The 131,538-nt window shown below is 43.0% G+C and overlaps 2 protein-coding genes across 10 annotated transcripts; one reads left to right on the forward strand and one right to left on the reverse strand.

The window, feature by feature from the left end:
* The first annotated feature begins 7,014 nt into the window (after window positions 1-7,014).
* On the forward strand, window positions 7,015-73,758 carry JAK1 (Janus kinase 1). 2 transcript variants are annotated; one of them, XM_072866511.1, is made up of 25 exons: window positions 7,015-7,207; window positions 41,432-41,510; window positions 42,404-42,602; window positions 44,877-45,000; window positions 51,004-51,157; window positions 53,117-53,280; window positions 53,861-54,203; window positions 55,736-55,909; window positions 56,694-56,851; window positions 57,575-57,698; window positions 59,237-59,423; window positions 61,461-61,567; window positions 62,817-62,963; window positions 63,776-63,863; window positions 64,422-64,549; window positions 64,941-65,076; window positions 65,520-65,671; window positions 66,827-66,977; window positions 67,735-67,829; window positions 68,005-68,197; window positions 68,819-68,943; window positions 69,704-69,876; window positions 70,342-70,459; window positions 70,828-70,938; window positions 71,978-73,758. In XM_072866511.1, exons 2-25 carry the CDS (start codon window positions 41,505-41,507, stop codon window positions 72,077-72,079), a joined length of 3,459 nt encoding a protein of 1,152 aa, XP_072722612.1. In that variant the 5' UTR covers window positions 7,015-7,207; window positions 41,432-41,504; the 3' UTR covers window positions 72,080-73,758. The 2 variants fall into 2 exon arrangements, with proteins under 2 accessions (XP_072722612.1, XP_072722613.1); XM_072866512.1 differs by having other exon boundaries at window positions 41,435-41,510.
* Window positions 73,759-73,820: 62 nt separating this feature from the next.
* Window positions 73,821-119,355, reverse strand: RAVER2 (ribonucleoprotein, PTB binding 2). 8 transcript variants are annotated; one of them, XM_072866516.1, is made up of 15 exons: window positions 119,051-119,355; window positions 108,496-108,562; window positions 96,835-97,304; window positions 92,685-92,876; window positions 91,665-91,791; window positions 90,633-90,715; window positions 87,069-87,173; window positions 86,767-86,878; window positions 85,381-85,610; window positions 83,223-83,334; window positions 82,686-82,831; window positions 80,779-80,868; window positions 79,996-80,124; window positions 75,939-76,040; window positions 73,821-75,209 (listed from the first exon to the last, which is right to left on the reverse strand). In XM_072866516.1, exons 1-15 carry the CDS (start codon window positions 119,222-119,224, stop codon window positions 75,147-75,149), a joined length of 2,202 nt encoding a protein of 733 aa, XP_072722617.1. In that variant the 5' UTR covers window positions 119,225-119,355; the 3' UTR covers window positions 73,821-75,146. The 8 variants fall into 8 exon arrangements, with proteins under 8 accessions (XP_072722617.1, XP_072722614.1, XP_072722618.1 ...); XM_072866513.1 differs by having other exon boundaries at window positions 85,381-85,640; XM_072866515.1 differs by having other exon boundaries at window positions 73,822-75,209; window positions 85,381-85,613.
* Between the last annotated feature and the right edge of the window lie 12,183 nt (window positions 119,356-131,538).

Below are 131,538 nucleotides of genomic sequence, written 5' to 3' on the forward strand. Positions count from 1 at the left end.
GGAAAGTTCAAGGAAATGAGTCGAGGGCTGCACACACAAGGGCAGCACCAGCACAGGCAGTTTTGGTGGAGAAAAGGCTGGAGAAAGGGCTGGTAGAGGAGCAGGTGAGGTCAGTAACAGGTCCAAACATCAGCGGTTTTAATTGTTACCCTGAAGTTACAGGGGTAGCTTTTTTCCGTAACTGGGAGTCTCACCTCCTGCATTTTTTTAATAAAGAGAACATTACTTTAACAAAAACACACGAGCAAAAATGTGAATGCACAGATGCCCTTTAGGGTCAGTGTTCTGGAGCACCAGAGCAGAAGTGATTCTTCCAGAGGGAAGTGGATAAGGAGGAGTCAGTACCTTTCCTGTGGAAGCGCACTGATAAAGGCTTCGCCGGTTTAGATGGGCACAGATCAGCAGAGACACCGTGAGAGGCTCCGTGCCAATGTTTCTGATGTGTGCCCAGGATTACCTGCTGATTCGGTGTATTTCTTATGCAAGCAATTTCCTTAAATGTGTTGGCTTCACGTTCCCAGAGTGATAAAAAAAGTCATGTTTGTTTGAGAAAAATTTCCACCCAGTACAGAACAACAACGTCTCAAGACAGCATGTGATGCTGCCCCTCCAGCATCCAAAGCCTTGCTGCGTTCTGGTTTGAAATGCAGTGCTCCAGGGGACTCTGGAAATTAAAATTTCCAGAGGCTTATTGCTAATGAAGCCTAATTAATTTTGGATGGAATTGTGACATGCTGCTGCAGTTGCATTTGCATCCCCGTTAAAGGAAAACTCATTTTAATCACAATCCACAGTGAGTGTTTTATCTGAAAATTATTAGAGGAACACAGTATCTATTTAGATCCTTCCTAGTCTAAGGATTTTTCACTTTTTCACCCCTTTAACTCAGGTAAGTTAAAGCAGACATGCCACAGCCTTTTAAAACAATTGCATGAAATACAGTGTTTTCACTTAAGAGGAAATGAGAAAAAATGGAGTTACATAAAATGGGAGAAAAATCCTACACTGCTTTTCACCTCCATAGGTTTCATGGAATGAAATGGTAACATCAGCTATTTTCACCAGATTTTGTATTGCAACCTGAATGCTCTCGGTACATTTGAAACCCATAGCTAACAATATCCAAATGCACTGTAACAATTAGCCTCTTACTGTAGACCGTGCCATTTAAACGCAACCTAGGGTGACAGAGACCAGCCTTAACCTCACCTTTCTCTGTCTCTAGGATCACTGACATCTTTCATTTTTCTCTTCCCATATGCTTTCACAACAGCCACACGGTCCTGCTGCATCCACGATGCACGTGGTTAAATAGCATGGCAGGATGAAGGCAAAGACTGGGGCACTAAGCTCCTGATGGTGATATTGCTCATCTTTAACGGGCTTGGGGAAAAGTCCACATTTCTCCAGATTTGGAGTTTGTTTGCCATCTCGCTTGTATTTCTGAACCCTCTGTGCCATTATGAGCAGCACCCTTCCCGGAAACATGACCTTAATTCTCTATCTCTATATGACAGAGGGAGGGGGAATATAGCAAACGCCACATAAAAATGCTGCTTTATAACATAGACCAGGGAAATGTAGTTTTCAAAAGTACATGAGAGAAACAGCAGCAACAGAATGTGCTTTGGAAGTTGTCCAGGCAAGGCTGTATATCCTGGCTGCTACTAATTCATTAAATATTTTAGAAATGGTGCGTGCTCCAGGTTAGGTGTGTTCTCCTGAAAGAGACCGGGGCACCTGATCTCAGATGCTGGACACTGACCTGAGAAATGCCTCCAGCCATGTAAACAAGCTCTGTGATCTGTGGACCATGAGGGACGTGAATCAATGTTGTGTAGCATTACGGAAAGGTGAACGCTTTGGTGACAAACGTGGCATTTTCAATCGTAAAACATTTAATTATTGTTCTGGTTGAGGTCACTGCTCTGCTTCATCCCTCCCCACCAGCAGACCTGCCTCCAGTTCCAGTTAGTGCTAGACTTGCCCTTATAAAAGCCAACTGTTGCACATATAGCTTTTTCTGGGTTATATATATATATATATATATGGAGCTAGTACATAAGCAAGTGCGTCTAGCTCTAGTGGTGCGGCTGGCAGGCAGCCAGGCAGCAAGTGGGTACCTGCGAACTGTGCCAGCACCAAACTCATCCTTCTGGAGACAGCCGCGCTGGAAAGCAGATGAGCCAAAGAAAATGTATTTGAGGTTCTGGGCAATATTGATTTGTGTTTGTGTATTTTATTAGTCTTCTTGAAGCACAATAAAAAGGTGCTCACCGAATGAGTCTGAGTTCGGGGGGGGGGGATCAGAAGTGGGATTTGGAGCTGGCTACCATCACCACCACCACTATCACCACGATGACCACCACCACCATCACCACTGTCACCACGATGACCACCATCACCGTCACCACTGCCACCACAATGACCACCACCACCACCACACTGCTCCATTACATCTCAGAGCAGCGATGGCTGAGACAAGAAGCAAGATTTAGGCTGCACTGGTTGCAGTGTGCCAGCTGCCCGGCCACGGGCACTGGTATAACTCCATCCTTTGCAGCTGCTCTACAGCTCTTTACACAAACCTAGTTTCTGCTTCACAACACATGGACATTAGGTATGTTTTTCAGCAGAGAAATCTGGAAAAAAAAAAAAAAGCAAATAATGCTGTTGGTTCGGTTTGTTAAGAGGACAATGAAGAACCAGAAAGCTGGCAACGGGAAAAAACAGACCATGAAGGCAAGCAGCAACATGAACATGCCTGATGCAGGACTGAGAGACGGCGGCAGCATCTCCACACTCCTGAGCTTGGAGCAAAGTGAGCAAACTCCAGCCCCCTGGCCAGGGAAGTCGGGAAATGGAGCTACGTGTTACACCTCCTACACACCGCGTTGCCAGCTCGCTTCAGCCCCGTGCAGGAAATCCCCCCGCAGCTTGGCTTTCAGCAGCAGCTGCCACAGCACCCTCAGAACAAGCACTGCTTTGGATGGACAAAATTTAATCATTTTTTTTCAAAGTAGATTTGGACTACGGACATGAAGTACCTCTCCTTCCCCAAACTGAGATTATTAGAAAACCCACTTAACTTAAAAAAAAAGGGTTGAGTCCATATTTAGAAGCAGTTAATTATGAAGAAGCAATTCACACATTCCTGATGTCTCAAAATAAATTCTCTCACTTGCTTTTCCAAGCAGAGACAAGCACTCTGAAAACGGTGTCACAAACACAGTTTCACGCATGTTATGTGAGCACAGGAAGTTTAAGATAAATTCAGCAACAGATCAGATGAAAGAACTTGTGCACTTGCATATCTATTTATACAGCTCCCGTGGCAAGTCCCACCCCATCTCTGCAGTATCCGGGGGCCTTGCAGCCTCTAAGATATTGCATGGTGATGCTCTACAGTGCCATCCGCTTCACCAATGGGGAGACGTGACAGGGAGGAGGGTGCAGGATGAATTCACCCGCAACACCCAGCTGATGGGCACCCAACGGACAGTTTGGAGCACCGAAGGTTGTTGCTGTGTGACCCCCTTCGCCTGATGCGACTCTGCACTGCCCGATAGCCTGCTCCTCCTGCTCCTCCTGGCCCTGCATCCTGGCTGCTCCCCATGCTCCGGCCGCAGGATGAACCAAACCCAGCGCGGGTCCAGCTGAGAACGGCTTCTGCTCTCTGTGTTAGAAAAAAAACCTCTTAAGTGAAAAGATCCATTTTGTTGATTTTGAGGAAAAAATGCTCAACTTGCTCTCCTTTGTAACTCCCACTTTTTTTCCTGGAGATAAAAATGGAAGAATGTTTTTCTTTGGGGCAAAAAAAAATAATTTAAAAAACAAATTCTAATTTGAGCAGCACTGAACGTAGCCTGACGCTCTGCAGAAGCATACAAGAGCACAGAGAATTATTCTCAGAGTACTTTCTAATACTATTACAGTTTAAGGAATCGCTGACATTGAAAGTCAGTGGCCCATTTTACACATTGCACAGCGCCTCTGACTTCATTACCTCCTCCTGATTTTTGCTAGTACGTATGAGAAGAACCAGGCTCCAGATGTACTGCCAAGAGCAAATCAATGACAAACTGAAACCACTTAGATAGTGTTAAACCACATTTATATAAAGGTCCAATCAATCCCAAGCTGATGGCAGTGGTGATTTAAAGCACTTTACTGTATGCAGGGCCCCTCGCTGTACCTTGAAATGCCATGAAAAAAAACCTTTCTAAACATTTACACTGTTTAAAGTAGTGTGAAAACATCACCATTTCAGAGGCAAAGGTGAAGTCTGGCTTCTGGAAGCTTGAAAACCAAACTGCAGAGCAGGCAAGTAAGGGATAATTTGTGCATTCATCCCTACCTCTTCTTTAAAGAAGGCTATGAGAGAGAATTTGGTTGAATTTAGTTTGATTTTTATTTCACAAGTACCAAGAAAGTCAAGTCTCATCATCTGTATTTTGCCATTTCTTTTGTGGAGGGTATCAGTGCATCCTGGAAGTTGCAAAATAAAGAAGTACATGAGACAAAACAATTCTTCTGACCTGTCACTGCACCCCAGTACAGTACTTACAGGGGAAAGAAAAATGTATTTTGCATCAAAGGCCTTTTCAGCAGCTCTTTGCAAGCCTATTCTCTTTATAAGCAAGAAAACATATTCAGCTACAAATACATGCGATTAATTCCTTAGAGAAAACGACTTTAAAGGTTTTAATACAAAATTACATCCTTCCCATAGGATGGTATGTTGTGGTAGAAGCAGACCATTTTGGGTATAGGTTGGAAATCCTCCCCTGTTATTAACATAGTTCTTGAAGTAATTTTTAGAAGCACATTGATTTCATCCCAGTTATGTGTCACAGAACAACTAGTAGAAATCAGCAGACACCAGTGTCCTGAAATTAAGGAGAAAAAGCAAAAAGCTCACATTGCAGGCAGGACTAGGAGACTGAACACACAATTTTTGTGAGACTGTAAGTGCTATAGGACCTCAGCCCCATTTTTTGAAGTGAGGTGCATGAGCACGTGAGAATTTAATTCTTGCTGAAGGACATGGCCTTTGGGAGCCTGGGTCATTCCTGGACATGGTCTTGGGCTCTGGGCACTGATTTAGATGGATGCAGAGGTAAAGCTGCTCTCCTCTGAGCTCCTGCAGCCATGAGCAACCCCAGGCTAAGCCCCTTATGCAATCCTTCCGTCACAGCCGCTTCCTCGGCTTTGCTTTGATTTGCAGCTCTGAGCTTCAGGATTTAAGCAGCATCAGTTGCTGTGCTGGGAAACAAGCCCTGCCTGTAAAGCATAAATAATAAAGATCTGGTATGTTATTTGGCATGAAAACCCACTGAGAAAACCTGATATTATCATCATAAAGGCAAAGCCATGGAAAGGGCTAGCAAGAATGAAAGCTAATCACTGGAAGCACAGCCCCTGCAGGCAGATCACAGGGGACAGGGAACAAGAGAGCAAGAAAAGGTCGGGCCTGAGAGCCATGGCATGGCCACACCCATCTGCGGGGTTTGACCTCTCTCCTTCCAACCTCAGGCTCTTTTCTAACCTGAGTTAAGATCACCAGAGTGATGGAAACGGGATGAGACTCCAGTGCTTTCCTGTGCACCCACAGCGCATGGTTAATCCAGACGCAACGATGCCACGTGGCTGAGGAAAAAAGTTAACATGGTGTAAAAGCATCCAAATTATGCTCTGCTGGTTCCCTGACAGCTGTGGAAACAGGTGGGGAAGGGCTGGCTTGTTTCCTCTTGGGAGAGGGGAAAAAAAAGAATCAATGATTATCTATCTTTAGTTTGTAAACTACAACCACCTGGACATGCACACACATGCAGTCACACACAATCAGGCCCTGTCTCCCAGCTCCCGTGCAGGAGATTAAAAGCTTTGCGCTGGTTTCCTGGAGAAAAGGTTCAAAACTCAGGACTGGTGAGGCACAAGGCAGATGAGCTGGGACCGGTTAACCGTATTGGTATTTAAACAGTTCGTAACAGCAAAGGGACTTGCACACCCATGTGCTGCCATGCACGAGAAGACCTCGACAAAAAGATGGTATCAGTGTGCTCTGATTAGTCTGAATTACGTGAAACTACCATTACCTCCAAAAGGGGCACATTTATCAGGGTGAGGGCTTTTTCATGACTGATTCGGCTATTAGGACAATTCCCCTAAAAGGCAGCAGCAGATTGGCTCTTCTTTCAGAAGAAAATGCCAAATACATGTGCATGTGGGGGAAGGGGGGGAATAAATTTATTGAACTGAATCATTTTCTTACTGATACTACTTCCACTTGTGCCATTTCCTGTGACTCTGAGAAGAGTTTGAAACCGCAACGAAGAAACCCATTTCTTTTCTGTGCAGATGAGAGAATTGTGTGTCTCCTCATTTCAGTGTAAACACCAAGTTGTTTACGCCAGCTCACTCGCGTCTGCATGAGGCTAGGGATAGGGTTCTAAGTTTCTTAAAGATGATCCAAATACACCAGTAGCTCAGCCCGCACCACGGCAGACATCGGTCATCTGCAGAGACGACAGCTATGGCCTCAGCACTGAGGTGGCAAAGACAACCCCGCAACTTCTGCACCGTCCGAGCGCTGCTACAATATATGTTAGCCGACAGGCATGTTTAGGCACCTACTGTTAAACCCCCGGGTGCTGACCCGGGCACTGGGCTGGCCTCCCACCACACCCGCTAAAGCCTTTACCTCACTTTACACCATCCAGGCGACAGATCCATTTTAACACCCCCCCCCCCCTTTCTCCCTGACCGCGCTGCGGCCTAGGCAGGGCCGTCCCCGCTGGGGCTCGGCGGCCTCTGAGGGCCCGAACCGCCTCCTACCGCCCACCCGGGCGCGGCCTGGAAAATCTCCTCAGCGGCGGAGCAGCTCCCCGGCAGCCCCACGCCGCCATCTCCCCCTACTCCCCTCAGCCCGCGAGGCGGCCGCGGCGAGGCGCCACCCCCGGGCGGGCCGGGCCCGGCCCGGCGCATGCTCCGCAGGCGGTCGCCACCGCCGCCGCCGCCGCCGTGACGGGACCGCCGCCCTGTCGCTGCCGAGCGCTCGCGGGCTTCGCTCTCTCGCCCACCGGGTCGGGCCGAGCCGGGCCGGGCCGCGCCGCCCCCCAGCCCCGCGGGGCCGCGGCTGAGCGGCACGGGCGCCCCGCGCTTGCCTCACGCCCGCCTCGCCGCCCGGCGAGGCGCGACGGAAGAGGTGAGTGGGGCCGGAGGGGGCTCCCGCGCCCGCCGGCCGGGCCCTGGGCCGAGGGGAGCCGGGGAGAGTGGTGCGGGCGGCGGGCGCGTCCCTTGAGGGAAGCTCCCGAGATGGCCGACGGCGCCGGGCGCAGGGGCGGCGCGGGGCTTCCCCCGGCGACCGCGCCGGCCCCTTCCCGGGCTGAGCGCGGCGGCCGTGCCCGGGGCCGGCGCCTGGGCTCGGGTGTGCGGTGCCGCTGGGTTCCCCTCAGCGGCGAGGGGCCGGCGCGGGTACGGGGGACGAGCCCGTGCGGGCAGTGCCGGGCTGGGAAGGGGTTTTCGGAGCCACGTTACGGCGAGCGGCGACTCCTGCGCGGCCGCGGCGGGGGAGGCCGGGTTTTGGTGATAGGAGGAACCGGAATGAAATAACTTGGGTTCTGCCCGCTGGTGGAAATGGATGAAATTAAAAAGTACCCAGGTGCTCATGAGCGAGCTCGGACCCCTCCGTGAGTTTACAGGAGTCCTCGGTTTTCTTTGCAAGTGGATCTGCTTAGATATATTGCTGCCTTGGACTTCTGTGCAAATTAAAGGCTTGGAAAAGTTGCTTGGGTCCAGCTGTCAGTCTGGTGTCTGTTCCTTTCTTAGGGATAGAGACACTTTTTGGACATCTTTCAGCCCCCCTCTGTAGGTGCTTCTTCCCCTAAAGGTGGTGACTGCCATGGTGCAGACAGGTCACCTGTTGGTTGGATATCTGTCACCTGAAAGGACAAGCAGGGATGTGGAGCCGGTAACTTGGCAGTTGGCAAGTTGTGCCTACTTTCCACCTTCTCCAGACACCTAAAAGTGTAATTCTGCTTTACGTGTGTGTGTGTGAAAACAATTGCTTTGTTTGGATAATCCTATTGATTTGGGATTTTCAAAACATGTATAGAAAGCTCATACATGAGGAGCACCAGGAAACAAAAGTCTGAAGCATGTCAATCCTGCTGTTAACCATGTAGGTTGATGGCAGAAAGACAACATGGCAGTCGCTCGGTGTGGCAGGAGAGGCTGGACCCGGCTCTGTTTGAACAGACATTGAGTCTGTGCTCAGGAGGAGGATGGAGTGGTGCTGGGGAAACATGTGGCTAATGGGGTGGCTGCTCCGATGGATTAGGGATGGGGGAGTGTATTTTGAGGCATAGAGACCTGGAGGGCAGATAAATTCAGTGCAAGAAGGTGGGGTTTGGTTTTTTTTTTGGTGGTGGTTGGTTTTTTTGGGGGGAGATGGAAATAATTTGAAGTTGCGTCAGTGTTTACATTTAGCTCTAATTAGCCCCATTTAACTCTTGCTTATAGAAGATCCTCTGCAGTTTTATTCTTGAGCAGAATGCATGTAAGTTGGTACCATTTTATCCATGGCTGCTGAAGCTCAGTATTAAGTTCAGTTTTGACCATATATGGGGAGTGGTAGGCATTTCCTCCTGGCACTTGTTTTTAAAACACACAGGAAGTTGCACCTTGATCTGGGTTTGTGCTAGGTGACACTGAGACAGGTGCTTTGAAGTACAGAGCCAGCTAAGGACATGCTGCTCACATCTGAGCAAACAACAGATCGCATCAGGCTCTTGCTGTCATTAGTGGTGTTAAAAGTTAGTGATCACAGGCAGATTTTACAAGCGTTTTTGTCAGTACGTTTTTAGTGATTCAGTTCTTAGATATCTTACTTGTCTAAGTATCTGCAAGCCGTGTGCCCCAAAGCTCAGTGGAACAGAGAATATACTATGCTCGTACAGAGCAAAACTGCAAACATTTGACCTTTGGGAAAGGTTAGGTGAAAAACTTCTAAAAAGCCAGGGTGAGTGGGTTTACATTTGCACAAGAATATAAACACAGAACTAGAACAACTTTAAGTTTGTGAACCCCTGGAAGTCTCTGCACTGCAAAAATCTTTCAGAATTAATTTCAAAGTGGCCTTTTTTGAGAAGCAGGTTCTGTAAATCTCAAACTGTTCAGGAATATACTGTTTCTGTATGTCCAAATTGACTTGTCTGCTCAATGAGTTTATTTAAAAAACAAATGGGAAGCAAGATCTGGAGAGAATATCTAATACAAAAGCTTTGGAAAGCAAACCTCTATCAATTGCAAAGCAAAAAGCTGAGGTTTACCTGAACAGTCACTGGACAGACTCAGTGGGTAAAATCAACATACCTTTTAAACTAATTTTTTCCTAGTCAAACAGAGTCTGCAATTTAAACTTACTTTAATTCTTTTACCTTGCCTCTTGAGGGGCTGGAAGTAAGCCAGGGTTCTCGGTTGGACGAATAAGTGATACTAATTCCATAAGTTTAGACGGACACTTCTGTAGTAGTTCACAGTCTTGCAAATGAAAGACTGAATTCACAGAAACCAGCTTCCCTTTTTTGTGTAGAGGGGAAAAATCTTTCTGTTTTCGTAGGCAGCATCCTGACTGTGATGGCCTGCTGTTGCGGGCAGGAAGATTTCACCTCTTTCCTGCCAAGTACGTCCCCATGCTCCTTCAGTTTGGAGGTGAAACACCTTTTTCACCTGCAGAACTGGCCTCAGGTTTCTTGGCACCTTACTGCTGCCCGACTTGGTATGAGGAAGGGAGATTCAAAATGCAGCACAAACCCGAATGGAGAACCCTTGAATCTATACACTATGTTGGGCATGAATTGCACAAGAGAGAGCTGCTCTGTGTTTATGTAAAGGAGAAGGTGTTTGAATAGTTTTGAGAGGTTAAAGCTTTTACACAAAAAACCAGACCCTTACGACTGGTTTGTATTTAGATGTGAAAAGGATTGTTATGAGAACCGATGAACCAGAAAGCCTGCTGAGAAGCCAGGTTATGGAGAGAAGACTGAGTTGGGTCTTAGTTCCTGACTCATCTCAAGTCCGACAGCGATTAAAAATGACAAAATGTTTTCTTCTGGATGATAAACTGGCAATATTCAAGTTGTTCTTTTGTAGCCTGTCCAACAGTTTCTAATTTCTTAAAGATGGGGCATTATTCCTGTAAATGCACTCAGAGTTGCTCTAGAGCTCTAAAGCACTTAAAATGCAATTAGATTTCAGGTATTGGTAATGGCAGACACTTGCCGAATTGATAGAAAATGGCTTTTACAGTTCAAGCACATGATTCAGTCAGGTAATACTCAGAGCCTGCCTTTTGCAAAGGAAGCTTTTTCATGGACTGATACTGCTCAGTTTTGCTAGGAGGGTGAGACAAATATGCTTGAACCTCATCAAGAAGGAAAGTGGAGTCTCAAAAGAACAGCATTTTGGATGTTTGGCAGCTAACTTATTACTCTGTCTATTGCTACAGTGAGTCTATTGCTCACTCACTCGATGTCTTTAGCATCTAAGGTCTTATGACATCTTGATGTCTTTAGCATCTAGCACTTAAGGTACCCCATCCAGTATTTGTTTTCCCCATTCACTTGATCCTTCCAAAAAACTGAAACAATGCTAAAAAGTACTAGGTTACTGGAAAAAGAAGTTGATGATGGTTCTCTTGGGCAAATTGGTTGCAATTTCTCTTGATTGAAATTGGAAGGGGGAAGTGAAGAAGTGTGATTTAGTGGTTTTAATGTCCTGGCCTGTTGAAAACAGGTGGATTTTTAAGGAACAGGTCCTGACATTTTTCTTCATGCTGAAGGGCTTATAAAACTACAAATGGTTTTGCTGACTAGAGTAATTCTTGTTTTTTCCCTGAATTGGTTATATAAATGTAACGTAAGCTGCATAACTCACAGAAAAACTGAGCTACAGGAAGCTGGAAGAGCAGCTTCTACTTGGAAGAGTATATTCTGTACCACTTATATTGCATATCATTATCTTTTACTGTCCTCTGATACTGTATGAGTTGTTTGATAAGTGACATGAATATGGTTCTCTGCATGTTATGTGATTATGATTACACTCCAAAACAGCTGGCCCATAAAATTGTTCCGTTAGACTTTTTTTTTTTTTTCCCCTGCAGGATGTGAAAGGTAAGATAGGAAATAAAGGAAAAGAACTGGAAGTCGATGGAAAAGTGGAGGATGTATACATCATCCTGAACTATGGAGCAAGGTAGTGGTGAAAGCCTAGGAGAAATCAAATTGGAGTGTTTGTTTGAGGAGGAACCTACCTGCGGAGTTAAGATTCTGAACAAGTGCAGTTATAGCTACCAAGGAATACGAAAATTGTTTGTGTTAGAGTAAGTGGCTTGGTGTTGCTACTGATTCTGCTTTGTCAGCGGTTCTGATAGTAAACAAACTGTCTTCCAGAAATACCAAGTCACTGTTCTGCTGTAGCTATGGAGCTCCCAAAGTAGCAGCAAGGGCTTGCTAGTAAAGAACAAGCTTTTACAAGGCAACTGGCTTCAAGAAACTCATCCATCATAAATGCATGTATCTGGTAGCTTAGCTCTATGAAGTATTTTGGACTTCTACTCCTTTGAAGCTGGTCTGCCACATAAAGGAAGGTCTGCTAATAAATTGAATAAATTCAGTATTTAATGCTATATTCTCTGACTTTTGAAGCATGTAGGATTTACCGTGAGTCAAGGCTTTGGCTGCCTGTGTGTGTACTGGAGGAGGGATGGGAAGGTTCACAAAGATAAGGAATCAGTCTGCAGGTGGGTAAGCATATAATGCAGCATTTGATGGGTTTAGGAGCCTTGGGGTGTTTCAGTCTCAGCTGTGTCACTGGCCAGTGCCTGACTTTGTGTAAACAACCTGTTTATTCCTTCAACACATTTCTTCCCCACTCTCCCCTGGAAATGCTGCATTCCCTCCTCAGTCCCCAAAGGCTTAATTCCCTTTGAGTGCAATCTAAGTGACAACTGCTATTCATACTTCCAGGAGAAAACTCCTAAAGGAAACTTTGCACATTCCTCAGACTGTGGTACGCAATCTCCCTTGTTTGCAGAGTGGATCTGAGAGGGGCCCTGGCTGTCGATGCACCTAGACGTGAATACAGTGCAAGTTTTTAGCAGTTTTGGACACCAGGTGCTGTTTAAACTGTTCTTTGAGGGTTTTTGTACCCTGTTATTTCCAGCTATTTGAAGACTGAGCAGAGTCTGGATTGCCCATCAGGTGGCCCAGTTGGAATTTAGCCAGGGTATTGAAATAACTTATTAGCGGTACTCTTAATAATTACCCTTCAATCTTGGGCATATTCTGTCAAAGTAACTTTGTTGGTCTTCCACTTCAGATCTTTTAAACTGCTTAATTTTACTGGCTGGAAGTTGAGATTGGGGTAATACTGACTCGTGCTATTTTGAACAGGAATCCTGTTCAAACCTAGGAGGTTGTACCTAGACCTACTGTGAGAGCTACCGTGCCTAAGGTTGTGCTGGAGACAGCAGTTCTTCCACTTTTGATGTCAGGAGGAAGGACAGATCTAAGCCTTCTGCATTTTCAGATAAGGAAAATGAAGCAGACCATGCTAGATCTGTGACTTGGACAGGGGAGTGAGTGGGAAGAGGGAACACTTGCAAGAAATTTGTTTGTATGTGGACTCAGTTTTTCAGGAAATTAATTTGGCAGAACTAACTTTTGTACTCACTTTGAGATGCTAGCAGCACAAAGAGATACATTAAACAAAAAAAAAACCCAAAACCCAAACCTTAAAAGCCTTGGCAGTTGTACAGTCTAAAAAACTTCCTGTTGCTTGCCATCCATAAATACCTGTGTTTGCACTCCTCTGGATTTTACCAGAGTCTAACAACAAATTCAAAGCAGGTTTTTTGTTTGTTAATTAAGAGGGGGGAAAAAAGAAGTATAAAGGGTACCATCTAGCTTAAGTGTTGCATTAGGCTCAGTCTTTTATATTTAAATCTGCTATTTGCATAGGTTGGATTTTTTTGTCCCTAGGATTCCAAGCTCTCGCATCTTAACTCAAACTGGTGGCCTCCTGCATGAAAAGAAAATGTGGCCACCCTCAGTTGTGAGGTTTTTGGTTGAGAACAACTATAAGCTGGCATTTGCAGTTCACTTTATATGGTTTTCTTGTACGCTCAGTGTCTTTCGTGTTTACTGAAGATGCACAAGAAATAACCTTTCACTTCCTGAACGCTTCTGTGTTTCACTTTTCCTCAAAGTATGGCAAAACAGATGCTAATAATTTTGAAATTGCCGGAGCCCATCTATTCAGAGAGTTTAAAAGTTCAAAAGGAACCAGAAAGTTAAATCAGCGAGCCTGACCTGTATGTATCAGCTTCTGTTGTTACCCTTTACAGCTCTGTAACCTGTGCTGGAGCACTCTGTTTTACAGGAGTTATCCTCTCCTCCGAAAACAAAAGATTACAAATTCACTGTTTGCCATTTTGCTTTTTCCTGCTATTGATTTGTGTTGTATTTGTATTAAACTGTATTTTTTTTCCTTCTTTGAATCTTCTACCCTTCTTTCCTGTTCTTAAGACTTAAGCTGAAGGAAGAGAAAGGTGCATTTGACTTCATTATTGAAGTAACAGCTGCAATTCCAAAACTTAGCGCTTGCTGCCTTCCACTGTTTCTGATGGTAAAGTCTATTTGCGTGGTCTGCAGGCTGTAATGGACACCACGTTCTTCTGAAATGGTGTTAGAACCTCCTGACTTTTCTAACTGTTTTTCTATTAGAAACATCAGTGCCTGGCTTAGGCAGAGAATGACTTAGATGTATTTTATTTGACTGTTATGTATTGATTTTTAGAAAGTCTCTTAATAACTCTGTCCCTTAAAGGCAGGGAATAGTCAAGAGCTCATCCAGATTCTGGAAAGTGCTGGTATGCTCAGAGAAAAGGAGCCTGTCCAATCCCCATTTTTTTGAAGGTTCGTAACTGTTCATTGCCAAGAAAACTTCTACTTGTGTTCATGCTGCTGTATCATTGCCCTCATGAAGGGAACATAGAGGTTGTGTTTATTAATGATACAGAACAAGCCCCTGTAGCCCGATGAACGTGTTGTATGTAGATGGAAGTTGCTAGCACAAGCGTTGCCAACTGGGATTCTCACCCGGAAGCCTTTGTCTTACCACCAGCATCACCTGGAAAAACTCAGCTTGTGTTGTTTTATACCAGTGTTTATTTTAGTAGTAATTCGTGGCATGAGCACCTTTCTTAAAAGTGTGGAATTGATCAAAACGGGAGAGCATGGGTTTGATTTCACTGTCAAAGCCACAGGTGGTAAGTGAAAGGACATATAGGGATAGCTGACTTAAAGAGCTTCATTTTACTAAAGAACAACAGCTATCTTCTGCCAAGTTAAAAAAAAAAAAAGTCCTGTGGGTTTTACAGTCCTTTCAGCTTCCTGTACATGTGACTTACAACACGGCCAAGTTACATGTATATAAGCAAGATACATCAGCAAACAGAGGACTCACTTTGCTTAATAAAAGGCAGCTTTTAAATTCTGAGTACTCAGTATTATGCCAGCACAGCCTTAAACAACTAAAACCTATGATGCCAGTCATGTTAGCTTGGCTGTGTACAGGTTAACTGTTCGTCCTTTGTTGGTATTGACTGAAAGTTTACCTTGCAACGTGTGGTACCTCCAGGCTTAATCACGCTGTGTTCTTACAAGTTTGCTGTCGAATTAAGTGAATACCGAGCTCACATTTTTCTTAGCTTACGGTGTGCGTGTGTGGAGGGAGGAGGTAAGCAGTGCTGCCAGGGTATCGGCGAGGCCATGGTTTCACATTGCGGATCACAGCAGCTCTATCTGAAGGCACTCCTGTTGTGGCACGTCACCCCTTCGGTTGAGCAACTAGCGTGCTCTGATGGATACCTGTTCCAGCTCAGAAGACTTCTCATCAGCTCCCTCCCCTGCCTTCTGCAGGGATGTGCAAACTTGGACACCGTGTTGTGAAAATCCTGCCTGAGAAACAGCAGTGTGCTTTTAGGTGGAAGCAGTTTAACTTCTTCATATAGCCCAGCGTGCACAAAATTATTTTTCTCTAGACGTGGCTTGCACCACAGCGTATGCCTATTGACGTGCTTTGTGTGTCATTTAGCATGCGGAGCAGCATTTATATAGAGCCACCCTCTTGCTCTGTATACTTGGAGAATTAATTTTATGTGACAAGGGCAGGACCTGCCAACCTATAAATCTGTGGTAGGACTCTGCCTCTTTAGGGAGAGAAATCTGGATCACGCGTTACCTTCGCCTCTGCTATGCTGTCACAACCCCATTGCGTGCCTTGAGATTGTTTCATGCTTTCTCTGATGAACAAATTCCTTAAGACTTTTTAAATCCATTATGTCTTTGTTACTTAACTGCTTGATAAAGTTTAATTAGCAGTTAATGTAACCTGCTACGCTTGTTTGCGTACATATATGCTGCTAACTCTTGTTTGTCTTTAGAGTTCCATGCAGGTTCATTTTTGCACAGACAAATCAGTCCATATCAGTGAAGTCAAGTAATTACATACAGAACTTGACTTGTCCCAAGCTTTGTGGTGAGTTCAGCCTTTAAAATACAGCTGAAATGCAAACTGCTGTCTCTTCCTGATAATTTTGCTGAAGCTGGCGAAGGCTGTTGTTAGAACTGCAACTTTTTTGCATCGCTCCAGCTGGAAATAATTTACCACACATTTCAGCTCACATTTTTAAAACAATTTAATCAGTGCTAGCTCTGCATTCAAGGCCAAGGCAGCTTGCACACATACACACCAGCGCTTGAGAGGTACCATCCCCCAGGTGCTTACTGCTCCTTTTCTGTTGGAAGGTACTGTCCGCCTCCCCACAGCTGAACCATGTACGCTTCCTTTTTTTGCCAGCAAAGACTGGTAACCACCAGTAAAACAGTAACATCTTCATCAGTCTCTGCTGCCTGTACAAAGGGTGTACATCCGCTCACAGCCAAAGTAATTTTAGAAATGTTGTAGGGTATGTGCTAATAACTGAATTATGCTTTAAAAGAAAATCTTCTTTCTTAGACACTCTTTAGAAGTTTTTAAAAGCACTGGAGATCAGCTTTCCCAGACCATTTCAGTGTGTTTGTTTTTCAAAACCTATTGTTACTCAGTTTAAGGAACAGGGAAAGTTGAGAGTAGTTTAATTAGCAGGCAAGACTGATGTAATGATCCTAATCTTGTAAACAAATACACGCTTATGGTCCTACAAAGCTATTCTACTGGTTTTAGTGGGGCATCTCATGGTGTGTACTCATAGAGAGGGCACAGTGTACAAACAATTAACATATAATTTGCTGAGCCCCAACCAAAGGCTTAAGAAGAAGCTTAATCTGTTCTATCTCTATGTTAATAGAGATTAATTTTTCAGGACTTCCTTAAGAACAGTTTGATTCTAAAGTGTAGGTAATATAGCATAGTTCTGCAGAGCAACAAGCAGTCTATTCCATGAACCATCCCATTATAAAATGTGCTAAAATGGGGTAGTTCCCTTTCCCCCATCTGTCTCGGTCTAATCCATAATTAGGGATGAGCTATAAAATGTCTTTTAAAGGGGTAGGAGGAGAAGGTACCTTATTGGGAATTTGACCTGAGAAGCCAAATAGTGTGGAGAAGCCTAGCGTGATGGGTGTTCTTCAGTAGTAAGCATTCTGCAATAAGCTGATGACTTAGAAATGCTGTTGTAGAGTTCTGTCTTGATTTTACAGACTGAGTCCCGCATCAAGTTTTCTTAGTTTACAGCTGAGGTATATCTTCCTGGTTTGATTTGCATTTCATCTTGTTCATTTCCAGAAGCTGTGACCTTAAAAAATTACCTAGTATAGTTTTATGTGTGAGCACTGGTAATGGGGGGGGAGGGAGGAGGGGCTCAGTCCAATTAATTAATTTTGCAATAATTCTGTGCTTTTTCTTTTTCATATTATGATTTTATAGATGTGATCTTGCTCTAAGTCAAAGGCACTGGATTTAGGCAAAGAAAAATCATAATTTGATCCTGATTTGTTTTTTATAAGGCAAAATGTCATCTCATGCTTAAGAAAATATGCTTAAGAAAACAAATGTTACTTTTAATTTGTACACCAAACAGTTCTTTCATGATTAAGCGGCTGGAGCATCTTTCATGTAAGACTTTAGTACTGTGAGGGTGGTCTAACAATGGACCAGGCTGCCCAGAGGTGTTGCGGAGTCTCTATCTGCGAAGAGATTAACAACCCAACTGGGGGCATCCCAGGAAGCCTGCTCCAGCTGCCCTTGCCTGAGCAGGGCTTGGAGCAGGTGATCTCAAGAGGTTCCTTCCCACCTCAGCCATTCTGTGACATGGAAGTTGTGGTTTAATAAAATTAACACCTTGATATGTCCATTTTTAATTTAATTCTGTAGTTGGATTTATTGCCAGACTAAGTTTGTGTGTTTCAGTCCTCTAAAAAAAACAAGTAAATGATAACTAGTAAGGAATGGCTTGTTATTGGAATATCTGGTATGCTTATTCTGTTTCCCTTGCCACATCTGTTTGCTCTCTTGTTACAGTAAACAGAAAAGCATCTACAAGATTTAAAAATGGTGGTTTTGGCTTCTGTAATTCTCAATTAAGCTTTCATCATTCCTAGCCAAAATGACAGGGTGGCTCTTTCAGAGTTTTTGTCAAAAGTATTTTTCAGGAGTCTAGGTTAAGTATGTGAGGATAACTAGTGAAAACAAAGTTTAAAGCAGCCTAAATGAAGTTCTTTGCCCTGATTTCAATGACTTCTGGTCACAATCCATTAGTTCTCAAAATTTCTTGAGGAGGAAAAAAAAAAAGTGGTCTAGTATTTGTGATGTTTAAAACAAGTCAAGTCTATTATCATCAAGGAAAAAAATATAGAGCAGTCTTTCTGAATCTTTCTTGAATCTCTAGGTGTACTTTGGCTCCCTCGTTATGAATGGTAAGGAAATAGTGGCATTCAGATTTCTCTCTCTTTGCAGATGTTTGGAATTGAATGCTGCTCACAGTGATTATTCCATACCATTTGTCATGCTCAGGTACCACACTATCCAATACAACCTCATTAAGCCGCTCCCCCCCCCCCCCCAATATAATACGCAGATATAATTCCTTTAGTCATGGACCACCCCTATGAAATGTCTGTAAAATGTCCACAGAACATCCACTGAGTTAATTTAGTCCATGACTTTGGGCTCCCTCTGTTATGGTGGTCACTCAGGCCAGGAGAGGTGGTGTGTTGTGTGGAGTTATTGGGCACCAAAGCCAGCTCAGGTCTGGTCACTGCTGCACTTGCACTGCTTCTTGTAAGGCATTCTTGCAAGGCACCTCCATTGGTTCAGGTGGTTCCTGCTATAGTAATTCCTGTAACATGCAACTCAGGTCATGGGTTACAACAATTTAAAGGTACATCCATCACAGTCTCCACCCCTGGTCCCTTTGGGCCAGGTTATAGGGTGTAACATTGCAATGAACTCCTCCCCTTGCTCCTAGCCTGGCTAGCAGCAAGGGGTTCTTGCTATAGTAATTCCCATAACATGCAACTCAAATTCTGGGTTACAACAGTTTAAAAGTATTTCCATTACAATCTCCACCCCTGGTCCCTTTGGACCAGACCATCGGGTTTAACATTGCAATGAACTCCTCCCCTTGCCCCTGCTCCAGCTTGGACTTATCCACAGACTGCAGTCCCTTAGGGGTGTACCTGCTCCAAGTGGAGCCTTATCTATGAGCCACAGTCTCTCCAGGGGTATACCTGCTGCGGCATAGACTTATCTGCAGCCACAGTCACTTTGAGGTGCACCTGTTCCAGCATGGCCTTCTCCATGGGCCGCCATGCCTTCAGAGATAGACCTGCTCCAGCATGGCCTTGCCCACAGCCACAGTCCCTTCAGAAGTAAACCTGTTCCAACATGGCCTTACCCATGGCTGCAGTCCCTCCAGGGGTGTACCTGCTCTGTTGAGGGCTTATCCATGGCCACACGCTTTGAGGTGCTCCAGCATGACCTCATGCACAGCCACTGATGCTTCAGGGTGTACCTGCTGCAACATGGACTTGCCCATGGCCACAGATGCTTGGAGGTATACCTTCTCCAGCGTGGACTTATCCTTGGGCCACAGTCCCTTCAGAGGTATACCTGCTGGGGCACAGACATAACCACAGCCACAGATGCTTCGAGATGTACCTGCTCTGGTGTGGACTTATGCATGGCTGCAGACACTCGGGGGTGTCCTGCTCCCACGTGGACTCATCCACAGGTCACAGTTCCTTCGACCCAAGTTCATACTGGACTTCCAGCCTGTCCAGTACAGCAGCACAGAAACAGCAGTGATGCCCTGGCCATCTGCCAGCCCAGGCGCATCACCATTGCTGTTATCAAAATGTTCCCAGGCACAGCAGAGTCAGATGATCAGCAGTACAGCAAGCAGCAAAAGCAAAAAGCAGCCACTAACGAGCGCTAGACTCTAATATACAGTAAGGCAAGCAAGCCCCATGGCACGCACAGAAGCCTGCTGATTAATAGCTGAACACAACAGCAGCTATAAATTTCATCTAGCACATTCCAGTCAAACCTGTTGTTATCTTAAACCCTTTGAGCCCTGTGTTGGGCACCAAAAAGGACTGTCGTGGTTTAACCCTAGCCACAACCAAGCCCCACCCAGCCGCTCGCTCACTCCCCCCTGGTGGGATGGGGGAGAGAATCAGAAGAGTAAAAGTGAGAAAACTCGTGGGTTGAGATAAAGACAGTTTAATAGGTAAAGCAAAAGCTGCACGTGCAAGCAAAGCAAAACAAGGAATTCATTCACTCCTCCCATGGGCAGGCCAGTGTTCAGCTATCTCCAGGAAAGCAGGGCTCCATCACACGTAACGGTGACTTGGGAAGACGAAGACCATCACTCAGAACATGTCCCCCTTCCTTCTTCTTCCCCCAGCTTTATATGCTGAGCATGACGCCGTATGGTATGGAATAGCCCTTTGGGCAGTTGGGGTCAGCTGTCCTGGCCCTATCCCCTCGCAACTTCTTGTGCACCCCCAGTCTCCTTGCTGGTGGGGGGGGTGAGGAGCAGAAAAGGCCTTGACTGTGTGTAAGCACTGCTCAGCAGAACGGAAACGTCCCTTTTTGATCAGCACTGTTCCCAGCACAAATCCAAAACACAGCCCCATACTAGCTACTGTGAAGAAAATTAACTCTATCCCAGCCACAACCAGCACAGAAGCCAATGGATGCTGAGAGCCAGCTTTCCAGTGGCTTCGTAAGAAAACAGAATGAGAAGTTTGAGGTTCTCATGACTGTATGTGTTGTGCATTTAAAAAAACCCAACAAATTCTGCATGAGCCCTTTTGACAAGCATTATCGAGAACCTCTTTTTCTGCTCAAGAGCCTGTTGTTTGAGAGGAGCGGAGCGGCACTGGTTGGAACGGGAGCGGTGTGAACATCCTCGTTCCATGTGGGTAAAGATCCTGCCAGAGCAGAAACTATTAAATATATCTCCAAAGATGATCTCCCATCCTGAGTGCTGGCATAAGACACATTTTGGAGTGTTTTCACAAGTGTTTTTCAAAACGTATCACACTTGGAGAAATTGTGGGGAGCGCTGAAATCCCCTCTTCCCTCCCCACTTTATGCTCAGAAGCCTGCGAGGATGGAGTACTGCTGTCAGATTGTTGGCTGGCTTTGAGTATGATCTGTGTAATCCTCGGGACGCTTGAGAAATCGTGCCAGGACAGCGTTCAGGGAGGTACAAAGGTGATGTTCACTGGGTGGGTTGTTGTGTATTGTGTTGTTAGTCATCGTGATCCACAGACATGGAAGTGGCAAGTTCTGCACTGCTGACTTGTTGAATGTCTGTAGACCGACAGCACACTGGGTTTTTTTATTTCCCCTTAAAAATGAGGGAAATACTTTTTTTTTTTCTATTTGTGTAGAAAGACCGTGTCTAGAATGGTATGGAGAAATGCAGTAGACTGTTTTTAACTGCATGTAACCTCGCACATTAAAGATAGCCACTGCATATGCACAGAAGTCACATAAAAAGAAGTCACATTTACAATTTCTGCTAAAGTACAATTGTGCATGGACAACGTGCATTTAGTCATTTGAGAAAATGAACTGATTTTACTTCGCAGTATTGAAGTAAACACCAAGGCAGAAATTCAGCTGGGTTACAGCCAGATTTCTGGGTTGTAGGATACAGGGAAAGATTTTGGTTAGTTGTTTAAAACCAGGGTATTTCCTCTCTGTGAAGTTCATATGATAATTCTCAGATTGCTTAAGAAAACTGCTGGAGGGGTGATACATCCAAGTTCCTACAGGAATTACAAATAATAATAATAAAAAAAGTTTGTAGAGATCACTTGTAACTAATTTCAGTGAGTTTTCTCTGAAGTCTCTAGTTAATCTTTCAAGACAGAGATCTGCTTAATGTAACTAGTATTTGTTTAGTGTTTACTAAAATACTCTTTCCCTTTAAAATAAAACTTTCCAGATTTTAGAACAGTGTGTTAGGTTACAAATCAATAGGTTTTTTGACTGGTCTGAAACTAGTCCAGCGTTATGATTCTTTTAATGTGTTGATGCATTTTGAGTCAGTTTTTCACGGGATAACAGCTGTCTGGCAATTACAGTGACTTAGGGCAGTGGTTTGGAGTGAAGCTTCTCGTCTCCCTGAAATCCATGGGGCTTCTGTAAATGATGAGGAATGCCTGATGTGGTATCGCTAGTTTTTGTAGAGGCTGAACAGTTAAGGCTGGGGATATTTGTATGTTAGGATAAACCAGCAATGTAATGAAAGTTGAAGGAGGTTTTGTTAAGATTCCTGCACTTTAACTTGCAACTAAATTTCTAAGTTGCTTTTAAGGACAGAAAAAAGGAAGTACTTTTATGGTTAAGAGTATTTAGAGCTAAGGCTTAAGTAGCCATCTTAGACTGCTGAGCTAACAGGCTGTGTACTTGGGAGTTAGTGTATGCACAGTGCACTTTCTGGTTTTATTTTTCATTATTTTCTACAGAAGTGCATGTGCTTTAACAGACAGATTTGTGCCCCAAAGCTTCTTTTCTCTAAGTATTGTTTGTAGGAAGTATTGCCCACTACAGTTAAATATTTATTGCCTGGAATAGCTGCACTGTGGTGTTTGCAAATTGTCTGGCTGCAGACCTGGAGCAAAGCATGAAATGCCCAGCTGGTTTTTAAAAGTTCCTTTTCTCCATAGTTTTTCGTTTTGAAATCCAGGCTTTGGAATTGTAATTGTAAAACATCCAATTTCATCACAGTGTATAAACAGGGGAGAGGTGTGATTTAAAGTTCCTCAGACTTGCCTCTCTCCTTCTCTTCTGTTTTCTCTCAGTTTTTTCCTAATTTCCTGGCGGTGAGGTTTCACGGGAGGACCTCGCTGGTAGCCCTTCCTTTTCAGCTGTATTCACTCTTCTGTGTTTTCTCATTCGTAGAAGTATGAAAAGGAGTACCTGGCGTGTGAAGCTACTTTCTCTGTTTAGTTGAAGTTAGAACCGAGTCTTTGCGGCAAAATAATTGATTTTAAGTTTACCCTCCCCCCCAAAATTCAGAAGATTTTGTGTCTCATGGTCTCTTAGACGCAAAATATATTGTTAGTTCTGGTATCAAGTTCAAAAGGGGAAATATGAAACCCCAATTCTAGAGCACAGTTCCTGTTTTTCTGACTTGACAGTTTGAGCTCGGACTTTATTACTGCTAGTTTTTGTTAGTTTTGGAAGCAGGCAAACGCTGTTTAATAGTTAAGCAAATGGGTCAGTCTGGGCATAATGTTTATCTATCTTCTCTTTCTTCTAAGTTATGCTGAAAACATCCCCCAAACTAGTCATGTTATGCTTTTCCTGGCAAAGAGGAGCAGAAAGTGATAATTTTTAGGGCTGGCACAACATAATATAGGGAAGAAGTTACTATGAATAATTCATGCAAAAGATACCTAATAAAGTAGTGCAAATATAGCACTCAATAACTTGGGACTTCCCTAAAATATAAAATACTTTTCTTAGAAGTTTCAGGTTAGTGATTCTCCTCCTGGATTTTCTTTTCCCTTGATGTCCAAAAAAGCCACTTAACCCCCTAAGAAACATACCGTTGATATTTTGTCAGTGAGAAGTGACGATGTAATAAAAACTTGACATAACTTGTGATGGATATATATGGTGATTAACTATATCATGTTGCTTTGCTACCACTGGCCTCTCTCTCTTCTTCCCTTTGTCATTTTCTTTATGATCTCTTTTAAGGCATGAGTGTCAAAATTAAGTTATTTGGGTCAGGGGATATTACTGCAAATCTGGGAAAGACTTTGGTATATATGATTTTTAAGCACATAAATAGTTCTGGAGGACTACTTATGTATATAAAATATACAGGATCACATATTGCCACCTATAGTATATATGTAGTGTTAAACAATTGTAATTGATATTTGATTAGCTTGATTAGTCTTGATTAAATTGTACATCTATTATGAAGGTTTTGTAATGGCTTTTCCATTCTCCTCTGATGTTTTTATCGTAAATGTACAGTCGAAGTATAAAAGTTACGAACTTAATTATGTGGAAATTCCCTATATGTGACCATTAGTTCCTGTAAACTCCAGTAAATAAGACTACAACTTGCTTTAGAAGGGTTTTTCTCTGATTTTTTTGGGTGGTTTGAACAAAGAACAGTAGAGATAGTGCATTCAGAAAGCCAGTCTACACAAGTTGAGGATTTCTAGGAGGGTGATCTTGTTAGAGGGTGACTCAGTAACTCAGTGTGGCTGCAGCTGGGAGGGAGAGGGGGTAAGAAAGTATTTTTTGAAGCGAAATGCTTGGTAATTGCCCATCGAACTTTTTGAGAGTGATTTAAGCACGACAGCTCCTTAATTTCTAGTCCTTTTTAATGTTGTCTTTCAGTCCCTTTGTAGTGTAATCCTGTGAATCATTTACTTCGAAATGATCATTAAAAGTTGAAAGAAAGTGTAGAAAATTCTGATGACACCTTACTTGTGAGTATTGACATACACGGCCCCTCTATCCTGGAGGTCCTGAGGTCGGCAGTGGTGGTGTTCGGTATGTGAAGTAAGAGATGTTACAGCCAGCACTGGGAAAGTAGATACGGCAGGAGGTACTTGGGGTGAGTCATACACATTTGAGTCAGTGCTAAAAGCGATTGAACAAGAGTGTCCCTGCTTAGCTATTTTTAATATTTGCTTACTCACATTTACTGTACTAAGCTCTTTACAGGAAAGGTAGTTAAAAGCTCTAGTAAGGTCTTAAAGCCACTTTTCATGGCAACAGCTTATTTTATTGATTTGGAGTGATGTCTTCCGCCCTGCCTTTTCCGGGATTTTTAGATCTTAGCATAATTCTTGTTCTGCTTGATGCTTCCAGAAGTACTGCAGTCCGGTATTCACAGCATTGCATCTAGACCTGCACGGATAAATTGGCACCGAGGCCAGAGCTTACAGGCAGATCAGCAGTGGCACAGCTGAAGTGGCGAGGAGGGGTGGTGATGGGTCGCTTGGTAGTACCTAAAGATGCTTTTCTACCTCACGAGGTGGAAGTCTGTTTCATAAGGGACGTGATTTGATATATTAAAAAAATATTCCCAGGTTTTAGCCACAATGAATATACAAGTCACAGCTTTTCTGTTGTAAAACCCTGCTTGCAATTTACATTATCCTTAGAGTGCTGCCCTTCCCAGGACAGCAGCATCTTCAGCTCGTGGAGCTCTGATGACCAGTAGGGTGCAGCCCTGGCTCCCTTCTTTACAGATAGGGATATTCTCTTCTTTACAGATGTTGACAGCTGTATTTGCAGGAGGAAGGAGTTTAGGAGGTTGCTTAGGGTGCGCATATGTGTCATGAAGTTCAGCGGTGGCTTCCTGTTTACTGCTGCTGAGTGAAGATTTGGGCTCAGGCCAGAGAAGGTGCAAGAGTGCGGCTTGTGGATTCGCTGTTACACAGGTCTGCCCCTGCCTCTCCCCCACCCTCCCCATCACTTGGCAAGGTGTTGCAGCAATGACTGTAGCCGTGGGTTGGGGTGTTTGCTGCGGAGCTGTGGTGGAACCAATACGCTGGATGGAAGTCGCTTTCTTTTCTTGCCGCTGAAAATACTTCCCAGCGCACAGCAAAGTTTCTTGAGCTTCGTGTTGGCGCTGGAGCTGGGGAGGGAGGTTGGGTCACAGTTCTTCAGATCAGAGACTCTTTGGTTGAGTGTGGATAAACTGGGCCTGCTCAGGCCATTGAAGCCGAGATAACTTTTGTTATCAGCCTCTTGGGAAGAAAGGCTGACCTGTGGCATGTACAGCTAGTATCTTGGGACTCATCAGTGGGGAGGAGCAAAGCAAGGCACGATAGTTTGTCAGTGTTGAGTCACAGCAGCGGTGTAATGATCCTGCATCCAAAGCTGCTGTTGGAAGAGAGGCATCAGAAGAGAGGGAGGGAGAACTGCAGCTAAGCAATGTTTGCTGCTATGTGCTTCTAGAGAACCGAAATCAAGTTATACCTGGACTGAAACGTGAACTGGCCATAAACTTTTATGAAACTGCTCTTGGCCAAAACTGGAAATTGAGAAACAGTGAGCTACTATAGATTTTTAGAATATAAAAACACTAGTGGGAATGCAGCTAGCCTCCTGAAAAACATAAAAGTTTCTATTCCTCCTGTAATTTTTTACTTTGGACAGACCTTATAGTTGTGCTCTGAAGAATACCACTCGGTACTCTGAAATACAGAGTATATTTTACTCAGACTTTTTTTTTCAGCTTTCATACATTCTATAAGACTCATAGGAGGGTGATTTTGTTGTTAAAGGGAAGACCACCAAGTTACCAGGCAGCAACTGCAGAAATAGGACAAGCAAATGTTCTCTAAAAAGAGGAATCGGTGAACTGTAAATAAACATGAGATGATTCAACCCTACCAGAATTTTGTAGCAGAGTTAAATTGGATAGGTAAACTGGAAGAGGTGTAAGACTTTCTAGGCAGAAAAGTACTTAGACTGACAGTTTGAAATTGTTGTACAGGGTGAGATCCTGTGCATTGCCACACCGCTATGTCAGATGCTAAGCGTAGTAGAGTCTGTCCCGGTATGGATGAGTGTAAAGGGCAGCTTTAGTCATTCTGGGACCATACAGTCAGCGATAGGATAATTGTGCAATCTGCAGTACAAACTCTCAAATCCGTAACCCAAACAGGACTCCCTAAGAAAAGAAAAACAAAGTCCCACTGCTCACCATTGTACACTAAAGCCACTGATGTGTCTTACCACCTTTGAACCACTGTTGGCACAACTCTTAAGGGTAAACATGTAAAATCTACTCCTATTTAGCTGGTTAGTTAAAAATAGTGTATGTATTTGTCCAAGAGATTGAATGAATTGAGTGTAAATATTTAGTTTGCTTGACAGGGCGATACTGGGATATAGTTCATAGTTGACAAAAGACTCACACAAGCAGTCCTCTTAACTGTAGCAAGTACACCATGTCAAGCCATAGCATTCACAATTAAATTGGGTAGTGGAAATTCAGTAGATACAGCAGAGAACTTGCTGAAAATGATTGTTAGAACTTCAGTTGGTTGAAAAAAATCCGTAATTACTGATATGGTGTCTTGAAACACTGTACTGCATTGCTCAGATTGTCAGTTGAGGTATGTGCAAGCTGGGGAAATGCTAATGTCTGCGTTAATAGGTGATGGTGGAGGAGTGGACTGGATTTACAGGTTCCTTCTCAGCCCCATATTCCTGCAGAACAAGCTGCTTGTGGCAAAGTCTGCCTGTGCTTAAACACTAAATTGTCAGTTACTTTAGTTGTCTCAGGAGATAAAACTGATACTAGAAGAATATCAGGGTGTTCCTCTATTTCAGGCAGAAAACAACTGTTAGGTAAGACGTTAACTGCAGGAGTTGGCAGCCTGGCCTTCATAACATCACAGCTATCCCATATTCTGAAGTCCTGTAGGAGAATCAGTGTGAAACCATGAAGGAGTGTGCTGGCTTAGTATCCAGAGGACAGCTGAGATGTGACTGACACCATGTTTGCATTGAAAGGAGCATTTGATGACTCTACATGTGTGTGTACACACTTAAGTGAAAAAGCAGCAAGCACCGTCTGTAGGGTTGGACACAGGAGGCCAAAACAGTTAGCTGAGGAGGAGCATCCGACCCTATAATTGGACAGCCACCACGGTTCAGATTCTGCTTTTTGGTCACCAAAGGGAGGCACAAGGATCCTCATTATTTGTCAGAGCTCGAGTTGTCTACTCAGACAACTTTCTAAATAGCTTCATTTGGCTTTCACTGATTGGCTTCCTTTGTTTCAAGTGGCTTCTGCCAATTTACTTGTGTTTGATGATTTTGAGGAAGAAAAGAGCCTGCAGCTGTGAAAAATGATGATGTTTTTTCCAGTTTCAGCTCTTTGTCACAGTTGGGATCAGAAAAAAAAGGATTTAGGGTGAGATCTGTAGCATGTCATTTCTTTAGGACCCTTAACAGGTGATATTTAGGGCTTACCTCCTCTTTTTAAAGTAAGCTGGGCAATATAAGGATTCATTAAATCCTGAAAATATAAAAATAATTGCAAGCAAACTGCAGTATATCCTAGGGGAGAGTCCGCTCATCCAGCTTTTGAATCTGCGGTCTAAAGAGGCAGGCTTAGATGCAGATGTCTGAGATCCCTTCTCAGTCAAAGCAAAGACTTGGAAACCTTATCTGACCTACTTCAGATTTCTGTTTCAGGGCAAGATAAAACGCATCTTGGACTTAACTGTCTAGACTGACAATGAGAGGAGCATACAGTGTCTAGCTGAAAGGCAGATGTCTGCATTTAGCCAGATGTATGGGAAACAGGGCAACGTGCAAGTATTGCCAGGGTCCCCTCTCATCTCTGGCTGGGAAACCTGTTTTGAACACATCTTCTTTCTTAACAAACTATCTGAGACCGAGGTGAGTTAAGGTCAGCACAAACTCATTTTTCAGCTGTTACCCATACTGCTCATTTGTGGAAGAAGAAGTGTAACTGTGCTTGGCTTTTTGAAGAGAAAAGATGAGCGCCTACCTCATTGCTTTTCAGGCAGAGGCTAAAAATAAACCAGTTACAAGTTTTATCACTGTGATCCTTTTTTGCTAAAGGTCGTTCTCCGTACTCTTCTGTTTTTCACACACTTGCAGCCACCCCTGGCTGGCCTTTGGGATGCGTGAAATGAAGCACGAGCAGTCCTTGGTGGTAAGGCTGCAGCGTCTAGCACAGCAGCCCTCGCGGGGACCTTGCGGATGGGCTGACCTGCTGCCTGCCCTGAGAGGCTCTGGCCTTGGTGAAGTGGTGAGGAGAGCAGAAAATAAGGAGAAAATCAGTCCATAAAATGAACTGAATGGGCTTAGAAGAGGGACTTCAGTGTTGTGTCTCATTGTGCTTCAGACAAGCCAATTAACTAGTCACAGTTCCTTCCTCTGACTAATAGGGATAAATGTGTTTACAGCTAACCATTAATACAGGGGTACTCTTTATTAGTTGATAATAAAAAGTAATTACTATGTGTGTTTATCCCAACAGATGGGCAATAAAGAACTGTATTTCCCACTTCTATTGAAAATTATGTCTCGACAGCAGTAAATCTTTCTCATCTGAAGTCATACACATACTTTGAAAAGTACACACAGGTATGAGCATGCCAGTGGATACATACTGCACTGTTGAGAAGCAGTTGCTTAAGTTAAAAGTTAAAAAATACAATTAGCTTCAAACAGCAGTGTCAGAACTTGACTTTGGTTTTCCTTTCTGAGGGCTGGTCTTCCTTGTAATCTGTGTCATGTTGGTGGGAGCTAGTAGGAAATGCCAGTTACATGCATTTAATGGAGCAGTGCAGTGTGAAAAAGCAGTCGTCAGGCTGCCGGCGCAGTGCTGCCTTGGCCCCCGCTGCCATCTCCTGAACGCCCATCCCTGGTGCAACCCCATGAATGTAGTTCAGTGAGATTTCACTCGAGCCAAAGAAAACCCCACCAAAGGGTGGGTAACAGCCAAATGGGTCTTGTGAGTTTGTTTCAGCATGCACAGATAACAAAATACAATGTCTGGAAAATGACATTAGGACTCGTTAGCTAAAATGACAGTGAACTATCTGCAAAGACCATTCCTGTTCTGAAGCCCACCCACTCATATGCGTGCTGACCTCTACATCCAGCCTTTGCCTTTCAGAAGAGCTCTAAAAGCAAATGCAACGTTTGAGCCACTTTGTGGTCCTCGCAGTTTGGTGAGCGGATCCTCTGTGAGCATGCAGCTCTCTTGTCCCACGTACGGGTCCTGTCCCCAGGTGTCACTCGTGGAGGCGGAGGTGGGACTGTCAGAGGCCTCTTCCTTGGGTTAGCTGGTTTTTAATGTGAAGTGCTAAGCTAGTTACTCTTCTCCAGCTTTCCTAAACTTAGAACACTTTTTTTCAATACACAGTGAACCAATGTAGTCCAATAAGGAAATCTTATATTAGCATATATATATGCTATATAGCACATATATATTTTATATATATAACCCTTCACTGAAAGGGTTGTCAAGCACTGGAACAGGCTGCCCAGGGAAGGGGTTGAGTCCCCATCCCTGGAGGTATTGAAAAGTCGTTTGGATGAGGTGCTTATGGACATGGTGTAGTGGTGGGCTTGGCAGTGTTAGGTTTACGGTTGGACTCGATAATCTTAAAGGTCTTTAGACCTTTAAGAATCCTTTTAGAATCTATAAGATTCTGTGATTCTGTAATAGTTTTCCATGGGAACTTTTTGGGTCGGAAAACTCCATATTGTTCACTTTCCATTGAACATGTCTCTTGTGCACCTATGTGGCTAAATCTAGATTTTTTTTTTTTTTAGGCCTACTGTTTATTGGAACATTAATTAACCTGAATGCTTTCAGTTTTTCAGTAATAGCTCCTCCTTGCTACACCTACCACCGTTAGAACATTTACCCTCAATTTGTTGACTGCTTCAGCACTAGTGAGCACAGTAATACACCTCTTATTTGCAGACATGGTGACTGCTGTTCCCTGTAGTGAGAAGAGTGAAGCACAGTGACTGAGAAAGCAAAAGCTTCTTCAAAATATAGTAGTTAATAGGTATAGTAAGACAAGGTTGAAATGTTACCTTGACTAACTCTCCTTCATTAGTTTCCCAGCAAATAGGTTTTAGTTGGAGGTCAGTGTATTTGATTTTCAAAGCTCTGGGTGGCATTGGCGTAACTACTGTAGAGCTCATCTGTTTCTGTAAATTGGTCTCAGTTGGCTGTGGCTTTCCATGGCAACGCTTGCTAATTCTTTTGCAAGAGAGCATCTGCGTATAAGTTATCTCACAAGCAATAAAAAATGGTCTGTTGATATAAAGGAGCAGTTTCCCCACAGACTGAGGTACTGGTAGCTCACTGTCCAGGATGCTCTGGTGGCCTGCATGGTGCGTGACAGCATGTGGTGGCCCAGGGTGGCCAGTGGGATGGGCAGCGAAAGCTGGAGTTGCTCTGCTTACAGTTATGGATAGGAATGCTACACGTGGGACAATCTGTTTTCAAATGCAGGTGGTGGTTTCCACAATGTAGCAGAAATCATAATGCAGCTTCTATATGGCAGAGGAAGAGGTAACACTGCTTTTCAGACGAGGACTTCTAGCTTTCTAGACCTGGAAGCACAGTCAGGAGTTGAGCTTTTTTTTTTTTTGACAGTAGTAGGGCTTCACACTGTGGAGAAAGACCAGCTGGAGTCCCTTGAGCCCTTCTTGGTGAAGGAACACCATGTGACTGCTAGCAGTTAGTTGGTATTGCCATATTCTTCCCTTATGCAGATACTGGGAGAAAGGAGGGGGAAAGAAAAACTGATGCTAAGCTCCCCTTCTTCCTATTGCTGAGTTTTGCTCTGCTGGGTGGCAGGTTTTCCAGGAATTAGGTTCTGCCTGAAGGACAGAGGTGCCCCCTAGAAGTTCTTCATTGTTGATGATGCATGTTTTTCTTTCTTGATTTCAGTAGTTTTGTTGGTTGCAGCATAGCCACACGCTCACCTGTGCAGTTAGGTTGAGCTAACTGAAAGGAAGGTGTGCTGCTGCTAGAGGAGCTTGGTGAGGACAGGAGGAGGAAGAGGCTGGTGCCTTCTGTTTGGTAGCTGTATGTGAGGCTGTACCTCAGAGTTTTTTGCAGAATTGGATTAACGTGGAGCCCTGTCGGTAGGACCAGAAGTGATCTGTGCTCGGATCTGGAATCCCATTGAAATTTTTCTCATTGCTCCATTCCTGTTCTGTTTTACCATGTGTAATGGCCTTTACAGATCTTTTTGCACTGTGACTTACAGGACCACACAGCTACAATTAGCACCTCCTCTGCTACTGGAGCACCTGCTGCTTTGCAGAGGTTGCTGCACTTCAAATCTCAGCTTTTTACTTTGTTGCGTTGGAACTATATATATAGTGCCTAACAGAAAGGGCTTTAGTGGAGCCACTATCTTTAACCCTGAGACTGTTTTTGTACCATCTGGCCATACCATCTCCAACCAGAATTGCATGCAGTGTTCCAGTATTGGGGCTACCAGCTTTACAACAGGGAACCTAAATGATTCTATGATTTTAACTTAATAAAAGATGAGCAGAGAACACAGAGAGGGGTAGGAGACTTTGAAGATCAAATTACTCTTGCTGTTGATAGCAAATCCCAAGTTTGCTATGAAATTGTATGGTTTTACAACTATATTATAGAAAGAATGTTTGTTGGTTGGGGGATATCTTTGTTGGTCATTTGCTGTGAACAGAAACACAACAATAACTGGTAAAGTTTTGTTTGCTATTGTTTACGACTTGTTTTAAATGGTGAGCCCTTAAGAATGAACTTTAACAATATCTTCTCACCACATTAAAAAAAAATAAAAAAGCAAACCATCAAAAAACACTTACCAAGGTGCAAAGCCACCACAGGAAGCACACGACTACCAGAAATCTTCGTGAATAAAGCAATCTAGGGGATTCAAGTGTCTTGCCATATGCAGAGTAGATGTTGACCACATTGATAAAACTCTTTAAGGCCTTTATAAGTTATTTTAGTGCTTATGGCAACAAGTTAGTGACATTTACTTTTAAACCAGGTACAATGCAAAGAGATGCCAGTATTTCAGTTTGTTCTTCTGAGGGCTGCTGTGGTCAACTTGAGGTTGTTCTTCACCATCAGTAATTCCTGCTCCTTGGGAAGTGCTGGGGTGCCAGCACTGCTTCTGGGCAGCTCAGCCCCGTTGCAGGATGATGCTGGGCAAGTTCCTCCTCTGGGGTAAAGGAATTTTTCTGTAGCAAAACCTCCTCTCGCACCCGTTCCTTCCGTGAGACCGGGCGACCTCTGTGCATGTGGTGGCTAATGGTGGGGGAACACAGAGGTGTGCTAGTGCGTAGGGGATTTGGAAGGAGCGTGGGGCTTGCTTGCAGTCCCTCTTTGCTGCCACCATCGTAATGTGCAGCCTGTGCACTTAGTGTTGCCCAGCTCCAGGGAGGAGGAAGCAGGGGGTGGAGAGAGCTGGGACAAGAGTCTCCATTTTGTGATATGATTTGAAAATTAAAAAGGTTAAGAACATCTGTAGCTGCTCTCAAGGAAGTGGCTATAGGGCTGAACACGAGGGAAATGACCGTGTGTGGTTACTGTGCTTTGCTAGAGCGGTTTGTGAACAGCCGGTGAGTCTCAGAGGAGGGGAGCTTTGCAGTAGCTCTGTGGTCAGAGCCCAGCACATTTGCACGTTTTACATACTCTTGAACTAGAAAGCTGTAGTGTGTGTGAAGTCCACCTACTCAGGCCGTTGGTATTTGGAGGAACTATTGCTTCTAATTCTACCTCTCATGTTAGAGGCTGCAGAGTGGGACGTGGGAGACCCAGGCTAGTTACTGATGCTGGTGCTGATTTCCTGGGTAAGTAGGCAAGTCATTTAATTTCTCCTTCTCCTCTACTCATTTGCAGAAGAGACGTGCTGACAGTGTTTCTTGTGCTGTCTCACCAGTCTTGACTTTGCTAGATATCAGCTGGCTGTTTGTTTGTTTGTTTTGATTTGTTTCTTACTAAAGATCTAAGACGTGATCAGAAATCCAGGTGCTGTCATAATAAATCCAAGAATTTTTTTCCTTAAAAGCAAGTAAAATGTAGGATTCCCATGTTGAGGAGCACCAGTGGATCTTGCAGATGGTTGTTGTACCCAAAGGGATGTATCATCTCGGTATTATGCCAAAGGTGATGTAGTGGTTTTGCAACAGGGGGTACAAATAGCCCCCTCCCAGGTACACTCTCAGTCTAAATAATTACCCAGCAGAACAGTGTTGAGTGTGGAACAGTGTGGTGCCAGGATGGCACGTCTAAGACCTGGGGTTCCTCTCTTCTCCACACGTACAGACTGCTAAGCAGATGAAATCAGTTAGGTGAATAAGGTGGAGATGGGATGGATTGTGGCTTATAAAACTCACGGCTTGCAAAGAGAACTTGGAGGAGAACCTGTAGATGCATAGTGAGCCCCCAGACATCAGGTTTCTTCATCAAACACACCAGTGTGGTGGCATCTCTGAGATTCTAAGGCTTGGGAGAGCAGGATGAAGCAACCTCTCTTGCTCCAGTCCAGTTAAAGAGGGGAGTTGTTCTGCACTTATAGACCTTCATCGGAAGACGTGGACAATGAAAATGCTTTATTTCCCTCCTGCTTAGGAAAACTGCTCGTAGCTCCTAAATATTCAGGGAGCAAAGGGAGCTTGAATTACTAGGATGTTTTGTGGAGGAGGAAGGTAGGTGTTGAAGCTTTGTAGAAGTCCTGACACATTGTTGGACACTGTATCTCCCTTGTGCTCCTAAATCACAGCACCATCCTGGCCAGATGGCTGCTCTTGCTGCGTACATCCATGGCACAGTGAGTTGTGTGATGACGTTAGCCCTCTGTAGTCTTCCAGTTGGCAAAGTCACATGTGTTGTAGTGGTTTTTCTTCCATTCTTTCTATGTTTGTTTCCACCCCTGCCTTTCTGATGGACCTGTGCAACGACTACAGTGTGTTTTCCTCTTTTGGAAAAGGTAGAGCCATTCCCTGGGCTTCAGCACCTCCTCATAGACCTAAGTGCTGTGCTGACTTCTGGCTTGGGTGTACGACCAAAGACTCTTGAGTTGAAAGAGTTAGCGTGCGTTAGCAGAGCTGATGTATGTGACCCTGTGTTCACTCTCTGTCTGCCCCAGTTGTGAGGCACATTATATTAGCTTTCACTGAAGTTTTAGCTTTTACCTGGGGCATGAAGAGCACATGCATAGTCTTGCCACATCCAGTTCTAGTGACCTGACGAGGATCGCTCGCCAGGTAAACCCAGGAGGAGCAAGCTTTGCACACCCTTAATGCTTTCTCTTCCAAGAAGCTGTGGATTTGGAGGTCTTTGCTGCACCGACTGAAAGTTTTTCCTGAAAGTTTTTCCACACATCTGAAGTGAACGTCAGGAAACTCCTTAAATCAGTGTAGTGCCACCAGGAAGAGGCCATGTTTCCTGAAGATCTGCTTCATTGCTGGGAAGATGACGTGGCACTCTGCCAGAGAACTTCCATCACATCTGAAAGGTGCAAACTGCATGCTAGCGCAGGCACAGAGAAGGGACATAGGTGAGCGGTGTGGAGGAGAACATAAAGGAAGGAAAAGGATCATTAATGCTGTGTCCCAGGCAGGAATACAAACAGATTGTCCATGTAAATCTCATTTAAGGCTGGAATCCCCCTTCAGTCCCGTTAGCATCAGTCTTAGTAATAAAGCTCTTTTTTAGATGGTTGGCTTGTGGGGAAAAAAAAAAAATGAACTTCCCCTCGTTTGCACGTAGTAGGTTTTGGAGTATTGGCTATACGGTAATTACATAAAAATCATGTCATTGTTTGGTAGGTTTCCATGATGGCTTGAAGCTTGATACGTGAATATATTTGCCTTCAAGGAAATTGATACCGCTTTAGCTGAAAAGTGGTTAGTATTGACTATACAAGGATATACTAACAGATTGTAAGCTTCTCAAGAATTGAATAATTTGAAGTTGTTGTTATACCAGGAATAGTGGATGAGAAAGAATTAAGTACACAGTTAGAGTTTAGAAGCAAGCTGTAAAAATTGTTGGTCACTTCCTTTCATAGAAGCCCAGTCCGTATCCAAAGGAACATCAGGCTGGAAAGAGCAGGTAATACAGAGGAAAATGTGACACTGTGTTTGTGTATGTGCTCATGCATCTGCAACAGCCGTTACAGACGGGACAACAAAGGTGGTAAATTAACACGTAGCTTTCAGAGCGAGCTGAAAAACTTCTTTCCACATGGGTGACACGTCACGAAATTCAGAGAAGCAGCTGAAATTGCGTTGGAAAAGCACAGGAAACGAGCACGCTTAGTTCTCATAGTGCGACAGTGAATTGAGTGGGTTCACAAAGCGTTGGGTCTGGTCCGAAGCAGTCAGTAGGTGAATGCAACAGGAGTCTGCCTCCTCTGCTTTTCGGAGTTAGATTGCTAAAAATGGAAATCTATAACATCTGTTAATATAGGCGTGTGAATAATGAAGGCTGGCTGACATACCCAATCATATGCACCCTGTTTTTCAGTTCTTAAGAACTTTGCTGTGCGTTAACTATTTTTGCTGAAAATTTCCGTTGTATGCGTTCTCAGCCCAATTTTTAAAACAAAGTTTTACAACACAGATCAGTCATATCGCAGAATGAATACTATAGAAAAACCCAAGGGGAATTAGTAATTCTGTTTTTAGGGCAGAAGTAAACAGTGTGTGGTGACATCACTCTGAATAATAGAATAAAATAAAATAAAATAAACACTGAATTGTGCATTCAGTGAAAGAGTCCCGTGGAAAAAACAAATAGCATGTGATCACATACATAAAGATGATGAAATATTGCATATGCACAGAAGGGACCCAAATACAATTAAAAAGACAGCCTCATTCTGCCCTGTAGCATTTTGGGTTCTTGAATTTCCAAAAGTAACATTTTGAAAGCCTTTTTTCTTCAGTGTGACTGGAAAGAAACATCCCTAGAAAAGAGCAGCGATAGTAGTTATTCTAGTTAATCTTAAATTATTAGTGAACAGGAGCTTTGAGAGTTAGCATAGTGAGCAGATCCATAGGTTGGAAGAAGACATGGGTGGGCACTGTAGGCAGCAGGGAGGGAGGTGCTGAACCTTTTGCTGTCCTCAGATGTACTAGGACAAGAGTTTTAGACCTGAAGGAGCTCTGTGTATGGTGATGTTCTACTCCAATTAAAAGTTTTTACCTTTTTCTTTCCAGTGAGCTTTAGTTAATTGAGGCTGATCTGACTTTCGTCTGCTGTGGTGGTGGTTGTGCCTTCCCCCAGCTGCTCTAGGAGGGTGGGTGGTCAGCAGTGCAATAGCCCCTTCAGTGATTTGGGATTTTAATGTGCCGCTTCATCGCTCTTTGCTATCATATTGGTACTGTCATTTTCTCTTGTTAAAATTTATGAAGTTAAGTAGAGCGCCTGGTTTTATTTTAAATGAGTCTCTGGTCGATTATGCTAGATCAGATGCATGTCCCATGCTGTATGGGCGGTAACATGTTTCTTTACTAGCGTGTTAAAAAAATAATAGTAATGGAGAACTTTTGGGCTGACATAAACTATGAATACTACAAAAATGACATGCCCTGCACGCTTAAGGAAAGCCTATCTGTTAGTATCTTAGTATAAGCAATCATAAACATCCCCTGGCTCTGTCCCTGTCATGAAACCAGAAACTAAAGTGGTTGAGAGGGAAAAAAAGAGGAAGAGCTTGCAAGTGGTGCTTCAAACCAAGTTCTGGTTTGGTCAGATTTTATCGGGGATTTTCCTGTCCTCACTTTTTAGGGACTTTTGCTCCCGAAACAGACATTCCATCTTTGCATTTAGCTTCCATGTTCTTTGTTTACGGTGGGAAGCGTAGGGCCGGTGGTGTAGCAGGGCCAGCGAAGGGGTTCAGGTTTTCCTGTCAGAACTCCCCAAAATGAGCCAGAAGCAAAACTTGCATTTTAAATCCAAGCAGGTCTCAGTGCGCAGGTTTGCCTCAGGTTAAGTGTGGATGTGCCCTGGGGGGTTTCTTCTCCAAACCTATGTGAGTTTCGTGTTTTCCCTTTGCCCATTAAAATGTTTTTATGAATGGAAAACAAAGGGTGCTGGGTCCATGGGGTCCATCCAGGCAGGACCTTTCAGGCAGCTGAGGGCATTTCTCCTGGCAGGCACGGCAGCTCTGCTTGCAGCTCCTCTGCATCGCAGTGCCTTTCTTTTGGGAATCGCGGCAGTTCTGCTGGGAGAAATATAAGTGTGTCCCACAGAGAGCGAGAAAACTGAGTTGGGGTAAAAACGCAACAGATCCTTTTGTCTGCTCAGATGGGGAGCCTTGTTTGAACTCAGGTGAGTTTTATTAAAAATGCCTGTTGGGGCTTGTAGCCAGTTTCTTTTGGTATCTGACATCTTGAAGTATCTCCCAGCTGACAACTTTATGCCCTGTTTCCTTATTCAAGCGAAGCTCTTTTTGTGTTTCGTGGTATTTTTGTCGAGGGGGACTCTTGGCAGGGCCAGGTGCAGATGTCGCAGCTTCACAGGAGGCTTCGGAGCCAGGCGGGCTTTCCTGAGCTCCTCCTTCCACAACAGCGGATTAAATTCTTCTCTCTGGTTCAAGGAAGATTTGCAAATAGTTTCTGAAGTATTTGATTTATGCCTCCGCCTTTTCTTTCCTTGATTTTTGAGACACAAAAGTTTAAAGGGGTCGTTTAGCAAATAGTGTTGTACATTTGGGTTTTTCCCTTAGAAATGGCGGGACTGTTGGGCTTGAACCACTCTGCTTTTACTGAGGAGATCTTGGCCGTGGCAAGTATAGGCAGGAGTTTTTACCAAATATTATTTTCTTCCAAATATTTCATTAAGTCTTAATAGTTTAATAGCCAAACCAGAAACAAACTCATTTTGGACAACTTGCCTTTAGAATTCCCTTTCCCGATTTTTTAACTTTTCATCTTTCTGATACCAACATTTTGTGAGGGCTTTATCTGTGTATGAGAAAAAAATGCTTTCTGTGGGCTCCAGATCTGTTCATTGACCTTGTCCAAAGAAATTAGATGCGAGTTTTGGCGATCGTGGGTGCATGCTTTTGTTTTTGTGCCTGTGTGCACACAAAATCACGAATTTTGTGGTTGTAGCCCTTGTGCGAAGGATGAACTGTTGTCCCCCTCTGCTGGTGGTGCACCGGGCTGGGGATTTGCTCACCCTGCCAGCTAGCTGAGTTACTCTGCGACTGAAACACAGACTTTTAAGAAGGTGGCAGGTATGTGTGTATCCACTGGTCAGGATTTTAAATGACCAGAGAAACCCTTTGCTTTGGGAAGCACTCAAAAGGCTATAATGCATGTGGAGTGAACAAGTACTATCTTGAGAAGAGCCGTCCTACCTTCCGCTAAATATTTTGCAGCATGCCTCACAAAAGACTGTTTCCACCATGAGAAACAGAAATCGGGTGAAGAGAAAATGTGCTCTGAAAAAAGCAAATGCTGTCCTTTCAGTCAGACTACTCCCAGCAGAGACTGAGTGCATCCCTGTGGTCCCACGTCTGTCCCCTGGAGTAGTGCTGCTCGAGGAGGATGGGTTAAGCATTGAGAGATGCTGCGAGGATGAGCAAGGGAAAGTGGAGCTTGTTGTGCAGAAGAGATGAGTGGGGCATGGCACAAGCCAAGGAAAACGCAGTCTCAGAAAGGGTGCAGCTGGTATCTGTAAGTTCATCAGGGAACACTGAAGAGAGAGAGAGGGAGGTAATCTGCAGAAGATACACAGAAAACAATGGTCTGCTGAGGCTCTGAAACCTTTTAAGTGGCAAAGGATGAAAATCCCCTTAAGATTTATGAGATGAGGCATGAGAGTTTGTGATGGGGCTGTGTAATGTGATACCTAAGATTGCAAGAGACCAACGTAATGGCTGCGGGGAGCTCTGAGTCACCGACACGGGTCTGGGGTGAGGCTTGAACGGGGGACAGTCGCACAGCTGCCTGTACGTGCCTGCAGGCAGCAGGGTCTGGAGGAGCAAAGGGCTGCCGTAACGCTGTCCTGGCTGTCACCGGGTGCCGTGACCTGTATGTACAATAATATTACTGTCTAGGACTGGTGAGAGATGCTACTGCTAAGGCAGAGCAGGAATTTGTCTTGTTCAACGGAGACTTTTTGGAAGACCGTTAAGATGCATTTTTAAAAAGGTGAATTCCTGACATAGAACATGGGAATATCTGGAAAACTCATTAGTAAACAGTAGGTTAGAGATTGGATGTTGGTTTGTTTGGTTCATCCCCCAAAGCGTATTGTAAATGAAGCAGCACTTAAGGGGTTTTTTTGTATTCTGGCAATTGCTGCCGTGATTAGAAACAAGAGTACAAGCTATTAAGCAAAACCAAAGAACACTGTGTTGAAAAGCAACAATTTTGATTTATGAATCTGCAAGAAGGCAATGGTTTTATATTTTCCTTCACATTTTAAAACGTCTGGACAATCTTTTTAATATTATGCCCACACAGACATTAAAATATATCGAGTTTCAGTTATATGTCATTTAAAAGGGAGTGTTTTCAATTAGATTAAAGCTAATATCCTTAACCTTTTGCATTTAATTTTTCTGGTGCTGTGCAGAAATAATTACTGGCTTGTTTGCATGTTCCAGTAATCATGCTCTCAATTACTTCTTCCCCATATTATTGCCAAGGGAGTGTGTCTGGAAACTCAAATTTAGCATTAAAGTGGCACGGGTGGAAGGAACATGCAATTTAATTGTAAATGTGTGCTGTGCTGTTAAATGTTATTTTTTTTCTATGATAGTATCACATTTGCTGGGCGCTTTACAAGCACAAGGGAAGCTTGTGCAGCAGTGTCAGACTTTCCCCAGACTAAGCCTAAGGCTTATAAAGCAATATTAATTGAAGTCTGCTATATCACATTAAGGCCTAATGCTGTTGCAGCAAAACCAACACACGTTTAGTTCAAGTACATTTTGGTAGAGATAGGGGAGAAGAGGAAAAGGAGGGATGGAGAATAGAATTGGAGGAGTCTTTCAGCCTCAGATGAGTGATGGGCAACATTTACCCAACCCGCAGTACTGTCACGTTTAGTTTAGACCCATTTTGTCACATTTAGTTTACTGTCGCACTTAATTAGTGGCTACCCCAGGAGAAGCAAGTGGGATGGTTTCCCTTTGAGAGCATGGAGCCGTGGCTGATGGACAGTGATGTGGGGCCAGTGCCAGAGCACGGGAGCCTCTCTGGAGATGCAGAACAGAGTCCCACATCCTTCTTCTCTTCAAGAAGTCCGGACTCCTTCCCCACCTGGCTTATTCCCATGCCAGTGGGAGAGGAGCAGCCTGTCCACCTTTGGAAAGGAATACACCCATGCCTTCCAAGCATGCCAGCTCTTTTGCTGATGCTCTACCATCAGCAAATGGTCTACCATCAGGATTGGGACTAAGGAGACTTCTTATCAACACCCACTCTTCCCCCCTCTGCTTCTTAAGTATTCCTGTACTGTGTTGTTGATTTTACAGCCCTGATATCAGACAATACTTTAAATAGAGGGACTGTCACGCCTACCATTAAAAAAAGATGGTATTGATATTTTCCTGGTTTGCTTCAGATGATAAGGATAAGCTGTAACATTGGATGGGAGTAGTTTTGCAAACCAGCCCCAGAATACTGAGGTGGTTTGTGGTGTTAGATAAGGCTTAAAAAAAAAAGTAGGCTCTTGGAAGGTGCCCCTGCTGCTTGAAGGCACTGAAGTCACGGGCTGCACTCCTTGTGAAGAAGGTTCCTCTATGACCCTTGCGATGATACTCCCTTGAGTAGCTTCCTTATTCTCTGCCGCCCACCCAAGGCTCTGCACCTTTCATAGAGCAAAGGAGAATAAAACAAAGGAAAAAACCTGATAATCTGGAAGGGGAAGAAACAATAGAGACTAGGGAAGAATTGGAATTAGCAATATTTAGTTAGAAATACGAAGACTGAAGTGACTTCAAAAGCTGTGAAGGAGGTAAAGCAAAGAGAAGAATACTCCTTTGGTGTTACAGCTAAAGGTTGCAATGAGTATGACACCAAACTCACGGTTGATGCTCTGAAAATATGAAAAAAACCAATGAATAACGAAGGCTTTCCTCCTGGTTTTTATTTGCACCTTAACCAGTGCACCCAAAGAGTCAAAAGAAATTAGTAGATTTACGTAGACTCCTAGATGCTTGCTATGACTGTCTTTGGTTGAGACTAGATCTGGATCTCATTTATATTAATGAAAAGATTCCCTCAGATTGCAAGTGGCATTTTATCAGCCTGACCGTATATTTTGTGCCTCAAACTGTACAAAGCCATTCCTGACAATTTTATTTTTTTTTTTCCTCAGCAGAGTCAAGTTGCTCTTGGAGAGTGTGAAGATAATCCATTTCAGTTGCGTAGAGGATCAGACAGTCACATAAATGCAGGTGTGTTGGCTTTTGAGGTTTGGTTTTGTTTGTTTGTTTTTCGGTGGGAGGATTAAGTTCGTAAACTATAGAACTGGTGGTTTGGGCTTTTGTTCTTAATTGAGCTAAAGCTTAGTAAAACATGGAACGCAGACCCCATAATACCCGGAGTGTGTGTTCATCTAACTCCTTTCTGGTCTTTCTATTTAAGCACGGGGTATAAAATACAACATGCATTTTCTTTCGAGTCAGAGCTGTCTTGTATGCATTCTTGGCAGTCCAAAAGATACTGCATTAAACCTACTTAGTGCTACTCTTTCCTTCTGGAGATAGAGAGAAGTAATAATAATAAAAAAACCCTCTCCAATAAAGCTTATTTCACCATGACACATTAAGTATAAGGAGTTTAAAAAACAAAGGTTGAGAGGTGAGAAAACTATGAGGAATATTTAGCTGTTAAAGGAAATTCTAAAAATAGAAGCTAACATGTTTGGTGGGTTTTTTTTTTTAAAGGAAATATAAATTGTACTGTTTATATTACCCAGCCTCAAGTATTGTTTTTCAGCCAGTTAGGTGCTTAAGGGTGTGAAAGTTATTCCTGCTTTATAGTAAGAAGAGAAGCCTTCTAGAATAGTTGTGTAACCACAAGACCTTCAGCAGAGGGGAATTACTTGGAACAGAGTTACCAGAAACAGAATAATCATTGACATTTCTTTTTTCACTTTTCCCCTCATTCGTGAAAAGTACTGATTTTGAATAATCAGATCACCAATGCGAAGACTTTGAGAAATGCTGTGCCTATGATGCTAGCCCATCATAGTATGCAGTAGTCTCATTAAGCAATGGATTTGTGTTCTGACAAATATTCAAACTCTTCTTCATGTTTTCCTTAACTATTTTTCCTCTGCTTTCAGTATCTAAACGTAAAAGAAGATTGCAAAGCTATGGCTTTCTGTGCAAAAATGAGGAGCACAAAGAAGAGCGAAGTAAACCTGGAAGCTCAGCATCAGGGTTTAGAAATACTTTTCTACCTGCAAGATAAAAATCCCATTTGTTACACCAGTGGAGAGTTTACCTCAGAGGAGCTGTGCATTGAAGCTGCCCAGAGGTGTTGTGAGTATATGGGTTTTATATAAGTTCTCAGTGGCAAGGCCTGATAATATCGAAAGTGATGCATCCTTCTCTGCATGTAAGTCAATATTTGTAGAAGAAATATGCATGTTATGTAGTCTAGGATGGAGACTTTTGCCAAGGGTCTGTTTGGGCAGTTCTTAAACTGCTTGGAGTGGAAGAAATGGTGGGAGGACTGTCTTGAGATTCGTATAAAGTGATGACCTCCCACCCTGGTTTCTGGCAGGTACAGGTACTGATTTTTTAATTTGAGTGGGATGATTAGGTTTCTTTTAAGAGAAGAGGAGACACCATATACAAATAAGTTAACACAAAGCCGGCTTTACCTCGTATGCTAGTTGGTAAGCCTGTCAGGATCTGTCCCGTGTTATAAAACATTTTGGAGAGAGCTAATTAAAAAAAACCCAAACAAAACCTATTCACTCCTTTTCCGGTTTTAGTTTTCTGTTACTTGACACTTCTTTGCAGAGAGTTATGATGTCTGTAGTACTAATAAAATTCACCAGTTAAGATAACCTGAACTGTGCACAAATGCAGTAATACATAAATGTATAATGAAGACTTCTTGCTTTGTCACTGTGATCCTTGACTCAGCAAAATATTTGAACATCTGTGTAATTATACTGGAATTAGTGGATTTAATCTATATTTGAGCCTCATGAAGCAGTGTACTTTTATATTTACAATTCTAAAGTTCTTTCCCGCCCTGATCCCAATTTTGTGCTCCCCAAGCTTCATGGAACACTAAGTATTATTCAGCTGATATGGGAGTGGTGAATCTGGCTGTATAAAGAGGCAAACTGGGCATAAGTTTTCCTGCAGCTTTAAAATATTTTCTTTTCCCATGTCATCTTGGTTCTTGTAACATTGAGTACCCTTCAGTTCATTTGCCTAATTGCTTCTCTTCCACTGGAAAGGCAGGGATGATGGGAATCTGAAGGACCAACCTCATCAAATAAGTACTCATGTTGTTTTTGCATAAGTTTTAATGAAAATGAGGAGTACTTAAAACCCACCCATTTATGTCAGCATGTAAGAGCTGTGAACTGCTGGTGTTTGTATGGGTGTGAACCCACATACGGTGCAACTGCTCCCAGTAATTTCTGCTGGAAGTTTAAAACCTTTGAAGAAATGAGTTAAAATGAGCTTTCCTTAAGGGAGCTTCTTTCTGCCTTCTCTCGCTTTTTGCGAACTCCACAGCACATGGTAGTGAAGTACAAAAGTCTTACCTGTTTCAGCAAGCCTGGGATGCTGGTCTCTGCTGTAAGTCGCAACTTGAATAGTTAAACCATTCATGGCATCTGCTTACTGCTTGCTGACCTGCAGAAGGCAGTGGCTGCCCAACCCCGCCTTCTGTGAACTTTGCAATTAGGCCGTTCAGTTTTTATTTCCTTGGCTTCTCTTCTTCCCTTCTGCTCTCTCTCCGCAATTCACAATAGAAACGGTTTAACTGAATTCTGCAGGACCCAAACAAAGTGCTCTGCAGTTGGCCCAATTTCAGAAAGACACTTAAGCACATGCTACAGTGCTCTCTGCAACAGAGCTGCTTGCCTGACCAGGGCTTTTGCAAAAAGGTACTGCCTTCTATTGAGCAGGAAACGAAAGTAAGGAATTCAAACAACGGCAGCCCTGTAAACATACCGTAGCTTGTTTTTGTCTGGGATGATGTAAATGCAAAGGTTAAAGCAGGGCAGCCTAGACATACAAGTCAAAGTCTATTCTTTGTCAGAAATCCCTTTGTTGAATTAGCAAAGAATGGAAGAATGACATGTTATGCTTTCTGCTTGTTTGCTAATGAGAGGGGGATTTTCATCGTTTCACTGAAACCTTCTATTTCAACTATGGGAGTAAAATTTATTGATAAAATAAAACTGAGAACAAAGTTGTGGTATTGCTGAGTGGTTTTGTTAAAACACCCATTTCTGTGATCTGGAAGAATTGAAGATTTTTAGGTCATTTCCTCTGAAGTTCAGACCTTTGGCAAAATCAGGATTTCAGAGTAAGTTTAATGTTAAAGTAGCTGAAATGATACGCTGTTTAATACACGATAAAACTGATGGAGTGAACCAACATGCAGTTTGCAGTTCCACTTTAACCATAACTTTCTAATGTTTGTTTTAAACTAATCCTAGTATCAGTTTCTTTTTATGGTATATTTTGCAAGATTAGATATTTGCTTTATGCATTTGTAATTTTGGGGTGTGCATCTGTACTGTAGCCTTGTGATTCATACGTTCATTTACTTTTCTCTGACAGCTATATCTCCTCTGTGCCATAATCTCTTTGCACTGTATGATGAAAACAAAAGACTCTGGTATGCGCCAAACCAGGTCTTTAAGATAGATGAAAAAACATCACACCGGCTCCATTATCGAATGAGGTAAGTGCAAAACGTCTGAAAAATGATTCTTAACCATATGTGGATGCTCTAACTCTTACTACTGAACTCACTGAAGAAGCAGGAAAGCAAAACCAAAAGAAGCAGCTTGCTTTTCACAGCATAGATAAGAGATTAACAGCAAAAGCTTAAAATTATTTTTCTTTCATCTTTGCTATATAACCTTGAAAAAAGCCCCAGAAGTTGAAAAACCACAAGAACCTGTATCCACAAAGCTGTAGGTGACTGAACTAGCTAAAAGCTAAATTGAAGGAAATGCCTGAAAAATGTTGTTTTATTGCGTCAGTATTTTGCATGTTTCAGTTTTCATTTGAAGTGTTCAAAGTGAACTGTACTCCTACTGAAGTCAATGGGAATTTTACTATTAACTTGAAAGGAAAAAGCAGCATGCTATTGCTTTTGAAATTCTCCTCTAGGACTGTAGGGGAATTTGTGTGACCTTGCTGTGGCTGGCATGCACTAGACTGGAGAAAGCATCAGAAAATAGAAACCATTGTTCCCAGGATCTTTATCTGTCATGTACCATCAGACTGAACTTCAGGTGGCATTCTTAAAATACAGTACATAGCCTGTTGAGGTTTTTGGGGCTGAATGGGTACACCAGCCCTCATCCACTGGAAAGTGAAAGCAGTAATGCTGACAACTGTTGAGCGCTCTCACATACTCTACCTAAAGGAAGGATGTCCTCCTTTTAGGATTTCATAGAAATCTAATTCTGCACATTATACTGCCTTCTTTTTTAATTTTTATTCTGACTTTTCTTCTAGCATTAATATGAGCTTTCAGTGTATGATATAGGAGAAAAATACATGGAATAAGCTTTGCTTCCAGGAATAATTAGTCTAGAAATTTTACCCATCTTCCTAAAGCAAGTCCACAGATCACTTCTGTCGATTCTTCAAGGTACAACTGTAAGAAAATAAGCTTCTATGTAATATTCCCTCTCTGCCTTAAAAGGTAATACTCACGTACATGGTCAGTTTGGGCTATAGAGAAAAAACTTCAAGTGGTAATATAGCTGTATGCATTTTCACATCTTTTTCCTGATAATCTCTAGTTAGACAACATGACTCTCACTTGTACGTGCTAAGGGGAGAACTGGCATGTATAAACCTCAGATTGTGCATCCAAAGCGTTTTCTAGGCTTGTTAGGGAATAACAACCACTTTGCTTATGCAGATACAAAGAGGGAGCTTTGAAAATGTGATCTTTGAACTGTAAGCTGTTTCAATGCTGATTACATTTGTGCCAGACTGGAATTGTTATTGTTGTTGGATGAACTGTTACGAGAAAAAAAATATTGACAGTCAACAAGATGATGTTTGCTTTTCAAGTAATTATAATACCGATAGGTATTTTTAGAAGAAGAAGAGGATATTATAGTCTTTTCTTTTTTCTTTAACACAGTCTATTAGTGGTATTAATGACTTAACCTTGGCTAATCTCAGCTTTAAACAGCTATGATTTAAGTTTGGCAGATAAACACCATACAATAAGAGAATTGAGTGACTCTCTAAAAGAAGCTCTGAGGACTCTGATGGCCTCTTACAGAGCATTAAGTGCCCCTTCTTGCTTTAAGAGATCAGTCAGATTAACCATATACTGGGTAATAAACTTTCTTGGTATAATGTGAATCTGGGGCGTTTTCCCCTGATACTGAAATTCTTTGATGTGGTGCGCTTTCCTCAGTAAAAGAAGGTGGTATTTTAAAAATGTAGTAGTGGAAATTTAATCTTCTGATTAGAAGTATGATGCTGTTTTTAACTCAATTCTTAAAAAATAGTTTCTGCTGTGTTTGGTGTTTATATGTTTCTGTTTTGGGGGAATGATGAGAGCTCTCTCCAGGTACTTTTTCATTCCTACGGCATCTTACCTGCACGGCGGGTAACAACCACCTTTTAAAACTGCTTGAACAGCTCCCTTTTATAAATCTTCTTTGGCTGTTCACAACTCTATCAAATTTTTGGTATGTGGGCAGAATTACTCCATGTTGAACTTTATTTTCTGAAAACTTTTCTGTTCTGTGATTTTATGGAATGAAGCTATGGAAAATGTCCTGCTTTCTGTATTTAAAAGTTCTGGTGGTTTATTTTTTTAAGCTTTGGAGTTGGGATTTGAAGTTTGGCAGAGGCGTCTCTTTTGTCAGATGTATTTCATGCATGAAAATGGGCAAACCTTGGGCCAAGAATTTCATATGCATTTAAGAAGAGATTATATGAGTTTAGGTGCTAAAATCTAAATATTCCTGTCTCCCTAGGAATACTGTAATGTATTGGTGAAGTGATACTTTCTTTTCTTTCATTTCTCATTTATTGTGTGTCTTGGCTTGGGCATCTGAACTGAGAGCAGGGCTGAGCAGTGAAAAATTGTGAGCAGTACAGGATTGTGAAACTGTTCTCTAAATGAATATTGTTTATTCTGAGCTCTGCAAGAGGCAGAATTCCTCTTGAAAAAGGCAAATGGTCTGGAATTACTTAATAGTGCAGTGTGTTAGACTGTATATAATCATTTAGAGACTAAACCATTTTTATGTGGACAACCTTATTTCTGAAATGTCATTACATTGATAGGCTTGATTTAGTCATATCCTAGTAAAATTATATATATAAAATGAAGGTATGTGACTGAGTAGTTTCAAATGCTTTTAGACATTTGATTTTTCTCCCACTGCTGAAAGCTTTAGGTTTGGTTTCTGACTGTGTGGACTTCCCGCCTCCTCTCCCTATCAGATCTGTGCCAGCTGCTATACTTTTGGTAATATTTTAAAAGGACTTGCTCTTCACTAGAAACTTTGTAACTAGCCCTATATTTCTTTCACTTGCCTCAAGTTTAAAAAAAACAACAGCCTGCAACGTAACAAACCACAGTATTTTGTAATATCCTGGACTAATTAGCACACCAGCTGATGGAGTGTTACTGTTCCATAGCTGGATTGTGTTTAAGCCAGAGGTAGCAGTGTTTCTTGGCATAGAGAAGGGGCCCAATACACGTGTTTCTGGAAACTCTGAAAAGGACTGTCGGAGTCGCTGTAGGTGAAGAGAACAGCAGGTCCCCCTCCAGCATTTCCACCGCTCCTTGGGCAGATTGAATGGGTGAAGTGCAAAACTGCTCCTTCCCGGGAATGACCTGTTCGGGCTGGCTCCCAAAATCCCCCCACTGGCTCTCACCCATGCCGCAGGTGCCTGTCCTGGGCTAAAGTGCTCTAAAGGAGGGGTAGGTCATGCTCCTGAAACTCAGGAGCCCACAGTCTCCTTTCCAGCTCGTTTGCAGGACTTCTGAATTGGAAAGCTTGTGCTCCTGTTTCTGGTTGTGAAAGAGGAATAGTAATAATCTGCCTCCCTCTTACCAGAAGTCCATCAGTATCTTCAAGGCACAGACTCTCCTTCTTTATTTATATGGTTCCTCAAACAATGGCGCTTTAATTTTTATTGTAACTAACAAGTGTTGTCTTAATCAGTGCAGTTTAACTGAGGAAAGGAGCAAATTCTCATCTCAGTTACAAACAATACACAATACCTTGCCCATAATTATTTTCAGGAAATACCAAAAGAATTGGAGTTATTAATTATCACTCATCTTAGAAAGGAGCATACTGAAACAAAGTCATTTCCTGGAGGCAGAAGGATTTGCTTCCCTTTGCTTTTTGTTCTTCAACCCAAGGGAGTTCTGCAGTATCTTACAGTACTTGTCAGGGGTTAGGGAGTTAGCATAGTTGCGTGTTGGTGTTCCTACTCATGCTATAGATACATGCTTTTTGGGGACTTGAAAAGACTTACCAAAAATAAAGAATGGACAGAGACACAGTACAGAAAGTCTCACCTCTCTTTAAGAGCAATTTGATACATAATTCTTTATTTGAATGGTCAACTTACTGTGCAGATAACACGTGTGATTAAAACCCACGGTGCTGAACTAAAAGTACTAATTTTGTTTTGCTCTTTGAGATCCTGACTCTGCACTGAGGCTGATACACACCAACCTCAACCACTGCAGAATTGGGGCTTAATCCATGAACTCTCCTTCTGGTCAGAGACAAATCACAAAGATATAGTCACGTATTTTAAAACACACGTTTGCATGTGGGTTGTCCTGCTCCATAATGTTCGTAAGCATTTGCCAGTTGACTTACTGCCTGCCTGCTGTCTTCCCGGACATGTCTCTTGCAATTTTTATTGCATTAGATTTGAAATGAAACTGCTTGGGTGACATAGTGATATGTTATTTAAACAGATTTGTTATTTGTAATCTCAAAATGTGTTTGTAGATTATAATGTAGTTTATCTATTCAGCTTTTTCTTTCAGTACAGAAAACGTGTGTTTCCAGTTCAGGAGTTGGATATACCCATCACATGCCTCAGCGTTTTCTACTTACAACCTTAGGTTTTTTCCGCTCATCTTTTCTTTACTACTTCTTTTACATGCAGTGTCTATTACCATTCACGTTCATCTGTCTTTTTCTTGTGTAAAGCTGTTTGATCTCATTTTGGTCACAAAAAATGGTTATGATTTTGCTGATCACATATTTAGGTAGCCATTAAAAGCTTAGCTGTCAAGATGTCATGGTAATGTGAAACAAATTCTGTGACACGGTGCTCACTGTCCATCAGAAATATCTGATTTCACACCTCCCTTTGTATTAACGCAGTAATATATATACATACACACACAATGCTGTCATACTGCATTGTTTGCTCTTGCTAGTGCTGAATGCTCCTCTGGAGTTAGATTGACATATTCTTACAGAAATCCTTCCTACTTAGCAGTTGGGTAAATCTGCTCTGTTGTAACCTTTTAATTGTAAGTAGTTCATGATCCTTTGCAAGGCATGAAACTTTGCAAAAGGCACATTGATTCAAACCAGATTTAACTAAACTTTACTTGATTTAAAATGTTACTAGAACCCAGATAAACACAAATTTCTGGAATAATTTAGACAAAGATTTCTCAAAAGGTGCTAACAGAGGCTTGAACTCCAAAATTTCATTTATTTTGGAGTTAAAGTAGGACGAGAGGAAATGGCCTCAAGTTGCACCAGGGGAGGTTTAGAATGGATATTAGGAAATTTTACTTCACTGAAAGGGTTGTCAAGCACTGGAACAGGCTGCCCAGGGAATGGGTTGAGTCCCCATCCCTGGAGGTATTTAAAAGACATTTGGATGAGGTGCTGAGGGACATGGTGCAGTGGTGGGCTTGGTAGTGTTAGGTTTACGGTTGGACTCGATGATCTTAAAGGTCTTTTCCAACCTATATGATTCTGTGATTTTCAGCAGATGCCAACTCCTTTAGCAGGTTTTCAATTAAATAGCCTTGTGTACAGGTATGAGTAAAAAACTTGTTTGCAATATACACAGAAGATTGACTGTGTCCCTTTAAAACTGGATGATTTGAATTAGTGTCTTTTTCACCAGCTCCATCTGAAACCAGAGGGAAGCAGAAATTCCAGGGAGCAAAGCATAGCACTGCTTCCTGCTCCGGCCATGGGGGAGGTACGCACGGCAGTTCTGTCCTGTGCGTTGCTTCGGTGCCTATAGAGGAGGAGGTCTGAAGTCTTGTTAGCCCTTTAGATGAGCCATTTTATCTTGGAATGCAAATGCCAACCATTGCACAGTAGAAGCATTACACTCTCTTACACTGCTCAAGCAGCGTCAGAGGTGATGGAAAATACTTGTCATCTGAGTGGCGGCTTCTTGTTCAGTGGACTGCGCAGGGATGTGACAGGCAGTCAGGCATGGTATTGTGAGTTAAGAGTGAGATACTGTTGAGTGGAAACGCTGAAGACCTTTGACTAATACACCATTTTTCCCCAGTTGCTCAGGCCAGGCATGCGGTTTCAGCAGTAGGCCACTTTAAGTTGCAGCCTCAGGGCGGAAGATTGATGGATTTTGACTTGTAACTGGTTTTCTTTTAAAAGTTTAAATTATATATCTAATGTAAATGGAGGATTTCCCAAAAAGTTTTTAAAGTTTATTCCTCTTTTCTTGCAAGATACTACTTTACAAATTGGCATGGGACTAGTGAAAACGAACCCTCGGTGTGGAGGCATTCACCAAGGAAGGCAAAGAACTCTTACGAGAAGAAGCTGGCACCAGAAGGAACCCCTATACTTGATGCAAACTCATTAGAATACATCTTTGCACAGGTAAGAGGTTGCTTGCAAGTATCTCTGCCATTGTAGTCACACAAAAACTATTTGATCCAGTAGAAGCTGCTTTAAAGACCTATTTAAATAGGTCAATAGGTCAAATAGGTCATTCAAACTTCTAAAGTACATGTAACCTTACCTGGTAGCATTGATAAGTGTTTTCTTCATAATTCTGTGTGGTGGAGGGAATTTGCTACATGAGGAACAATCTACCCATATGCAGACCGTGTAAAGAAACTGTCTATCTCACAGTCCAAAAAGGGCTATATTTTTATAGCATACTTTTTTTAATATTGAATATTTTTGGATATAAACGCTATCACCTTTTCTTTTGCAAAACATTTGCACATAATGACTTTGAGATCTATATTCCTATAGATGAACAGTAGCAGTATTAAAATTGACAATATGGTGTCCTTTTAATGAGTTGTCTTTTACTGTGTGGTGTTAAAACATGGGCTGCTGACGCCACTGTCACACAACCTGCTTACATGCAGTTTTTCTTTCCTTCTGTTGTGCCTCCCACTTGTTGGGGGTACGTGCTGGACGTGGCAAGTAGGCAGAGTCCCTATTTCAGAAAGCTTGTGCTCTTATACAAAAAAGTTTATATACACACCAATGGTTTTGCAAATGAGAAGCTGTCTGGTTTCGCCAAAGAAATGAGAAGTTTGAAGTTGATGAAGGCTTGTGAAACGAGCAGATTAAATGCACTGGAGGAAAACATGTTTACTGTTAATTCTGAGTATAGTTACTGCAGATTTTGAAATATGGTTGTGTCCTTCAGAAAAGAGACAGCATGAAGCTGCTCCAGTGAATACTTGTTGTTTTGTTGTGAAACCACAATAAAAGAAAATACCAAGTTAGCCACAGCTATGTGTGCATTTTAATGGCACCACTTGCATTCTAAAGTAGTAAAAGAAGCAAATACTTTTTTCTGCGTAATCAAACTAACTTACCCTTTGTTTTGTATGAACGTTCCTGTGTACCTGTATGCAACTTTGCAAAATCACTATTTGAAAACATGCTGCAAAACTGGTTTTAGTCCTTTTTTTTTTTTCCTTCTTTTTTGAGTGCCAGCAGAAAAAATGAAAACACCTTTTAAGTTGCAGAATGAGTAGGGACCCTAATGAATATTGTAAGATAATATCGCGTTAAGCGGAATTTCACTTTTGGGTAATAACATTTAAAAAAAAAAAGCCAAACAGAAAAACACTAATGCTAGTATAAGGCAACAGAATGTCCTCTTTGGTAACCAAATATTTTTCGGAGTGTCCCGGGGCAAGGCAGTGGCCACAGAGTTTGCAATCTTGGCTTTGAGATGTGGCTTAGAGACTGAGCACATGGGGTTCATAGAGACACTGGGTGATGAAAGGCAGAGATAAAGCAGAGACACAAAGTATTTATTGTGTTCCAGAAAAAAAAAATCATGATGGTACTAGAAGGGGACAGGGGTGGTGCTTGCTTTAGTTAATTACAAAAAAAGTAAATTTTTGGTGGGCTAATGTATAAAAGAAGGGCACAGGGGTTTTGGAAGTGTCTGAGCAGTGCAGGTGTTCTACGGGTGTCTACACACATTCTTGGTGAAAGCCACAGTGCTGTGGACTGTGGGTGAGATGGACGTGCTCTGGCAATCCACGTGGTGATTCCACCTGTTCCACAAACTGCCATTTTAAAAGACTTCTGTCAGGCACAAATAACGGTATTTCTTCTCAAATAGGCAGGGTTTGTGGGGTGGCTAGTGCTTGCCTGTGTTTCTGTTTCACTGGTCTAAGAGAAGACTGCATCTATTGCACAGCTCTTCCCTTCTTCTCCTACCTCTTCCTGTCCTGGCTTTCAGTTTTGGGTGACTCTCATTGCTCGAGGAGAGCCTGTGATCTTGTGATGTATTGGTTGCTCATAGATAAACTATGACAAATCCCAACTCTGGTAGCTTTTGGTTTTTTGTTTCCTATTAAGGGTCAGTATGACTTAGTGAAAGGCCTGGCACCAATCCGTGACCCTAAAAATGATCAAGAGGTTCATGAAATTGAAAACGAATGTCTGGGGATGGCTGTCCTTGCAATCTCTCACTATGCCATCAAGAAAAATGTGAAGCTTCCGGAGCTTCCCAAAGATATCAGGTAAGTTGGGATAACTTCTTTGTCACTATTGGGTCTGCTGCACTTCTCTTCAGAAGGGATTTTAAGCATTTTACCTGCCAGGATCTGACTGTACAGGAGTTACAAGCTCCAACACTACTATTGCCAAGTGGATATCTTGTCCTAATCTTGTCAATAGGGCTACATATTAGAAAACCTGATTTTTTTTCTTGCCTGGAGGGTATTTGAAATCTATGCAGCTATTCTGATGCATACTGATGTGTCGGGTACTGATTGACTTGCTGTAAATTCAGGGTTCTGGGTTAGTGGGTTCAGAACCAGCAGTGTTGTTAAGTGGCAACCTAATGAGAAAACTGTCAGAATAAATGATGTTATTGATTTGAATGGGGTGTATCCATCTGACTAAAAAGCTTTCAGATAAGGTTATTATTTGAATTCCTGTTGGCTATTAATGCTGTAAACCACTGCTACAGTACCAAATGCACAGTGGTTTACTGCGTCTTGTTCCCTGTAACTTTCAAAGTAAGGCAGTTGCACATTTTAGAGAATTAAAAGTTTAGGAGACAACGGTATTAACTCATAGCATTGCTTTTCCTTCTAGTTATAAGCATTATATTCCCGAAACTTTGAACAAGACCATCAGACAGCGGAATTTCTTAACCAGGATTCGGATAAATAATGTTTTCAAGCATTTCCTTAAAGAATTTAACAACAAAACCATTTGCGACAGCAGTGTGTCTACACGTGATCTGAAAGTTAAATACTTATCAACGATGGAGACCTTGACTAAACATTATGGAGCAGAAATTTTTGAGACTTCGTTTTTGCTGATTTCATCTGAGAATGAAATAAATAGATTTAATTGTGGAGACAATGAGATCCTCCCACTCTATGAAGTCATCGTAACAGGAAACAATGGCATTCAGTGGAGGCTCAAGCCAAATGTAAGTATCGCTTGATAAATGGGAATTAGAGGATTGCTTTTGAGGGCATAACAACGGTTAAAAAGTGGGCATGATCTTCAGGCACTGCAGATCAGCTTTTTATTGAAAGGACTTATTTCATAGGATTTTAGGATTATGCAGGTTGGAAGGGACCTCAGGAGGTCTGTAGTTCAACGCCCTGTTCAGGGTTAGCTTTGAGATCAGACCAGGTTGCTCAGGGCTTTATCCATTCTGGTCTTGAAAACTTCCAAGGAGGGACTCCGCACAACCTCTGTGGGCAACCTGTTCACCAGGAAAATTCACCGGGAAAAGTAAAGACTGTACTATATCTGCCAGACCAGACACGTGTCTTGAAAGATTAATGTCTGTGGAGGCCCTTACGGTTTGGTGCTCTGTCTTGATATCAAAGTCTGTTGATGCTTTTTCTGTATATGGCACCCCAGGTGCCGTGTTTGCTCATACTCATAGACTCTTCATGAATAATTTAAAATATAGTGACATTAAAGCTAAGCTTTCTCACATCAGTGATATTTTATATGTTGTTCCTTGTTTCAGTGCTGCTAATTGAGGTCACTTTGCTTAACCTCTTCTGTACTTTGTGTGCATAAATATTAAATATGCTCTAGGTTTGAAGAGGTTATGACAGTTTTTCCTCCACATATAATACTTGAACAAACAGACCTGTTTTTGCTTGCCTCAGTTCCCCCCGGTGATGAGAACCCTAGTGATAGCTATCTTTTGTAGCATAGAAAGTATTGTGCTTCACTCCATTTCGATGTAACCTAACTATCTCTATCTTTGATGGAGAATTTCTGTTTTAAATGATGATATTAATGGAGGGGGAGGGAAGGAAGTACTGATATTTGAGTAGAAAAGCTTGCAAGAAGTGCAGCCTGTTTCTTGTAAGGCTCCTGTTTCTGCTGATTTATAGATTATATTTATTTAAATGCCTAAACCAAAGACTTTCATCTCAGTGAGAACCTTTCTGTGACTAGCAGGAAGCTTTGCTCAGCCTGAACATTTATCTTTTTAAAATAAGTAGTTACTAATAATTTGCAATAATTTTTGACCTGTAAGATGCTCAGCTTCATTGTGGTCTGCATGCAGAATTTCATCTGCTGTCGGCAGTTCAGGCATGCGGTGCGAGAAGAATGTGGCCCTTGCTTTTGGGCTGAGCTCTGAGAGAGTATTTCAAGTACATAATTTAGAAATTTCAGTAGAACCCTTTCAGCCCTATCCTGCTACTAAAATTATTCCTAGCATACCAAGAGAGAGGTAAGTCGCCTAGCCGATGACTCCTTGCTTTCATCCTCATGAAAACTGTCTCATGGACAATTCTTGATAGAAGTATATCCTTGCTATACAGATAGACTGCATGTGTAAATGAATTCATAATTCAGTGCAAAAAGCATTCAAGAATTAAGTAGCTGCGGAAGATTAATTTGTCATGAATTTTTGTTTTAGAGTAAAAACACTGTGCTAAAATAAAATATGTTTTTATTAGTATACTTTTATCCAAAATATATTTGCAGTCTGTACAGACAGAGAAAGAGAAGAAGAAAAAATCTGATGGCAAAAACAAAAAGGATGAAGAAAAACACAAAATTCGAGATTCATGGAACAATTTTTCCTATTTTCCTGAAATCACCCACATTGTCATCAAGGAGTCTACAGTCAGCATTAACAAGCAGGATAACAAAAGAATGGTAAGAACCAAACCCTGGATAGGTTTCCCTCCCGGGGGGGAAGCTATAGTGACACAGTGGTGTTGAGCAACAGGTGACAACCTCCTTGAGGAACGTTTTCTAATTGGGACTCTTAAATAACAGTTAAATATGCTGTCCTCAAGACTGTACAAATGCAAAAGTGCTAGTTAGAAGAGCAGCAAGTTGGTGAGCACAGTTGTTTCTCTGCACTTGTTATGGCATACCACCAGTGCCTGGTGGCCTCCTTGATACGCTTCTCAGCCTGTGGCCTTCCTCGGTACAGCCTGGAGAGCCAAAAGCAGCGTGAAGAGAGAGGAGCTCAGCAAGGATGGCAGAGGGAGAGGAGACAAATGCAGAGAGGACCTGGGACGGAGGGAGAGGAGAGTTGGTGTATAGCTACCCAGTTCTTCGTGCTGTGGGCTGCCAGCTGTTAGAATTTGGAAAGGAGCTGCCAGAGTGCCTTTGGCTTCAAATCCAGCATGACTGTCCCAGTCCTGAATTTCTGGCGTTTCACAAAGGTTGGCACAAGAGTTTGCCTTACAGATCTGATGGAGGATTACAGCAGAATATAAGTCATGCTGGGGAGTGGAAGTTTCTAGCCAGTAATGAGAGGGGAGGATAGAGAATGGTCAGTGTTGGCTCCCTAAATATGTATGGTTTTCTGTCATAGGTTTCTGGACAGTTTTTTAGCCACTCTGTGCAAAAATTGCTGGATATTAAAACACTCCTGAAATGTTTTAACAGAACTGTAAGAATTCTTGACTAAAATATATTTCTGTGGTAGGAATTAAAACTGTCCTCACATGATGAGGCCCTGTCATTTGCATCGTTGATAGACGGGTACTTCAGACTTACGGCAGATGCCCACCATTACCTCTGCACAGATGTGGCTCCTCCACTGATTGAGCACAACATAAAAAATGGATGCCATGGACCCATTTGGTTAGTAAAACGTTTGATTTTAATTTTTCCACTTGAATAATTAGTTGTCTAGTACTGCTGGATATTGAGTACCTTGAGGAAATCTGACATTTGGAAGGTTGTTAGTTAACAAAAGGTTGTACAACAACTTATTTTTTCTAATGATTATATGGAAAAAATATCACTGTTTCTCTCCACGTCAACTTACTCATCTATAAAACCAGTGTTTCCTCTCTATAGGAGTATTTTGAGGCTTACTTCACTAATAGCTATAAAGATCATTGTCAGCTGACCAGATGGGAATATTTTAGGTAAACAAAGTTGAACTGTACCCACACTGATCCTGGGAGTCCTTGGAAGGAGGCACAAAGCCTTTGGGTTTTTTAAATAGCTAAAGCAATTATTTTCCCTTCTGCCCACCTTTTTTGGCTTTTCCTTTTATGTTTGAAGATCAATATATAGAAAACTGAGAGCTTATGGGCACACTGTGTTGGATGTGGAATTTCCCCATTAAGCACGCTAAGAGCTTAGTAAGACTTTCTTCCCTTGCTCTTTTGCAGCTAAATGTGAGTGTGTCTAATGCACACAATTAAATAATGTTTTAATAATATAAATATTTCTAAGTTGCTGTTATATATTTTTGTTCCAAATATAGAATCACTCTCCTGTGTTTTTACTAAAAATAGATTTTGGATGCAACTGCTCATTTGTTGGTTTTCCTCATTTGTACATTGACTCTTTCAGCACGGAATATGCCATCAACAAACTGCGACAGGAAGGGAACGAAGCAGGAATGTATGTGTTGAGATGGAGCTGCACAAACTTTAACCACATTCTCATGACAGTGACTTGTTTTGAAGGCTCAGAGGTACGTCAGGTGTGGCATTCCCAGCAGTAATCTGATAATGAGCTAAAGACTAGCAGCTCCCTGTAATCCATGGTGATATATTTATGTTCTTTAGGTGATATATTTATGGTGATATATTTATGTTCTAATATCTTTTTTTGATAGCTGATGCAGCAGATCACTACAAATATGCTGTATCTACAAATATGATTCATTACATCCAGAACATTTCCATTCAGAGCAATAAAACTGTGCATGAGCATGATTGAAATTAAGCTTTTTAAACTCATACACTGTGAGAATGACATACAGAATTTGTCACTGCAACTTACCTAATGTTTCTTGAACATGGATTTAATTATATGAATGTATTTCTACAGACACACTGTAGAAGAATAGTGCACGAGGACAGTTGCCTTTCTGTGTAGAGCACCACAGAAGGGGACATATACACAGTTAGCTGGTGGAACATATTTTGTGAAAGATGAGTGATAAGTAAAAGCTCACGAGGTGGGATAAGTGAGAGAACCAGTTAGAAGTAGAAAAGAAGATTGCAACAACTGCACAGAAGTTTGAATTTTACTGACCTCAGTCAGAAGTCTGCAGCTGACTTGCTAGTTTTGGGAAGGTGTTTACAGTGTTTGCACAAGAATAGTAATAGCGTAAAAGTATATAAACTGTTTTCCTTCTCTTAGAAAAAAATGTTGGTAGAATCACTGATGAGGTCAGGAAGGGACATTTGAAACAAGAAACAACAAAATGATGAAAAAAACCTCTGGGAAATAATAGTCATCTCTTAGCATTGATATTTGGTTCATCTTCTGTAAACATTTGCAAAAAAACTATATGATCAACACTGTCTTCTAATAGACCGGGCAACTGAGGCATTGAAACAAGAAATAAATTTTGTCTTGGAAACCATTCAACCTCATTGCGAGGCTTAGAGAGGAAAGAGAGAGGTGACGCAAAGCTGCAGCATGGGGGAGGTGAGGAAGCAGGAGTAGAGGGTAGAACTTGAAAGGGCACGGGCTTGAGATAGAGTAGTACAAAAGTTCAGTCATTCTTCCCCCAAACCTCTGAATGAAACTGGGAGGTTTGAACAACATCCTGAAATCTTATTTCACTTGTTGAACAATCTGGGTTGTGAAAGGGAGTTTTGCTATTTTTAAGTTGAGATTTTGAAACCATGGTCCAGATTCTGCAATTCTTGACCAAGTGAAGAGAAAATTCCTCCTGAAGAGTCAGGGCTTCTGCATGCTCTCAGGCTCTGCAAAACACAGAAGCTGTAATTGGACCGGTTAGATGATTGCATCTCTATGTTGCTCTTCTTCCACTCTATTGTTACGAGCCTTCCTGGGACTGAAGGTTATAGGAATTTTAGGGCCTTTTTCTACTTCGTTGGAGTTTGATTAGAGGACCCTAGCTTAGAAGCAAGTGAGTAATTGGTCCTACATTAATTTCAAAGGCTTTTGGGGAGCTTTTATGGCTTTACAAACATTCTTTCACTTTAATGATTGGTATTTTGCTTTCTTTTTTTCCCCTCTCCCCCCTAATGGCAGACAATAAATAATTCAGTCCAGTACAAGAACTTCCAGATTGAGGTGAAGAAAGGCGGGTACTTCCTACATGGTTCAAACAAGTCTTTCTCATCCTTAAAAGAGCTGATGGATCACCTGAAAGGACAAATACTTCGAACAGACAACATAAGCTTTACACTGAAGAGGTGCTGCCAGCCAAAACCAAGAGGTAATCTGTCCTTTAAGAGAAGCAACGAACTTTGTTGTTGAAAGAAAACAAACTCCAGAAATAGGAAGCATTCTTAGGGTCTTTGGTTTGTTCCGTATTCTTGTATGAAGCTCTTTTGTCACTTAAAAAATTATATATAAACTTTCTTCCTTCTCCGTGGAGGAGGAGTCGTGTCAACAAGTAAAAGGAAGCACTGTGAACAAGGTTTACGGTTTCCTTTTAATATTACAAGCTCAGCACGGGGATGCTCAGGGGCTGGTGCTTCTCATGAGCCTTGTTTGTGTGAACTTTTCAAATGACAGCGAGAAAAGTTCTGGTTTCCCTTTTTGCACCTAAACAGCTGGCCCTGCAGTATCGACGGCAGAGGTGGAACTCTAGATTTGTTTAAAAAGAAAATGTCACAGCTGACTCAGAGTCATGGGCTGCAATGCTGCGGCGAAGCAGGGACCATATAAGGTTCTTCCCTTGCTCCACCGAGTCACGTATGCCAGGCAGTGCTCCCATGCATCACATTGCGTTCCTCTAGCAGAGGTGCGACCTGCAGTGGTTGTGTGGCAGCCTCTCGTTGGAAGCTTGTTCGCTCTCATCATGAGCTGTTGTTTACTCTATTAATCTTCGTGAAGCAGCAGGGAAGGCTTGGCCCGCAACTGTTAGTGAGCAGAACAGCCTTGCAGTCAGTAGATCCATCTGTGAGGTCAGATTTTAGAGGGCTGGGACAATCATGCATTTGTTAAACTGTTAATGCCGACACTTACTAAAACTGTTTGCTATAAACTCCAAGTGTCTTGCAGCTGAATTTTGTATGAAAGAGGAAACACAGTGGCATGACTGTGTTGATCAGATAATGGTTTCCTGTTAGAATAAGGGGAATAACTCGGCTACATTAATTACCTGCTTGTTCTGACGGTTTTAGAGGAGAGTACTCTGTAGATAGACACTGAGCTTATCAGTGCTTTGAAGAACATTGGTAATTGTCTGGAGCACGGAGAGGTTAATCATTTTGACATTTTGATTACATTTTCACAGCTGTATTTGGAATAAAATAAAACGGGTCAAGGAATTGACTGCCCACTTCAGCTTCTCATGGGCATTAGTTACGCTGGGATCCAGTGCATTATCTGTGCTGTTCCCTGTTCTGTCTCTTCCCTGTTTTTTTTTTTTCTTCTTTTTTTCTTCTTTTTGAATCTGTCTATTTAATTGGTTATTCTCAAAGAAGTTCGCAGATGCAGAAAGCAGATGCAGAATCTCAAAGCAGATGCAGAAATAAAGCAGTTTTTCCAGTGTATGGTTCATTACTGATTGTTTTCAGAGTGCTAGATCATGGTTTAGCCCCTTGTTCTGCTCCCAGTAATGGGAAGGCCACATGCATGCAGACATCTAAAACCATCATATCGTAATAAATAACGCCTGCTGTCAAACACAGGAAGACAAAATTCATGTGCAAGACTTTTGGATCTAACCATGCCTCTCCTTGACCAGAAGTGGGGGGGAAGCACCGGGCTTTTGAGTCTTTTCCTTCTGTTCATTTCCCATTCCCCAATTTAATTCTAGTGCTCTGTAAACAGCCTGTTAGCATTTCCCAGAGAGCAAGACATTTTCAAGGAGGTAAGAGAGGAAATGAGATTCCAGCTACCCCTTACCCATCTGCACACTGGAAAGGAGATGTACCTGTTGGCAGGAGGGAGTGTGTGTTATTTTACTTAATGTACAGCAGAGGAATTGCCTCTTTCAGTCCCGGGTATTTCTCTGTGCAGTAAACACTATCAGTTTCTTAATATCAGCCCCAATATAGCTAATAGTAAGATTGTATATATAATATAAAATATGTAGCTCTCCTGTAGTGAATTCTCTGTTGAATGACAGAGTAGAAATGACTTGAGCAGAAGTTAAGTCAAAGTTTCTTCTTTTCTCCCTCCTCCTTATTCATTTGGGGATTTACCTTGCAGTGAGCATATACAATGATGTTATTGACTGAGAAGGGTGAATGCAGTTAGCTTTGAAAAGTCTTAAAGACTATTTTCTCTCCTTGCCTTCCAGAAATCTCCAACTTGCTAGTTGCGACCAAGAAGGCGCAGGAATGGCAGCCCGTTTATCACCTAGGGCAGCTGAGTTTCCATCGAATCCTCAAGGAAGAAATCGTGCAGGTAGATAGGTGCTGAGCTGTGTTTCTCTCTTCCAATCAAAGAAGTGTGACAGCCCACCGTACCCGGTTAAGTAATATAAAATCACCCCATTCTGGCTGGTTCTTCCACTCCCATTTCTCCTCAGCAAAAACTTCATTTGAATCTTTATTTGTATTAAAGCCTCTTATTACAGAATCTAAATGTTTATAGGTTCTTGTGTGGAAAAAGAAGAGCAAGCTTGGAAGTAATGCCTTTCACTAGAAATCAAACTGATATTTGAGCAATTTTCTAGTGTTGGTGGGAAGAGGTGCTTCTAAAGTCATTCTTAAAAAATCATGAAAGTCTTAAGAGCTGCTCTTCCCAGCTGGTTTATTGCTAAATGTGGCTGTAGCTTTTAAAGCCTGACATACCAGAGAAACAGGCAACTTGAGGTTTAAGATAATATCCTACAATTAAAAAAAGGGTGAAATATTCAAAAGCTCTGAAGAGTCTTAGCATTCAAAATTTTGTGATTTAGCACCTATGTTTCCAACTTTTCTGACAGTTGTTTGCAGTTAGTGATGCAGGTGACCTGAATGAACTTCAAAAAACACACCGTGGCTTGAATGCACAAATCACATTTAATGTTTCTAAAAGACCTGAGCTCTTAAATCATGCAGTTAGCTTCTTCAGTTAAATAAAAGGTTTTGTGTATTTTTTTTTTTTAAATTGCATCACTGACCAGGGAGGACAGATATAAATTGTGTTAATTGTTTTTTGATTGGTATATTTACAGTCAGCATGCAGACTTCCTGCAAAAATATCCCAAGGCGGAATCCTCTGTTATTTAGGAGGAAATTGCTTTCCCAAACAAAGTGTTCCATTGAAATATTACTTCCTCTAACTTTTGGAAACACATTAAAGGTTGCCTCAATAGCAGCTTATTGTAAATAAGAGGCCAGTTATTATTTATTCATTTGGTGTTTAGTCTAATACCGTTACATCACACTGAACCTGTTTGATGTTAATGGAGATGTAATAACCCTTTAATTTCAAATGAGTTTACAGTGGTGAGTATGCTCAGAGAGACTACTAAAGCAAAGAATAACACGCTGTCATGGGTTTTCCACTGTAATAATTTTAAGTCTATATGTAGCTAGAGCAAGTGGAGGGCTAAGTCCGCTCTCTACTTGGAGAGGCAGAATAGAGTGCAGATTTAAGTATTTATGTAAATCTACACTCGTTTGCTTCGTGTCCTGGTTTGAAAAATATATGGTGTGTCACGTCTTAGGGCGAACATCTTGGAAGAGGGACGAGAACACAGATTTACTCAGGGATTCTCAACTACAGAGATGACGAGAATGAAGGATATCAAAATGAAAAAGAGATTAAAGTCCTCCTCAAAGTCTTGGACCCCAGCCACAGAGACATTTCTTTGGTAAGTGTTTTCCTTTTTGTCTGTTGTAGTACAAACACTGGGTCTTACAGTATTGGACATGGTTAACTATGAAAAGCCTTTAAAAAAGGGGTTGTGTATATAGTAGGGGAATGGGAAAATGCTGAAGGTATAACGCGCCATTTTAGGCAGTCAAATCCATCATTGACCAGCGCTTTTGAGATACTCGATAAGCTGATCTCATTAGACAGGCAGCAGCATCGGCTCTGGCTGGAGCATGCCAGTGCTCACTTCCAGCCTGCACGCACGCAGACCATAAGCGCAAGGAAAACAGACCCAGACCTTTCTGTGGTATGAAATGCACCATCGTACCCATACCCACGGTCTTGCAACTGTGTCAGTTGAGAGCTGTGGAGTTCAGTGAGGGTACTGCTGCCTACCAGAAATTACCTCTGCCTTGTGCGTTGGGCTGTGAGTCCGTCACCAGTTCTGTCATTGACATGGCCACAGGCAAGTTGCTTGATCTGCATTTTGTTTAATCATCTAGTAGGAGAGGCCAGTGCGTCACACGGGGATGCTAAGACCTAGCGTACGCATGTCTGTGAGAGTGCAGGGGAGAGCACTGGTTGCTTACGTGACCTAGTGACCACCACCGCATCTCTGACAGCACTCCACTGCCCCATTACTACAGCGGGATGGCACATCCCTACCATTGTTGACCCTTTATGGTACTGGAAAACACAGTAATCTTTTCCAAATGTTTTTGTTCCTTGATGCTCTGTATTTGTTAAACACTTGGATGACTGCCACGATGACCAGCAGTTTAACGGCTAACCTCTTCCACTTCCTAACAGGCGTTCTTTGAAACAGCAAGCATGATGAGGCAGGTGTCTCACAAGCACATTGTCCTCCTCCATGGAGTCTGCGTCCGTGATGTAGAAAGTGAGTTTGGGGAACATCTTTCTAGGCAGCACGCTTAAGCAGCAGGCTTGGTGTAGGGACAGGGCAGCCATTCAGTTCAGTGCTAGCAGAGGGGGAGATGGGGTTAGCAGCTGCTGGCTCTTGATTTTTCAGTGCAGACAGAAGTGGAATTGCAACAACAAGGCAGCCGCAAAGTGCTTTCTACTAACAAGCTTCCCCTTCCAATGCTGTCTTTGAATAAGTGCCTAACAGGACGATTCCTTGAGGTTGGAATGCCAGAGTGATAGTGGTAGTGGCAATCCAAACCAGCCTTCTGGCAGAAGTTATTTCCCTGGGAAGGCTCTGCCCTGTGGTCTTTGAAATGCTTTTTTCCAGGTTTACTGTTCATTTACTACACAAAGCCACTCTTCTCAGCCTTTTAATTTGGACTCTTGAGGACCAAAATAAACTTTGAGGAAGGTGATACAAAGACATATTGAAACCAGCTTGCCTGGGGGGGCAGAAAGACGGTAACAGGCTTATTAGATTACTCCAGACACTGGTTATTGCAATACTGACTTTATGCACCTGACTTTGTAGATATCATGGTTGAAGAGTTTGTTGAATTTGGGCCTCTGGATCTGTTCATGCATCGGAAGAGTGAAGTTCTGACAACTCCTTGGAAATTCAAAGTTGCCAAGCAACTTGCAAGTGCACTAAGCTACTTGGTAAGAAGGCATCTCGGCAAAAGCATCGTCTATAGCTGCTAAAATCTAACGCTGCGGAGGTTTCATGTGCATTAGTAACTAATGAATTTCCTGTCTCAGGTAGTGGGACCGTGCAATGAGCAATTAATGCTCTTTGTGAAAAAGGAATATAATGTCGGTCTTTTTTCCAAAATGCATCAGCTCTACAGATACAAATGCTTAAGTGTGAACAGTATGTTTCCCTGCTCCTGCCTTCCCTGTTTTTCTCTAGGATAATTTCTTCCAAGCTGTGTTTTTGGATTCCAGCGTGGAGTATTTTACAGTGATCCCCTATGCTATAGGTATGTTAGAGCACTTGCAGAGCATTGCTAGCTGACTGGACTCACTATATCCTTTTCCTCCCTTACTGTAGGAGGATAAGGATTTGGTACATGGAAATGTGTGTACTAAAAACATCCTGCTGGCAAGAGAGGGAATTGACACTGAATATGGTCCTTTCATAAAGCTGAGCGACCCAGGAATACCAATAACTGTGCTGTCCAGACAAGGTATGGTACAGGAATCGGATTTCTCTTGTCAGTGTGGTGGGGAAGGGGAAAGGAAAAAAATATCATTTATACCAGCTAGAACTGGCTCTAGAATAGAAGTAATTGGCTGCCATGAATCTGAAAACGACATGGAAGTGAAGGAGTGTTGCTGACGGTGGGTGCTTATTGTATTCATCTCTCTTAAAAAGTCATGTTACATCTAGTGAGGTAGTATAGAAGGAATCTCAGTTTCTGGATGGCTCAAGGCACGAGCTTGTAAAAGCCACAGAAACATCCCTCTGAGAACAGGGATTTGAGAATCAAGATTTCCCTGAAAGTGGACAAATACTGCAGCTTTAGTTTTAGTTAAGCAGCTGTTAGACAAGAATAACGAAGTTAGAAGGCCGTTCTTTTAGTCCTTCGATATTAACTCCAAAATGCTTTGATTCTGTGTTTTATCTAAGAATGCGTTGAGCGAATCCCCTGGATTGCACCTGAATGTGTTGAAGACTCCAAAAATTTAAGCGTTGCAGCAGATAAGTGGAGTTTTGGTACAACGCTGTGGGAAATCTGCTATAATGGAGAAATACCACTGAAAGACAAGACGTTAGCAGAGGTAAAACTACGTTACATAAACGTTACCTTGATGTCTCAGCTACCTCCTCTTTGGCACTTCCGTTTCCGTACCCAATTTGAGTTGCTTTCAACTTACATGAAAACCAGCTCAGCTGGACTTGATAAGGGGCTGATCCATCTCAATTGCCACAGGTTGCAGCTGGAATTCTCGTCCTTACTACAAAAATTGCTGATTATTGCTTCAGCCTGACCTTGCTGGGGATTTTCAAAACTCAGCATAGTAAGAATTAAACAGAACTTCTGATGCTCTCACACCCATCCCTTTCTAACCCCTATGCCCAGTTATAAACTGATGGAGGTTCTGCTTAAAAGCAGCTAGGTTCTTCTGTTCTTGCTCGTTTCTTTTGGACATTGGTTCAGAACTAGTCTCCTGTGGGATACCATTATTGTTCACTCTGAAAACTAAAATAAAAAAATAATAATGACAAAAAAATTAATCTTGTTCTGCCTTACTGCTGGCAGTTTCTATTCATCACTGCCAGAGTCCCTCAGCATATGTTCCAAATGTGCTTTTTCTCTCTTGAAGTTTAGCTGTGTTGGGAAGGCGATGGAGCAAGGCAGCTGCTGCTCGTCTGAAGGAAATGACTGAGTACTTGAGTCACTGCCCAAGTTGTTTTAACAGGAGGTAGCCAAAGGGAACTTGCTGCCCTGGCTACAGTCCGCTTCCTGCGTGTGGCAGGCAGCTGGAGTAGCTCTGCAGAGCTTAGAAAATGTATGAGCCCACCCTCGTCCCACCTGCCCCGAAGCTGGTACCTTCTCAGGGCTTGTGAAGAGCAGCCAGTATCACGTTGTTTCCTTGACAAGCATTTCCACTTGGCCGTTTGTCCTGGTGCATAAGTAACATGGCAAACCTGGCAGAAAAATAACTTCTGAAAGGTGAAATCTTCAGCACGTTTTAGAAACTTTGTGTGTTTTAAGTGGTTGCTCCAAACTACACCAGATTCAGCACAATAATAATTCTCTACTGTTAGGAGATGGGTTAGAGTTACTGCTGGAAAGGAGGATTTCCTTGGCAAAGTTAAGTAAAAGTTCACAATGAGTTAAGGATCTAACGGTCACATCTTCTGCTGTAGAACGTGGGTTTATTAAGTTAAAAGCTAAAATTCACGCAGGAGTTTCCATTTGCACCTTACAGAAGGAGAGGTTCTATGAGGGGCATTTTGTGTTGGCAACACCATCGTGCAAGGAACTCGCTGACCTGATGAAACAGTGCATGAACTACGACCCCCACCAGAGACCCTTCTTCCGCGCAATCATGAGAGACATCAACAAACTGGAGGAACAAAGTAAGGCCTGGTTTTGCGTATCGGCTGGAGGGAGGGATAAGGAAGGCTGGTTTATTTGGCTAAGTCGGGCACCTTCCAGCAGCATTCTTGCACGTCTGCGGTTGTATTGGCAGGAGTGTGTCGCGTCCCTACGACAATGGAAACAGCCCTTTCTATAGATGAGCGCAAATAGGATGCGAGTGTTTAATTCGTACTGAATGTGGGGCTTAAGCCGTGTTGGTGTTACTGCCATTTCGTTTGAGGGTCCGTATTTTATACAACAGCTTACGTTAGTTTCAAGACCATCTGTGAGCTCCATGAGATTTCCACCGGACTCTCTTGACCGAATCAGAGCATTAACATAGATAACTCTGGTTCCTGGTTCATCTTACGTTGACGTTACTACGGAACAACTAACAGACGATCAATTAAGGGCAAAACTTGATGTCCCATACCTAGTATAAATAATCATAGAAGCTGAATAACTACGACAGGGTGGGAAGTATGTTGAGAGAAAACTGAATCAGAATCTGGAAGAAGACCCAGTGAGCAACCCACAAAGTGAGGAAGATCAGCAAGTGATAGACTGGCACGTACAAATGGAAGGAATTCCCTGTCACGAAGTAGGCAGGGTTTAAATAAGCCAAGTTGTGACAGTAGGGATAGAAACGCATTACCAGCAGCAGACTGGAATTGAGCAAGGATGCCTTGAAGTGTCAAGACCAAGATGTCCCTGTTGGGAATCTGTCTGACCTGGGACTTTTTTTTCCACTCCCAGATCCTGATATCGTTTCGGAGAAGCAGCCCGTTACAGAGGTCGATCCCACACTCTTTGAAAAACGATTCTTGAAAAGAATCCGTGATTTGGGCGAGGTAAGAGAATGTCAGATACAGAACACAGACAAGTGTGTGTGTATACAGCTGTCTGTGTGCGCTTTCTGTGTCACAACAGGAAGATGCGAATCGTAAATGCCTAAACCAGCGCATCAGTGACACTGCGGATAGCGAGCGGTGTGTTAAATAACGCTATCTTTTCTTTTACAATTAGGGCCACTTTGGCAAGGTTGAACTCTGCAGATATGACCCAGAAGGCGACAATACAGGGGAGCAAGTGGCAGTTAAATCTCTAAAGCCAGAGAGTGGAGGGAATCACATTGCTGATCTCAAGAAGGAAATAGAAATCTTGAGGAATCTTTATCATGAGAACATCGTCAAATATAAGGGAATTTGCACAGAAGACGGTAAATCTTCACGCAGAATATTAAAAGTATACGCTAAAAGTATAAGGGTTTTCCTTTAAAAATGAAGCGTTTTAAAAAGCAAAACAGTCTTAGTTCAATCTTAGGGGTTTAGATCTCTCTCTTTGTGGAAAAAGCAGCAATTTGTCTCTGAAGTCCTCCTCCTCCTCATTTTTGTGCCTGGTTAACCTGGATGTGAGCAATGTGGTTGACATTCTCACCAAATCCATTCAGAAAATGAGCACCTGGGCAGGCTGGTGGTGTCTGTGTTCCAGGAGCGAGCTGCCCATTGCAGCCGGGTCATAACCCCGTAACTCCAGAGGTCGTTATTAGAAGCATACATTATTAATAGAGAAGAGCTCTGTTGTCTTATATTTTTGCATTTGCAATAAGCCAATATTAAACACTTTAAGAACTTTTAAGTTCAGTAACTGTCCTGCCTGGAACAGATTCTCCTCTGGATTGGTACAGTGACTGATAATGGGAGTTAGCCCATAGCCTGGCCGTGGTCATGCGATACCGTTACAAATGCTACCAGTGCTGTGGGCTTGTGCAAAAGTTATTGGTGTTAATGACATGAGAAGGGTCACGTGTCTGCAAATTAAACACACGCTCTGTTTTTAGGAGGAAGTGGGATCAAGCTCATCATGGAATTTCTTCCTTCTGGGAGCCTAAAGGAGTATCTGCCCCGGAACAAGAACAAAATCAATCTCAAACAGCTGCTCAGATACGCGGTTCAGATCTGCAAGGTGAGCCTGGCACCAGAGCCTTCCTGCAGCTCTTCTGTTTGATTAGTTTAATATTTAATTTAATAGAGGAGGGGGGGAAGGGAGGAGAGGCTTGCTTTATGAACAAACCCATTCTCCTTGCTTTGTCACCAAGGACCTGAATCCTAAAGCAGTCTCTCCCGTGCTTCAGGTGCTACCGGCACAAAGATCAGCAAGGGAATAATTACCAGGTTCCCTTGCATAAAAGTTTACTACGAGAAGTTGTTCCTGCTGCAGAATTTGAAGTATTAGGAGGGAGGACAGCCCTTAGAAAGGGTGTGTTGGGAACAGGAAGGAGCAGCGTGCAAGTCTAAAGTGAGGAAGAGATGCGAGTGCAATCAGGCTGTGTGAAGCAACGTGCTTTTGGCAGGAGACTGTGGTTTTGTGGTTATGGTGGACCGGGCACTTGTAAGAAGCGTAGAGAGACACTCAGTTTTAGCAGCACACGAAGGAACAGTTGGTGTGGAGAGAAGGGTCTGAATGAGATGGTGGCTGCTCAGCTGAAGATCAAAAAGCATAAAGCGGAAACAGCAGTCTCAACAGGCGAGGAACCCAAAGGCCGAGTTTAAGGGGGGGGTGTCAGAAAAGGAGCCTGGAAAGTGCCAACAGTTGGAAAACCTGTCAAGGGAAAGCTGGAGAGAGTACTAGTGCAGGAGCAAGGGAGCGTTTGAAGGGGAAGCTGGAGAAAAACAGTGATTAAAGTATTGGAGAAACTAGCATAAAAGGCTTTCTTGTCTCTCAGGGAATGGACTATTTGGGCTCCTGTCAGTACGTGCACCGTGACTTAGCAGCAAGAAACGTCCTTGTTGAAAGCGAGAACAGAGTGAAGATTGGCGACTTTGGTCTCACCAAAGCAATCGAGACCGATAAGGAGTACTACACCGTCAAAGACGACCTCGACAGCCCTGTTTTTTGGTAATAACTTCTAACTCATTTTCCTTAACGAGACTGCGCAGCGGCATAACTTGTCTGCTCCTGTGGACTTAGGCTTTTAGGCGTCCTGAAGATTTTTCCTGTTTTGATAAGAGGCCTAAATAAAGCTACAACATCAGAGCAAGGAAGAGGCACCTGGTAGACTAGACTTAGCTACTCTTGCGCTCTTTATTTCTTCCTGTACTCAATCATCCATTTTCCCACGGTCTTGTTTTTAGTTTTGGTCTCCTTTAGTTTCACAGTGACTTGCTGTGTAACCGCTGTACCTTGCTTACTACTTCTGTGGCATCCCAAGCACTGTGGGTACATGAATTTACGTACAAGGACTCTACAAATGCAGACCGCGCATCTTTAGTTGGCTTACTTTAAATGCATCTGAGTCATGCATGTACGAGTAGAGCTCTGCAGCTCTGAATAAAGTTTAACGCTGCCATGTTGTGTCCGCAGGTATGCTCCAGAGTGCTTGCTTCAGAGTAAATTTTACATCGCCTCAGATGTCTGGTCGTTTGGGGTGACGCTGTATGAACTGCTTACCTACTGTGATTCGGAGTCCAGTCCCATGGCAGTAAGTGGTTGTGAAAGAAATTGCCACTCAAGCTGCTTAAATCAGCTTTTTAAAAAAAAAATTATTATTTTTGGAAACAACAAGTGGAACAAATCTCTTTTATCTTAGGAAAACAACCCTCATGGTTGTCTTTCACTAAAGACCCTGTACAGAGATAAGCTGTGGTGACTGCATGTCCTGGCGAGGAAACTGTATTTATAAATGTTACTGTTTTCTAATGTGAACATATGGTACACGGTATCTGTACGATAAGCATCTACTGTTCCGTTTTCATTTTGAGCTTCAAATGTCATCTTAATGTCAAATTGAAATGGCCTGGATTTGTGCAGGGTAAGAGGATGCGCAGCTGACTCCTGCTCTTTTCACAGGAGTTCTTGAAAATGATCGGCCCCACGCAGGGACAGATGACGGTAGCACGGCTGGTGCGTGTCTTGCAAGAAGAAAAGCGCTTGCCACGTCCACCCAACTGCCCAGAGGAGGTAATGGATGCACCTACACTTTGATAACGGTGTCCTTCCTTTGACACTAAATTAGCAGCAAAAGCACCACACGTTCTTTGGTGGTTGATGGTTGAATAGGCTTGGCTAATCTTGGTAGGAAGCGCTTCAGGTACGCTGTTAGAAAGGCACTTCCGCATTTTTCTAGGCATTATTTTAAAATGGTTTTTGACATTGACATTCCCAAGTTCATGACATCCCTTCAGAGGGGTTAAGATCTTTGCTTTAGTATCTGGATCCGTGTAAAATTGCGAATCCTTCTCATTTTTGAACTACGGAGTTCCTGGGTGCGCAGCACCCCAGACTGAGAAGCACTGTAGCAGGGTCTCAGTTGGCAGACCCCGACGCACAGCCTGTCTTCTGCCCTTGGAGGAGCCAGGACACAGCCCAACTCTGCCCTGGGGCCGGGCTGTAGACCCACAGCCTCCGCCAGAGCCGCAAGAGAAGGCTGTAGGGAGGCGAGGGGCAGGGTATTTGTCTGTGTGTGGCTCAGCGCACGGCAGGCAGCCGCTGCTGGGACTCGCAGGGACGGGGAGGTGAGCAGCATGTGTGGGACCCGAGCCCTGCGCTGCGGAGCTGGGTGACTCCGCAGTGGAAGGTCAGAGCAGAGCTAAGAGGCTGCCTGTCCTGCTCTCCCACAGGCTCCTGGTGCCTGAACCGGTACGGTGTTTAGAGGTGAAGCAGGCTGTGGGTGCCTGGCCCCTCGTCAAGGGGAGAGGTACACAGTAGCCATTGTGATAAAACACGCACTCCTGAAACGGTGATGAAGCTGTTGCCTTGTTTTCGGCTGTCTACGCTACCACTGCATCAACCGTTTGCCCTGTCAGACAAACATAAACCTCTACTTAAACAAAAGACACCACTGGTAACAGAAACTCGCTAATTCTGATCAAAATCGGAGGCCTGTTTCTGCCAGTGTTGTTCTTTTCATAGTAGTGAGCATCTGCTCCATTACATTTCCTGGAAAATCCAATGAAATGTTTCACCCATCCTTTAAAAATTTCTCTTTTTTTGTTGGTAGGTGGACCAGCTGATGAGGAAGTGCTGGATATTCAAGCATGATGAACGGACAAGCTTTCACAATCTGATTCAAGGATTTGAAACAATTATGAGTAAAATGTAATTAATTTTTTTTATACTGTCAGTACTTTACATGCCTGTCAAAACATAAATGCCCAAGACTTTTTTCTTTTTTTTTTTAACTACTGTAATTTGTACTCTGACTGTGCTAATGTGTTTAAAGGATTCTTTTTCCAACAGTTTTCCTTTTTAATTTTAGTCAACAGTTGGATCAAATTAATTAAAAGGTATGGCAGAAACGATAGCTTCAACTCCTTTTGCTGCTGTTATTGCAAGGCAGTTTTATCTCTATCTGGTCACAGTCTCGCCACCATTTGCACTACCCTGATGAATGCGAACTGAAAGAGGGGTGTCACAGAATACTGCAGTTCTCGGTGCCAGCTGTAGCATTTAAAACAATTCTGCTGTGCACACTTATTCCTTGAATAACTCAACTAGGGGACGTCAGAGCACTTGAGACTGTAATTTAATAATTTTTATGGGGTTTTGAGGAGGTTTTAAAAAAAAAAAAGTTTGGCTGACAAATACCCTTCATGTGCACTTAAATTTGAGTAACAAAAACCCATAAAAAGCCGGAGAAAATGGCATAAAAATCCAGAGAAGACAAAACAATCAGCTCAGCTTAACCAGGCTGCAGTTCTGAGCTCTTACATATCTTTGAAAAAAAAATTGCTTGACTGTCATGTTCAAAAACACCAAACAAAAAACCCCATGGCTCAGCATGTATAGTTACAAGTTCTGTTGAGGAACCCAGCTTCTGGATAAAGGTATTTGCTTTTCGTAACTCAGCCCTCCTCCCACATTACACATTTCTACCCGCTGAAGCTTCCACCGTTTTGGTAGCTATGAAACGTGCAAACCCAATGCTTTTCAGCTTGTACTGCAAGTGAACTACAGTGCGGTGAAATGTGCACAGGAAATTAATTACACACTTTGGGGATAGAAAAGAAAATGAATCTATGTACAGAATCTGGGGGAGCACTCCCCTACCAAAGGATAATTAGCTAAAGGAGAGGACTGTGCAAGCGGGGCAGCATCCCTAGGAGAGGAGAACACCTCAAACACACGAAGCAGTCTTTTGTTACCAGCGGTGCCATCCGAGGGGTGCACGTCACGCTCGTCGTTGTGGTCGATGATTTCTTTGGCCAGCAGGTTAATTCATTTGAGCAGTTCTGTACAGCTGTTCATTCGGCCTAAGACGACGAGTCTTTAAATAACAGCATTGGCTTTTACTTAATTTGACTTAGACTTCAACCATGCGCTTGTCCAGTATTCAGTTAACCAAAGGGAAAGCCGGGGGGACAGACTGGGACCATGTCTGTTTCCTTGCCAGGACCAGCTTTAGCATTTAAACTGTAAGCTAGTCAAGGGAGGGCACTCTGCTCTGTTCTGTAAACCTGTCAGGCTTCGATAAACCGTGGGTTAACTGGAAACCTTTTGCTGACCCATGTCCTAGGACTTAGGCAATATTGTTTTCCCACCACACCTGGATTTTTGAAAACGCTTTGAGGAAATACTCAGTTCTGGCAATAACAGAAAGAGGTCTTTAGATAGATATCTATATATATATAAAATTGTAATTATGAGCTGCAAGGAGGTCAGATTTATTTTTACAGTATTACCTGTTTTTTCTGTATGTCACTTATGAACCTGATTTAAATCTGTAAGCACTTTGTTACTCTTTATACAAACAAATCTAATAAAGATTTTTTTTTTTCTCCATGTGCGTATCTTTTTTTAATAATAAATTAAACAGAGGAAGATTTTAAAACATAACTTCCATAGGAAAGGTGATGAGAACACGTTGTCTTCAAAGCCACCATTTAACTACTACATTAAATGATTACTTTCAAGGTAGTCCAGAGATGTTTTCCTCCCACAAAAATCCATTTTAAATGGGTGCCAACAATTTATTTTCATCAAAGAGCGTAACAAGTTGAGGAAGTTGCATATACAAACAGTTGGAACAAACTATTACAAGTGAATTTATCAATACATATGTGTAGAATCCCAGAAAAGCTCCTATAAGCTGCGTGGCTGTCTGAAGCAGTTACTGCCTGTATGCGCAGCGTGTCCCAGCTGTACAACACAACTGCTGAGGGAGGAGTGATTTGAGTTGGGGGGGGGGGGGGATTTTAAGCTTTGAAAATACATACCCTGGTCACATCACAAAGCTTGAAAGGCAGAGTTTAAGACTTTTTTTTAAAAAAAAATCAGTATTGAAAAATGGCTTCAGTATTATCTAGCACGATTAAGTAAGGACCTGGGTTCTGGCCTCAATGCTCAGTGAATTAAGTCCAAATGAATTTGCAACAGGATTCCAAGGCAGCAAACCCACGCTGTCCGTCACTGAGGGCTGGCTCCTAATTTATCTGCCACAGACAGATTTCAATAGTAACAATTTCTAAGTCTTCAGCTACAACGATTAACAGCAGAAAAGAAAGACTCCAGCCAGAGTTGCTTAGTGAATCAGCTAAAAATACAATGTCTTTTTTTTTTTTTAAAAAAAAAGGGGGCAAAAAAAAGAGAACAGAAATACAAAGCTGGGAAACAATGTCTGCGTGGTGCAATCCGCTCGGCCCCGGGGGAGCTGGCTGGGTGATGCGCAGCGGCAGCCCGGTCTGTGCCGTGCTGACCCTGGCAGGCTGCGCGTGCTGCGGTTCACGGCGTACGGGTGTGAGCCCGTACCGTACGCCTGGGACAGGTGAGCGAGTAAAGGGCTCTTCCGTCTACTGAGAACTACTTCATGCAAAAGGTAATGCGTAAGGAGGAGGGGAAACCGGAGCCAGGCTGCTCTGCTCTAGCAGGCTTTGGAGTGCAGCAGATTTCAAAAGTTAAGATGCTTGGAGAAAAAAAAAGGAAAAATACAGCGAAGAGCAGGAAGGCAGGATTAAAGACGTCATCCAAGGAGCACGTCAGTATTGCTTCTGCTCTAACTGTGAATCATCCAGATCCAGAAGAAGTCAGAAAAAGTACAACAGGCAGTTGATTTCTTCCACTTTCAGTTATCTTTAACAACACGCCACCACCTGACAGTGTTGCCGGCAGCCCTGCCTTGCTGGCACGCGTGCCTGGTGGAAGGAGGACGGTGCTTTGCCACATACACTGTTCTACGCAGCTGCAGTCACTAACTGTACATTACTTATTCCAAGGAAAAGCTGTGGAGTCTTGGCCTAAAAGCAGATAAAGGTGATACTTGCACTTCACTGTGCAAGTATCACCTATCCAAAGCAAATTTAATATTGCAAGGCAGCACACAGTATAGCATCTTACTTTTAAGAAACATTTATTGAAAACATCACAGAGGCTCTGGTAATACATTTGGTATATCTCCATTCCAGGATTAAGAGAAATATTAAAAATATAAAGGCTGTAAATGCAGAACTCTTAATCCTGGAAAAAGTAAGCTGAAAAAAACCCCACATTCTGAGTTAAAAAAATAAGAAAAAAAATCACTAGCAAGACTTCATCTTTTAACTTCCTCAGTCTGAGGACTAGAGAAAGGATCAGCGTTCCCTCCTCAGTATTTTTATTGCTTTCGGCTGGTAAGCTACCAAAACTCACCAAGTTACTTTGCTTTGTCACCTTCAGCCCACTGTTACTTTCAGTGGCAGATGACAAAGGAAACGCCATCCCATCCTTTCAGAAGGCAAGTCGGACTACCGCGAAATGGCTAACCTTGTAGCAATACGTACCGGTTCCTTGGCAAATTTGCCCGTTACAGAGGTTGTTCCTCTTGGGATACTTACAACCCACACAGAAAGAAGAATTATTTGTCTGAAGTTAAGGCAGCAATAAATAGCAGAGGTACGAAAAGCCCGCCTTCACACCCTAAGGCAGGAGTGATTATTTAGGTCTCAATAAACGCGCTTTTTTTTTAGAGACGATTCTGCGTAACGTACTGCGGAGCCCTGAGTCTGCTGGCCAAGGTACTCCACGGGGCCAGGGTCTGGGGAGGAAATGAGGTACGAAGAGCCTCGCTTCTCGCTTCTCGTTGGAGCCACCTAAGGACAAGAAGAAAACAAGTGACACATGATCCAGAGCAAACGGTGTCAATAAATAAAGCTCTAGCCTGGGAACTACCAGGGACCAGGAGCCAGTAACCGACTCCAAAGGCCCGACTCCTTCGGCTTGAAGGTCCAGCTATACACAGCTCATGAGTCAGTGTTTGTGCCCTTTCCCTAAAAAACTGATCGTAAATGCATTGGTGCCCCACCATACATGCGTTTTTGTGAGGGCAAAGGGCTGGCTGGGCCAGGTGGCCCTGCTCCAGACTGTGCGTTTAAAAAGCAGTAGCATAATGGCCATGCTAGTACCCCGCAGCATCACAGCAGCTCCAGACACGTTCATCCTTCAAAGGAAGTCACCAGTGGGACACCTTTTGGTCCTCTTTCTTTTCCCTTGGAGAGCTGAATGGGTTAAACTGTCCTGGCACAGCTATCGGTGCAAGCCAGATGTCGAAAGACTTGGTTGCCAGCCATGCCAAAGCGGGTTTGCGTTGCGGATTATGGGTAACCATCTGCCCCTTGCAGGCATGAGTTTACATGTGGTACCGAAGTGAGGGAGAGAGCAGTAACCGTTCTTTTAATCAAAACTTCGATTTAACTAACATGCCTCACCCCGATGCTCAGGGTATACACAGGACACGAGGGTCCCAGAGGAGGGTTTCTGGTGAGGGCACAGGTGACCTAACCCTGCCCAACGCCAAGGGCTCCGGGTACGCGAGGCTCAGGTTCAGTTCCTCTTTGGGATCCATCGGAGCAGGACGTTGCACTATCCCTGGCCCTACAGCACTAGAAGCTGTACGTACACAGTAGAGCCCACTGCCCTCATCTTGATCACTTCTCTCTTTCCCCCAGCGTGTCATTAATGTCATTACCAAGTGGTGTAAACAGTCCCCTTGCTCTAAAAGACTGAAGCATCTGCCCTGTAACAACCACCTGAATCTGATCTCACCACATCCTGCTCAACCACACTGCGTGTCCTGGGTTAAGCCTGGCTCCTAGATCAGAAGATTTGGGGTTTTGGTTCGTGCTGGAGTGAGTATTTTAGAAACCTTAACAAGTTTCACAAACCGGGACACTAATTCCTTAACTCAAATCAAAAGAACAGCTGTGCTGACCAAATGTCCCTGAGCCCAAGCCTTTCTAGCAGTTCTCAGAAGCACCCCTTGCTAATTCACATTCACAACTCAAATTACCCTCTGCTAATTCCAATTTCATTTTTGTCATTATCATAAATAGGAACATGCTTGAGGAAAGACTTTTAGTTTTCCCCCATCCTCTCTCCTGCACTCCTAATGGCCGTGGGGATGTCACACGTGTACGGTAGTCACAAGTGTATGGCAACCCTCCACCTGTCCTGGCTCGCGTGGCAGAGTGCAGCGTCTCCACTGCGTGGTTCATACAAATCCTTAACCATGCTCCTCCTTGATCCTCTGAAACGCAGCTCACAGAAGCAGGAGAAAAACGGGTTGCAGGGTTAAAGCGCGTGCCTACACACGAGCACACACTCTTAACCGATAGAGAGCCTCCTGGGGACCAGTCTGTGTGCCCTCTTCACTGAGATTTATCTTTTGATTCCAGGAATGAGAAAAGTACCTCGCTGCAGAGGCAAACTGTACTTCTGTTTAGTCTATGCCAAGGGACCGACCACACTCTGCCTTTTATGGCATCTGGCATTAAGACAAACTTTCAAGCAGGCTGTTCAACATCACCTCCACGTACAAGCTTTCCTCTTTAGACTGGAAATAAACTGAAAGGTATTAGTTATCTGAAACCCCAGACTATGTCCTCCTCCTGTTACAATTTCACTTGTTTCCAGTCATATCAGAGCTGTTAGGAACCTGAAAGTGCTATCTTTTGCTGCACAGAGCTAGAGGTTTCACAGCTGTCATGGTTTAACCCCATCTGGCAACCAAGCCCCACACAGCCGCTCACCCACTCACTCCCCCGCCCGGTGGGACAGGGGAGAGAATCAGAAGAGTAAAAGTGAGAAAACGTGTGGGTTGAGATAAAGACATTTAATAGGTAAAGCAAAAGCCACGCACGCAAGCAAAGCAAAGCAAGGAATTCATTCACTCCTCCCATGGGCAGGCAGGGGTTCAGCCATCTCCAGGAAAGCAGGGCTCCATCACACATAATGGTGACTTGGGAAGACAAACGCCATCACTCAGAACATCCCCCCCTTTCTTCCTCTTCCCCAGCTTTATATGCTGAGCATGACGCCGTATGGTATGGAATAGCCCTTTGGGCAGTTGGGGTCAGCTGTCCCAGCCGTGTCCCCTCCCAGCTTCTCGTGCACCCCCAGCCTCCTCGCTGGTGGGGTGGGGTGAGGAGCAGAAAAGGCCTTGACTGTGTGTAAGCACTGCTCAGCAGTAATGAAAGCACCCCGTGTGATCAACAGCGTTCCCAGCACAAATCCCAGCACAAAACACAGCCCCATACTAGCTACTGTGAAGAAAATTAACTCTATCCCAGCCACAACCAGCACAACAGCCCATGGCACCATGTTCAGGCTTTGGCCATCTTTATCCCAAGACATGCCAAAGCCAGCTCCAGCCAGGCCTTGTCTCCTATTCAGGAGTCATGAATTGCTACAGTTGTGTGTTCCTTCTAAATCTCCTCCAAAAACCAGCAATCTCACGCCATGTCTGAGATGCGAGTTCCTGGATGCCAGAACATCATGCGCTGAATCCTGCTGCTAACCTCTGCGCAGCGAAGGGATTTAACGCCGCGATGGAGGAGAGCCACGCAGGAGGCTGGGCCCCTAAGCTCTCCCAGATGCAACTGCTGACTTCAGCTGTGGCTCCTCTCGGCATGCCCGGGCACCGTGCAAAGGGCCACGAGCTGCGCTAGAGGCTGGAGAGCCAGCTCGGCGTCCCTCCAGCAGCGCTCAGAGAGATTATCATCGCTCTCATGGCTGCGTGGCTGGGGCTGGACTCACAAAGGCAGCAGCTCGTTACACTGACAGGGCTACTTCCCTGCAGCGGCTCCAAAACAGATGACAATCTGGCTTTTAAGGTCTCTCCCATCAGTAAAAACAGGAGAAATGTGATTTACCTACAGCATGAGAGTATGAATTCCTCAGGACTTCCAAGGCACTCAGGGAATGAGAAGACCTATGCTCAGACTGAACAAAGCTTTTATCCCCACTGCCTCGGCCTGTGTTAAACTGGCCGCCTGTTAGTCCAGACTCTAGCCTCCGTTAAGCTCTTCCATAGCATTTCCCTATCCCTCCTGCATCTTTTATTGATGAAACTAAGTGTCTGCTGGGTCCAACAGACAAAGGAAGCTTTGCTCAATGAGTCTAGCTGAAGTAGGTTGCACCTGACATCTGTTATATATTTCAAATGAAAGCCATTTTAAAATGGTTTTCCTCCCAGGATCCAGTTAACAGTATTACGAAGCGGCAGCTGTAGGTAACCTGGACGCTGCTGTGACTTGCTAACTCCGCTTCAGAGGTTTTAGCCCAGTGGCACTCACTGCAAAACATCTGCAAGTCAGGCAAAAACCCCCATCTAAAACCAGTGGGAACTTCCTCCTCCTCCTTTGTTCACTTCCTACTTTATTTGCCTACTTCAAGGCATTTTTGCACATTCACCCTCACAGATACCATCCTTCCAAGAAGTTACTTCACAAACCTTTCTTTGCCTGTGGGATTTGGTGGTTTGTGGGCAGTGAGGAGCACTGTCTCCAGGGTGCGGGAGGGCTCTGAGGGGGTCTGGTGCTGGCACACCCTGCCCAACCACTGCTTTTATTTATCACATCCACCAGGAACTGCGCGTGATCCTGAGCGACTTGGGATCCTGAGGAGCACGGATGCAGTGGAAAAGCTCTGCCTCGGCTTGCCGTGGGTCCAAAGTCCACTCGGTGGCAGCATAAGACAAATAAGAAGCACCTCCACCAGCAGCTGGCTCGGGCTGCATCTGCAACCACTCTGCTCAGTCTCTGCTCTCACCTTATTGAATGGGTTTTGTGGAGGAAGCTGCAAGCTGCCTGGCTGGTATGATCCCTGGGCTCCACTGCAAAGTGTAGGCATGACCTGCAAGCAGGTACTGTAGTCTGGGTAAGAGCTGCCTGTAGATTCCTAAATGCAGAATGGGATCCATGATCAACCAGAAGTTGAAAGAAAATAGGTTTAGTAATTCATTTTTACTTGATATAGTAATGGGCACTCAGCAGATATGAAAATATCTGAGTCACACTCAGTTGCTAAAAGGAGCGTACAATTCACAGCAGCTCAGGCATGCAGCAATTTCTTGAGCAAAATGTAGGATTCAGGGGATGGTTTATTTTACGCAATTCCTTAAAAAAAAAAAGTGTGCTTCTCATTGGTCACAGAAACTTCGGGCTATATAATGGCCTGGACGAGAAACAATCCTTCAATAGACTTCCTGGGAAATAACGTTATGGTGTGCTGTTTCTTGGTAGGAGTATTTTAATACACTCCTGAAGTGTACAGGTAACTTCGGATTGTGGCATTTTAGAGAGAGGAATATTTATGCCAGATACAATCAAAAGTGTGAGTATGAATCCTGGAGAGTAACTGTGCAGGGATGCCCTGCAGAAGGTGACCATGCAGTGCCATTCATCCCACGCTCTCCAGCCCCTTATTTCTGTGGTACCGACGGCAGCAGCCACTATCAACAAACAAAGCAGGTGTCCAGAGTCCAAAAGCACCCTTACAGCTGATGGGAGATACAGCCAACGGAGACAGTAAGAAAATAAAATTATTTCTCACCTCAGAGGCTTCATTTTCAAATTCATCGGCTCTTGCCTGGGTAGAGTTATATGCCTGAGCATAATGCTGATACCACTGCTGAACAGCCTCCTATAAAGGAGGAAAAAACCTCTTCCCATTAGCTGTCTACTAAGATCACTTCAAATGAAAACAATTCTTATGGCCTTGCAGGACATGAGAATGAATGTAAGGCAAAGATCTCCAAGAAGCGTCAAAACATGTCTAACACCAGTTATAAAGCTCAAACCAAACATTTAAACTACATTAAGTGCTTAAAAGATACATGGTGCACCACTGCCTTAGCAGCGGACGCAAATACAATGCAATTTCTGTTACATGGAAGGAACAAGCAGTACCAATGTAGCTGAATGATGACATGTGGCATCTCTGCACCTAAGTGACATCATCTGAGTCCTTCACGTTACTAAAGATAATACTAACAACACTAATACTACAATACTACTGATTTTTTTGGACAGTATTTTAAGGATTTGGGGTTAGGAACTACCTCCAGGAGACATCAAAATGAATTTAAAGCCAATAATCAAACAAAATATTCAAGACTATGTTATGTGAAACACACAGCACAACAGCCCACAGGACATCTCTCTTGCTTCTCTAACCCACAACTGTCACCAGATCTGATCTGACTAGGAGATGGGTCTGGCCCCTGGCAAAGCTCCCTGCTGCAGTGAATACCGTGCAGCGACCCCGTCCCCTCCACCCCTCCTGGCCAGGCTGAGACCCTTCTAATACAAAACAACCCCCGTGCCCACCCATGCGCCCGCTCTCTGTCCTCCAGACACAACCGACTCCCATAGCAGCCCTGCTCTACCCCAGGAGTTCTGGAGCAACACAAATTTCCTTGCCAGCAGCCTAGGAGAAGAGAAGATGGCTTGTTTCTGTCTCCCTGCCACAGGAGGAGAGATCAGGCAACTCTGGGGAGGAGGAGGTGATGGGGACAGGGCAGCAGAAAAAGAGACCTACAGCAGAGCCGGGGGGGGGGGTGTCTCAGCGCAGAGCCAAGATTTTTATACAGATTACCTGACGGCACTACGATCCAGTTCTCGTATTTGATTTGTATACAATTATATTTCTACACAGACTAGTGAAGATGGCTCATGAAAATACGGAAATGTTATTTCACAGAGCGTCCCGATGTCTGTGAAACCTGGTACTTGCTCTCAGTACTGCAACACTCTCCAGACGAGGGGCAGCCCTCCACCTTAACGGCCGTGCTCTGATCACCAAATGGGGCAAATGGTGAAGAAATCCCGTGCAGTGAAACCAGCTGGCAGAGACTGCACAAATTCCCCAAGCTATACGGGAACTTCTGGTAGACAGAACACACTCTTCTCTGGGATCTCGCCAAAGTTCAAGAAAACTTTAAAACTTCTTGGGAAGGGAAAGAGAAAAACTTCATGGTTTTGAAGACAGACAAAAGCCAAGCCAGAAGTTATAAGAAGTAATTTTTTAGCTGACTGCACTGAATTCAGGTTCTCAAGAAGCAACCTTTCAATGGTTACGATACTGCAGCAGGGAATGTATTGAGGCTTTTCTTTGACTGGCATTGAGTATACTTTGTGCTAAATTTGTTCTGTACATGGAAAGAGATAAACTATTAGTGAAGAGGACCTACAAGGTTCAATCTGAAGAAAAGGGTGGGCTTTGGTTATAGGAAAGCCTAGGAACCGCTGAAGAGTGGTTCATGATGTTGGGCAATGCTGTTCAAGTGCATGCAGGGCTATCAGACCACACGTGTACCACGGAGTGCATTCAGAGTACAGAGAGAAAAACAATGAGCAACTCGGGGAGGGATCTCTGAGCAGATCTCTGCCAAAAATCCTGCTACCAGAGCTCTGAGCAACAAACCAGGCTTCAGAAGAAAGTGCTGCAGAACAACGTACCTGTGTGTATTCCCCATGCTGTTGAGAGTAATTAAAATAATTTTCCATTGCATGTTGTGATGTAGTTCCCTGAGACACAGCAGCATCCACGATGTTGTTTGAAAGTCCGGTCTGCTGTGGTGGACTAGAGGCTTTGCTGGCAATTGCTGTTCATAACACAAAGAATACACAGTTTGTATAAACACACGGTTATATAAACTACACAGATTAGGCTGCACTCTTGTTTAGCAACATTCTGGGATTAAAAGAGAAATTTGCTACTTCAGATTAGGCTGTGCTCAAAATTAATCAGTGCCACTAATAATTGAAAGGCTTTCTAGACGTTTGTCTACATCAGTACGCCCATTAGCTCTGAAAATTTACCCTTCCCAAATAAAATATTAACTATGAGGATAGATTACATCGGAATTTTAAGACAGACTACAAGATTTCCCTAAAGATAAATGTGGTCACTGGAATTACCTGCCAAACAGAATAACCATTTGCCACACTCTGGTCAACGATACTTGCAACCAAAACCGCTAAATGTTTGCTTACCTGGAAGACATATACCAGGCAACACACTTGCCAAATTCAAGTAGGGGTTGGTACTAAGACGTATTTCTTTTGGTGGTTCTCCTAGCAACGAAGTCTGTTTTTTCAAGGGAGTCTGCGAAACAATTGGACAGGTCAGTTTGCATTATATTCACACAACATTTGTCAGAAATAAGGTAAGTAAGTGTCCCAGAAGGATTTTGAAAAAAAGCTTAGCCCTATGAAATATAACAGGAAAACTTTTAAAATAAATACTGGGGACAACTATCTGGACACATGGCCGGTACTTTTTTCTTGCCAAATAATTTTGTAGGAATGTTTCTCTTTAGACTGTAAGTTACTAAAGGATATTAAAAAACAAACAAACAAACAAACAAAAGAAAACCTTTTACATTCAAGTAAAGGAACAATAATCACCATAACGACTCCAGATGGAGGGAGTTAGCATTAAGTACACAGCCAAGACAAAATCAACTCTTCTCACCCAGAGTCACAAGCAAATAGAGGACAAATGAACCCTGGCCTGGAGAGATGACATCTCTCACATCTTACCGATCACTCTATTTAGGAGCCCTTACTTCAAAGGGGAAAATGTTTATGAGTGGAAATGAAGTGTCAGGACTGACTCACTCCTCCAAACCACCAGAAGTGTTTTCCTCTGAGGGACGAGGAAGGGTGCACTACCAGCTTACTTCCCTTCAGCTTATGTTAGAACAAATCCCAGAAATAAGGACGAAGTAGCTATAGCAAGTTACACAGCTAGTCTGAAACTCACAGCTCAAAGACGCTGATACAGTATTCTACTCTACATCTATTCTGTTCATTTTTTCAAAGCCCATTAAGGAAAAAAAAATTCCATTATTTTAATGGATTAATACTATTTTCAGTAAAAAGGTATTAATAGTATTTTCAGTAAAATAGTATTAATCAAGAACTTTTCAAAAACAGTGAGACCAGTTTTTAAACACAAAGAGCTTTAACAGAGTGCTGAAATTCTTCATCTGGATGCAAAAGCAGGCATTTAAGACAGTATGACTGTTCAGTATCAGCACACAGACTGTGGCTGTCTTGTCAAGGAAGTGGTTTTTGCAAACTGGGCTTTCTGTCTACTGATGCAGAAAAGGGAACATTGAAAACATCTACCAGGATTTTGAAAAAGAACTTTTCCTGATAAACAATATTCATAGAAATAAATGAATTATCTGGACTTCTAATGGTTTAATTACATTTCCTTTTAACCAAATGAAATGCTGAAATAAACCACTGATTTTTATATATGTATACACATACACCCTATGTATTATATCCATGTGTATCTACACATAGGTAAAATTCCACTTCATTACAGTAAAAAATTATTTTTAAAATGAAAAGTGTACTTTCTGAAGTAGGACCAAATCTGTCAAAGCTGTCTAACAAAGGCAGACACCAATACTGTATATAATCTAATCACTTCAGAAGCTTCAGAAAATATGTAAGGAAAACACAGATCTGATCTGAATTAAGAACATGTTTCCCCATAAATTACATAAGTATTTATGTATATTGTGAAAAAAGTAAATTCTGTTAATGACAGGAAAAAACTTCTGAAAAAACTAGACTGTTCTGGTTCAACTTAAATCCCATCCCATCATCTGCCCACCCGCTGCCTTCAAGGGATTAAACATAAAAACTGATACAGACTAAGAATAGGTCAGCTATGGCTAAGAGGGTACGAATTGGAAGTGGAAAATTTACATACACATATATATACACTGCCCACCTGGGAACCCAAAGGCCCTACATACCACCAGCACTGCTCCTGATTAGTCATGAAATTCAACCACAAGTTCAATTTTCAGTCTTTAAAAGGGACATTGCCCTTGAGATAATTTCATCATCAAATACTATGAGGCATACACATGGAAAAAAAAAGCCTCTGGCATTGTAAAAAGATTCCTTTGTTAATTCATTTGGACCACCAAAGAGCATTATTGTTCTCTCCCTATTATTCGTAACTGAAATGACCTTAAAATGTCTCATGAATGATCCTATGATCTAGCAAATTTTATAGTGAAGAACTACAATAAGCAGTTGCAGTTAACTCTTAAGCATGTTAAAATAAAAAAGAGAAAATCCACACACAAGAAAAAAGAAAATATTTGTACTCAATGTTCCTTACCCCCAAACTCGTATCAGCACTTTTTAGTTGATTTTGTTGTTTGGCATGTCCAGCCCGCAAAGCTCCCGCAGAAAGATTTGTTAAGGTCTGATGATAAGGCTGTGATCCCGAGACAACCGCTTCAGTAGTCGATTGTTTATCTGGAGCGTTATTTTGCCCTGGTATAGCTTGTCCAACAATGTGCTGATTCGGAAAGAATGGCAACATGCCCATCCCTGCTGCTGCTGCTGCTGCTGTTTGAATTGGAGTCAGATTAGATGCTGCAGTCAACCATAAATGGAGAAACCTTTCTGTTAGACAAGATTTATCAGTACATTTTGTTTGTGGTTTTTACTAAGTGATGAGAAAAACATTTAGAGATCTATTTTACAGCTGTCCCAGAACACTGGATTCTGACGATAGTTTTTATTCTTTTACCAACCCAGGAGCAAACAACTCTATTTAAAGCTAATACAACAGAAGAAAACTCTGACTTTTCTAAACATTCACTATGATAATAAGTTACTTAGTGTTTCCTGTCACTTTCAAAAAAACCTGTGAACAACATCCTAGAGGATCCTGTATTGGAATAGAGGGGAAAAATCCCACCTCAACTGGCATTAGTAAAACTCTTTTTACAAACAAAAGAGCTAGAAAGTATTCTCCAAAATTAAAATCTAGTCATTCAGAACAGGTTTCTTCCCTGCCCCACCCCCGGCAAGCTTTTCCTTGCTTCTGGTCACTACCATTACTCAGACCCCATCTAGAACTGCAGAATACATGGCCCTCAGTGGTGGAAACAAAAAAGATGCACTAAGCAGTATGACAACTGACCTCTCCTCATGAAAATTGAGGGCATGGCTGGTGCAGAAATTTGCATTCAAAATTGACATCTGTCACAGACTGGATGTTAAAGCTCTACTGCTTAATGAAATGAGGGCAAAACCCCTATTTGCAGTGCCTCTTCAGCAACTCAGATTTATCTGCTTTGAAACAACAAACCCCCAAATTTTGGTCCTAAATAAAAACATATCCCAAGTGTACTAAAAATGGTAGTAACTGAGCAAGCAGAATATTTAACAACCTGCAAATATTCAACCAATGCCACAGTGTACTCTTTCTTCCCTGACAAACAGATGAGAGAAGCCAGGCAACAAGGCAAGATATTTCAAGTTTGTTTCCTACTTAAACCAGCAGGTTACAGTTGGTTATATAGGTATGTAACTTATTACCTTGCTTAACTATATAGCTACATAATGTGCACTACTGTCCAGCTCTCTGCCTACCTTACCTTGCAGTGGTAAGGTTCAAACGTATTACTGCTTTTGCTAAAGTGAGAGAAAGTAAGGTGCATAATTTCAAGCTGAGCATTTCTACTGATTTGGTATGAAAGAAAATGTCATTTACACTTAAGAGCTTCTCCACGGGTTCCCATGCCTGAACTCACTGATGGCATTACCCCTATTCCCAGTACTGTCTGAAGCAGCATTGTTGGAGGTTCTCCCAGCAAACCCGGTTTCTATAAGGAAGAATAGAAAACTGTGTAAATTATTAAAACAATCTGTCTGTATGTATTTCTTATGACTTTCACATTCAGTTCATCTTTTTAGATCCACTAAACTGTGAAACTATACTAGACGAAGAAAATTATTTGTTTTATCAGTTATAAGAATGTCCAAAGACAGTCCAAGTTAAAGTGATAACCTTACACTATTAGCCTGAAGGTTTTCAATCTTCATCAGTTGCTGCTGTGGCAATGGTAGGTGAGCAGGGCTCTGCAGCAGTAAGTTAGACGTACTCCCCAGAATTGAACTCTGTGAAATTAATAAAAGAAGTGTTAGTCGACAGTCATGGAAAACAGTACATTCTTGAAACGTTTTCAGATGGTACTGCTGAAAGACATTTAAATTAGTTTCTGAGTTAATACAGCAAAGGAAAATAACTATTTCCTCCACAGAACTAAATTTTTGCTTCATTCACAGAAAGTTATTTCAAATTCTTTTTAACCTCTCTTCCTCCTAGCCCTTTTTTTCACCTCACAACTGCAAGTATGCTTTCTGATGGCTTTTAAAGGATCAAAAGTATACTCCAAATACAATCCAGACTCCATTGCAGCCCCTGTGTCTAAGCCAACAGGGAAAGCTAAATGTGCTTGAAGCCTCTGCAGACAGACTAGATGAGGGACTTACCTACAGTCCAATAAGAAAGATGAGACACAAGGACTGCAGGGGATTATGAGCTCTATGAATAAGGACTTCATTGTTTATTAACATTTGCATTGTGTCTTGCATTGCAATTCTAATACATCATCTCTGCCAATATCTATACACTTTACAGGACTCAGTTGTCACTGACAGGGACTCTAATCCCTTGCTTTACAGTTACCAAACAGTACCTTTACTTTCAAAGAGGAATATCCAGATATGTTTTTCCCCCCTTTTTAGTGGCAACTATCTACATGAAATTCTATTCCAGAACCATTAAAAAGCCTACAAATCACAGTGCCTACAGATTGGCAAGTCTATAAAATACTAATATTTTTCATTCAAAAAATTCTGGATCAGTTTGCCACCAGAATTGAGCCACTTAATCAACAACTTCGGGGCACCACGTTCAGACTCTGCTACCGGTATATTCAGCAGCATGTGCTCCGGCTAGCACAGTGGCTTCAAAGAAACCTTACGTCCACTCTGGATCACAAAACCACGTTATGATTCATGCTAGCTGAACCCAGGCTTGAAACTGTCTTTCTGGCAGCAGCTCCTGAGTATGACTTGCCAGGCAAAATATAGGTTGCCCTACAAACCTTTTTGTACAGCGGTGCAAGAATAGATATATAGGACACGGACTGCATCAAATCACGACAAGTATAGCCTTCCTCATTTTTTCTGAAAGCTCCTACATAGGAAAGATCACCAAAACCAGGTAAGGAAGATGGAACCCAAAAAGAAGGCAGCTCTCCTGATGCACGGCTTTGCAGATTTTGCAGCCTCGTGCAAAACACCTCACAAGTATTTTCAAACCTAGGTTGTATCTGTGTGTGGTAGGGTCAAATTCCCTAGGGAAAACCCTCTATGCCTATAATATGGTCTTCTGGACTCAGAAATGTGCAATATAAAACAAAAAAGGGCCATATCTAGATTAGTTATGCATCTGCTATTTTAATTGTCTTAGTGATTTCCAGTAGAAATTATCCAGGGCTGTTTATAGTCACCATTACCAGTGGTTGTTCCTTCTAAACTTGGTTAAGTCAACAAAGAAAATGTGTTAGTTTAATTGCAAAACTTTCAGAAATGCAAGACTGGAAAATCAGGTTGGTTAGAATCCTCGAAAGAGAGTCTCTGGGTTAATAAAGATTTAATAAACTGCTGGATGACTCAGGAAAACACATCACTGAGAAAGTTTAAAATGCATTATTTTGGCACATGACAATTGTAACTAAGAGAAATTAAAAGAAAGAAGTTGAAAGTCATGCTACCTCCAGAGTCAAAAGATTACTGGATGAATAACCCATTTGTTCAAATTCTGTTCTGTTGAATCTTTTTTTACCAGTTATTTTATAATGTGGCATAACCATCCTAAAAATATTGTTTCTTCTCATTACATTACTTTACAAAACCTTGAATATAAAACAGCAAAAACAAGATAGACAGGAAGCTGAATCAGTGCATGACTGGGGCGGTGGGGAAAGAGTCAAGCCAAGACGCTGTCTGTTCCTCTATCTTGTGACGATACTGCATTTCAAGACAATAAAAATAGTGACCTGGTTCTCTGGCTTCAGAGAATACTCTGAAATAAGCCACTGAATAACAGAAAAATGTGCCTAATCGAAGGAATTGGGATAATCAAATCACTGTCAATAAAATCCAGGTTATTAGACCAGGTTTGGACTAAATGAATTTAATCCAATGAATTAAATGACAGGAAGCTCCCTGGAAGAGAATTAGACTTGTCTCTCTAAAGAGAAAACACTGAGTTGTTTGGCTGCAGCACTCTTAAGCCAAAAAACGTTGGACCATCATCAATCACACTGTTAACTGTGTAAAGCATGCCTGTCTCCAGCTGTGATTAGAAAATGTTCACATTGCCTTCCAAGGAAGCATAGACTCTCCAAGGCTGAAAAGAGAGCAGCAGTAACTAAACATACCAATAGAAAATGTCACTTAAATAAAAAAAGTACAAGCAAAGAATGATGTATTTTTTCATTGTAGAGGACAAAAGCAACTCATTTGATGGGGCAAAATGAAGTAGTATTTATTCAAAATTGATATATTTACCTACTGGTTTTTAGCAGAAAAAAATAGAAAAGCTAAATATACTTAACATAAGGAGTATCTCTGCATTTTAATTTGGTCTTTAAGATCTATAAGTCTGTGTTTGCCAAAAGAACAGCAGAAATAAGAACTACTTAAGGGGATTTTATTTTTTAAATTGGAATTTCTGAAACATCAGAAATAGTAAGTCAAAGCAATTGACTCTAGTCTCTCATAGGTACTTACGAAAATCCCCACCATGAATATTAAAGGCAAATTTTGGCTCCTGGCAGAGCTCGAGAAATCTCTGACAGAACCTCAATGCAAGGCGGAGGCCAGGCAGGCTGCTGGCCAAGTGAACTGCTGCAGGAAGGAATTCTGGTTGTGGGTGCTACTCTAGCCTGTTCTCATCTCCAATTTCTAGGGCAAGCTCATCCCAAATATCCTTTATAGTATCTTTCAGAAATTCTGGTGTCCATATGGAAGTCGTATCGACTTTACAATGAATTACAGATACTCCAAGAACACTTTAAACAGCTTGGGTTTTTTTTGACTAAGTAGTAACATCTGCAAATTGCTATTTTTTATGGCATATATAGCACATTTTGGTCCCTGCAAGCTTTAAAATGAAGATAATGATGCTAAGCTTCTTGGCTTGAATCAGATAAAACAATCAAGTCTCTCAGGAAGCGTGTATGAGTAGCTCCAAGAGAAATGGATGTGCCATGCTCCTCAAGCTCTAATTTAAAGAGGATTTTTTTTGCCAGTAATGGCAAGTTGTCTCTACGTCGGCAGGTGTTAGCAAATCAAAAGCTCAGTTAAGATAATGTAACTCACTTGTGCATAGTAAGCACAGTCTGCTCTTACATCCTCACAGGCATCTCATAAGAGTGCTTTTCTTAAAGACAGCTTTAATGAGAACACTTGATTTTAGTCGTAATTTCTTAAAACTTTGAGAATATTTTTCATGCTAAGATCTCCACAAATATGTATTTTGACAAAAGTTTTTTTGTCACATACCTGGTGAACTTTATTCAACTGCAAAAAAGGTGGGCCAACTGCTGAATTTGTAAGGTGAGGTAAACCTGCAGATGCTCCAAGAACTGTTTTAGAAACATGAGACAAAGTTGCAGTGTTTTAGAAGTTAGGAAACTGAAGATCTTTATAAGAGTTATTCTATATTTTTCAGATTGGGTTTCCACAGAACTTTCCAGTATACTAAAGGTCATTATAATGAAACCTTTCAATACACCCAGCTTTGATCTGCAATTAACAGCACATCAGAGATCGAACGTACTTTCATGGAGCTCCTCTAAAGCTGAGAGTTTTGCTCAAATACGCAGAAATGCCTGCAGTTGACTGCAAGACCACAGCATTATCTGAAGTGCTTTGAAACTTCAGCATTAGCTAAAGTGTTTCTTCACTGAAGTGTTCACTTCGCACACAATTTCTGTGTATCTTCTGTCAGTAGATTATGTCACAAACTCTTAGCTGTCCCCTACTTGACTCTTGAAATTATCTGTTCTCATTCCTGTTCTTAATACTTTCAACATTTGAAATGTGACAAGATTGTTTTTAATATGTTTATTCACATCCATCCTAAAGGGAGGACAGAGAAATGTTTTTGGCTAATGCTGTTACGGAATGCTGTGTACGACTATGGTAGCATCCAACTGAATAATGATTTACACTGGAACCAACAGGAGAAAGACTCAGGCTGCAAAATTCAGATCTAGAATCAGATTTAAACTGGCCATTTTAATGTCGTCTGCAAAAGACATTTCATTTTAAACCTATTTCTAATATAAGCATTCAGAGACCACAGAGTTAGTGAGGACATTTTTAGGTAACACTAAATTTTTCCCAGACACAATAGTGTAGCAATCCATCTCTTGCTTTCGCTTTCATAAAATGTGGAAGCGTCTACACAGACACACTGAAACAGTGTCTGCACAGATTTTAAAATAGTATTCCTGCTTCTCTCCTTTGCTGAAAGCCTTATATTACCAAGAACAGGGTTTCTTTTTTAAATTCAGTTTTAAAACAACTTACCAGGTTTAACAGCATGTCCACGCAACTGGGGCTGCAGCAGCATTTGCAACATTGCTGGATTATTAAAACTTTTCATAATCTGCACTGGGTTTGGCTCTGGAAGCAAGCCTTTCCTATTGTTCCTCATCTCCAATTAAGAGAGAGAGAAAAATGTTAGAATTGGGAGAACACAAAGAATCCATTTAAATCCCTCAAACTTGTGTGACAGTAATGTACACGTTTCATTTTACACAGAAAAAACATCTCCTTCCCTGTTTCCCGCTCCTTTCCATGCTCCTTTTCCCTCAAATGAAATGCCTAACGAACTATTCCCCCAAACCATCAAGCATATTATTTTTCCTGAGACACATTTCTTTTTTTCCCTTAAACCAAGACCGAGTTAGCAATAAAGGAGAATATGAAAGGCACTGTTAACATGAACACCACGTACTCTCTTATAATAGCACCACTCATCTCTTTTATAAAGATGTGGGCTAAAGCTAGCTGAAGTAATGAGACTGCTCTGCTTCTACTTTTAAGACAGCTTCATGTAACACTTATCACATCCAATTTTCTAGGAAATAATTTGATAAGACATGTGGGTGTAAAAAGCTTTCTTCTATATCAAGCATGAAATTAAACTATTTCTCCTACCTTGAAATTTATCTTAAAATTGACAAATTCTTGCCTCTCTGTTTTAAACCAAGTTTTAGCTTATCAAGTGACTCCACTTACAGTTACTTTTGTTTTGAACTAGAACAATTTCTCATACAGAAAATTAAATTTACTAAAATCCCAGAGCTACAGAAGTATAACTTTGTGATATCTTACGGCCATATTTTACCCTTCCTCCTTGCAGAATATGGCCATGCTTTTCCTAGGAAGGAGACTGAATTGGGCTGACTAGATTAAAAAAAAGGCTAATGCTTCCAAAAGCTTGGCTCGTCTTCCTAATGCAAAGCAGCTGAATCCCTCTCACCCAACTCAGGCTGCTCAAGGTGTTCCAAACTCATGCTGAAAACAGATTTGCAAATATCTTACCATCCTTTGCGCTGCTATAAGTGCTGCTAATGTGCTTCTGCCTGGCGCTCCCGGAGCACAGTACGACACCTGGACTCTCTTCCCTCTGATAGTCATGCCATCAGTGACTTCTTGTACTTTCTCAGCCTGCTCTGCAGTTTCATACTCGACCACCGCAAAGTCACCAATGTAACTATCTTCATCCTGAGCAAACTGAAACAACATTTCACAATACACTGAACAAAATGGAGAATTTCAGGAACCACCTTGCAGTATTTTCACCTATGCCTTCCAAAATACTTCACGAACAGTTGACACCCTATGTTAATGCCTACCCAAATCAGTATGTTTCTTTCTCAAACGTGCCAGGTGTTACATTGAATATGATATCTTCACATGATATTTGGCATGCATGCTCTATCTACTTGAATTAACACCTTCACTTCAGTCTAATCTCATGGAGAACCTGAGCTATGAAACGTATTTAACATGTATTTTCAGAATAAAGAAGGAATGAGAAGGAAATTGTAAATACAGCTGTATGCTACAATAATTTTTATTTTTATTTTGCAGGATAAGAATTATAAACTCATCATTGTTCAGTTTTTAAGCCTACGATAATAAAAATGGCATTCATCAGACTACATGATAGTTGTTGAAACATGTAACAATGCAAATTCCACTGATATATACTGCCTTTTAGGACAATATGAAGTCTGTGGTTGTATTTAATGCCAAGAGAAGATGCCAGACTGATCAATCAAGCAGACTGGAAACAGGCTTACATGTCAAACAGTGCTCTGTCCTTTGTTTGCAGAGTTTTATAGCAGAATGAGCAGATTTAAATCAAACAAAAAAAGGGGGTGAGAAGGGAGGCAATAAAGCTTAGGCAAAAATCTCCAGTCCCAAAATGAACAGAAATTATATACTGATACTAGCTCTGATGTGGAAGAGAGGAAATCTCCCCTAGATTTCACTGGATAAAAACAACCTATTCTCAACTATTAGGTCCCACGAACTTACACTAACAATTGAAATATAAATCTCAAAGATTTTGAAGAAAAAGAGGGTGGTCAGATCTTTAACGCCACTGTTAAAGACTGGCCTCTGGGAAGAGCTCTGGAGAACACACATGTTTTGATATATAAATACACACATAGATATGTATATGCTATGTGTATATATATGTGTGTGTGTGTGTGGCTATGTGAAAAAGCATTTTATTTTGACATCAGTTTAGCCGCACTGGTGAAGACCTGAAGTACTTGTGAAAATAATGGTTTGCAGCTATGGAACTTATTGTAGTTCCATGCACTGTTAAAAACTCCCTTACCATGTGAAAGTGCAGCTACCAGTATTCTATTCCAGTATTCAGGAATGTTTAAACTTCCCAAGTACACAGGTACTGAAGAAAAGTCCTCTATCCCTATCTAGATAACAGTGGAGACCTCCTAGTGACAATTTAAAGCTGACATAAGAAAGGAATGAGGATTTCTGGTCCATTTTGTGGAAGCAAAGGACAAAACATGTTCCTGTAAGTCCTAGGAAATGCCATTTTTCTAAGACCCATGTGTAAGTATCTGGCTTCAGCTCCTCCTGACAGACCATTTCTATTGTCAATAGAGGAGAAATCAAACTGATTTAAAAAAATGGTAACTTTGGAATAAAATGAAATAAAGCAGAGTTTATTTCATGAGTTCAGCTAAGAATTTTACGTAAAAGATCATATTTACATGATGAAATACTGCATCAGAGTTACCAGCAGAACTAAACCATGAAAGCAGCACAAGACAGCAATGTTAAAGAAGCCAAACCAGGAGATGGGCAAAATGGTCAAAGTGACGCTACTGGAGGGATAACCTGAGTGCAGGAGAGGTGTGAAGGCTGGATTGGCCACGACTAGGAAACGGAAGGAAGAGACAGACACTAGTCATGAAGACGTAAAATAACAAGAGCGTGAACAAACATTTTAATTGTTTTTCTAAAATGTATTCATTCTTCCAGAAGTTTTCCAGACAAAGGCTCTTCTCCTAGTTGTTCTCTATTGAAATTCCCTCCCCACCCAGGCTTCTGCTACCCTGTCCTCTCCTAGTTTTCTTCTTATGTCTCTACCCATCATGTCATACCCCCCTCCTTGCTTTTTCCACACTTTCTTGGGTCCTCCTGCTTCTCCTTTCTTTGTCCTTAATTTTTAGGTCATCTCACTCATAAAACCATAATTAATTAGCACTATTGTGATGAGAATTCATCCACCGTCTTCCCTTTTTCATCTATCAAATCTGAACTACTCGTTTACCTACTTCCACCCTCATATCTTCCCTCTCTGGAGGGCCGATTCCCCCGTTAGCCCATGGGGTTCACCTCCATCACTCACCCGTTACGTCTGCAAACCAGCACCTCCACTGCCTCTCCCCGCCACCTCTCGAGGCAGAGCCTCCCTTACCAGTCAGTACCTGTTGGATGCCCAGTGGAAACATGAGGCATGACTGAGAATAAATCACACGTTTATTCTCTGAGAATCACTGAGAATAAATCCTAAGTTATCATAAGTAAACCTATTTTTGTTCTATTATCATACTTCTATGATCTGCCTATTAGTCTACTACACTGTGTTTATACAAGTGATAGATAATACAAGAATGTGCCAAGAATGCTTTCTTGTATATATTTTTGACTGGGTGCCTATTTCCTAATTCAAAAGCATACTGTTTAATTCCTGTATTTTATAGAAACGTGTTTAGTGCCATTTACTGATAGAATGCATACACAAGCAGACCCTCCTCACCTACATCAGGTGTGACTCACGTTATGATTTAAGAAGGTAAAAGTCAATTTTTAAGTGCACAGTAGAATACTGTTAGTGAAAACCATCTTTATCAAAGAAGCCTGTTATTCTTTGAACTTCAGAAGTTTAAAAGTATGTTGAAAAATTGTTGGGGGAGCCAGATTATCTGACAGCTGGAAAAATGCCCCGAAGTAAAAGACTTTCAAAGATCAAGCTGTTTAGCTAATTAAACAAAGATTGAGCAAGTGACTTGACTACAGCATTTAACACCTTCTTACAGGAAGCAAATAGTGGGGAGCAAAGACTCCTCAATCTAGTCATCAGTGAGGTGAAGCTGAAGCCAGATACATTCAACTGAGAAAACAGACACAAGTGCAAAATAACAAGGGATGGGCAGTTTCTGGAAAGAGTTACTTCCAATTTAGGCATCTCCTGGTGTATTTGGATCAAACAAGTATAAGGATGTGCTTTAGCCAACTACGAATCACTGCGGCTCGAAAAGAGTACTAGGGAAAATGTGATGGCCTGCAGGTGGTCAGACTAGACAGTCTGATGGACCTTCCGGTCTTAGACACTGAGAATCCCTGAAACTAATCCCTGAGCAGCCTTCCAAGATACACAAGAAAAAAGAAAAAAAACCAAACAAACAACTGAAATCATACCCAACTGTGTGACTATAAAGCAAGCTTTCTTTCTACTGCCTGTTTATGATACACTGGCCTGCACCACTTCTACAAACAACGTTTTATTTGCGGTCTAGTATCTCACAAGCCATGATGATGAGAAGGAAACCTTTACACTTGTAAAGGCTAGTAAGGATCTACCTCTTCTGTACCTGCAAGCTTTCCAAAAGATGTACCACTTCTATCACTGGCAAGCCCAGTCAACTATGAGATCCCAAGCCTACATCTTCTCCAGTTAGGGAAAAAACACATTAGAAGTTTGCAGAGGTTTCTTAAATATATTAATTATATACACATATATAGATATATTCTCCATCAGCTAAACTGTTGCACTTGTGGTATTCGTACACTCTGGCTTTCTTTACTGAGCAATAAAACCATCATCAACGTTTACTTTAAAAGCTCTCTAAAATATTTCTAAAATTATTTTCAATAAAATACATGCGGAAGGGATGTCTTATAAACATTTTATTGGCACTTCACAGGAGTGGTCTCCTGCAGAATTCCCAGATGACATCGACCAATCACTGCAAACCCATACCAATAAAGCATCTGTACCACATCATGTATCACAATGCAGATGCATAACCATTCGCTACTTCAATGAAAAATAAAAGGGTAAGACAGCAAGCAGTGAAGATGCAAATACAGAGCTACTTAAGTCATGACCATGATTCTTCCAAAAGATTCAAATTCAACATACCTGGCAGAAAACAGGTTTATATTTTAGTGAGAAAGCTTGGATCAGTTCTTTTGAATCAGCGTAGTCTTTTTGCAATTTATCTACACAAAGGCACTTGGAGTGAATAAGATTTGTCGTCAGCTGGTTCACATCCATCCACTGTGCAAAGAGAGTGCTCTCGTCTAACTGCTTCCCCAGAAGTTCCAGTCTCGCCTTTGCAGCAGAGTCCTTCTTCATATATTCCACAAAGCCATAGCCCTTTGAATGGCCAGTAACTTCGTTATAGACCAAAAAACACCTCTCAACATTGCCATACGCACGCACAAGTTCTTCAAACTCTTCTAACGTAAATGAAATGGGCAAATTAGTAATGCACAGCAAAGCATCTGTTGGTTGGAGTTGCACAGATATTTCTTTTCCCCGTAGAGAATACTGGTGAAATTTCCGAATTGCGTTTTGAGCCTGCTCTCCATTTAACAGAGTAACGAACGCTGTAAGAGACCAAAACAAGTACCATCACCTACCACAGCTTCTGTCCAGCTACAGAGGTAATTACTATACCTCTCCCTGCCCCCAAAACCCACCAGCGTAAGTCACAGGAAAGACAAGAGTTTGGGATTTACCGTGAAGATACAATAGATACAGAGATATGCTGTAATATATGTGTTTTAAAATTTGACATTATCAACTGGATGTCATGAGTAATTAACTCAAAGAGCGACTACAGAAACACAGCTACACTCAACCTCACTACTTGTAACACAACAAAATTTTACATTTGGGAAACAAAAAGCAATTAAATTTTTTACTGAAGTCAACACATACTGATTCTACCGACTTTCTTTGAAGACAGCATCCATAAATTCTCATGTCAGGGTTACTGGATCTTTTTTAGGGTTTGAGTCTGTAAAGCACTTCACACAATAACAGAATCACAGACTGGGTGGAGGTGGCAGGGACCTCTGGAGGTCACCTTGTCCAACCCCCTGAAAAAGCAGGGCCACCCAGAACTGGTTGCGCAGGACCATGCCCAGACGGGTTCTTAATATCTCCGAGGATGGAGAATCCACAACCTCTCTGGGTAACCTGTAACAGTGCTAGGTAACCCTCACAGTGAAAAAGTGTTTCCTCATGTTCAGAGGGAAACTCCTGTGGTTCACATGGCACCTCTTACCTCGTACCCTGTGAATTAAAGAGGACGTAATAGTCTGCAGTTAACCAAGCAGATGGCAGCTAATTCATGTGTTTTCTTCCAGTGACCAACTGAAGTGCACAGGACAGGGCACTCCCAAGCAAAAACTTTAGTTCATATCAGAGAAAGACAGACGCAAGTCTTGCACTTCACGCAGAGATACCCTTGGCACAGCCAGCCGCTCGGGCATGCAGGGTTAACCATTGGGATGTGTCTTCGGTGCCAAAGGTGTGAAAGGTCACCTTCAGAAAACTCAACCACCATCTTTCTTCCAGAATACCCTTCAAACCCACAGATCTCAGCAGCAAGTGCCGCCCAAACCTTTAAAACAGGGCAGAGGGTAGGAACTGCTGCTTTTGATTCTCTTTCAACCTTTGCTGAGCTGCTCCTCTTTACATTGATCCTACAGCTACCTCATTTCCTTCCCCAGCACTACCAATTCTTGTTTCCCATTTCATTTTATTCTTCATTTAATTGTGTCTTCTCGTTTGACTGCTGGAAAAGCAGTATCACGTGGATGCAGCACCAGCTCCAGGCACCAGCCCTGGGGATGTCATGGCCACATCACAGTGGGCAGACAGCTCGTGGTGGTCTATGTCACAAAGGGGTCGGTGACATGGTTGGCCCCAGATGGGTAAAAAAAGGGCTGTGCCAGCCCAGACTGGCAGATGAGGAGGCAGGTGAGCAAAGACTTAGAGGCTACACAACACCCACCATATCTCTATCCCTTCACGATCATACAGCCAGCCAGAAGGTGCCCACAGATCTGGGCAAATGAAAGGCTGCACCACCCACTGTATCTGTACCCCATCCACATCCCACAGGTACCTAAAAGGTGCCCACAGCCGCGGACAAAGGAAATGCTGCAACACCAACCACCTATGTAACATGCCATGGTCCCACAAGCAGCTAGAAGGAACACGCAGCCCTGGACAAGGGGACCTCCAAAACACCCACTGTATCTGTACCCCATCACGATCATACAGCCAGCCAGAAGGTGCCCAAAATCGTGGGTAATGGGAGAACCGCACCACTCACTGTATCTCTACCCCATCCAGGTCCCACAGGCAACTCAATGGTACCAACACCCATGGACAATGGGTGCGACGCAACACCAACCACCTCTGTACCGTGCCATGGTCCCACAAGCAGCTGGAAGGAACGTGCAGCCGTGGACAAGGGGATCTCCAGAACACCCACTGTACCTGAGCCCCGTCACGATCACACAGCCAGCCAAGTAGGTGCCCAAAACCATGGGCAATGGCAGAACTTCACCACACCCTGTATCTCTACCCCATCCAGGTCCCACAGGCAGCTCAAAGGTGCCCACAGCCACGGACAAAGGGAGCGCCGCAACACCAAACACCTCTGTAACATGTCGTGGTCCCACAGGCAGCTGGAAGGAACACGCAGCCATGGACAATCTCACCTCCGCAACACTTTTGGTTCATTTCAGTGAAAGACAGACGCAAGTCTTGCACTTCACGCAGAGATACCCTTGGCACAGCCAGCCGCTCGGGCATGCAGGGTTAACCACTGGGACGCGTCTTCAGTGCCAAAGGTGTGAAAGGTCACCTTCAGAAAACTCAACCAGCATCTTTCTTCCAGAATACCCTTCAAACCCACAGATCTCAGCAGCAAGTGCCGCCCAAATCTTTAAAACAGGGCAGAGGGTAGGAACTGCTGCTTTTGATTCTCTTTCAACCTTTGCTGAGCTGCTCCTCTTTACATTGATCCTACAGCTACCTCATTTCCTTCCCCAGCACTACCAATTCTTGTTTTCTATTTCATTTTATTCTTCATTTAATTGTGTCTTCTCGTTTGACTGCTGGAAAAGCAGTATCACGTGGATGCAGCACCAGCTCCAGGCACCAGCCCTGGGGATGTCATGGCCACATCACAGTGGGCAGACAGCTCGTGGTGGTCTATGTCACAAAGAGGTCGGTGACATGGTTGGCCCCAGATGGGTAAAAAAAGGGCTGTGCCAGCCCAGACTGGCAGATGAGGAGGCAGGCGAGCAAGGGCTGAGAGGAGCAGGCACGGAGAGGAGGCAAGGGGGCTGGGGCTGCCCACAGCCGTGGAGGGTGACTTCCCTTTTGTTGCTTCTCCTGAGAATTGCAGCCAGACTCCTGGAAAGGGACACAACCAGACCACAGCTCCTGTCCTCTCTCACCTCGTCACTCGGACGGAGAGCTGTCAGTGCTCTACAGGACAGGTAAGACAGTCCTGGCCTCTACCCCATCCTGGGTAGAACCAAGGAGCTTCCCAAAGCCATGGGCAAAGGGAGCTCCACAACCCTCTCCTCTGGGTAGACGAGGGGTGGGCACAAGCCCTGGTGATGTAATGGCCATGTCACAGTGGGCAGAACGTTGGCAGTGGTCCATGTCACAGTGGCGTATGTGACAGGGTTGGTACAGGACAGGTGTCTCCTGGCTGGCTGTGATTCATATGATAGACAGCCTTGGCATGGGACTGGCATTGCTCTGGGTAAGGAGGCCAGGGATGCTCATGGCCACAGACAAGTGGCTCCTGTGGTTGTTGCTTCTCCTGCCTTCATCAGCCGCAGCCTGGACATGAGCACAACCACGTGACAGCATGCTCCTGTTGTCTCCCCCCTCGTCACTCGGACGGAGAGCTCTCGGTGCTCTACAGGACAGATAAGACAGCCCTGACTTCTGACTCATCCTGGTCTTGCAGAGAGCGTCCCAAAGCCATGGGCAAAGGGAGCTCCACAACCTTGTCCCCTTGGTAGCCGAGGGCTGGGTCCCAAACAAGATCCCGGAGCAAACCCTGGGGATCTCATGGCCATGTCACAGCCAGATGGACCCAGCTGGATATAAAAAGGGATGCACGGCTCCAGACTGCCAGACGAAGAGAGAGGTGAGAAAAAACTTACAAGCTCCGCAATACCCACCATATCTCTACCCTGCCACGATCATACGGCCAGCAACAACGTGCCCAAAAGTCTGGGCAAATGAAAGGCTGCAACACCCACTGCATCTGTACCCCATCCAGGTGCCATAGGCAGCAGGTCAAAGGTGCCCAGAAACGTGGACAACAGAAGCGCCGCAAAACCAACCACATCTGTGACATCTCATGGTCCCACGAGCACCTAGAAGGAATGTAGAGTCATGGACAAGGGGGTCTCTACAACACCCGCCGTATCTGTGCCCCGTCACGATCATACAGCCAGGAAAAGGTGCCCACAGATCTGGGCAAATGAAAGGGCAAAGGCTGCAACATCCACTCTATCTGTACTCCATCCACGTTCTACAGGCACCTCAAAGGTGCCCAACTCCATGGACAACAGAAATGCTGCAACACCAACCACCTCTGTACCATGCCATGGTCCCACAAGCAGCTACAAGGAACGCGCAACCCTGGACAAGGACATCTCCGCAATACCAACCGTATCTGTACCCCATCACGATCATACAGCCAGCCAGAAGGTGCCCAAAATCGAGGGCAAACGGAGACCCACAACACTCACTCTACCTCTACCCCATCCAGGTCCCACAGGCAACTCAATGGTACCAACACCCGTGGAGAATGGGTGCGACGCAATACCAACCACCTCTGTACCGTGCCACGATCCCACAAGCACCTACAAGGAACACGGAGCCATGGGCAAAGAGATCTCTACAACATACACTGCATCTGTGCCCCGTCACGATCATACAGCCAGCCAGTAGGTGCCCAAAACCACGGGCAATGGCAGAACTTCACCACACCCTCTATCTCTACCCCATCCACGTCCCACAGGCAGAAGCTCAAAGGTGCCCACAGCCACGGACAAAGGAAATGCCGCAACACCAACCACCTCTCTAATATGCCACGATCCCACAAGCAGCTACAAGGAACGCTAAGCTATGGACAAGGAGACCTCTGCAATACCCACCGTATCTGTGCCCCATCACGATCATACAGCCAGCCAGAAGGTAACCAAAATCACGGGCAATGGCAGAACTTCACCACACCGTGTATCTCTACCCCATCCAGGTCTCACAGGCAGCAGATCAAAGTTGCCCACAGCCACGGAGAAAGGAAATGCCGCAACACCAACCACCTCTGTAACATGCCATGGTCCCACAAGCAGCTGCAAGGAACGCGCAGGCCTGGACAAGGAGACCTCTGCAATACCCACCGTATCTGTACCCCGTCATGATCATACAGCCAGCCAGAAGGTGCCCAAAATCACAGGCAAAGGGACACCTGCACTACTCACTGTATCTCTACCCCATCCAGGTCCAACAGGCAGCTCAAAGTTGCCCACAGCTGCGGAGAAAGGAAATGCCGGAACACCATCCACCTCTAACATGCAATCGTCCCACAAACAGCTGGAAGGAACGCGCAAACTTGCAGAAGGGGACTTCTGCAATATCCACCGTATCTATGCCCCGTCATGATCATACAGCCAGCCAGACGGTGACCAAAACCACGGGCAATGGCAGAACTTCACCACACCCTCTATCTCTACCCCATCCACGTCCCACAGGCAGAAGCTCAAAGGTGCCCACAGCCACGGACAAAGGAAATGCCGCAACACCAACCACCTCTCTAACATGCCACGGTTCCACAAGCAGCTAGAAGGAACATGGAGCCATTGAAAAGGGGATCTCCACAACAACCACTGTATCTGTGCTCTGTCACAACCCTACAGCCAGCCAGAAGGTGCCCAAAATTGTTGGCAAAGGGAGAACCGCACCACTCACTGCATCTGTACCCCATGCAGGTCCCACACGCACCTCTCTGGTGCCCATCGCCATGGACAAAGGAAATGACGCAACACCAACCACCTCTGTACCATGCCATGGTCCCATAAGCAGCTACAAGGAACGCGCAGGCCTGGACAAGGAGACCTCTGCAATACCCACCGTATCTGTGCCCCATCACAATCATACAGCCAGCCAGAAGGTAACCAAAATCGAGGGCAAAGGGAGAGCCGCACCACTCACTCTATCTCTACCCCATCCAGGTCCCACAGGCAACTCAATGGTACCAACACCTGTGGACAATGGGTGTGACGCAACATCAACCACCTCTGTAACATGCCACGATCCCACAAGCACCTACAAGGAACACGGAGCCAGGGGCAAGGAGATCTCTACAACATCCACCGTATCTGGGCCTCGTCACGATCATACAGCCAGCCAGTAGGTGCCCAAAACCACGGGCAATGGCAGAACTTCACCACACCCTGTATCTCCACCCCATCCCCGTCCCACAGGCAGAAGCTCAAAGGTGCCCACAGCCACGGACAAAGGAAACGCCACAACACCAACCACCTCTGTACCATGCCATGGTCCCACAAGCAGCTACAAGGAACGCGCAGGCCTGGACAAGGACAGCTCCGCAATACCAACCGTATCTGTACCCCATCACGATCATACAGCCAGCCAGAAGGTGCCCAAAATCGAGGGCAAACGGAGACCCGCAACACTCACTCTACCTCTACCCCATCCAGGTCCCACAGGCAACTCAATGGTACCAACACCCGTGGAGAATGGGTGCGACGCAACACCAACCACCTCTGTACCGTGCCACGATCCCACAAGCACCTACAAGGAACACGGAGCCATGGGCAAAGAGATCTCTACAACATACACTGCATCTGTGCCCCGTCACGATCATACAGCCAGCCAGTAGGTGCCCAAAACCACGGGCAATGGCAGAACTTCACCACACCCTCTATCTCTACCCCATCCACGTCCCACAGGCAGAAGCTCAAAGGTGCCCACAGCCACGGACAAAGGAAATGCCGCAACACCAACCACCTCTCTAACATGCCATGGTTCCACAAGCAGCTAGAAGGAACATAGAGCCATTGAAAAGCGGATCTCCACAACAACCACCGTATCTGTGCTCTGTCACAACCCTACAGCCAGACAGAAGGTGCCCAAAATCGAGGGCAAAGGAGAACCGCACCACTCACTGCATCTGTACCCCATGCAGGTCCCAAGGCACCTCTCTGGTGCCCATCGCCGTGGACAAATGAAATGACGCAACACCAACCACCTCTGTAACATGCCACGATCCCACAAGCAGCTACAAGGAACGCTAAGATATGGACAAGGAGACCTCTGCAATACCCACCGTATCTGTGCCCCATCACGATCATACAGCCAGCCAGAAGGTAACCAAAATCACGGGCAATGGCAGAACTTCACCACACCGTGTATCTCTACCCCATCCAGATCTCACAGGCAGCAGATCAAAGTTGCCCACAGCCACGGAGAAAGGAAATGCCACAACACCAACCACCTCTGTAACATGCCATGGTCCCACAAGCAGCTACAAGGAACGTGCAGGCCTGGACAAGGAGACCTCTGCAATACCCACCGTATCTGTACCCCGTCATGATCATACAGCCAGCCAGAAGGTGCCCAAAATCACAGGCAAAGGGACAGCCGCACTACTCACTGTATCTCTACCCCATCCAGGTCCAACAGGCAGCTCAAAGGTGCCCACAGCTGCGGAGAAAGGAAATGCTGCAACACCATCCACCTCTAACATGCAATCGTCCCACAAACAGCTGGAAGGAACGCGCAAACTTGCAGAAGGGGACTTCTGCAATATCCACCGTATCTATGCCCCGTCATGATCATACAGCCAGCCAGACGGTGACCAAAACCACGGGCAATGGCAGAACTTCACCACACTCTCTATCTCTACCCCATCCACGTCCCACAGGCAGAAGCTCAAAGGTGCCCACAGCCACGGACAAAGAAAATGCCGCAACACCAACCACCTCTCTAACATGCCACGGTTCCACAAGCAGCTAGAAGGAACATGGAGCCATTGAAAAGGGGATCTCCACAACAACCACTGTATCTGTGCTCTGTCACAACCCTACAGCCAGCCAGAAGTTGCCCAAAATCGAGGGCAAAGGAGAACCGCACCACTCACTGCATCTGTACCCCATGCAGGTCCCAAGGCACCTCTCTGGTGCCCATCGCCGTGGACAAAGGAAATGACGCAACACCAACCACCTCTGTACCATGCCATGGTCCCACAAGCAGCTACAAGGAACACTAAGCTATGGACAAGGAGACCTCTGCAATATCCACCGTATCTGTGCCCCATCACGATCATACAGCCACCCAGTAGGTGCCCAAAACCACGGGCAACGGCAGAACTTCACCACACCCTCTATCTCTACCCCATCCACGTCCCACAGGCAGAAGCTCAAAGGTGCCCACAGCCACGGACAAAGGAAATGCCGCAACACCAACCATCTCTCTAACATGCCATGGTCCCACAGGCAGCCAGAAGGAACATGGAGCCATTGAAAAGGGGATCTCCACAACATCCACCGTATCTGTGCTCTGTCACAATCATACAGCCAGCCAGAAGGTGCCCAAAATTGTTGGCAAAGGGAGAACCGCACCACTCACTGCATCTGTACCCCATGCAGGTCCCACACGCATCTCAATGGTGCCCATCGCCGTCGACAAAGGAAATGCCGCAACACCAACCACCTCTGTAACATGCCATGGTCCCACAAGCAGCTACAAGGAACGCGCAGGCCTGGACAAGGAGACCTCTGCAATACCCACCGTATCTGTGCCCAATCACAATCATACAGCCAGCCAGAAGGTGCCCAAAATCACAGGCAAAGGGACAGCACACCACTCACTGTATCTCTACCCCATCCAGGTCCAACAGGCAGCTCAAAGGTGCCCACAGCTGCAGAGAACAGAAACGCCGCAACAACAACCACCTCTGTAACATGCCATGGTCCCACAAACACCTGGAAGCAACACGCAAACTTGCAGAAGGGGAATTCTGCAATATCCACCATATATATGCCCCGTCATGATCATGCAGCCAGCCAGTAGGTGCCCACAGATCTGGGCAAATGAAAGGCTGCAACATCCACTCTATCTGTACCGCATCCAGGTTCTACAGGCACCTCAAAAAGTGCCCAACGCCATGGACAAACAAAATGCCGCAACACCAACCACTTCTGTAACATACGATGGCCTCACAAGCAGCTACAAGGAACATGGAGCCATGGAAAAGGGGAACTCCACAACACCCGCCGTATCTGTGCCCTGTCACAACCATACAGCCAGCCAGAAGGTGCCCAAAATCGAGAGCAAAGGAGAACCGCACCACTCACTGCATCTGTACCCCATGCAGATCCCACAGGCACCTTAATGCTGCCCATCACCGTCGACAAAGGAAATGACGCAACACCAACCACCTCTCTAACATGCCATGGTCCCACAAGCAGCTACAAGGAACGCGCAGGCCTGGACAAGGAGACCTCTGCAATACCCACTGTATCTGTGCCCCGTCACGTTCATACAGCCAGCCAGAAGGTAACCAAAATCACGGTCAATGGCAGAAATTCACCACACCCTCTATCTCTACCCCATCCAGGTCCCACAGGCAGCTCAAAGGTGCCCACAGCCACAGACAAAGGAAACGCCACAACACCAACCACCTCTATAACATGCCATGGTCCCACAAGCAGGTACAACAAATGCGCAGGCCTGGACAAGGACACCTCCGCAATACCAACCGTATCTGTACCCCATCATGATCATACAGCCAGGCGGACGGTGCCCAAAATCAAGGGCAAAGGGAGAGCCGCACCAGTCACTGTATCTCTACCCCATCCAGGTCCCACAGGCAACTCAATGGTACCAACACCCGTGGAGAATGGGTGCGACGCAACATCAACCACCTCTGTAACATACCATGGCCCCACAAGCAGCTGGAAGGAACACGGAGCCATGGGCAAGGGGATCTCTACAACATCCACCGTATCTGTGCCCCGTCACGATCATACACCCAGCCAGAAGGTGCCCAAAATCACGGGCAATAGCAGAACTTCACCACACCCTATCTCTTTTCCCCATCCAGGTCCCAAAGGCATCTCAAAGGTGCCCACAGCCACGGATAAAGGAAACGCTGCAACACCAACCACCTCTCTAACATGCCATGGTCCGCCAAGCAGGTGGAAGGAATGCGCAATCGTGGGCAAGCAGACCTGCGCAATATCCAACGTATCTGTAACCTTTCAGCATCCTACAGCCAACCAGAATGTGCCCAAAATCATGGGCAAAGGGAGAACGTGACCACTCACGGTATCTCTACCCCATCTAGGTCCCAGAGGCAAGTCAAGATGCCCACAGCCCTGGACAACGGCAGCACTGCAATGCCCATTGGATCTCTACCCTGTCCCGATCATACAGCCAGCCACACAGCAAAACTACTAACATAAAAAAAATTATCTGCACTATAGAGAACATGAGTGTGAAGAGCTGAGAGGCATGAGTACTTTGTTGATTGTAGAGATTCTTTGACATTAGGCCTCTGATCACAGTTTTATAGCCTTCATCAATCTGGAGATAAAGGAATTACTCTATCCAAATGAGAAGCCAAGACAAAATAAACCACCTACAGTGTATTCCAGTCACGAAAATTTGCAGAGGCATGCTTTAAAACACACAAAAATTCACATGAATAGGCTAAGTACTATATATCTATGTATACACAAAGACACACATACGTATACACTCCAAAAACAACAGAAATACATTCACAGTAGAAAGCTTGTTATATATGACAGCATCTATATTAAATGAAAAAATTCATCACTCTCTTACTCTTACCAAATATTTCCCTTCACACCGAACACAGACGTTCAGTCTGTTGTGTGACAGCGGTCTATAGTACCTCACACTCAAACTGGTCTTATTCCATATTCAGAAATCAAATTTGTAAGATAATGGGACATTAAAGCAGAAATTTTTGCTCCTTAGAAGCAGGTGCCAAGAAACACTATTATCCTCATGAAATTCTGACAGAAATCTATCACAGCTACTGCATTAAGATTTTGTCCTGGAAACCAAGGTTGCCTCAGGAGATAGCCCAGCCTGTGGGATCTATGGCGATTTGGAAGGACAGGAACATGAAGAGAAATATTTGTCCATTTCTGTACCTCACAAGCGCTAAAAATCCATGAATCCCCATGTCAGACAATTTGTAAATGGAGGATCAGACTTAAATAATTCAGGATTTAATTCAGGACAACATTTCCTTCAAAGACTTCAGTATTGCTTTAATAAATTGCTTCTGGCTTATATTACCTGACACAAATGCATCTGGAGCTAGGTACTTTTTCCTCTGATCATGCCATAGGCACATGTGGTTTGTCCTAAGAGAGGCCTCAGGACTAGTTTTTCAAAGGAAATCAGGCAGTTGAGGTTAGCTTTGTCCCAAAGAGACACACGCTAAGGGAATACGCCTGAGAGATACCATAGTGGACCAATGTACTTTTGTCTGACATCAGTAACGTTTCCAACTCTCCATTGGCTTCAGTAGAAGGTGACAAACTATGCAGCCAAAAAAGGCACTGAGGGACAATCAAGCTCTGTGACAGCAGAGAAGTTGATGACTTCATACACAGAATATGATGTTCCTCACTAGTTTCATCACAGAATTGAAACGTGTGACACTGGATGACTTTAAGTTCTTACCTGTTCTTTTATTTCTGTCCACATAACAATACTTGATTTCATAATCTTTAAATAAGTCATGGATCTCCTGAAAGAGAAAAGTACAAGTAACATCAGATAAATAATTCACCAGACCAAATAAGTGTATAAATTCATCTTCATTTAAAAACAAAACAAAAGCTTTTCCAATAAACAGAAAATTCACCATAGAAACACTATCAAATATTTGTTTTTAAAAGAGCTGGTTATACTACTGCAGCAATGTTTTTATCTCATATAAAAAAATTGGCTTACTGAATTTGATTAATTTACTTTTCATTATATCAAATCACATAAGCACAACAGGGTGTCCTGTTGACTGTCTTTTGATAAAGATGAATAACATCACAGTTCATTAAATAGCAAACCCCCCCCAATTTCTCCGAAGTACAGCTAGCATAGTTAAAATACCACACAGACAAGAAATACCAGCAACATCACATCATGCAGTTTACTGAGGGCAGGCAACACTGTCATAAAATGCAACAGTTGCTTTAGTTTCCTATAACTGTTTAAGTTCACTTTAACAGATTTTCACTCTTTTAGTAATAAACATTCTTTCAACCAGCAGATAATTGTGCCCAGAATACCTCCTGGAAAGTATCCTCTATCAATTAGTGCACAGATGCTCAACGAAGAATCAATCCCAAGAGCATTATTTGCTCCCACTAATTAACAGGGAGAGAGCAGGGGTGTGGGAGGGGTGGGATAGGAGCAAGTGTAAGGCATGTACCAGTTTGCTATAGCTATACCCCAGCAAGAGCAAGGTATATGCACATGCCCCACAAAAAACACGAATGATTATCAGTTCAGTGGCGAGAATGCAGAGATGAACATTAATCATCCCCAAGAAGAAACCCTATGTCGTAACCTGGACATATGTATTCTTTTAGTTGGATAAATCCCATACACAATAGCAAAAGACCATTTGGGTACGCAAAATAGTCAGCCAACTTTGTCGTAAAGTTTAATTGCAGACAATTTCCAGCAGCCCAGTCTACTTGCCAGTTTGCTAATTCAATATATATAGCCTAAAGGTTAATTGGGTTCTCCATGACTGGTATCAGGTGCCTACCTTTTAGTCAAGCGAGCACCAATCTCTAGTTTCACTAGTTAACAGCTGTCAATTACCACATTAATAAAATATGGCAGCGTTTTTCAAGCTACCAGTCATCCTGTAATCCGATGTTATAAGGATGTGGTTTCTGAAAAGCAAAATACACCACACACAATTCAAAGATTCAAGTCAGGTAGGCAATTTGATTGCGGACATCTCTCTAACGAGAATTAGACAGTAGGTCACTGAGAAGACACTTCCTGTACAGTTTTGTACAGCTCAGCTGTATTGTGGCACTGAAGACCCTAAAGACGTTATTTCTGTCCCACTTAGAAAAAGGGGGACATATTTACCTTTTTTATTTAATACATTATTTCACAAGAGTAACACTGAAAGTTTTATATCATGACTAAGTAGCAGGAAATATTATTTCAAACAGCTCTGAACACTCTTTTCAAAATCATCTGTGAATCAGATGATTCCACATGACTTCCCAGTAACGGAAACTTTAGTTGGGAGGGAAAATAGCCTGTAGTGAACATATCTTCGTGGGATAATCATGAGGTCTCATGTAAAAAATGATGAGAACATAAGGAAGATTTAAAATTAAAACCTAATTTAAGCAAAGTAATTTTTGTAAAGATTTTAACACCGATTTCCACAGGTTGTTTCAAACACTGACAGGTTTGTTTGAAGGTGCTTGTTCTTGTGCTCTCGTGGCCCCCATGGCAGGGCTGAGCCCTTTACCTGTGGAACTGAGTTTGTGTAGTATTTTTCACATAAAGACCATTTGTGACAATTTACAAAAATAAAACACACCATGCCAACTCTTAAGCAAACGTACACTCCTTCTAAGTAAAGAGATATTTACATATCTGTGTACATTAGACTAAGATTCTTCATAATATTTCCAGAAGTACTAAGCCAGCTTTTGAACTCGGTCACTTCTCTAAACTTTACTTTTAACATCTTTCAACAAATAGGTCTGTTAGAAAAGAACAAACACTACTACCATTTTAATGTTGTTAACAGTTTCTATTCCCAACAGCTCAGAACAGAACTGTCACGGGAAGCAATAAGATCACTTTACCTGCTGTTCCTAACCAAGTTCAGTTGCGCACCACCAAACACAGTGCACCAACAGCACCGAACGTAGCTGGCCCCTTTGGTGTAAGCAGTGACCCGGTATTTGGGCCAGGAAGGAGTGTTTACTCCGGGAGGAGAAACGGGTCATCCAAGTCAGGTATATTCTCTGGTGCAAACCTATTAACTTGCAAGGAATGTAAGCAGAGGGCTGTTTCCCTGCGCACAGCAGAAACAAACAGCCGCAGTTTGTTCCCCATTCCCGACCTCCCGGCAGCCTGCTGGCTCATGCACGCGGGGAGCCTGGCCTCCGCACCCCCAGCCCAGCTACGCCAGCCCTCTCCCCGTGTCAGGACCTACCGCCACCACCGCACAGACCCACAGAGAAGCCGACAGCCCCTACCCATGCTCTGCAGCAGGAAAACCTTTCGCCCTCCCCAGGTTAGCCTTACCATGGCACTGCCTTCTACTGGGCAGCCACAGAGAAAGGCAACGCACGCGCTCACCATTTATCACAGGAGGTTTAACAAAGCAGTAGTAATAAACTCAGCGGTGGTACCACACAGGAGCAGTGGTGTCCACCCCCAGCTGCCACCACTTTGCCCACGCTCACAATATCCACATACAAACTGTCTGTCAACCAAGCCTGGCCACTATTAGTATTTTTTCCACATAATGTTTACAAAACTGCTTCACCTGAAGGATTTTTTCCTCTTTTATAAACAAATGAATCTACTAGTCTAAAAAAAAGTGACTGACAATTACCACAATAATCATCATTTAACTGCATCATATTAAGTCTAAACAAAATGGCAACATCCACTAACATGCGGAAGGTCTAGCTGCCATGAGTGTCATGTACTGAACGTCAGGGTATATTATAATATTTTGACAACAAAAATTGTAAGCAGTTATAAAGCTATCTGGCAGCCATACCGCAGTGATGAATCCCATGAAGTTTCCAACACAAACACTATTTATAGTGGTGTGTATCTTGGCCCTTAATTATTGCACTCTAGGATCGACTCATAGTTCGTAATGACTCATAGATCAACTCATAGACGTAAAATTCAGCACCAGCTCTTGGGCACGAAGGTGTGTTTGTACCTGAGCAAAGTCCCCGCCAGGCAGCTCCCAGCGGATGTGTCCCTGGTCAAAACAAGGATGATACATACCGCAGAAATGGAGAGGAGAGAGCTTGCTCAGAGTAACAGCAGTTGCATAAACATGTGGGCCATGCCAGCGGCTCTAACTAAACATCTTGGAACAGAAATGTAACCAATAACGCTTAGCTACTATACAGTCCCTTAAACCTTCAAAGTTCTTAAAAGCAGACTTTGAAAGCTAGTTAATCTTATCATCAGTAACAATTAAAATCCTAACTAGAAAATAAACAGTTCATACTTTAAAATTAGCAGAAAAAGCAAAAACAAATATATTAAAGGGAGTTTAAGAGAAACCACTAGTAAATACAGGCTGAATATACTTTTAAAAATGTATTATTTACTACTATAAGAAATGCGGTCTTGAAATACTTCAGTTCTTGGCCTGTCCTGTCTTGTCTTGGGTAGAAAAACCAGCAACATGAGTTCTTACCACATACTATCAATTTGAAATGTGCATCTCTCAAATGGAAAGAATGCCTTCCTTAGAGAGGATCTGTCTTTATGCTTTATTACCTGCATTGTTTTAAACGCAAACAAGAAAAGGAGTCATTAACAGGCACATTTGCCCTATTTATCAAATTAGTAAAGCTCAATGTATTATTTCTAATAAAATCAGCTTTTCATACCCAGGATCTCATAGTGCAAGAAAAGAAATATGCAAGAAATACTCAGTAATGACCTGGAACAATATACCAGGTATATAAAGCCTACAGCACCCTAAACCCAAATATTTTTCTCTCTCTAGATGTAATACTGAATTCTGTTATTCTGGCAACAAAAATATTTAACAATTATAATGGTGCCTGGCCAGATTTCTACAGTAAGCTTTAGCGGTGTTTCCAATATAAACACTGTACAAGCCTGGTCTATAACTTGGCTCTCAGTAAGTAGCTGAAGGCCTACACTTCACACGCATATTCTTGAAACAGGAATCAATTATGTTTTAAGTAGTTGAACCAAATAACATGTTTGGCTAACCAAGAAGTTTTAAATCATCTCATAACTAAAAAAGACTTTGTTTTCATTTGTGCAGGCTGAGCAGGAAAGAGGAGGACTTCTCAGGAAAAAGTTTTACATTTACAAATTATATAATGGGGTGTTCATTTAATTCAAATTTTAGACCACTAAATCTTTGAGTCTGTGACATGACACATGGATTTCACTGCAGATATTAAAAAAAAAAAAAAGAAGAAAAAAAAAGGTAGTAAGCAAGAGAACAGCAACACACCTTAAAATGATAATCTGTTACTGGTGGGAAAATCCCAGAGGCTCCATCGGAGAGTAAGAAGTGGAGTACATAGCACCACAAGAGGGTTAGATAACAAAGCACAAGGACTGATGCAAAGTGCAATTTTAAACATCTCCTCCACAGAGGTAGGAGGTCCTCAAATTTTCACCAACTGGGCATCGACTGCCAGATGAATCCTCCCTTGCTCCTAACAAGCAAAATTTCAGACAAAGATTGGGTTCACCATATCATATAGTACGTTCTCTTCTTTGACAAATTTTCAAGTTTTTTTTCAATGTTGCATTAAAGAAAGTTCTTAGGTGAGCAATGGCTGTGGGATCATGTCTAAGATGTGTAGCAGATGTCTACCTGCCCAGGCATCCAGGAACAGAGAGCACTGAGGTGTGCCCTAAAGCTTTTGCTCAGCACATTCCCCCTTCACTTCCACGAACAGTCACAAACTATGAAACCCAAAATAAAGTCAAGCCTGTAATTCTAGGCCATAAACTGCCTTTGGGGCAAACCTTTTTGTTTGTAAGATCATACCCTCCAAAGATCTTTACTAAAGTAATATAAGAAAACGTTAAGACAGAAGAACAACAGTTTTTCAATAAACTTATGATGGACATGGAATGAAAAACATATTTCTCTGATCTTCCAGAGACATATTAGTGTCTTGATAAGAGGAATACTATGGGACTGGAAATTAATTTCATCATCCTGGGTATACTGGGCAGTATGCAAGCTAAATGAAAGATGAAAAAGACATAGAAGAGGTAACATGAGAGAGCAAGAGCACAAAGCAAAATAAAAGCAATAAAGAAAATCAAGAAGCATATACATCCTAAGACATGAGAGCTACTCACTATCCAGCAAGCATGCCTTTCATGTTCAGTCAGTGTGACGGAGGACTAACTAAAACACAAAGACCCCTTCTACTTAAACGTCTGGCATACAACAGATCGGGAGAGATTACTTCCTCAAATCATCACAGTTCATTAAAGGCTTTCGATCAAAAAGGAACAAGGAAAAATTGTGGCTAATCCTGGGGGAAAGAAGAAGGAAAGAATAAAACAACCCAACCCCACCAGAAATAGCACCATGCTAAGTATTAGTTTGTCTTTTGATCAGGAATAGACATGGGTGAAAAAAACTGGATGGGTACATCAAGTCCCAAAACACAAAATAAATCCCCATCCTGGGTGGACTGCACCAGTTTCTTATCAACACTTAAATGTTTCATCTTTCTTTAGATTCTGCCATGCCAAAGAAGAACTACAGGGTATTAAAATAATTAATCAGCCCTACTTTACTTCATGTCCTACATTAAAGTAGAACATCCCCTCTATAAGATTTATTTTCTAGCTTCAGATGTTAAAGGAGAAAACCAGAAATGTGAACATAATATGGTGGCATTTAAAGATAATGAAGCACAGAAAAAACCTGGTTGAAAGCAAGTGCATCTTCCGCAGCACTGGCTCCTTAGCTGCAAAGAGGGGAATCAAAAAGTGAACAGCCCTCGTTGGTCAGCTAATCTTAGCAGTGAAGACTGGAGATTTTGCTACAAATCTCAGTAATGATTAGCAAGAAAGACGGCCCAAGGTCTAGTCTTTCTAACAGCAATTCCATGGGATCTGAACTGGTATGCCAGGACACCAGACAGTGATACGTCACATTTATGAGCTACTGCTCCTATGGAACTTAATCAGACATAAATAAGGAACCACTAACAGTGAAAAAACAATGACTTGGGAGAAATCAAAAACAATTCTTCTAATCCATTGGGGTAATTACAAAAACCAAAACAAACAGAAGCTGACTTGCCATACAATAGTCTAGCAAAATAAAACTTCCCGTTTAGTAAGGTACAGTTTTACTTACACTCTGGTCATCGTGAAGTTCTTGGCATCTCTTTACCAGTAAAGGGGAGAAGAAGTTATCGTTTCCTTCCCTCCGTCTGCCCAGAGCAGTTGTCCTGCCTCCCAGAGCACTCAGAGCAGTTTTATGGTAGTTACAAGGACCTTCAATTTGCAATGCATGCCTTTGAACGCTGCACTTTCAGCATCGTACGCGATTGTGTTCCTTGCTATTGGAATGCATTAGTCGGTTCATCAGAGATGACGGTTCAGGGAGATGCACGCACAACAAGGCAATCGCACAAGACATCCACAAGACATCCATCGCACAAGAGATTGCTAATTCATTGCCAAGCACTGACCAGAATAAAACAACCAACTACAACCAAGCTTACCTTTAAGTCTCTTTGCAAAGATTCTTGATACAAACATCAGCCTTACCACAACATTGCGTCAGAGGATATTAATGCTAACAAGAACAGATCCGCTATCTGACATTTTTTCAAAAAGAAGACCAACACCAACGGGACAATCTTGCCCCCTAAGTAGAACAAAATACTGAGCAGAGTTTTAATATAGTTCGCATATAGCTACAATGATAGAAAAACATCGGATTGAGGGAAGGAGGGAAAACACATTAGTCAAGACAGGAGTTGATCTGGTAAGCTGTTTTACTCACAACACTGACCCAACTGACAGGCATCAGTCAGAGCACTAACAAGTGCATTTCTATCTAATTTTACAGGTTCAGCAATCTAAAAAGTAATAAAAATATAGCTGCAGAGATATCAGTGGTGCTTCATCTCAAGATTTAGAGAGTCATAGCAACAGTGTATGTCCATTTGTAGGTCATTATCACACCACATGTTTGATAACTTGCACAGTTCAGGTACTGTGCTGGCAGAATCAGTCGAGGATGAGTACGGGGAACTAACTGGCAAATCTGGAAGACTCCACTGCGACAGGCCAGTACAAAAATCGATTGACTTGGCAACTAAACAGTAAACGGAGACTTTGCTTTCAAGAACAGTGAAGGTGCTAATAAAAACGTTTACTGCAGATCTGTCACAAAAACACCTTTCTCCATGGCTGTAGTGAGAGAATTGCCTGAAGAAATACTAATCCTGCAAGTACTTATTTGCAGATTGAGCTAAAAAGCCCAATGCAGAAAGAATCTTCTTGGCATAATTTTGACTTAATTTGTTCCCCCTTTGGATTTGTTTCATACTGATACTCAATGAAAAAAGCTTGTAAGGGAACGCTGACTTACTTGGTGTGCCAGACTGTAAAGTACTTTCTTCAGGCTGTCCTTCCTCCTGAAAACAGGCTCTGGATTTCTTTAGGAACGCAGATGTTGCCAAATGCATTTAGAGAGAAATCCCACTTGCCAAGATTCAATTGTGGGCAACCTTTGCCCCTTAACAATAGCCACCCAGCACCTAAAGTGCTGAACACTTCTGACACTTAAAGATCTGTTTGTTTGGTTTCTAAGACTACAAACCAGTGGTACTCTGTTTCTGGTTCAGAAACTTCATGGCTAAGGTACATTTCTTCTGTGGCCTTGAGAGTAATTTTTTTTTTAATTCAGTTTAACACAGGTGGAACTCCAAAGGTAATAGAAGATTACAAGTACAATAATAAATAAAAAAAGTTAATATGTAGCTGCAACTGGCAGAGGAAAATGTTTGTTAACTAATTTCACCTGTTAAAAAATAAGAGTTTTGTTCTCATTTTGAAAATTATGACCCTTCTGACAAAACTGAACATCTCCATCAATGTATATCGGCAGAAGAGCCGTTTCTCACTTGAAAACTATTTCAGTAAATCTTGGCCTCACTCTTCATGTAATAACAACAAATGATAGCAAACCCAACATCCCAATGGTTAGAGATGAATAACTACATTTATTAAAGCCTGTTCTGGAAGACCTTGCTGCATTTTAACAATGTTCATCTCTTTCTTCATGGTGAATAAATTGGCCAGGTTAGCAATAGTTTATCTGATTTTACTTGGCTAACCAATCATTTCAAGAAGAAAACAGCAGACAAAACACCTCTGCACAGTGTTTAGCAAGGGCGTTAATCGGAAATAAGAAATGCTAAGTTTCATGGTAATTTTTGGAAATGCATGACAGCCAAATACGCAGGTATACTTAACACGCCTGACCACAAACATACTACTTCTTTCCAAAACTGCTCCAGGACAGAAACTTCCTCTCTATAGCACAACTATTCTGCCTGTACATGGCAACACCAGTAGCTCAACAATGTTAAAAATTAAAATGACATCTTCTGAAACTGTATTTCAGGATCTGTACATGGTGGTACTGTTCTAGCCATAGTAACAGGTGAACATTAGAACTTTATATATGGAGAAAAAGGCACCTAAGTGCTACTTTTAAGTCATCAAAACAAAATGGCAAACTTCCAAAATACTGTGTGGCTGCCAAATTGGACCTTCACACTAATACTGCCCTGTAGCGTTCTTTGCCTGACCAAGCAACGCCAAACTTGATGGCTTCCATATAGGTGAGATGTGCTTTTAACCAGTCCGCATGTGAATTTGTGAAGTACCTGCTGCGTGCAACAGAAGCAATACAACTGTTCGAGTGTCAGACAGAGTGATCCTGTTCTGGCTATCCACAGCAAGCATCTTGTGATACACCAGTAAGCCCTCTCTGTCAACACAGTCACGCGTGATGGCTTCTTGAAGAGATGATGAAGATTAGCACCATCTTCCAAGTTGTGAGTTTGCTACGGATTAGGTCATTAGGTTGCCATAAATAAGAGGTGAGGCTCGGTGTGTAAATCACCATGCAGGATCACAGCAAAACTGTCATTTCTAAAACTCTTAACTACCTACGATCACACTACAGCACGGCCAAACAGATGGAAAGGCACCACATACGTGAGAACAAAACATCAAGAAGTGCAGCAGCAAGCTGTACTCTGGATCAAATTACACTGATTGCTGAAAGATTCTCGCTGAAATGAATGGTCCCCTTCTACCAGAGGTATGGAGAAAATAATAGTCTTCACGTGCTGCACATACCCGCAGGTAGTAAAATTGCCTGTGCTTTACAAAGAGAGGGGATGAGACACAAGGAGCAGTTCAGAACAAAAGCTGTAATTACATTTTTTTATACTTGTGCATCAAGTTGAATATTCAGAGCTGGTAAAGATCCGGTAAGTGACTGTGCAATTAAATCGCCTCAAAATCTGACTCACATGCATTAGGTTTAAGAGTTCACCGATTTTCTCCTCTGAATTGCAGTAATTTGAGCGGAATTTTCCTAAACCACCAACAGATTGCAGAAAACCACTTTCACTGGCTATGTGCTGCTCACCTCAGGAAAAAAAAAAAAAAAAAAACCAAAACCCCACCAAAAAAACAGGCTTGAAGCTTTTTAGCTTTGCTTTTACACAGAAACTGGATGTGTTGCAGGACCATTAAGCCGCCCTACCTGTCTGGACACGGCAAGTACACAGGTGCCACCTCACGAGTACCACTAACGGGCCACGCACCGGCCGCCGCTTCCCTTCAGCGGCACTCACACAAGTGCCATTAGCGCGGTCGTTAGCCTTGCTGACTTGCACACCTTGCTGCCGGCGTGCAGAAAAGCACGCTGCCCCTCACAGCCCCCCGGGTTTGCCCCGGGACGGGGGCTGCTCCCTCACGCCCTGGGGCCCGGCCCCGGCTCCCACAGGCGGGCGGGTAACTGTGGGCACCAGCGGGAGGCTGCGGCGGAGCCGTGCCCTGCCAGCCCGGCCTCGCCCCCCGCGGATGAGAGCGACAGTTCCCGCCGGAGGAAGGACAAGCTGGAGCCGGTCTCCGCAGGCACCGCAGCCACCGGCGGTAACAAAGCCGTCTGCCAAAGAAGGCGTCGGAAGAAACGCGAGCGGAGCCGCGGGGGGGAGGAAGGGAAGCTGCAGCCCCCGAACTCCCCCGGGGACGAGGGCAAACGCGGGCCGCCGGGCAGCCCCGCAACCTCCCTCACGCCGGCCCTGGGGAGCGGCTTCCCCGCGGCACCCGGCCCCGCTCCGGGCGCTGCCTCGCCCCGGGACGGGCCCCCCGGGCACGGCCCGCCTGAGGCGCCGGCGGGAGCGCGCCACGCCGCCGGCCGGCTGAGGGGAGGCGGCGGCCGTACCTGGCTGCTGCTCTCGGCCGGCAGGTTCCTCAGCAGGATCTTGCGCCTGTTGCTCAGCTCCCGGCGGGTGCTCGCCAGGCGCCTCGCCACCTCCTCGGGGCCCAGCGGTGGCGGCCGAGCACCCCGCGGCGGTTCCGCGGGCAGCTCCGCGCCGCGCTCGGCTGCTGCCGCCATCTTGCAGAGCGCCCGGGCGAGCGAGGCGGCGCGGGGGGAGCCGCGGCGGTGGGCGGGCGGGCGGCGGGGAAGCCGCGGGGCACGGCACGGCCCGGCGGTGGGACGCAGGGAGCCACGCCAGGCCCCGCCGCGCTCCCCGCCCCCGGCCCGGCCGGCCCCGCCCCGCTGACTGGCCGCGCCCGCCACCCTGTCCCTCGCAGGGGGAGGCTGAAAGCTGCGGAGCCCCCGCCGAGGAGCCCCGTGAGGGGGCAGCAGGCTCGGTCTCCCCGCCAGCCCCGGAGGGACGCCCCGACCCCGGGCCGGTGCCGCACAAAGGCGGTGAAGGGGCGCAGATCCCCTGTGAGGAGAGGAGGACAGCGGGGGGGAGCAGAGAAAACTCGAGTGGAGCTCGGTAGTGCCCGTAACGGCCTCAGGCTGCGAATCTCTTCGGGTTGTGTGGGGATGAGCGGGGATCAGAGGGTGAATTTCATCCCCACAGTAATGTATCTCGAGTCAGATTTTTAGGGAAGGACTTGAGCACTCTTGAGGAGAGTTTGGGGCTCTGTTAGGAGAGAAGTCACCCCAAGAGCCAACATGACAGAGGCGCCTCGAGGAGGCCAAGGCCTGGACGCTGGCCCTCTCTCGCTGTGGCACGAGGTAGCTCATCGCACCCAGAAGGTACCCTTTCCTCAAAGTCCCACTGTCAATACCTTCCTTGGGTACAAGTCCACCCGGAGAGACTGAAATGCAGAATGACAACAAAATAAAGCAGGTCCCGAGCGAACCCAAATGCTCCGTCAGAGGTTAGCAGGCACGATGGCCCAAGATGATCTTGTTCTAATTTTATTCTTCATCAGAAACATACCAAACAAATTACAAAGCATCCAAATAGGTAAAACAACGCCTGGATGCTGCGCTTGTGGCAGAAGTCACCCTCTTGTGGCAAAGCACCATGTAATGGTGGATGGGCAGGCACAGGGCTTGTGACTGTCACACAAAGAAAAGGAGCGCAACATCCAGATAGAGGGAAAGTATTTCTGGGAGTCATTATAAAATAAATTTTCCCTTCTATGAAGCCTCTGTCTGTAAAAATGTTTCACTCTGATAGTCAGCACTTACTTTAAAAGATAAAATAGGTTGTTCTCTTGGAAAATTCATTTCTCCTTAGCGCAGTTACTTGCAATGTCATTCACAACACAGTAAATTTAGCTCTTAATGTTGTCATCGTTGCTATAAATGAACGAAGAATAATTTAAATAGTTGTATCCATTCCTAGATACGAGGCCGACCACAAAGAACAGGCAAAAGAGAATCCAAACCTGAAAAACAGTAGTCTTAAAAAGGAAATTGGAAACACACTTTGAGTTAATTTGGGTATATGTGACTAAGTTCTTATCAAGAAAATCTAATTCTCGATGATAATTCTTGATTAGGTTTAAAGTGCCATTTTAGAGGCAGGATTACCAGTTACAGAACACCACCCCCCCACCAAATAATAATAGTGTTTTTAGAAACTGCTTTAGTGCAAACTAAAGCTAGCAAGTTAAGACTACAAAGAATCTTGGACCTTCATTACTTCTAAAATTAATTTAAAAACTACTGAGCAAACAATAATCAAAGTACTTTTTGTTCTTTTTGGTGTATTATTAAAAAATTTGTCAAGCTGACAAGCTTCTGTTTAAGGGCTTCCTTTTCCCTAATTAATTTTTTTAAACAGGTGGTGTTCCTCCTCCTTCAATATTTTCATTATATTTAATGAATTTTTGGAAACCAGAGGTGTGAAGGACATTTGTAAATAGTTCATGTATTTGTCATGGGAGAATTTGAGAAGTGCCAAATTCAGCCTGTCCTGAAAAATATTGGCTTAGCCTTCATACTTAAACCAAGAAACAGGAAAAACTGTTACAACAAATTATTAGTGTGAGATCTGATCTAAAGAAAATTTCGTATTCTTAGAAAAACAAGATTTTCGTACATCACCATTCTTTGAGAAATGTAACTGAAAAATAAGTATGTACCTGCTATTTTTTCAAATTTCAGATTAAGATTTGCATTTTAAAACTATGAAATATCTTTTCCAGCAGAAGCTGTGAGGTATAGGCTTCTTAAGTCCTAGGGAATTACAAAGTATTAATCATGCTACCTATAAAATTATTGTTGGAAAAGATAAAAAATTTATGAGTGAGAAGTCTGCTAGTGACTATTTACAAACTGATTTTCAGGTCAAGCTAGGAAATTGAAGTAGAGATATTAAATACTGTCTCCTCAAAACCTATCCAAAGCGTGTCATAGATTATGTGATGTAAATTATCCTGGGACCATGAAAAAGATTGCTCTGCTAGGAATACTGAAACACATAACTATGTCCTCAGAAATAATTACCAGATTAAGCTAGTACAGTAGAAATGATGGATCTGCTCAAACATCAATACACTTTAGTGAAGCTAATGAAGTAGTGAAAGCAGAGTAACTAATTATACCATTAATTTTCCCAGTTTGAAGGTGGACACTGGTCCACCTGCATGCTACTGATAATTATTCTTACCTATAGCAATTATCTTCTCAAAAGCTGCCTGCGTTTTTTTTTTTTTGATAGGCTGCAGGTGTATCTGAATGAAAATCATTAAAAGTTAAAGTGTATTGCTAAAAGAAATAGTTCAGAAATGAATAGTTTGATATTAATGGCAAAAATAAAACTACTGCAGTATTAGTTGTAAATAGTTCCAGAGAAATGTAAGCATTTTTCTTGCTTAGAGATACACATTTAAAAGATTGTGTTTTGTAGGTAAAAGTATTAATCTCCTCCCCCCCCCCTCCCCAAATGTTCACATTTCATTCTGTATGCAGGTAGCTGACATCGCACAGGTAGATTAAGGCATTGCCTGCACTAAAAGGCGACTACGAAGTGCTGCGGGAAGACAGCAGGAAAGGTCAAAGACATTGCCGTTGTCCCTGGAGGTGGTCCATGAAAATGAACGAGGAGGTAGGCCACGCATCACCTCATATGACAACCAAAATCAGCCAAACAGGCATCAGCACCAACAACCAATCTGACCTGAGGAAATATTCCCTCTTGAACCCAAATGTCATCCCTGTTTTGAACTACAGTGCACCCTCAAGCAGGTACCTGGAGAATTAAAATATCATTTTAAATAAAAGAACAATCAAAATTGGGCACCGATACAGTAAAACACCAGAGTCCTTTGGAGCCCCTGCAGAACATCAGTGGGCACATTAATACAGCGTAGAGGTTGTGCAAGGCAACAGTCCAGCCTCCTTTGAACCTCCACAAACATATATATATATCAGTGCATTAGATATGCAGTTCTCTCATTTGACAAGTTAATCTTCTGCCTTCAGGAATTCTCCTATTTTACCATACAGTTTCTGCCAGAAGTACCAAAACACTGGGCTGGTAGCACAGGTTACTGTCCTCTGTGCTGGTTTTGGCCAGCGCTCCTTCAGGTCAGGCATTACTGCTCTCAGCTGTGTTTTTTGTAACTAACTGCTCACTACTTCACAACAGTGAAAATAAATTGTGTAAGCGTAAACAGTCCTTGCTAACCCGTGCCACGAGAACTGGCACAGGTTAGGGAACCCTCTCACAAGCCTCTGTGCTGCTGCACCTGCAGGAGCGGGAAGCGTCCTCAGGAAGATGCTGAGATGGTGCAACTCGGGATGAAAAGCAAGTGGTAACGGTCTCCACCCAGCTGTACCCCGGGGAGGAAGAGGACAGCGGGACAATGCACGTATGTATTTTCCTTAAAGAATTTCATCTTGTTGGTTACAGACCATCCTTCTACATGCAGCCATTGTATGCATATGTTTGTATGAGTATACCCTTACTCACTTTGTGTTGCTTTCAAAACAAAGCCCTACGCATTTATGCTTTGCACTCTAAACAGTCTTCAGTTTTCTAATGCACTTTCATTATGTTTCAAAATTACTGCAAAAGCAAAAAGCACTATTTAAAAAATAGCAGAAAAGCATAGCGATCTGCAAGCGTAACTTTGATTGCACTGCTGACTTGATGCTATTATACAGATAAGCCACTTTGCGGTAATTTAATTTAGTTCACTAAAGTCCTTGTTAATTACGAGTAATATACCCATCCACAGCAGTTGCTTTTGTAGCTCTTCTAAGCTGAAGATTAATTTACCCATGCTTCTGCAGCTTTGGAGGAATACAAGCCGTATATATTTTCTCATTTTTATGGGATGAGAGTGTTAAAACAGAATTGTGTCACAAACATTCTTTCTGAATTAAAGATGCACTCAGGCATAATTGTCCATGTTCAAAAGCACAAACAAGTTCAGATCTGTGCAGCAGCTAAAATGAAAGCCAAGATTTAGAACATCTGCTGGATTTCAAAGACCCATCTGATGTTCCCAGGTATACAAGATAGTAGGAATGTCGCTGTGAGCTCTTTAGGTAAGTGATTTCTTATATGAAAGAGAAATCCAAACAATTTTCTAAAACCTGAAACCGTGTGATTGGTATGTTTCCTGCAATGAGTGTGTGGAATCCATCAGTTGCTGCAAATTCGAAGCTTCCATAAAAATCCCTGATTGCTAGCACCACTTCATGTGAACAAAGTGTAAACAATACCATTCTCTTCAGGCTATATTATGCCCACTGTTTCAAGCTCTAGCTGCTCCTCATGTTTCATTAGGAAACCAAAGTTTTGAAACCAAAAGATGTGGATTCAGTTGTCAACACCAGTAATTAGTTCAGTGATGATCGTCTAGATGCTCAATCGTTTATCTCACAAATCCGTATTGCCTCCAAAGTATAGCAGAGGTGCCAAAAGAAGTTCCTTTCACCATTTTTTCTAACAAATTTAAATACATTCACCGTTCTCAGTGTAACATTCTGTAGTGCAGTAACAGTGGGGATCATTAAGAAACAAATGGAATTTCATATCAAATTACCAACCCAGAGCAGCACAGTGAGCAACTGATACCTTCAGTATTCTGATGAAGGAGAAACTTTTACCCCTCTGTGCAGCTACCGCATAGTCTCAGGCTTTGCTTGTTCTGCAGGGTTACAATTCACTAATTAACTATTAGAATAACTCAGCATGTCAAGACTGCACTTTTGTTAAGACAGGTATTGTGACATGGTAAGTCCTCCCAACGAACTGCTAAGCTCGTTTTAATACCAGAGTATTTTGATGAATGTTTCATTCCCCAAGCACTTAGGAATTGCAGTAATATCGGATCAGACTTCAGGTCCATCAAATCACATCCCAGCAGTGCCTGTCTTGTCGAAGAGATGCCAGATGGGCAACAGACTGCTTCAGAGACCACAACAGCCACACGCTCCATTCAGAATTGCATTGCCAATAAGCAGTTATTTTCACTTTGTTCGCAGCTCCTTTGTGGGAGCCTTGTATGTACTGGACATAGCTCACATTCGCTGGCGTATGTCAGGTACTGCTGTGTATGACCAAAAATGGGATGTTTCTTTACTTCAAGTGACTTTGCCCACAGCTGAATGTTTTCTTTTTAAGTGGAACCTGATAGCTATTAAACTTGGTGTAACGCTGCTCCTAAGTGTGTAAGGAATGATGGATTAGCTCAATAGCAGACTGGTTAGCAACTTCTCCTCGGTTGCCATTCTGTAACACAGTGGTCTGCAAATAAACAGTAAAAAGATAAAAGAGGTATGAGCTATAACTTATAAAGCGAGTAACTATTCTGAGGAAATCATCACACTGAAACGTAATGTAATGGTCTATTTTGGGAATCGTGGTCTTTGCAGTAGAATTTATAACCTTTGTTGCCTAATGCATGTCATTAGCAAATCCGTGTGAAGGTTATATTGAAAGACAGCAAAAAAAGAGTAAATCTCAAAACAAACCACCACAAAACAAATCCAGCTTCTTGAATAATAACTGAGAACAAAAGAAAATAAGATCAAATAACTATTAGAAGTCCAGTCCTCTTCAATAAATGCTCCTAAAGGCCAATATATTCACAGGGGAACCTCAGCAATTCCTTCTCCTAAAACAATACCCTCCCTGCTTTAAATCACCATTCTTCCCTGCACAGGCTTTATTTTTCCTCATTCAGAGTCAACTTCAAATTTAGTAATAACTTCTTGGCAGAAGGTACATTTTGGCAATTTTAGTATTAAAAAAAAATAAAATGTTCCTTGGGTTTCTAGCAAAGGCAGGTACAACCCCACATTCCTACACGGAATCTTTTTATTGGCTAATCTGTTAACATGCTGCAAATTGTAGTTTCAAATCATTCTGTCTCAGATTCTCTATAAGGGCCTATTTTCTAGGAACTGGAAAGTGATATTGATAGTTCACAGGAAACTGTGAAATCATTTCACATCAAAAAATACTGGAACCATAACAACGAATTAAAGCATTCACTAGGGTAACTGGGTACATCTCCATGACTATCTCATTACAGCCCCCACAGATCGGGCTAATTATAAACTTGAAGAAAATCTTTGACATGATTAAGTGAAAATGACATGAACAGGCATCTTACCAGCAATTTGTTTTGATATGATAAACCAGTCAGTGATTTATCCTTGCTAGCAGAGGTTGGAATTTGAAACACCCCCCCACAACATTTTGTCCTTAAAAACGCTGTAGCTCATTAAATATGGAAAACTGGCATAAAGGATGTAATGCAAGCTAAACTTTCCCAATGCATTCTTCAAAAAATTTATGAGACTTTAAAATGTTCTGCCATTCAGTTATAAAAAGGTTTCCATAGAAACTGTCATGCAACATGACTTTTTGCTATAAACACGCTTACTGAAGTGTCCGACTTCTACGTGTTCATTCTGTTTCCATGGGAAAAAAAAAACCAACATCCCCTTCCTGTTATCCAGGTTCTCTGGCTGAGGTTACAGCAGTAACACATTTTGACTTGTTTATAGATATTTCCTCGGTTAAGCTGCAATGGAAATAAACGCGCTTAAAGAGGTTAATATTATTTTGCAGGAATTGGATCATGTAGTTTAATTGCTCAGCCTTTAATCTCTCCCAATTCCATGTGATTTGCATACATTATGCCAAGAGAATTGATACTGAGAGGAAATTAATTGTTGAAGCGTCAGAAAGTTGGAAAACTGAAAATAAGTATACTAAAACTATTTGACCAAGTTCCCAGATTCCTGCAGTTCTCAGTGCCAGCCCATCTCAGAGCATCTGTCTGATTGCGTTACCTCCAGGTGCAGTGAAAGAGATTTAAAATTAGAAAAAGCCACCAGTGTTGACAAAACTGGAAATGCTTGGTGATCCAATCCAAGGCTGGCACATTTTTCACCTGGTGTGATGGTGCCTGGGTTTAAAGAGAAGAGACTGCCAGTTTTGTAAGGACCGCGGCGTGGCACGGCACCACCTCTTTCTGCGCCTTTTTTCATGCAGACGTACTGTTTGCTGACTCGCCAGTCGCGGAGGCTGAGGTTGTTCCCTTTATCCGCGGAGCAGCAGTTGCACTCACGCCCTCACCTCGTTGCCAGGCGGAGGGTGGGGTAGAAAGGTTCCTGCACTATGCTTTGTGGCCAATAGTTTCCCTTCTTTGCTATCCCTATTTTTGTTCCATTAGTGGCAGTAAGAGTGGAGAGCACTTGTTCAGGCAGTGCTCCAAGAAGCTGGTGTTTTTGCCCGCATCAGCTACAAAAATGTAGAATAAAATAGAACACAACATAATTGTTACTGCTGGCTCCCAGCTTCTGAGAGCAGTACCATCTACTGCTACCACTAATGAAACCAGCCCAGGGACAACAACAGGAAATTTTTTTCACAGAATTTCGATGAGGCCATTATGATTCATCTGTGAACTGAAGGTGAAACTTCCAGTTCTAATAACTGTCCTGCCTCTGCCATCAAAGTCGTGCTTCTCTTCTGCTCAGGCCATCGCTATTGCTAACTGTTATCGAGTGCCACTTTCTGATGGGAGTAGAATTGCGTTGCATTACAACAAAAGCCTTGGTTAAACGGAGTGGATCTGATAATTTGAAGGAAACTCTTTTTTTACTTCGGACATTTATTTTCCCTTAATAAATTATTAGATCAACTGTTTACTGAAGACCTCACTGGAAGTTTGCAGAAGAGAGGTAGACGTGATTAAGCCTTTGCCTGGAACACAGCAGGCAACCAGTAAGTGCATGTTCTAGTGCAGGCTGCCACGCGAAGTCAGTAACTCGCTTCAGAAACTCCTGTTCACACACAGTGTTAGACACGCTCTGAATTTCTGCTGGTTCAGGCTCCTTTGGGTTCCCAGGCAGAGCATCAAAAAGCACAAAGCAAAGCAGGCGATATAACTGGTGCAGAGGCAGGGAAGCAGTGGGCTTTTCTACGGAGATCAAACTGGCAGCGTTTCTGCGCATGGGCTGGCAAACGTACCAGTTATGCTTGGCACTTCGCTAACGAGGCAGGGGTTGGAGGACTTCACTCTTGGACTTGAGTGTCTAAATTCCACTGTAGCCTTGGCTTCAGAAACGCAAGCCCGTCTGGGCCAAGGTCCTTCCGTGACTCAGTTCAGAGCACAAAGTAGAGAAAATAATTACCTCTCATCACGCAGAAGTGCTGCAAATAAGTAATGTGAAATACTCTATGGCACTCCTATTACTTTTTCATAGTTAGGGTCCATAGCAAAAGGGGGGATTGTACAGCAAAACAACCCAACAGTTACCGAATTAACTGCTGTAGGAATTAATATTCCAAACATCACTGAAAGCCTAGTGCAGGCTCCTTTGAAAATCCCAGCCATAGCTGGGATTCTCTTTTAAAAACAAATGAAATGGGTAGCTAAGAGCTACGAACATTGCAACTTAATCTTTGCACTTGCATACAGCCTTTTGGATTACCTGTACTCTCTTAACTTGATCCAGGACTTCTGCATCCTATTTTTTCCCCCCTTTTCCATATTTGCTGCCAGCTTACTACCCTAACTTGTACTCTGACAAATAGACTTTCTATCCTCATCACCCTTTCTGGGTCACTTTACAGAATAAAGCCTTGGAAAGCCAGAGATCCCATTTTGACCAGTTATAGTCACAACTACTGTGGCACATGTGAACATCTCATGAATTCTCATCTGTCTTCTCTCTCATAGCTAAGGGCAAGGGTAAAGGTAATATTTCATGGCTTAAGTGGCCTTATAAAATGTTCACAGGCAAATTGTAACATACTCTTCTTTCCAAATCACATTTTTTATCAAGGCTATAATGTAAACAAATTAAAAAATAGTCTCAATTCAAGTTTTCAAGCAATATATTCCGAACACATAAACAGCTTCTATCTCCGGGCAAGCCAGCTGGGTTACTTGGATGGAGGACCTGCTTGTTGCATATAGGAAAAATCAGTACACTTCGCAGCGCTCAAATACTGAAAGCACTGAGTCAATTTAACCTTAAGGAATGCAAAGCAAAGGCAACACTCATTTTCATTTCAAAAGAGCTTTCTCTGGAAGAATGAAAGAAAACCTACAGGAAATCAATATAACTAAGTTTCAAAAATGAAACAAGGGGAAAATTAATGGCCATAAAGTCTAGCAGTTATAGGTGAGGATACAGGGTGCGAGTCCAAGTCAGGCAGCTAACCGCTCATGTTATAATCTTGCTCCTCGCTCAACACAGTAAAAATAATAATAATGGGGAGGGAAGGCCACGGCAGCAACACGAGCAATCACCACAGGAGAGCTATCATGCAGCTTCTTAGAAACCTAGATTACACCCACGTTCCCTCCTGTATTTATCAGGTTTTGTTTTAGATGAACAACAGTATCTTTACCAGCATTACATTTATTCTTGCTGGGACAAGGTTAGCTGTCAGCATTTGAAGCTGTGATTTGGCACACCTCTAGATCTGTGTTTTCCCCTTAATTATTCCCTAATAGCAAGAGCTTTGGCTCTTCTCATTACTTCAAGTAAAGCAAGGTTGTCCAGACCCCCCAGACCAAGAACAGTTTGTATGTCCTAGAACAAAAGCGATGAAGCAGGAGCGAGGTGCAGCTCTACAAAAGCTTTTAAAGGTAAAAGCTTTTAAAAGGTAAAAGCAAGGGGGTTTAATTGGGGTGACATTTTGATACCTCTTCAAAGAGAAGCGTAACGCTGACATGTATTTCTGGCAGGGCTGCAACAGAGACCACTGCAAGCAGTTTCTGCCTGGCGTGTAATTTCAAGAACATAAAAAAAAATCTCTCCACTGAAACAGTATTGTAGTCAAGAAAGTAATTACTATTACTGCATTTCACAATGTATGTGCTTATTCATATTATTTTCTGATACATTTTGAACAAAAACGATTTCTCCCACTATAAAAAAAGTAGTACAGAATATGCCAGTGTGGGTTAATAAATGTATACTTACAACCTGTGTTTTAACACTGCAGTTTAATTAAAGCTGGACTTAATGATGTGCTCCTCACTGCAAATGTGCTCCATAGCCTTACCTGGTTTAAATTAAGATCAGCACCAGAGCGGGCAGGCAAGTGCAGATCAAGCCAAAGGTGTGCTTTTCTTTATTTCTGTTGGTATTATTTTATATGCAAGGAAACTCTTCTAATGTTGCTTGAAATAAACCCCCCCCCCACAACTGGGGAGCAAATACTCAAGTTCAAGAACTTCTGCTGCATAGCGAGATTCTTTCCTATGTATGTAGACGGGCAAAATACAATTTAAATTCCGCTTTACAAAGTCAGTGACTTCCAGAGACGCTTTTGTCATGCGGTAACAGCTTTCGGCTGAATTCCAGCTTCTACGTTACATGCACAGATTTGAACAGATAAAGTCCTAGCCAGAACTTCCAATCTGATTTACCTCTGAATTCTAGTGAGAACACCTTTATGAGTTCTATAGGACTAGGAAATCAACAACGCATCTTACCTGATGTTTCACACAAACTGTTAGTCGAACCGTACATATAGTTGAGCGGTTTCCACACTGAAAGCTATTCTCCCTTCACGCTTAAAAATTCTGCTTCTTGGCTGGGTATGTTGTTCTTTGGTCTAGCAGTAATATTAAGATAATGCACTTTCTTCTAAAGGCAAACCTGACAAAACAGCCAGTTTGTCCGCTACCCACCAACCAGCATTATTGTGGATTCGAAATTAGAAATCGTAGCAAGTTGGGTCTACAGATTGACACGCAAACTGTTACAGGGCATCAGATTCAGCCCTTTGAGGACATAAAGCAGTGCTTAATAGATTTCTACAGCAAAGTCTGGTCAGCAAAAAACCACAACCCAGTCCTTCGCAGACACAGCAGAATGGCAAATCCAGCGCAACCCAGTTTTCCGTAGCACCTCAGAAAAACCCCAAATCATTGGCTTTGGTGAGTGGCTGACTGCTTCCAGAAATGTTCATTTCCCAAATAACGACCAACAGGCTAAATAAAAAAAACCAGCTTGAAAACATATGTCAATACTGTAATTTATATCTAAAGTTTAGATCTTTCCAGTTTGTTTATAAAACCAAGAGGAACCTGACCAAATGTTTCACTCCTGTTAAGCACTCATTCTGACAGAAAATTGAAGGAATTGAGACAGAGTAATTTCAATCTAGCCAGTTATCCACAGAACTATACTTTATATACAGTTTATTTCACTAGAGATTTTAATTTTATACATAGTATAAAGGGGTATCCTGATATCACACATATAGTTATTTTACTGTACTGTTTAAGAACCAATTTTTTACATAATACAGTATTAAGTACCATATTAATTAAAACAAGTGATTTTTTTAAAAAACCTACATATAAATGGATGTTTATCATATGCACAGTGCAAGAATGTTTTTATATCATTGTAATCCCAAAATGTGAATCTAAAATACAACACTGTGATTTCAAACTGATTTATAATTATGATGCTCTGTTGTAGACAGATCGATTAATCTTTCTTTGAATTACCAAGCAATGTTAAATTCCAGACAAACAGCAGCAGCTTAAAATCATGATTTCAGAAAGATACCTTCCACAGTAACCCAAGTTTTACAAAACACTGGTTTATCCCTACTTCTGCTCTTGACAGTGTCCTAAGGAAACAGAAGAACGGCACAGATTTCATTTGGAATTATCTGGTAACTAATGCTAAATAAATTCTTTATTACTTCCACACAGGAAACCTTTAAGGATGACCAAAGGGGTAAAGATGGAGAGGTGTATGGGCAGAATTCTCAGAATTTTAGTAACACGGTACAGGATTTCTCCTCTGCAAATAGGAAGAAAATACTGTAATATAAAGCAAGTTGTAATATTTACAGAAAACAATTGCGAAAAAGAAAGCATTAATAATGTAAACACGTCAGAAACGACTTCTTCATTTTCCCTTTTGCAGAGTGGGGCAGTGGATGAATATCAGCT

The sequence above is a fragment of the Ciconia boyciana genome, chromosome 7 (genome assembly GCF_034638445.1).
Source record: "Ciconia boyciana chromosome 7, ASM3463844v1, whole genome shotgun sequence".
Lineage (NCBI taxonomy): Eukaryota > Metazoa > Chordata > Aves > Ciconiiformes > Ciconiidae > Ciconia > Ciconia boyciana.

Coding starts and splice junctions, on each gene's coding strand:
- RAVER2 (XM_072866513.1), bottom strand. CDS start 119,224: ATGGCGGCAGCAGCCGAGCGCGGCGCGGAGCTGCCCGCGGAACCGCCG. Junction 91,792..92,684: donor TTATAGCAGCGCAAAGGATG/GTAAGATATTTG, acceptor TCTTAATTGGAG/ATGAGGAACAATAGGAAAGG. Junction 75,210..75,938: donor AGCAGACTCAGGGCTCCGCA/GTACGTTACGCA, acceptor ATCTGCTTTTAG/GCCAAGACTCCACAGCTTTT.
- JAK1 (XM_072866511.1), top strand. Junction 62,964..63,775: donor GCCACAGAGACATTTCTTTG/GTAAGTGTTTTC, acceptor ACTTCCTAACAG/GCGTTCTTTGAAACAGCAAG. Junction 68,198..68,818: donor GGGAATTTGCACAGAAGACG/GTAAATCTTCAC, acceptor CTCTGTTTTTAG/GAGGAAGTGGGATCAAGCTC.